Raw genomic sequence first — 131707 nt, 5'->3', positions numbered from 1 at the left:
TGCGTTTCGGGGTGGCCTCGGCCTGTCCCCGCCCCGCGGCTGCTCCTCAAGTAGCGGCGGGGCCGCGCTGGCCGCCCGGCTCCCTCAGCGGGCAGGCAGCCCACCATGGCGAGGGAGGCGCTGCTCCTCCTGGCCTGGCTGGCCCCGCTGCTGGCCCCGCTGCTGGCCTTCCCCACCGCGGCACCAGGTAACCGGCGACCGTCGCTGCGGGGTGGGGGCGCTGAGGTGGCATTACCTCAGGGGCAGCCCGCCATTGGGGTGCACGCAGGCTGGTGTGTGTGCGGGCAGCGAGGCCAGGGCGCACAGTCCATCCAGCGTGATGGGGTTTGTTTGGGTAGAGCAGCTTTCTCCAGATAACTGTATTGGGGGGGGGGTGTGTCTCGCAGCCTTACACAGTGTTTGTGCTAGGGGCTCTTCCCTGGCATCCCCATCTTCACGGGTTTGCTTGCGGGTTGTTGCCTGCTGTGCTCCATCTCACTCTCAGCTGAGATCAATCACAGAATCATCTAGGTTGGAAGGGACCTTGAAGATCATCTAGTCCGACTGTTAACCTAGCACTGACAGATCCCAACTACACCATAGCCCTCAGTGCTATGTCAACCCACCTCTTGAACACCTCCAGGGATGGGGACTCCACCACCTCCCTGGGCAGCCCATTCCAACACCTGACTACCTGTTCTGTAAAGAAATACTTCCTCATATCCAGTCTAAACCTTCCCTGGCGCAACTTGAGGCCATTCCCTCTTGTCCTATCGCTTATTACTTGATTAAAGAGACTCATCCCCAGCTCTCTGCACCCTCCTTTCAGGCAGTTGTAGAGGGCGATGAGGTCTCCCCTCAGCCTCCTCTTCTCCAGACTAAACAACCCCAGTTCCCTCAGCCGCTCCTCATACGACATGTGCTCCAGACCCTGCACCAGCTTTGTTGCAATAGTTCAATCCTGTTTTCTTTCTAAGGTGAAATCTGCACAGGAGCTTTTTCTAGGGCATGTACCAGGGTGCTGAAAGCAGCTCTGGGCAACATCAGGTTGGACGGGGCTCTGAGCAACCTGATCTAGTTGAAGATGTCCTTGATCATCACTGGGAGCTTGGACTAGGCCTTTAAAGGTCCCTTCCAACCCAAACTGTTCTATGATAAGACAACTGCAGTGCGTAGACCCAAGATGCGGTTGGGAAGCAATGATGGAAAATTCAGCTGGTCTCATTACTGTGTATGCCTGAGACCTTTAGAGATCAGAACGGCCCTTTATGGACCCACAGTTGAAGGTCTTTCAAGACAGTGGAGAGTGCTGGGTTACTCAGATATATGCTATGTGCTGTGGAGATTAAAATTTCCAGAAAGTATTTCATGTTCTCTGAGTATACAGGAGATATTGAATTATTTCTCATTGTCCTCAGATACCACAGCTTCTTACCTGGAGGACACAACCACAGAAGCTACTGGTGAGTTTCTTTTCCCCTTAACCAACTATGGAAGGAATGGACAAGGAGCTATGCAGAGGGGTGGTTTACGTATGGCATTGAATGCTGGCTCACGTGATGTTCTAAGCAGTGTAAACTTCCTCCTATGAAAATCAACCCTAAAAATGGGGAAAATTGATAACTAGAATGCGTTTTAGAGTATGTCAGCCCCTAGGGCATAGATTTCAGTGAGTTTGAATGGATGTTATTGACAGAAACTTCAGAACTGATTCTTAACAAAAGAAAAATATTCTTCAAAAAATGGGGTGCAGCTCCCTCTCTGAGCCCTCCTCACTTTTAATCCAGGCTACTCACATGCCCTCCATCACTGTCATATAATTTTTTACATATTTTTCTATACTCATTTTGCAGATGGGTGCTGATATATATATATATATATATACAGCTCACGAAGGCTGTATATCCTGTATATCCTGCCAAAAATGAGACAGGAATTCAGTAACAAAACAGTCACTGGAACTTAGTTCTCCCAAATTCTACACCAGGGCTCTAACCAATGGCCATCTTTGTAAAGCCCATAGGAGTTGAAAGAGATAAATATTAATTATTGAAGTCAGCAGATAGAACTCTGACTGCAGAGAAGGAACTGGCTTGCTGAGGGTAATGAAAATACTGGTATGTAGTCACACATAAAATATAGTTTTACTTTGTTAATGTATAGAATTTTTCCTGTGGAAATCTTCCAAGTACATTACAGCCTATACATGAGGGTGGCAAGTGAAAAGTGGTCTGCTGTTTTAATTATCTCAGTCAGAGCCCCAGAAAGAGTACTTGAAGGCAACAACCATTTTTCTGTTAAATGTTGGCTTTAAGTACTATATAAGTATTCATGAACAGCTGGGCAGGATGGGCACCGACACACAGAAATCCCAGTTCTGTAGCAACCCCTGTTCTTTATGTCTAGACCCATCCAAAGAGTTTCTTGATTTCTCTTCCTTTGTAGATCTTGCTTGGGCTTCACTAACTTTTATTTGACAACTGATTTTGGCTACAGGTCTCAGCTGCATCTCAAGAGTTTTAGTCAGCTGTCTGCATTTCTTTTTATGTAGTGGAAGTGTCATCCTAGACATGTGCTGAGTCTTGTTTTACTTTGTTTGAGGTTTTAAGTTAGGTCAGATTAATACCCAGTGTAGTTAAAAGTCTTTAAAAATGCCCAAGAGAAGCAACATGATATTCTAGAAGTTGGATGTGTAAGAGATTTGATTACATATCATTTGCTCCTGCTGTGGTCTTTGCAGGATTGAGTCAATGTATGCTGTCACCTAGTATAGATCCAGAGACTCGAGTAATGGAAATCACACCACTTCCCAGAGGAATGCTGTCACTAGAAACGAACTCTTTAGAAATATGTTCATAGGCAAAATTTCCCTTTATTCATTTTATCTCATTTAGTGCTTGCCACACATGACGAATACGAAATGCCTATAGAGGTAATTAAGATATATTTAGTAAGTGGTTTTCTAAAATGTTTCCAACTGGTTTTGAGTCTTTCTCTTTCTTTGTTTCACCAGGTTTCACCCAATCTTTTACTGAGAAAGGAATAACAAAGATATTTGGTGAGTTTCTAGCTAAATTACAACATTATTTAATTTCCTAGAAACAGATCCCACCGAAGCATGCTAATGCCTCAGAAATATCCCAGTGTTAGTGATACTAAAGGAAAAGCACAGCTATGAAGTGATGGATCTTCTCCTTTCCCTGCTTGGAAAAAGAGCATTAAAATCCTGCACTTAGGAATAATGAATTTCCACTATTATAAAAATTAGTTTTTGAACAAAAGCCTTTTTTTCCAGTTTTCCAACATGTAGGTTTTTAATGACAGCTACTTCTGTTTATCCTGCATTTCAGTTCTTCTGTAGAAAAGTACAGAAAAAAAGGAGTGAGTCTATATCTGAGCTGTCCTCATTCTTCTCTAAAAAATGCAGTAGTTTGATTCCTAACCTGTAACGTGTTCATTAATAGCAATATGCATTTCCCTGGAAATGCTGCTTCTACTTCTTTTTTTCTAAGAAACTTTTCCATTACTCTCTGGTGGTTTGCTATAGGTAATTATGTTACTTTTTCCTCTGGTTTAATCTAACTGTACTCTGCATCTTCCGTACTGTCAGGAAATTTGTTCTTTTAGAGATGACATCGTTATGATTCAGCTGTCCGCCTGGATATTGCTCGTTTTTTTGGAAATGAGCAATTTTTATCACAGACTTTCTATAAATCTACACAGGAAAAGAAAAAGGAGCTTCCTGTAGCTGTGTCCCTATCGAATATATTCATTGTCAATGACTACATTAGAGAAATTGTCAGGAAAAAATAAAATATAAAGAAATATACAAAAATATTTGCAAGTATTTAAAAAATCTTTAGAACAGTAGGAAAAGTCTTTTTTTTTATGAAGTCTGGGTCTCTTTCTTCCATACTTTGCTTTTCAACTAACACTGGCAATTGCACAAGACTAGAAAGAACGTAACTAATTTGTCTGCTTTAATTAGCTTTCCTAAATATCACCTTTCACAATGAAGACTCAGCTGGAAAGGCAACAGGTGAATTTGTGTCATTCTTTTCTTCAAAACCCTTCTTAACCTTGATGTGTTATCTCTACCTGACAAATTGCTAAAAGTCAAACAAACTGAATTTTTTTCAAAAAGTGTAAGCCTATGCTGTTTGCTAATGGTCTAAGCAGTAAGTTAAAATGACTTTAAAGCATATTAGTTCAGTTGTAGAGTGTGGTATTAAAAGAGTGAGGAATGTATGCGTTATTGAGTCCAGTGATCCTAAGACAAGAAATAATTTCTATTTTAATTTTGTTTCCACACAGCTCTGCCAGGGCTTTGCACTCCTGCCCTCAAGCCCCCCTGATAGCCTGACCCAGGGCTTTATTTATACATTTTAGTAAGTCCCAGGGCAGTTTTAAGTTTTTTTTTCTTAATACTTTGCATTTCTGTGCTGACACACTTTAGTTCTACCCTGCAGCAGTGGTTTCCTTCTGGCTTTTGGTGTGATTGCAGGTTAGTCTGAGATGGCGTGTTACACTGACGTGCCTCCTTAGCAGACGGTTTTAAAGCATTTTTAAGAAAAAGGTATCCTACGTAAAAGAAAAGCAGTAATCAACCGTTATTCCTGACAAAATGTATTTGTAATGTTTTCTTTTTGTCTAGCTGAACTCACCTTTGACCCTGTCCTAGTTTCGGGACAGACCCAAATGGAGATAAGCTGAGTGAATATCCTGCAACTTAAATATTTCTTTTGTGATATATTTTGTCTTTTGCTGTGCTGCACAAGACCCTTCAGTTTTCAGAAAGGGGCTACCTGTTAGCCATGGTCTGTGACTGATTCTTTAAAGCTCTTGATTGATTATTGGAGCATCAGCTACAACCCCAGCTTTGCTTTTTGCATTTTTCCCCTGTTTGAATCAGTTTTCTGGCCTGGGCTCACAGCATAGTGTCTCAGATAATTCAGTCATCACAACTGAAAGCTGAGTATTTTCTGGTACAGAACAAGAAGAAGCCAAAGCTTATTGCAGAGGTAACAGCATGCACAAACCGGCATTGCTGCTGCAGTACCAGTGATGCAGCGGAGCATCTCTTAGGTGTCATGCTTTCCCACTAGCCCAGATGTTTTGGCACATAGCCCCAGCAGCTGGCCACATGTACCTAAGGGTTTGCAGGTATTGGAGAGCATCTAGCAGAGCATGGCTGGCCTAAATATACTCTCTTGTGTTCATGGATGCAGGTGAAATGACCACCAGTGGAAGCAGAGGCAGGAGGAGTGAATACAGTAAGTTAGTCTTGGTACTTAAAGTTCCTAACTCGTGTTACTGTGATATATATCCTTGTGATTCCTGCGTGAAAGGCTGTAGCTCCCGTTGGAGCTTGCAGAGGCCACAGACAAAGTCCCAGACTGTTAAAGGTGTGGAGATTTTGCTTTGGGACCCCAAGCTGTGTTTCCATACCAGAGAACTGTGGGAAAGATAACTTCAACCTGAGTCATTAATGCTCTTCAGAGCTTAACTTTGAAGGCCTTATTAGTATTAAATCTTCTTCATTTAATAATGCTGCCAGTGTCCCTCCAGTCTTGACCTGCACTCCCTCTGTGTCCTCCCTCCACACCTCCCTCAGTGCCTGCGATGCCCTTACTGCAGCGTCCTCGGCCACTGGTTATCTTATTTCTTTTCAATATCTGATTAAAAATGCACCCTAAGAAGACCAGTATTCCACGTGAAATAGGTCAGATGTATTATTAAAGTTGACAAATTGCCACTGCAACACAAATAGCTCTGAATTCAGCTTTTCCATCACCTTGGTGCTTCAGTGGTTGCTCTTCTGCATCATAGAAGTCATGTTTATCTGTGTTTTAATGCATTCTGCCCAAATCTTTCTCATCTGGCCCTTGATTATGGCTCTGCTGCCCTTGCTCTTGCATTATCCAAAACTTCTTCTATGTCCTGGATCCCAAATCCAGGGAAAATCCAAAACGCTCACAGATGGTCAGTGTGCTCACAGCTGCTTTTGTGTGCTGTGGGAAGCGAGTGCCTTCTGGTGGGATGTGTGCCTGCAGGAGACCGGCTGGAGCACAGCTTCCCTGTCCCATCACCCAACACTTGTGCATTGGGCCAAACGTGCTGAGAAATCTGGGGGTTTTAGCTCCCACCAGCAATATTACTTTTCAGTCTGCTCGGTAGCAAGTGAAATATTTAATACTCTTTCCTTGGTAGTATGGATTTCAAGAGAGGTTGGGGTGATGGGATGAAGAGGTGGGTGGATCAGGATGCCGTTGTCTTCCTCTTTCTCTTCTACATCTGGCTTAAGTGCTTATTCCACAGAATGAAACTTGAACTTCGCTGTGTTTCTTATGGGCTGAGGTTTCTTCTAAAGCCTTTAGAAAATTTTGCCTTCTAAAATATACCAATTTCTTTTTAATAATTATATTTATTTTTTTTTAAATAGTTGAATATGACTCTATCACAGAGGAAGACTACATGACTGGTATGTCCAAGGAGCTTTGTTTCTTTTACCCTTCTGCCTGCAAATGTCTTCAGCCAACAGCCTCACAGTTACCCTCTTTCACACACACCTCAGATTCCTACAGTGGGTGATGGCCTGCAGAGAGAAGAAGGAAAATTTTGTGGTCGTTGCCTGGATATTGGCTTCTTAGCCTGTTCCTTTGTGAAGTATAATGTCTGTCAGAGGAACTGAGGGTTTTTATAGTTTCTGGCCTTTTTCATCATCCTAAGTATATTAAAAATTTCATTTCTGGTCTCTTAGTTCAGTCAGAAAATTTCTTGGAGTTCTCAGAAAGGAGATAGTTATTTTCAGTATGCTATATTACGCTGGAAATAGGGGAAATAGCTAAGTTTTTATCCATTTCCTTTCTCCAGCTGTAAATATACTATGGAAATGAAATAAATGTAAGCAGAACCCCAAACCACTGTTTAACAGTGTCCAAATATCCTTCTCATTTGGCACATTTTTCATTTTTTGTCTGTTGTATTGTGAATATTTTACTAATTTTTATTCTTGTCATAGATTCTTCAAGCCTGCAGCAGATATGTATATAAAACATAAGCAAAGGGAAAAAGTATCTGTGGGCACTTATTTTCAGAAGGTAAAAATAGCAGAGTCTGGTTTATGTATGAGATAAACGGCCAGCTTTGCATGAAAAACTTTACCAGTTACCAGTTACTGATAGTGCTGGGAGGGGGTGCAGGACATTCAGCTAGCTTGCTACTTCTGCTTCCTCTGCTTAGCGCAGCCAGCCCTACACTACCCCACCGTGGCAATTTGCAAAGAGTTTTGCTGAAAAGGATGCGAAACGTGCATTTCCACAGAGTATTGATTTTTCTTTTTCTGTAGGTGAGCCCAGCATCATCTCCACTAAGCAATATGCGCAGAAGAGAACACGTAAGAAGTTTCCTCTTTATTTAGCTTATAAATGATGTTCTGTCTTTATTGCACTGTGTGATAAATTTACTTTTTCCGACACATTCTGAAGAACTATAATCATGAAAATGCTGGAGAGGGGGCTTGTGATTATGGGGACTCTTAAATCCACAGAAATTTCTCTACACTGTGGAAGCATCAGGCAGTAGGTTTTGCCTCATTAACTTGTTAAAGGTATATATGAGGACTGTAATTTATCTGAGGAAAGCATGGCAGGGATAGATATTTTTGCTGTGATATTAAACAATAGTGCTTAATAAAATAATCCCATGGTTCATAATGAGTGTACCCAGATACTCTGGTAGTATAAATAATAAGCAATGGTCTTAATGTCACGTATGGAGGCCTCATGACTGCACTAGGATTCTGATCTAAATTCAGGACAAGGGAAACCATCCATAAAGCATCAACAATTAAGATGTAGATTATCTCCAGAGAAGAAATGTATGTTGTGAGGGATGCAGCCAGTGCACAGCAATCCCAGCATTCGTGGTTTTACCATTCTAGGACTTCATAGCTGCATCTTCCTTTTTCCCAGCAAACAGAGCAGAGTTGGAGAGGCATCACGTCCCGTGTGCCAGTGCCAGGCAGTCCGTGCAGTGTGCCAGTTACCAGTGCTGCCTGGCTTCTGGATCACTTTCTTTTGGGTACCTCATACTCAATTTGGAAGCAGAAAGACCAGCTGAACTGTAGAGTGATATATATGTTATAAAGAACTGGCTTTACTGGTTCTGGTTTTTCCTTGTCTTTTGTCTTTTAACATCTTTTCCTTATGCCAGCAGCTGAGCACAGCATCAGTTTGAATGAAGGATCTGTGATTGGGGGTCCACGTGAGTTTTCATTTCTGTTCTTATTTTTCTTTTTTGCTCCTCTACAGTGAAAAACCTGCTCTTATTTTTATACAGGTGTTACCTTATCTGTGTTCTTCAGGGTCTCGATCATTTTGGAGATCCCAGATCTTCATGATCTAGACACAATGGTCTGTTACCTAATTTAAAAAAAAAGCAACTTTCTCCCACTGCTAGAAGTTTATGAAGTTGAGTGTGTGTGAGGAAGGGCAGAAGTTGTTACCTGAAGTTCATATCTGTGTCCTGGCTCACTCATGACTGGGCTCAGTCTGCCACATCTGATCAGACATGTCTAGATCTGAAACTGGATCTAAATCTTCATTTTAAAATGTAGGGTTATGTCCACTTCTGAAGATGATTTGTTTGGATGGAGAGAAAAGCATAAGGTGTCTTTGGGTAGATTAAAATTGCCTAGGATTGCTTGCTGCATGGCTGCTTTTTTAGGTAATAAACCCCTTTAGTGGAAAAGGCAGCCTGGGCTCTTCCAGACCATCCTATTTTTATGCTCCCCCTTCAGTGTTCTCTTGTGACTACCCTGATCTGTGTAACAGTGTTGTTACCTTCCCTGGGTATGTGCTGGGGGTAACATCCAGCAGTGTGACCTTTCTGATGTCTTGTTACAGAGGGATCCATCCATGGTGAGGAAAATGCCGGAGGAAAAGATCAGTTTTGTAAGTGAACACTTTTTGTAGGCATCCAAACTCAGACATCTGCACTTTTGTTATGAGATAGTAAGGCAAAGGGGATTAGCAGATACTCGTAGTGTCTCCCGGCAGATGGATCAGTCTCTTAGTGTTACAACATGCTGGGACAGTTGAGAGCTACCTCAGGACCTCGTGATTGGATACCTAACTCTTTTCTTCTCTTCCCTTATAGAAAGAGATGTGCTGAGTGAAGAAACCTGCTCATCAGCTGCTGATTGCATCTCCATCACAGGAACATTTAATTCCTAAAGTTACTAAATTTGTTTTGTAGCGTAGGAATCCTTTTGTAAAATTTGCTTTGAATCCACTTTGTGGTTTAATATTGTTAGAATCTGGATTGCAATAAATCAGCATCAGTGTTTGCCCTGGCCTGCTGTAGTGCCTTAATTTCATTCTTTAGTAGAGGACCAAGCGATAGAGAACCCTGGCTGCTCGGCTGGGCTTAGAGGTCAAGTTCTCTGCAAGCAGGAAAAGATGCTCTGTCCACATCCTTGCTAAGTGTGATAACAGTGTGTTGTAGGCTGGAAATATTTCTGCTGATCCAGAAGCCTTCAGAAAACTGCTCCATTTTTTACTCTATCTCATCATTCTTTTCCTGGCTGCCTTGGCAAGTCAAAGATGAACGGGGGTGGAAAGCTACAGCTCTGGTTGATGCAGCACAGTTGGCTTCTTGTACACCACCAAACCAGTGATGGCTTCAGCTCCCCAGACACAGATTAAATGTGTTGGGGATTTTGTTATAAACATTTAAAAACATCCAAAAATACTGTGCAAATCAGATCACCCTTGCCTATATACAGCACGCTGAGGAGCCATGATTGCCCTTGTTAAAAGCCATGTTTGTTCTTACGTAGTATTAAAATCTCATCAGCTAATACTTCAGTTTGAGACAGGTCTTCTGTTGCATCCCTCATGAAGAAAAGTTCTGACGTACGAACCTCCTTAACCTTCTCCACAATACAGGCCAAGAGTTTCTTTGATTTTTTTTGGCCACACTTTTTTGGAATGTTTTCTTTAAAAAAGCATAATCAATTGGCCCTAAAGACTCTCAGGTAGGATTCCTGACTCAAGCTTGAAGAAAAATCATCAGGTAATTTCTATGCCATGGGGAAGGTTTTCCGAATTTTTCTCCCTCCAGATTTTAATTCTGGTTTTGTAACCTATTTGCCAAAGTATACATTTTTTTACTTCGTGGACAGGTTTTAAACTTTTTGTAGGATTGCTTATTACTATAATTATTATTGCTTTGCTGATTTCTACTTTACAGAGGTGCTTGGCCTTCCATAGTTTAGAGAGGAAAAAAATTAAGAGTCTTTTTGAAATATTTTCCTTGAGCCTTGCCCTGATTGCTTTTTAACAATGTCCATGCTGCTTTTGAAGTATTTAATGACTTTAGTTGATGGTATTAATTTCATTGTACCTCCTCTATGCCATTCTTCCTCAAAGGTAACACCAAGGTAGTGGATTTTGGAGGGACGCTGAATTTGAGTATGGTCATTATGCCAGAGTGGCTCTTCAGTGGTGATAGTTTGTTTGAACCATGTCCTGAGCATTTCTCAAAATTGCAGAAGTTTTTTCTATCTTCTGGTTTCCATGGTGCATTGAAAGAAGCAGTCATTAGGGTGTCTGAAATGCCAGTCTCAGCTTTGTGTTCCACATCTGACGTGGGAGTTTTACCCACTTGACATTGGAATACTCGAAGAGTTGCACTTTACTGCAGCTATGTCAAAGGCTGCTCAGAATGTGTATGTTTTTTTCACTGATGTAACCTTGGATCTGTTCTCCTAAGGCTGATGGCATTATTGACATTTGTTATTGTAATTGCAAATCTCACTTTCTGTTGGGTGCCAAAAATTATTTGGAACTCGGGTTCCTGTCTTTATTAGTATTTTTGATATGTTGATCTTTACTTGAAATCTATTGCTATCATCATTGCTAATAAATTAGAAACAAAGAGATTTTGGAAATACTCATTCACTGTACTAATCTATTCCTTAGTGTCCTGAGGCTGAACTGCAAATTCTAAAGATTTTGCAGCCAATTTTCAAGTAACTATTGCTGTGTTAAGACATGGCTGCTGCTGCCCTCCGCTGGCTGAAACCTCTGTGTCTTGGCTCCTTTCTGTAGTTGCAGAGAAACCGAAGGCACCAGTTGAAGGTGTTTTTCGGAGACTGCCCTTAACTCTTGTCCAGCTGAATGTTCGAAACCATATCCTGAAAAAGAGTGCTTTTAGGTACGGCAAACCCTTTTCCTCATTGCTGATGTGAGCTGAGAAGTATAGTTAATGTAAAAGAGGTGCATTAGAAGCTTGTTAGTACAGGGCAGTAATGATTTTTTTAAAAAAGAAATTTAGAAAGTTTTCAGCTCTTGGTTTTCAGTTCCTGTCTGGTGTTCCTGGGGCTGTGAAGCAGTAAGCCTCACTTCACTCTTGATTAAATAAATATCTAAATTACAGAAGAAAACCACTATATGCTGTATCCTTGCCTATCAAAAAAACAGAGCAATGAAAAAATGGGTCAAATTCAGCCCTTGGGAGAACTGGCTGAGTAGCAAAGTATAATAATTTGGGGCAAAAGAGGGTTTCTAGGGACTATAAAGCTGGCTCCTTGTTGCCACCATTGTGTGAATTCATTGACAACATCGCGTAAACACACAACTTGGAAAATGTTTTTTAAATTCAGAGCTTTTTAATAGTTAGGGGGTTTTTTTTCTATCTACAGCTTTATTATAAATGAACATTTTATTAAACCCCGTGAAACTTAAGAGGACAAACTGACCTCCAGATCATTCTCATACGGTTTCTTCTGGACTGTGCAACTACGCATTGAAAGCAAGGTTTCACACACTGTGCAGTGGGCATTTGCACAGCACTTGGGGTCTGCTTCTCAGTCTCCATCCTCTCCATAGGACACGGTTGAATATTTGAGAGAGGAAGGAGGAGGACTGTGGAAGAAGCAGGGATGGAAAGGTGGGTGCTGGACCTCTTCAGTGTCGAAGACAGGCTCCTGAGGTGAGAAGACTTTCAGACGCCACGTGTGGTTTTGTCTCCTGGAGGGATTTGTGTGGTAGAGCTGTGAGGAAGGCCACGTGGGTGTCCTCTGTGCAGCCATAAAGAAGGGCAAAACGCAGGCTTTGCTCTTGCAGCAAGGAGACCTGTTGTTAAAGTGATCACAAGGTGAAGAACATGAAATGCTGGTGATCTGGACTGAACCTCTTTAACCAGTAATTCATGTTTCTGGATGATCATTTCAGAGCTTTCAGAATAACGGTAAATGAAGGGAAACATGCTTGCTGGTTGGTTTTGCATCCATTCTTTTATGCTGTTGCTATCTCAGGAAAGAAAGCACATGTGATGCAGAAAACATGTCTGATTATTTGGAGTTTTAAATAGACTGCTTCTAGCTGGCCTCAACAGTGAAAAGACTGGATGGCTTCTCAGTGGTAAGAGATATGGCTGCATCCACAGAGTCACTTCATTTCTAGGGGAAAAAAAAATGTTAAATTTGATAATATTATGGGGAATCATTCCCAAGGAGATTACTTCTAACGTGACCTTCTAAGACCAACCCTTCTCATTTCAATTCATGGCTCTAATTTGGACCACCAGGTGGAATTGATACTCGGCAGTCTTCTGTCTGAGAAGCACCATTTTACAAGGTGGGTCTGATCCTGCTTAAGCCAGTGGCACTTTTGTGTATGTCAGCACTGCAGCACATGAAGTGAAAAGGATGGTAAGCAGGATGCTTGACAGATCCTGACTCTAGTTTCTACGTTTCTCATGGGTTCTAAGAAGCAGGAGTCAGTGAAGTCAAAAGAAAGAAGCTAAGCAATAACAGATTAGGGAAAAAAATGGAAGTGAAAAAGACTTACCAATTACACTGGATTCTTCAGCTGGCACGGTGGTGTAGTCAGCAATGACCTCTAAACACAACAAACATGAGTCATGAGAAACACTGATGATACAGTTGGGAGTAGGGTTTTACTGAGCCCGTAATTAAATTTATTAGGTTGCTCTCAAGCCCTACAGGAATCAAGTACTAATTTCACTGGATTGTCTCTGAAGTATTCCAGGGCAAAGAATTTATGAACTGAAGCTGAAGGATATATATAAGAGGAAATTTTCCTGAGACTCACAGGACTCATCCAAGTCCAGAGGTTTGGATGGACTAGACTGTAGGGTTTGAGCAGTTGAAAAGGTTTAATCTAGGATGTGGAAGGTTTGGTAGCTAGGAAAGTGGACCGGCAGGATGACAAGTAATAGAAGTCATTCCTTTCCTTCTGGGTGCATCACTTACCACATCCCAGACTCCCACCTTATTCATTTCACCTCTTACTGTCACCTGCCTGTTTCAGAAGGGTCTAACTGCTTTTGCTTGTTACTTCTTGCGTCATCCAAAATCCTAGCATAGAAGTGCCACTAAACCAGCAAGTTAGAAGTATGGCTCACCACAGAGAGATTGTAGCCACCAGAGAGTGTATGAAATGGGATTTAGTGAAAAGCAAAGACAGGAAGTGGGGGATGTAGAAGATTCATCTTGGCTGGGATGTTCAGGGACCACTGACGAAGATGGTCTATCACACAGAAGATGACCAGGGAGTGAGCTAGTCAATTATTTCCAGTCCATGCCTGGAGGCTGTAGTTGCAGGAAGAGAGTATTTCTGGTGACCACGTAAAACAAGCTATGTAACAGTGATAGCAGGTACTAGCAGTAACAGTGATAGAAAGAAATCAGAGTCAAAAGGATTTAGCAGTGGAAGTGATTCTGTAGCAGTTTCTTTGGTGGTAGAAAGGATGTTGTCATCCAAAGAAACCAAACATAACTAACAAGCAAAATGATCTTTCAGGGAATATGATTCCATTGAACCAACCCTGATCAGTTCTGACACTCAGGAACATCAGGCCGGGCAATTTACAGTGTATAAACTGTGGTAGGAAGCCCACCACCATTGGTGGCCTTTTTTAATGAGAGTGAATCAGGCCCAGGAGAGAGGGAGCAACTCCACCCTGACAGATCTGGCAGAGGGAAGACACTCTGAGTATGATTTTACTGAATGTGAGATAATTTTGCCAAATCACTTTCAGGCTCTGTGTGATTTTTTTTTTCTTTCTTCTTAGCCCAGTTGCTGTTCCTCACACTAAGGTGTGGCCAGGGCAGACTTTCAGTACCCAAACCTGAATTTACTGCTGTGACCTGTTGTTGCTGAGCTCCGGTTTAAGACCGTATTGGTTGTGCTACAGAAGTCCACCTCTTCCAGATAATAACAGTATCATTCACATTGTAATTTTAAGAACATTTGAGCATGTCCTAATAATCTAAGGAGCTGGCGGATAACACCACTGTGCTGTCATGACAGGGTACAATGCATGTCACTGGATCTTGTTAAAAAGGAAGATTATTATGCTCCTTTCACACTTTAAAGCACTGTTGCATTACAGGCAGGAGAACAGTGGGTTCGGAGATAAAGCTTGAGTATGGGTGGATATTTTGCCTGGTGGTTCATAGGCGTGTGTCAGAAGCTGAGTACTGGGATGAGTCAGCACAGAAGTGTCATCAGATAAAAATAGCTCGAGGACATAGCTGGGTGTGGTAGGTACCAAACAGATCATCGCATGGCACTCACATGGAGGAAAGTTCTTCTGCCATTCCTACTCTCTTCTTCCCCTCCCCTGTTTCCAGACATTTCATTTGCCCTCTAGCTCCTACCTGCCCGGGCCACTGAGAGCTTACCTGGGTCTGGGTCATGGCTGCAGCAAAGGGTCAGACAGCCCAGAGCAGCTAGTGGCGTTCCTATAGATACCTCAAGTACAGAGCAATTAACACCCAGGCTCACAGCCCAGCTCGCACTCTTCTAGGTGGCCATCTGAACGTGACTGCCCTGTGGTGGCCAGAGAGACAGAGCAACGGTCAGGTGGCTGGCTATAGTGTACTGCGTGGTTGAAGCCAGACAGAGGCTAGAAGCAGCAATAGAGCCTGGCACAAAGCCTTCTGGGGCCTGAATTACTGTCAGATGGTTCATTTCTGAAATAAGCTAACTGAATCTTGAAGACCATCTCCTGACGGAATGGAAAAGCCATTCAGTACAGAGGGTTTACTGGTGGGATGTCTAAACATGAACATCTGGAGCCATCGTATATCACCTGGATCTTCCTTCTAGCCTCCAGGTGCCCCCAGAAGGGAGAAGGTCTCCTGTAGATCCTGCGTAATGTCTGCCAAGCCTTGTGTCAGAAATAGTAAGTTATCCCAGATGAAAGTACATGCCTCTGTCCAAGCAACTGAATCCATCCATGTTGCTTTTTTCAGAGATCAACAATATGGTTCCTCATGTGTGTGATCCCTGTGTCTTCTTTTCAAAGAGAACATTTAGAAACCACTTTTTCTAGATAACACTTTTTCTAAGTGAAAACCTAAATTTTGATGAAAATACCATGACATAATAAATTCATAGGGAGAATTGCACCCTCAGGGGAGCAACAACTTTCTCAGATGTCCTTGGGATTTGTGCTTTCTGTAGGAGATCCAAGGAGCATCTGGCTAAAGCTGGTCATCAAAGGTTCCCAACATTCTATTTCAGCAGCTCTCACCCTGCCTGCTGGAGCTCGCTGGGGGAAATCTTGTGCTGGAAAGGCTGGATGCTGGGGAGATGGTCCCGTACCCCTGTGTAGACATTTCCCTTACCCATAGGAATGTAATGCCTTGCTGCTCACCAGCCACTCTGAAATCATCCTTTACAGCAGACAAGCACTAAAGTAAAAATTAGGAAATGAAGCATTTACTACATTCAGACACTAACAACACATTTACTGTGTGCACAGGAGCATCAATAGCCAAGGCCCCTGCCCCTGCGGCAGCATGGGAAGACCAGGCTTGCTGCTACTGTACTTGAGGGAGCACTTGGGAGCTGCCTCCCAGAGGATTGTGCAGTGGAAGCAGATACCATCCTCCTCAGGGAACAGCAGGATGAGGAAGTACAGCCCTGCCAGGCTCTCTCCCCCACCTTTCCATTCTCTGCTCCCTGCCCTGCCCATTCCACTTCCCAAGTCAGGAACAGTCTGGCTCTTGCACCTTATTGTGGGACCACAATAACAACTTTACCTGCAGAGCTCTAAAGACTGGAATGGGTCTGTGTGTACAGAAACTGAAGAAGTATGGTTACTCGGCTTACCTATAAAAGTAGATGGAAACCAGAAGGTTTTGATATCCATTTCCTGCAGCTGTCCAGCCACTTATACAACCTTAAGGCTAGGATCTATCATTCAATCAAAATCCTTGTCCCAGCACTGTCAAGTCATCCCCAGGCAGATCCAATTCAAATGCAAACCTTGTAACCCAACCCCGGAAAGGTTTCCCATGATTCATGCCTTAATCTGGTACTCACTTTTAACACTCAGACGACTGCTAATCCCCAAAGTTAACTTCAGAAAGCACCTGGCAAGGTAAAGCCACCTCCCCACCCGACAGAGAACAGAACCTGGTAACAGCCGTCATGGCATTAAACAGTAGACAAGTCGCTACTGGCGTTAAATACCTGGCTGGGTATCTCAGTGCATTACTGCTTTACACACTGCAACTTATGTTTTATATAAGCACGATACAAAGTGATAGTCATACTTTATACATATCACATGTGCAGTCGATATAGTTCTTTACACGGTCTGTAACAGGGGCTACGTAACTCTGTGTTAATAACAGTGTGCCAGTGAATGCCTTCGGCTCTGGCTTAAAGAGATGCCATGACAAAGACTTTCCTTGCCATTCAATGAGCCTTTTGGTTGTCCTAGTTACAAGGTTTTATTAGATTTCTCAGCTCTACAAGAAACTCTGAGCGACTTTATCAAACTTTGAAGTTAGCCCTGCTCCAAGCAGGGAGCGGGACTAGATGACCTTCTTTCCACATAAATTCTTCCGTGATTCTAAAATGGTGACGGTTGTGAAAAGGCGAGGAAAAAGGAACAATAGTACATTTCAAGGATAAATTCAAACAATCTGGGACTTACCAAAGGGTCTTGTTGAAGTGTCTTCAGAGAACACATATCCCTCTAGGATATCAGGCAGATGCCATTAAATTAAGTTCAGCCTCGCACAATGTGTGTGAGGTTGGTTTAATTTAAACCCTCCTAGGGCCGTGACATGAGGGATCTCTCACTCTCAGCAGGGACAGGCCCAGAATATAAAAATCCAGGAGTCTTTGTGGTTGCTGGTGACTCAGCTAAGGATGCTATTTCCTCTAGAAGTTACGTATAGCTTGTGATTAAGTGGCTTTCCCCTGAGAAAACTTTTGAGTGGAATTAATGCTTCTACTTTCATTGAAAAAGTTTCTTTGAAAAGTTTTACCTGCTGGAAATGTTTTAGATTTTGAAGAACTTTTTTTGGAGAACAATTTTTCACTTGTCAGAAGCCACTTTCTGTGAAAAATGTCAACCTGCTTCCAATGTGAACTGGACATTTTATTATTTATATTTAGACTTTTTAATGTATTTTAATTGCACTGATTATATCAATTCTATATTTTATATATTAGATAGAGATAATTGTGTTTATGTTCATTGCAGTTTATAGAATTATGGAGCAGAGTGAAACCCATGGGATACTACAGGCGATAATCAGAGGGCATTTATGGGGGGGAAGAGGAGAACAAGCTAGTTTTGGGATGGAGCTTAACACATTTCCTAAGGATATAACATGATGACGATGCATGCAAAGCCAAGGTCCCAGGACCCTCTGCAGCCTTGTGCTCCCGTGTTTCATCCCTCTCACCCTGACAGATGAGAGCCATGTCCCTTAATGCCCAGGTGGGAAGCGCTCAGTTGTTGCAGGGTGGCATCACAGACCACAATGCCAAGCGTTTCATTCAGCTTGCACAATGCAGGACTACACAGCATTCTGCTGTACAAGGTTTTGCTTTGTGTTAAAGTGCACACTCTGGGCTTTGACCACTACACTCGCTCAAGGTCCCAGGATGGTTTTTCTTTGCCATATTCAATTTGCTAATCCAAACGCTGACCAGACATTACTGTGGACAAATGGGCTCTCCCTAACTTCAGCTGGCTCTCTGTGTGTCAGCTGACTGTAGTCTTCCCTTTCTCCATGAGCTGTTGTGCAGCTGTTGGATCATACCCACCAGTTACTGGGCCTTTGGTCAGGAGGAGCTGGCTTTCAGCAGCTTATATGTGATCCTACCTATGAATCGGGCATTGTGCTTGCAACCGTTCTTTAGGGAATCTTATTTGTTGGGTTAAATGGTGAAAACATAAATTTACTGTAGAGATACATTGGTGTTTCCTGCGTGTCCAAAGAACCTAAGGAGAAAGGCATGAGGCATAAGAAAAAAATGGCTCTCCAAGAAATCATGCCTGCAAACAGAGTATGGCACCAGGTTAGTGAAGTCTCTGCATTGAAATGAGAACCCACCTGCTGCTTCTCAATTACAGGTTTAATCTTCCTTATTCCCCATCTTTCACTGCCATCTACTGGTTCTGAATGACTGGACTCATGGTTGGACCTTGAATAAATCTCTCTGGTTTACTCTATTAAGAGCTACAAGTTTTGATAAAACCATTATTTCTGCTGACCTTGGAAGGTTTGTCTTCCTTTCCGTTTTAAATGTCTTTGATTCCATTAGCTTTTCAGCACAGATGTATCATATTGAGTTACCAGTGGCAAAAAAAAAAAAAAGGTTTTTTGGCTCAAAAGGGAAGAGGAGGTGCAGGCAGCATAGCAGCCTTTCTGGATGTGATGATGCTCCTCGCGGGATTCCTGTGTGAGTTTGAAAATTCCTGGGAAGAAGTAAGGAAAAGGGATAGCTGTGTAGAGCAAGGGAATGGGATTTGCTTTAATAGGAACTGGCTCGCTTTTTATTACCTCAGACAGTGCTGAATACATCATGTTTTCAGAGGAAGGTAAATCCCATCACTGCCTCACATCCTCTTGCAGCAGTGGAGAGGGGTGGAGGGGAATGTCCCTCATGTCCATGAGGACGGTTGGCACTCACCCCCAAAATTTTATAATCACAAACCATCAGAGGTTAGGGCAAGAGATCTGAGCTGCTTCTATCAGGCTGCCCAGGGAGGGGATGGAGTCACCATCCCCGGATGTGTTTAAGGGTCGTTTGGATGAGATGTTGGGGGATGTGGTGTAGGGGAGAACTTTGCAGAGTAGGGCTGATGGTTGGACTCGATGATCCCAAGGGTCTTTTCCAACCTGAATGATTCTGTGATTCTGTGATCAGCAGGGTCCCTCCCTCATGAGACACTTCATATGGCGTGGAACAGCAGCGTGCTGACAAGGGACCCGCAGAGAGGGCTTTTGGGATGGATGAACTGAGAAACGAGGTGCCTGTGTACTGGCGAGCTCAGGCCGTATTTGGGGAGAAGTCATGGATAAAGAAAGGAGAAGACAATCCAGAAAAGCCAAGTATTGCATTTCAGCATTTTAAAAACAAAAGAATTTTGATGTTTTTACTTTGAAGCAAGGCTTTTGTTCGAAAACAAACCTCACAACGCTCCCAAACTTTAAGTTAAAAATAGGCTTTATAAAAGCGGCCAAAATGCATCTTTAGAGTCAATCTCAGAGCATTACGATTTGGTGGCCTAGCCTGCAGCCAGGACTCGCAAAATGGCTCCAAGAAGCACCTCAAAGCTCTCTCAGGTGAAGGAAAGCAACTGCCTCCTTGAACAACAGCACCCTGTGGTGTGCCTCTATATGTGCTGTCAGGCAACAACATCATTCGGGTACCAGCTGGTTCCATCACTTCAGGAAACTGGATGCAGGTAATGCTCTAACTGTTTAATTAGTGTCTCGTAAATGATCAGATAGGCATTAAGTCAGGCAGAAATCATTCAGAGAAGGTCAAGGCTTTCATTTTTGCTGCTGTTAAAGGGAGGTAAGATTGGATGGCTTTTTATTATGGTTGGCCCTTGATGGATTTCTTCTTCTCCTCTCTTACATGCGACCATGAGGTAAACCCACCTGACCGCACCGGTGCTCCTGGTGTCAGCACAGAACAGGAAAGCAGGCTCCAAATCCAGCCTCTTCCATGTTGGGACAACACAACCTCTCAGAAAAGCAGCCTTGCTATCTTGGGCTGTCAGTCCGCTGGGAGCTGCTGTGAGTCCAACAATATTTAGCTCATGTTGCAACATAGACAGGAGGTATTCCTGGGGCATATGCATTTCACAGCGTCCTATAAATGCCTAGTGAAAAGGCACTGTGTTAGATCACACCTTAGACACTTCTCTTCTTACTTGGCAGAGCAGGATTCCTCTCTACAATCTATTCTTTGGAGCTCTGGTTTGCTTTGATGCAACTTAGCTTTAAATTAAATGGGATTTTTGCCACCCCCACGGAGTCTGACACTTGCTTTTATGAACAAAGTATTGAACCACTTAGCTATCAGCATGTCTCCTTCTGCCAGGCACAGAGTTGGCACCTGCCTGCAGATACCTGCCCCACAGGCCAGGATATTTTTTTTCTTTATTCCAGTGATTTCTCTCCTAATTATAAACCTTTTGCACTGGCTCAGACAATTCCCCTCTTCACTTGCCACTTTTAACTTTTAAAAAACCTTTAATGACTCGCCGTAAAACCTTGAGTTGACCATGTTCAATGTATCTCCCAACCCATTTTCCCTGTAGGCATGTGCCGTCCTCTGCTACATTACAGCTGGTGGGAGCAGGCTCAGAGAAAAAGGAGAAAATTTGTTTCAGAAGAACAGGCCCCAGACTTAAGAATTGAATCACAGTGTCCAAGTCTGCTTTGACACATACTTCCTTCACGAAATTCCCCGAGGACAAGAAAGAAAAAAAGCTGATGGCACACTCAGGAGCAGAGAAGGAATTTATTAACTCTGCGGTCTTCATTCACCATGAGAGGCAAAAGGAGAATCCAGTGCCGTAGGCGGATGTCACAGCATTCTTCATCTTGGTATAGCACTTACATATAACGCTCTTTCCACAAAGTGCATGGGTAGAGGATACTCCCTTGAGTGTGTTATTTTCTTATTATTATTCTTAATCTTGGCATAGTACTTACAAATAATTCACTTTCTCCAAAGTGCATGGGGAGAGGATACTCCTCAGCAACACGCTCCTCTGAGTATTGACTCTGTGTCAGAGGGTAGTTTACATTCCTTGGACACTCTTCCACTCATACCCCCCTCATCCTTGCTGCCATTGTACTTTCCATAGCGATACAAAGACTGTCACTTGAGAAAAAATTTCAAAGGCAGTCCAAGCTCATGACTTCAGAAATAACCATGAAATGCAAGGGAAAGACCATTTCCAAGAGAGATGGTGGAGGACACAAGAAGACTGTTTTTGTGTCCCCTAGGGAGCACAGCGGGTTCTGCACCTCTCCGTTACCTTCTCACCTCAACACTTCTCACTTGATGTACTGAACTGAGCTGCTTACACCAAGGCTCTGCCTGCGGTTTGATCTGCAGCTCCCCACCTCAGTACAAACAAGGCTCCCCATAGATCTCTGGTGGCTGCTCTCAGGTCACCCTTGTCTTCCTTGACAAAGCAGGGGGGGTGGGGAGGGGTTCTGCCAATCTGAGCTTTTGTTCTGTAGTGCAGGCAAATGCACTGTGACCTAAGAAAGGATGTGCTGGGTGTAGTTCTCTCTGTGTGTGGTCTCTGTTTACATGCACAGTCAAACTCATGAATCTGTGGTTTGTGGTGTGTGTATGTGGCTGAGGAATGTTTTTTCTGAATTGAAATTTAGGTACCATGTTCTACACTTGTTTGCGTCTATAACACAAATTACAACTTGCAAAGTCCTTTGCCAGTGCAGACATCTTGTTCCTTGGCCTTCTCACAGAGCCAACAGCTGGCTGTCATCCAGTCTTTTTCAAATGGTAAATAAACACAGATCCGGAAGCAAGCCGGTGTGACTGTCACTACACAATTCAGTGCTCTAGTGAGCTAATTCCTTATCTTGATAAGGTCCTTCCAGCTATACTTTATACTCCCTTAGAATAACACCACCTATTGTGTGTTTGTCTTCTGTCACCTTAACCCCTAAGACACCCACTGCAAGAAGCCTTGGCTGGAGCAACCATACAAAGGGCTGACCCTGCTGCTGTGGGATAACGTGCAGCTGGATGCTGAGCCAGGGCAGAGAGTTGGCGAGGGCTCCCCAGCCACTGAGCGAGCCCAAGGACGGCTCTAGCAAGCGCATCCTAAACTCTTTCTTCAGTTTCTTCATTAAAAGTCATATTTGCATGGCAGTACAGTAATATATTTAAGCCTAGTCAGCTACCCAGTTTTTGACACATTTGGGATCTGATCAAAATTTTGTAGATGTCAATCCATCAATGGAAATTTTTCCTTTGCTGACCGCTCGTCAGGTCTCTCATCTCTTATCAAATAATTTTTCATTTTTCAGCAGCAGCAGCTTTTTTCTCAAGTTCAGGTCTTTCTACTCTGGCCTGGAATCAGGTTCTTCATATCTCACAGATAGCCGGATAATCAAAATTGTTTTACCCATGAGTTTTTCTGTATTTTAGAACACAGAAATCCTGATAGAAATCATCAACAGTCCTTTTAAGTCCTTCCATCTGGAATGATCCAAAATTGCTTATTAGCAATAATTCTAGGGTACTTCAGCCAAGCTCGAAACACATCCTCTGTGTGGTAGCACACAGCAATCCTAAGAGTGAATTTAATCCAACACTTCCCAGGTTAGTGCCAAGCTATGGGTTATTTTGGGATTGATTGTTCTTCATTTGACGTGCTGAAGCAGGTGTACTGTATGCAGACTACCTATATACTCATTTAACATATTCAAATGGATTCCTTGACAATTTGGAAGTATTTTGTTAATTTTATTTTGCCTAAAATTATTAATGAATGTGATCTCAATTCACACCACTCTCTCATAAACTGTCCACTGGAAAATTTTTTCCCCACATTCAACATCACGTTTCTCAGAGTAGGCTGGGAGATGCTTGCCGGACAACATGGAGATGAAAGGATGGTGACTTCTGGAGCCTTTGTCACTTTCCTACCACAGTAACTTTGTTCTATTTTCCAAGATAACCTTCCACAGCTTTAATGGGAAAGATATTCTTTACTTCCCTCTTACGTCATTACTCTGAAATATTCTGGACACAGGTTGGTGGAGAAGCATGCTGCATTTGACTGCAGATATTTAATCTATAAACCACTTTGATTCCTTCTAGATTAAAGGATTTAGAAGACCATCAATACTTTCCATTAAAGTCAGTGTAAATTGTTTTTTCTTAATAAAAGCCTTCCAAAAAAAACTCCAAACAACTTTCTGGATTTTGTAAAACTGCCTTCAAGCCAGAATGAAAGGTGTTACTTGAGAAGTAGCTGTTGATGATATAAAATGTAATTTTAAAGTAATTAAGATCAATCAGTCCTCTACATTTTAGATCCAACCATTCGCTTAGGGCTTAATCCCAAACTCATTTTTCCACTGACTCGGTTTATGATTTTCTGACTTTTTAAACTTCCTTTTGTAAATAAATGCTATAACTTTTAATTTTGCAATAAGGAAGGTAAGTAGATAGTTTAAATGACCTGCCTGTCGTAGGCAGATCATTGTATTATCAGTTTTATGACAATATCAACACAGGCACAGGCTGCAGTGAAGATAAGGTCCCAGTTATGCCAGGATGTGTAGAAGAGCACACTAAAAGACTATTTATAATTTGAAGAATTTATAGTTTAAATTCAGGGTTAAGGCCCAACAGGTCTCTTACTTGTCAAGCTAGACCTGGAAAGACCAGGGTTTTCCATTTTAAAGGAAATTCTGCAGCTTTAAATGTCTCTCCTTTCCAAGATTGGAAGAAAAGGGAGTATTTATAGAGGTATTTTATAAAATATATCCCCAGAAATATACTGTTTACTGTAAAAAAAAAAAATTCAACATTATTTTTATATTACATAGAACAATTTCAGTACACTAAATCATCTGGAAATGCTATATCGAAATGTTAGTTTCTGCAATTATTGAAACAGAACCTTTCCACTTTATTGAAAGGTGTTATATAATTTTTTTTTCCAAGAAATACAGTTACAGAAATTGATTTGTATCTGCAAAATGTTTCCACTTCGGTGAGCCCCACATTTTCTAATTACAAAACCTGTTAGCTCAATCTGCTCTTTGAATTAGCCTATTGGATCAGTGTGTCCTGTTACAGACAGGTGAATGCAGCTACCTTGCATGTCAACTTCAGAAATCCTGTTTTCCCCTCAGATTTCTCAGTAGAGCCTGAGGCCCCTAAAGAGCTACTTTATAAGTAGAAAATGCTATTCATACCCATAAATCATCAAATGCACTCTATCTAGCTAATCTAGAATTTTTATGGTATACTCTCGCCAATTCCCAGCACTCAAAATGCACCGGGGTTGATTTAAAATCATGAAATTTTTAGAACAATGATGAATTTTAGCTCTTCTGATCTGTCTTTCAGTATCTAAGCCTTAAACAGTACATTTACCTTTTCTGCAGCCAGCATGGAGTAAGCAGGTTCTGCACAAAGAAACAAAAGCACAGATTTTCAGGTTATCACAGGACTCCAGAGGCTAGGATTGTAAAAGGAAGCCCGTGAATAAATGTAATACTTGTTATAAAAATCACAAAGTATTTCATTTTTCAGAGCTGCACGACCTCATGCAGGTACCTGGCGATTCAGAAGACGGAGCTGGGTGCCTGGGATGCCCCCACAGAGCATTAGTCACCGAAGGAGAGAAATTCATGGGACGTGATGAACGACGACCTACGCTCACTGGTGGGAAACAGCGAGATAAGAGGTGGGGTTCAAACCCCATCCCTCCAAGGGGGCCCAGGCTGCTGACCCGGTGCTGCAGCGAGACATCTCCTCCCACTTGGGATCTGCAGGAGCAACCTCCCCTGAAGCCAGGGGCATAAAATAGCCCCATAAAACAGCTCCCATGCTCCTATGCCACATGTCCCGCCTCACGCAGGTGTCTCATGTCCCACCCAACTCATAAAACAGCAAGTTCCCTGGAAAAGAAACGTGTGTATGTTCAAGGCAGCTACCCAGAATCAGCAGATACTTGAAAACAGTAGCATTAATCTCTTTTTGCCTCTGTTCCCCATCCCCAAAATGGAGATGATAATCCCAGCTGTTTGCACACGACGCTGGATAAAATACATTCATTAATGCTTGGGAACCATGGGTACATAACGGTAAAAGCCCCACAGGATCCCAAAGAAAGAGGGGAATGAATAATTCTGCATCGAGTCTGAGGGTTATATAATATGCATTAAATAATAGCTTGAGCTGCACATCGAGCGTAGAAGATGAAAGGGACTACTGAAGAACAGCTCATTTGCTGAAAAAAGGCAGGATCCTGTGGGAAGAGGAATATGTGAGCATCTAATTAAGAAATGCATAATTATTCCTACACTTAAAGGGGATGAACTTCAAACTTTCAAGTAACCTCATTCCTAGGATTTCTCAACCTTTCCTTGCTTAACTTTGCAGCTTTACTGACTTTTGTTGAATGGGTTTCTGTTCCCCTCCAAAAGTAAAAAAGCAATAAACCTCAGGCTAAGGAACGGCATTTTTGTCCCACCGAGCCACCCTGACTAACCGGAGCGAGAAGCAGGTCTGGCTCTCCAGGGCTTCAGCTCAGACACCTTCCACCTGGGGAGCCGGAGCCGCAGCAGGCAAAACACATGGAGCATGACCTTGTGAGGTCTGAACCACCCACCCCCAGGCCTTTCTGCTCTCTCAGCTACTGCTTTCTCTTGGCTTTTGCGCCCAGTATTTCATCCCCTTCTGACAAGCGTCTTCACCCTGGATGTTTCAGTCCCTGGGCTGGCATTTGGTGGAGCCCATGCTCCCCAGCTGTCCTCTGCTTCCTGCCTTTGTTACAACTTGGGCAGCAGGAAGCACATGGGACAGTCTTCTCTCTCCAAACACCGGTGACTGGTGCCACAGTGACCCAGAGGAACTGCAATTGCAAGGGTGACCTGCTCAGTTGTCCTCAGCTGGAGTGTCCCCTGGTGCTCATGTAGGAGTGACAGACACGGGATTCAAGCAGCAAGTAAGAGCTGGAGCATGCTTGGTACGCCTCCAGACAGCACCTTCAGATCGTTTCTCTAACGACCATGTGTTAAAGATATTTTTTCAGAAGTTCATTACTTGGTGAAATTTGATTGCTAGTAGTTTTGAGGGGTGCTTTTAGTTCTCCCCCCAAACAGGAACTGTAAAACACGTACCTCTATCACAGCTAAATTTCAACTTTCTATTCAAAATCATGGAGTCACTGTAACTTACAAAGCCAAGTCCTAAAACAAATTGAAATGAGGGAAAACAAAGTATTTTTCCCTCATCTCACTGTCAGGACTATCTTTTGCTGAACTTGTTGATTAAGAAGTGCAAATTTCAGTCCAAGCTATCACAGTTTGGCCAAGTTATGAGCAATTTAAGCAGGGCGTTAGATTGATATTGCCACCACTTGCAATGTCAGAAGGATGTTGTGGATGTGCTATGGATCTACTATTTAGGAAAGAGAGTCATGAAAATAATTTTTAGAAATTTTAAGACACTTTTTTAAAAAAAAGCCTTTTCTTCAAACAGTGTTCCTTCTGGGGGTGATACTCAGGTCATGGGGGCCCAGGTAGGGTTCTCCTCAACTCTGCTGGGGAAGGGACAGGATATGAGGAGGAAGAGGAGATGACTGTGTGTCAACCGGTTGAGGAGATGGTGTCAGCGACAGGGTTTTGGTTTCTATGGCCATGGGACCTTGTTTGAGGATCAGCATCTGCTTGGGACAAATGGGATCCACCTCACTAAGCAGGACAAAGGCATCCTTGCCAGCAGAATGGCTGACCTGGTAAGAAGAGCTTTCAACTAGGAACGATGTGGGAGGGACAGTCACCAGCAGCCCTGTGAGGGAGTGATGGACAGGGCTGATGAGCAAAGGGGCTGGGGAAATGTGAACAAAAGGAAACAAAAAAATCAACAGATCAAGGCTTGAGCCAAACTCAAGCATTTGCATGTAAGCAAGGAAGTGCTGACAAGGCAACATTATGGAATAAAACCCCAGACCCTTTTTGGTGAAATGAGCATGCCGAGGTGTCTCTCTGAAGTGCCTGTGCACCAGTGAACGCAGCACGGGGAATAAACATGATGAGTTAGAGATGCGTGTGCAGTTGCAGGGCTACAGTCTCACAGGGATCATGGAGACGTGGTGGGATGGCTCCCATGACTGGAGTGTTGCAATGGAGGGCTACAGGCTCTTTAGGAAGGACAGGCCAAGACCTGGAGTTGCCCATTATGTGAGAGAGCAGCTGGAGTGCCTGGAGCTCTGCCCAGGGGTGGATGATGAGCCAACACAAGGATGCGAGCAACGCGAGGATTGAAGAGCAGACCAGTAGGGGTGACATTATAATGGGTGTCTGCTACAGGCTGCCTGACCAGGAAGAAGCAGCAGAGGAGGCCCTGCACAGACAGATAGGAGCAGCCTCACATTCCCAGGCCCTGTCCTCATGGAGGACTTTAGTCCTGGAGAGCACCAATGACAACTTCCTGACCCAAGTGATAGAGGAGACAATGAGGACAGATGCTCTGCTGGACTGCATATTCCCAGACAAGGGTGGGCTCACTGGGAATGTGAAGGTCAAAGGCAACCTTTGTGGCAGCAACCATGAGATGGTGGAGATCCTGAGAGGAGAGAGCTGGCCAAAAAAGCAAGCTCATAACCCTGGAGAGGAACCAGACTGTGGCCTCTTCAAAGATCTGCTCAGAAAAGTCCCATGGGATAAGGCCCTGGAGGGAAGAGGGGCCCAAGAAAGCTGGTTGATATTCAGCAATCACCTCCTCCAAGCTCAAGAGTTGTCCATCCTAATGAGCAGGAAGTTGGGCAAAAATGCCAGGAGGCATGAGTGGATGAACTAGAGGCTCCTGGCCCACAAAAAGGAAAGCCCACTGAAACTTAAAAAGGAAGCCTACAGAAGGTGGAAGCAAGGATGCCTAACTTGGGAGGAATACAAAGACACTGTCTGAGCATGCAGGGATGAGGTTAGGAAAGCCAGAGAGCAAAAGGAATTGAATCTGGTGACGGGTGTCAAAGGCAACAAGGGGGGCTTCTACAAGTACATAGCTGACAAGAGGAAGCCTAGGGAAAACATGGGCCCACTGCTGAATGAGACCAGGGACCTGCTGACACAGGACCAGGTAAAGGCTGAGGTACTGGATGCCTTCTTCGCCTTGGTCTTTACTATCAAGATCTGCCTTCAGGAATCCCAAGTTCCAGAGACAGGGAAAAGTCTGGAGCAAGAAAAATGTACCTATGGTGGAAGAGGATCAGGTCAGGGAATACTTAAGCAAGCTGGACATGGATAAGTCCATGGGCCCTGATGGGATGGACCCACAAGTGCAGAGGGAGCTGGCAGATGTCATTGCAAGGTAATTCTCGATACTCTTTGATTGATCATGGCAACTGGGAGAAGTGCTCAAGGACTGGAAGAAAGCAAATGTCACTCCTATCTTCAATAAGGGCAGGAAGGAGGACCCAGGGAATTACAGGCCGATCAGTCTCACCTTGATCCGTTGGAAAGTGATGGAGCAACTAATCCTGGAAACCATTTCCAGACACATGAAGGAGAAGATGATTGGGAGTAGCCAGCATGGATTTACTGAGGGGAAATCACGCTTGACCAGCCTCATAAATTTCGATGATGAAATGACTAGCTTGGTAGGCAAGGGCAAAACAGTGGCTGTTGTCTACCTGGCTTTCAAGACTGTCTCCCATAAGATTCTCACAGAGAAGCTGTTGACGTACAGGCTGGATGAGCAGACAGTGAGGTGGATTGAAAACTGGCTGGACCCAGAGGGTGGTGATCAGCGGCACAAAGTCTAGTTGGAGGGCAGTAACTAGTGCTCTACCTCAGAGGTCAATACTGGGTCCAATCCTGTCCAACATCTTCATGAATGATCTGGATGATGGGGCAGAGTGTGCCCTCAGCAAGTTTGCTGATGACATCAAACTGGGAGGAGTGGCTGATACACCAAAGGGTTGTGCTACCATCCAGAGGGACCTCAACAAGCTGGAGAAATGGGATGACTGGAACCTCATGAAGTTCAGTAAGAAGAAGTGAAAAGTCCTGCACCTGGGGAAGAACAACCTCAGACACTACTATGGGGGCCACCCAGGTGGAAAGCAGCTTTGCAGTGAAGGACCTGAGGGTCCTGGTGGACACCAAGTTGACCATGAGCCAACAGTGTGCCCTTTGCTGCAAAGAAGACTAACGGTATCTTGGGCTGCGTTAGGAGGAATGTTGCCAGCAGGTAACTCCTCCCCACTGGTGAGGCCATACCTGGAGTGCTGTGTCCAGTGCTGGGCTCCCCAGTACAAGAGAGACATGGACATCCTGGAGAGTGTGCAATGAACGGTCACGAAGATGATGAAGGGACTGGAACACCTCTCCTGGGAAGAAAGGCTGAGAGGGCTGGGACTGTTGAGAAGAGAAGGCTCAGGCAGATTTTATAAACGTATAAATATCTGAAGGGAGGGTGCAAAGAGGACGGAGCCAGGCTCTTTCCAGTGGTGCCCTGTGACAGGACAAGAGGCAACGGGCACAAACTGAAACAGGAGGCTCACCCTGAACATCAGGAAACACTTTTTTTATGGTGAGACAGAGTCAAGAGAGAGAGGTTGTGGAGTCTCCATCCTTGGAGATATTCAAAACCCATCTGGACATGGTCCTGAGCAACCGGCTCTAGGTGGCCCTGCTTGAGCAGGGGGGTTGGACCAGATGATTTCCAGAGGTGCCTTCCAACTTCAGCCCTTCTGTAATTCTGTACTTTCTAAATTTCATAAAATAGTTATCTACAACTAGTTGATAGGAATTACTCAGAAAATGCAGAGATGTAGAAATTAGTCTCCATGTGCAACAGTTATAATTTTTTATTACCCAGGCTGGTGGATTTAATTTCTTCCAACGTAATTTTTGAAAGGAGATTGAATACCGAAGCAGAGGAAATATATTACCAATTGTCAGCAAGAAAAGGAAAAATAAGACTACTCTATAATTCTTACATTTTCTCATTATTAAAATAATTGAAAATAATTAAAGGAAAACATTGCCAATTTTCTACAAAGGAACGGAATAAAGCACATTTCCACAGCTTGTATACTGTAGTTTTTTGTTGAATGGGCTTTTCAATAAAACTCTAAAATTAGCTTAAGAAAAATTAATTAACAATTTAATTGAAAATAAATTTGATGTCTCAAGTGCATGTCAGTGTCTGAATTTTGATGACACATTTTAGTTAATATAATAAGCCTTCCTCTCAAAACTGATTCAAATGAGCATCCTCATAGAAATTTCCACGTACTCTGCAAATGAAAAAGGGCACAAAATGACATAATCTTAAAATAATAAAATTAATGTAGAGTGGAGGATTAAAAATTCTGGGACAAGAAGTACTTTTCTGTTTCTTATGTGTATTTAATGGGATGCAATAAGAACTGTAACAATAATTTCCATCCAGGATTTAGAAAATGGTGTAAGTAATTGAACGGGGAGCTGTGATGCCTGTGTGGGTGGAAATACCTCCGAATGCTCTGAAAGTACTTGGAATTTCAAAACAGCTCACTTGTTCACTCTTGGTCTCTAGAGTAGCTAAGCCTCAGCCTGTGTGCAGCTGTGGGAGGGTCTGTGTCACAGCGTTGTGGCATCTTTTTTCTTTTGGCTCTGACATCCACCAAATCCAGGTTCAAGTTTCCTGAGGAGTTTCAGCAGGTGAGACCTGGTGCAGTTCAGACCATACCCTGAGGTGTGCCCTCCCGGAGCACGCTTCATCTGAGGCTGCTTTGGAGCTGATGTTCAGCAAGGGATGCTGTTGTGAGAACTATCAAGGAATTGTGGAAAAGTGGAGATCAGGACGGGGCACAAAGCAAAAACCGAACAGGACCGTGCTCTTTGAGCGTTCAGGTGTACGGAGAAGCAAAGCAAAAGTTTAAGAAAGTGGAGAAGGCCAGGCGTTTGAAGCTTCGGTTCAGGTGTCCGTCTCGTAGGGAAGGATGGACACAAGGGAGAGGCAATTCAGAAAAGTGATGTGGTGGGAGTGTGGAATGAGGATGGGGTGCAAACTGCGAAAGAGAGTGGAAACGTCACCCAAGGGACGCTCAGGGAGGCTGTACAAAACTTGGCAGAAGGACGGGGAAAAAAGAAGAGGTAGGAAGGCAGGCGAGGGGGAGATGTCAGGGCAGTGGCAAAGAAATGCAGCTGTGGGGCGGCGGGGGCGAAAACGAGACATCACGGAGGCGCAAACTGAGGGGCACCACGGGAGAAAACCGTGCCGAAGTGGAAAAGGTGACGAGGCAAGAAACAGGAGTGACAACGCCGCTGCACACCCACACCCACTCACCGCCACGCCTGGGCCTCCCCCAACGCGCACACGCACCCGCGCCCCGAACACCCACCCGCCCGCAGGCCCCTGGGCACGGAAACACACACAAACACACACACCCCCGCCACGCCAGGCACCCGTGGGCACACCGTGGGCACACACACCCGTGGGCACACACACACCCGTGGGTCCGGGCCCACTGCTTGGTCTCTCCGCGCTCCCACGTGCCAGCTGTGTATGTGATCCATACGTCCCCGCAGCGGCGCGCCCGTGCGCAGGGGTACGGTGGCGTGTGCCCACGGACACGGACACGCGCGGCGCTCAGCTCCACGCCGCCCCCGCGGACACGCGCGCGCGGCTTACGCACGTACACAACATATATATATATATAGAGAGAGAGACGTATATATCCGCACAGACGCGCACGCACAAACGGCCAGAGGCGCATTCACCCACGTCACCCATGTCGTGTCGTGTCGTGTCATGTCACGTCGTGTCGTGTTATGTCATGTCGTGTCGTGTCGTCCCACGCGCCCCGGCGCGGGGAGGGGAGGGGAGGGGAGGGGAGGGGAGGGGAGGGGAGGGGAGGGGAGGGGAGGGGAGGGGAGGGGTGGGGGGAGCCGCTCCCTGCTCCGCCCGCCCACGTCGGCGCGTCCCCTTTAAATGCTAATGAGGCGGCGCGAGGGCCGGCGCCGTCCCCCGCTGACTGTGTTAAAACTTCGGCGGGGCCATTTTGGGGGCAGTAAGACCCAGCGCGGGCCCGAGGGACACCCACACCCCCACCCAGCGCCCTCCCGCCAGGCACCATGAGCGAGGCGGCGGAGACCAGCACCGCCAGCCCGGCGCCCACCACGGCCACCCCCACGACCACCACCACGACCGCCGCCACCACCACCGCCGCCACCACCGTCGCCCCCCCGGCCGCCGCCGCCGCCCCGGACGCCAAACCCAAGAGCCCCGTCAGCGCCGCCGCGCCGGGCGCGGCTGTGGGTGAGGCGGCTGCCGGTGCTGCTGCCGCCCCCGCCACGACCGCCGAGACGGAGAAGAAAGTGTTGGGTGAGTACCCGGCCCCGCTCCCAACTTCCCGGGGCACCTGCGGCGGGAAGGGAGCCGGGAAGGTGGTGGCGGGGGGGGGGGCAGCACATGGCCGCCGCCCGGGGCCCAGCCCAGCTTCCCCCCCCACCCCGCGCCGCCTCCCGCGGCTGTGAGTCAGGCTGCGCTCCGGGCAGGCGGCCGTGCCTCCTCCTCCTCTTCCTCCTCCTTCTCTCACTACCCCGCCCGGCCCCGGAGAAGCGGCCGCGGGCGCTTCTCCGGGGCCGGGCGGGGTAGTGAGAGAAGTGCAGCCATATTGATGGGCATCCCCGCTTGGCAAAGGGTTGCTGGTAAAACCCTGTGTGCCCCCCTTTCATCATAAGGTCTCTTTGCACAGCTTCTCTGTCTATACTGCTCTCATAATGCCTCTAGGTTTAGTGTCTTGGCTTCTTTTTTTTTTTAGTTTCTACTTCATCAATAAAGAGACAAGCAAAATGCCAGGTTGCCCCCTCTGTGCTCAAGCCCAGTGCGTAGTTAGTGTGTTGGTTGTTTTTTTTTTTTTTCATCGTGATTAAACGGGATCAACCTGTTGAAAAGACTTCAGTGTGCAGTGGAAATAGGGATCTGCTGTTTATGTGATTTTCAGAGGTTAGTAAAAGCCAAGTTGAGGCTGACTACTAAGTGCGGAGTCCTGAGCTTCACTAAGTGCCTAGTCTTCTGAAGGGAAAGACTGAGGGCTTGCTGCAGCAGGTAGAGGAGCCAGGTAAAGGATTTCTCTGGAGCTGAGGTAGGAAGGATTCTAGCAGAACAGAAACTGGAGGTACAGTTTGCGTGATTTTTTTTTTTTTTTTTCCCTTGTTCTGTTATCCGATTTGTCAGTGATCGGTCAAGGCACATCCAGAGCTGGTGTGTCTGGCTGCTTCTTGCCTTAACATGGCTTGTTTCATTATTGGTAACGTTTTTATGTTGTTCACCTATTGCTTGAAGAGGGGAGAAGAGACCGAAGGCACAAGTGCCTTTCCTGTCTAAGTAGGAAAAGAAAACCACCGTGGTGATAGTTTTGCACACTGGCCTTATGGCTAGGCCAGCAGGAGTTGAAAGGAAAATGATCATTGGTAAAACTAATTGAAAAGGGACTTATGTTCCTGTCCACCTCAAATGTCCCTGTTAATGGTTTTGTGATTATGTTCTCTTAAGTCTCTTGCAAAGATCGCATTAGAGGCAAGGTGTGATGCTTGCCCAGGGCATCCAAATGTCTGAGTTCTAGGAATAAGGATTAAAGTTAGTCAACCTTCTCTTCTCTCTTAGTCACAGGAAGTTTTGGCTTTCCCTGTTAAAACTAATGAAAAGGCTATTTTGTCACGGGTAGGAGTGTCTGATGATTGCTTCCTCTGATAGCCTCAGAGTACAGCATCTTGTAGGAATATGTGGGCTTTCACTTGCTGGTGGGATAGTTGTCATCACATCAATTACCTTCTCTGACTTGTCAATAAAACTGTTTATGGTTTCTTCTGGGCTTGCCCTCCTCCTTGACTGATCTCCCTGCTATGACAGCTCAGGCTTAACAATGCCTGCACCATGGCCACATGGATAGTCAGCATCACGCTGTTGTGTCTGAGGTTCTTTTTTTCCCCTCCCCTGTGGTAATGCTTAGGGGAGACTGTAGGACTAGTGTGGGTAGGGAATGGTATTTCCCAGTACACTGTCTTAGGGAATATACTGGAGACTCGCCTGTGGTCTCTGGCAGCTTGTGTGAAAGGAGCAATGTTGCTCTGAAGCTGTGTGTGGATGTCCACTTAGCAGCAGCAGGCTGGCCACACAGAGTGGGTTTTGACCACCTCTCCTTCCACCAGCTTTCTGACTTCTCTGAGGGTTGTTGTCAGGCTTCCTGGGCTTCTCACCCTCTCCCTAATCTGATTGAAATAGGCCAGCAGATTCGGTAGCTGTTTTGTGGGGGAGGGAAGGGATGATGGTGAGGGAATCGGTGGTATTAGCCTTGTTTCTTAAAGCAGGCTAAAACCTGCATGTGCCATTGGCACCTGTTTCTGTGCCCCCCCCCCCCCCCCGCCCCCCTTCCCCTGTTGACTTGTCTTAGTGCAGCGAGCTCTTGTGTGTAGCCAGTGTCTTTGTGGCAGCAGTGTCTGTACCTAGTGATGCCCCTGTGAAACTACACTTAAAAACACAACTATAAATGATGCTGACAACTGTTACTGAATCAGTGCTAAGCAGTGAAACTTGGGGTTTTTAGCTCTGTAAATGAGAAGTCTTGGGAATGGATGCTGCACTAGATAGAGCCCTTTTCTCTAGTAACTGTCTCAGTCTTCGAAGTAAGAACATTTTCTGCTAAGAAGGTGTATTAAAGGAGACCAAATCCTTCACTTCTAAAAGTGCAATGAGAAATGGCCTGTTACTGCTTCCAATAACAGCATCAGTACCACAATGGACTGCTATCAGCAAGCACTCCTACTTTAGGTCTGTATTCAGGCAAGGAGAAGGGTATATAATAATGGCAAGACTGCATGAGACCAAAGGTCTGTCTAGGACTGTCATCTCCTCGTGGATGTTTAGGGAATAATGCAGGTGTGGAGCAGATGAAGGCAATGATTTGCAGTGTGTTGTGCTTGCCTCTAGCAGACTGGCTTGGACTTCTGAACTGGAGATTATCTCCAGACTATTTTCCTTTTAATTGCCTCTTGGGTTCCTCCCACCCCCCAAACATATGTAAGGCTTTTAACAAGCAGTCATCTGTAGGTGACAAGACCATTTTCAAATAAGTACTGGGTAGATTGCTTAGATAGTTGTGGTCATGCTATGTAATAAGTAAAATCTATTAAAGTCTAGAGCCCAAAATTCTCCCTTTCCTACAGTTTGAAAAGTACAAGTTTGTGGTCTCCACCCAATTGCTGAGAGGGAAGGAGAGGTTGAACTACCTTCATTGCTGTTGAGTTCCTCCCACACGTTCCTATATGTTGGAGGAACAGGTTTCGCCAGATCCTATAAGACACTGCAGTATGGCTTCTAAGTATGATGCTGTTTTGGTGTTGGGTGAGACAAGAGCTTGTCTTGATCCTAGAAGCCTTGGAACATCAAGTTGGTCAGTTTGTAGCTGGTAAATCATAGAAGATCTCTAGAAGTAGGAATATAGAAAAAATAACATCTTGTGGTGTGTTTTTTGGTTACAGTGGTATTGGCAGTGCAAGAAAGAGTTTGCCCAAAGTAAGGGTGTGCTGCCTCTCCACTTGAGCAAGTCGCATGGTGTGTGATACTGCTTCCTTGGCCAGTTCTGGTTTCCAAGGAAGGAAGGATAAGTCTGAGTGAAAGAGGGGACTTTTAAATGGCTTCCTTCAGCTGTGCTTCATGTCTAGCTGCTAAGCTAAAGAAAGCTGGTGAATGGCAGTGGGATTTCTCAACTTCACTGCCCATTTCTGGGATAAGAAATAGAAGGGATGAATGGCCAATTCTGAAAATAGAGCTGGACTTAATTCTAGATGCTGTGTAGCAAACTCTTGGCTGAAGAACAGCAAGTTAAGGCCCTGCTTCCTGCTACTGTGTTAGTATAAACTGAAGAGATGAAGGTACACCTTGAGTGTTAAGGGAACAGGTCTGGTTGTGGCTTCATGTGTAGGTATAAAAGTATTTTTGTAACATTCTTGTACTTCCTTATGTTTTAGAGTAACTTTAACTTTTTATTTCCAGCCACCAAAGTTCTTGGCACAGTCAAGTGGTTCAATGTCAGAAATGGATATGGCTTTATCAACAGGTATGTTTAAATTATGATAGTCCTGTTTATACTGTACTAAGACTCATGGTACAGATAATAGGCCATGCGTTAGTAATTGCAGCAGAGACCCGAGGACCTGACTGCAAGTTCATGCTGTTGATGGCCGGATTTGGCCAGGCATTCAACAGACTTGGATATCATCTTGGGGGACTCTACCCCCCTCTCCCCCCTCCTCCATCGAAGGCTGTGCATATGGGGAGAAAATGGAAAGGGTCCAAATCATTACAAATTTGGTCTGTTACTTGTTTCTCATGTTAGTCATACTGTACCTTCAGTGAGCTCTATGGGCTTTCATTGACTGCCTGTCTTTTTTTAAAGGTGTTAGAGGATGAGGGGAAATACTTCAGGATAAAAAATTCAAGTGTTAACTGTTTGTATTTAGAGTAGGTATTTTGACCACATTGAGGTTCTCTGATATCATCTAACTGAAGATACTCCAGGCCTGGGTTCACAGAAATTCTCTATCTTTTGTTCATGTTTAGAGGAGAAGAAAAAAACCCTGAATGGCATCGAGAAGCCAAATAGCTTTAGGTGACATTGATTGCACTCCAACCTTAGGTGCATAAGACATATGCTTCCAAGTTACTGGAGGAAACTCTGGCTTTAAGGACTGGAATATCTGTGGGGTTGAGGAACGTAAATGTCTTATGTGCTTTATGAAAAATGAGGCTCTTGCATGGTGAATGCTTGTCTTGCAGACGACATTCCCAGCAAGTTATTTTGTCCTGCAAGTCCTTGAACTGTTACACAGCAGGTAGATTTGGGTAAGTTGGATAGTGTAGAAAGGGGCAGAAGAGCCCCGTTTCATGGATCTGAAGCCAGTTCTGCTACAGTATGAATCTCAGTCTCTGGAGACTACTATCCAGTCTTATGTAAGCTTAGAAGAAAAGCTTGACTTAGGAAGCACTCTTGAAGTCCTTCATAGCAGTTGATACGAGAGCCTTCAGCTGTAATAACTTGTTAGCTTTCTTGCTAAACTGAAGTCTACTATTATTTCAGTCCAGTGCAACAAGTTTTGGATTATGTATTATCTTCCCAAACTCTTTGACCCACCTGTTCCTTCTGCAGAGAAGGAATTGAGTGAACAGGCAGCAGGGTCTAGGCTCCTTCTGGTGTATGGGAACACAGAATCAAGATCTCAGAGCTGTGTTCATGTTTTGCGTGCAGAAGCTTGAACTGGCTGGCCTAATCCAGTCAACTTCGTGTCTGGGTCCCCCTCTAATGGACTCGCCTAACACCTCCAGTGCATGGTTGCTTTGAGTTTCACTGAAAGGAGAGCTCTGTTAACAGCTGTGGCCAGTCCTGTTGATAGTCTGGCTTGACCTCTGGGGTAACAGCTCAGGTTGCAGCCCCTGTGGAAGTTTTTTTTTTTTTGGGGGGGGGGGGGGAAATAGTGAAAGGCAAGCAGTCCAGTCATTAACTCTGGCCAATGTCAAAACAAAATATTGAATGTTTGCCAAAAGATTACAGAGAACCTCCCCCTGTCCCCTCACCCTTCTGAAGGGTGGGGAGGCCTTTCTGCTGTCAAGCATATGACCCTGGAAATTCAGAGCAGGGTCTTGGTAGCATAGACTTACACAGAATGTATGGAATCCAGGGGATGTACTACAGGCTGGGGGAAGAAGGGTTTCACTTATGAAGTCAGAGATTTCTATTTAAGTCTCTTAGTCTAAACTCTTATGACTTCTCACTTTCTTTTCACAGAAATGATACCAAAGAAGATGTGTTTGTTCATCAGGTAAGAGAGCAGTAATTGTACTTGAGAGATGTGCACTATGATAGGCTTCTAATGTAGCTTCCTGAAACATTCACCCAACTTTGTCCTGGCTTCTCCTTAGAATATTTACCACAAATACCTTGAATGGATGTGTATGTTGGAATTTTCAGGGAGGAATATTAGGGTGTGTTTTCCTTCTCTCTGGAGATATAACTACTGAAGGAGTAGGTATTATAAACCTTCTTTTGGCTGTTCTTGATTTGAGCACCAAAGTGGTTTTTTTTATTTTTTTGGTGTGTGTCTTGTTTTGTTCAGTTGTCCCTCCCTCGGGGAGATGACTCCTCTGTTTTGTTAAATACCTTCCTACTTGTCTGTCCTTCCCCACCATTTCCTCATGCTCCTTGTGCCTTCTGCTTCTTCTTACCCTCTTCGTTTGCAGGTCTGTTCTGTCTGCCCTCTCTGGTATTGGAGAGAAAGTGATCTAGTCTGGCTCTTGACCAGCCTGGTTGCCATCAGCTGTTGCTGCATGAGGCAGCTGCTCTTAGGAAGGAGGAAGGCTCTGTGCCAAGTGTGCCCAAGCGGAGAGAGGTTGCCCAGCGGCTTGTCATTGGTTAGCTTCCCTTGAACTGTCACTAGGCTGTTCTAAGTTTATACTGTGACTCTCTGGTCGCAGGCAACTAATGGGAAGATGGAGGATGCTGTCTCCATGCGATGTAAACTGATTAGTTGGCTTAGATCTGGTTTTGCATCATCTGAGACTTTTACTTCACCAGAAAATGAAATACTGCCCCTGGAGCTTATCCCATATGAAATGTCTGCAGGCCCTTGTGATCCTTAAAAGCATGAGCTTTCTCTGTGGCATAAGTAGCAGTATTTCCATCAAATGTAACCAGGAAACTTGCACTCAGAGCTGGTCACAGAGGATGAGGATACATGGTTATGTAGTTGTGTTAAGTATGCTGGTCAACATTGAGAGTTAGTTTAGTTTCTGTGGCTTCATGACTAAATAGCCTGTGATAATGGTTTCTCTGGGTCAAGAGGTGTAGATCCATTATCCAAAAATGGATGAAGCTGTGAGGGAATAAATCTGGTGCCTGTAATGAGTGAAGATGACAGGGAGTGTGTGCAGTACACATTCTGGGTTCAGTTGGTAGACTTTGGAGCAAGAGCTCTCGCTGCATGTACCAGTTTCTAATGGTGACTCTCCTTCCTTAATGACAGTGTGCTGTGTGTGTGCTGATGCAGAAGCTGCCTCTGTTAGCCTGATGGGAGTGTGTCCAGAGGAGGGTGGGAAGAGTTCTAGTAAGAAACATGTTCTGGATAGGCAGCACTGTAAAACTACCTTGAAGACAAACGAGGTCTTGAGACCTGTGAGAAAAGATATCCTGGAAAATGGTGGTTGTGCTGATAACAGATAACATGGATCAGTGTTATTCTGCTTGGGAAAGCTGCCTGTAGAGACCCAGCCAGTGAAGGTCAACAGCAAGCTAGTTGGTGCTATTTGTGCTGTTTTGTCTCCTTCACCTGTGGAGAAGATTATTCACCTAAATGTAAACTGGCGTGTGTGAATTTATTTGCCATCTCCTGTGGCTGAAATCCTCTTGGAGCGAGCACTGAGCAAAACTGGCCTGATGTTTCAGAAATACCACATCACGTGCAAGCCTGCATCTGATTAACCCTCTTGGTAGGCTGTGCATGGCAGAGTAGATGCTTCCAGCTCTGGTCTGCGTTGGCTGCAATCAGATGTTCCTCAGTTCTTCCATCTCAAGCTGTTCCTGTACGTGAACGCGCTCGCTACCAGAGCCTGGGGCTTTCTGGCCAGAGCTCCTGATGGGGCCGCCCGGCAAGGGAGGCAAATCCATGGCGTAAGCAAACATCCTGCTGCGAGCTCCCTCTCCACAGTTAGTGCCAGTTCTGCCCCTCCTCCTCGCACCCGTCCTGGCAGGGGCTGGATTACATACCTAATCCCTTCAGAATAAGGCTGACCTAGTTGAATAGATACAGCCTTCTCCCTGCCTCCCCTGCGTGCATCCGCAGCGGGGAGGGGACAGGCCGATCTCATGATTGGAATGGGGGTTAACGCTGGGTGTCTGACTATTGGATGCTATTTATAAACCTAGTACAGATTAAAATGCTTTTCTCTTTAGGCCATGCATGGCTTGCTTTGAATTAACCCTTTGTCTTGCAGGGGACCCAAGCGGTGTTTTGGGGAAGGGCAGTTCTTCACCTGCTTCATCTTGTTTTCATCCTTGTTTGGTTGGGCCATGCGAGGTCCTGTCTAGGGCACCTGTGTCAGTTAGAGGTGGTGTGAGCAGTAGGGCTTGATCCACCTTGTGGGGTGGAGTGTGCCTGGGGGGGAGGAGGGTCTTGCAATTTAACACCATTAAAAGTGTCAGTAGGCAGAGAAGTCCAATTGAATTAGGCATAGTTTGAATCAACAAGCAGTGAGGAGGAGTTAATGTCTTCTGCTTCACAGGTCTTTCTTTTTCTTCACTGGATTGTCTTCATTGTGCACAGTTTGGTGTATGTGCACCAGTAAGCAGTGTAACAAATCATGGCTATTGCTGTGACAGTGCTGGATGTGCATGTGATGTGGTGATACGAGGGTATGGAAAGAACTCTTCCAAACAAAATACTCAATAGCTCTGAAGACTCCTAAAGCTGTCTGTTCATCACTGTCCCCTTGGGAAAGGAAAGGCTTTGTCTTAATTGTTGAGTGCTGTCTGTGTTAACACAAAACATCTGTCTCTTGAATCAAAGAAGCTGGAGCCTGCAGGATGCTGGTGAACAGTAACAGGGAAAATTGTGCTCTCTCCCCTCTGGATATACAGAGTAAAAGTCTTTTCATCAGGCTTAGAGCTTAGGCTTGTTAGAAGCTTATTTCAGCAATGTTTACCTGCAGCTGAAGTAGTAAGTAGTTAAGCTGTAGAGTTCATGCTTTGAATTCTAGGACTTGCTCAAAATTGTTCCTGGTTGCCTTTATAAAACAAGCCCCAGCCTACTGTGTGGCAGCCTCTATCTCCTGTTGGCAGGTTATTCAATTGCAAAAATATGAATTTTTGACGTTTCTGTCCATAAAGCTGGAATGGAACATGTGGAATCCTGTTGAATTTCTTCCATACCCTCCTTGGAGGATGTTTGAGGAGCTTCATTATTTTTAAGTATACCTTCTGCTGAAAAGAAATCCCGTAGTCCTTTCTTCCTCTGCACTTACAAGGAAGGGGAAGGAGTTTGAAATGCAGCTTGTTGACATCTCTGTCATGCAGAGCACAAGTCTTACAAGTTTGAGTCAGTTGTCTCAGTACAAGTGGTAGTGAAAGAATTAAACCCTTAATCTGCAGTGAAGATAATGATTTTAGTATTGATATATAGCATTTATGGAGAACCTAGGACTTCCAGCTGACTTTAGAAATGGGGCAGTTACACTAACAGGTCAGCAGAAAGTGAACAAAGCTGTCTCAGCTGATGGTGGGAGTCTCTGTTGGCTGAAGTAATTCCCAAAAGAATTCACTTGAGCAGCTCATTCTCTTCCTGTATCAAAAAAACCTCTCTTGGGTTGTTTTTGCTTTGGTAGCAGTAATGTGTAGACTCTTGCATTCTTCCTTAAGCCATTCAGGGACGCTGCAGGGTACAGGGAAAGGTGTGGCGAAATGTAGGGCTAAAAGGACATGCTGGCCTACTGCCTGAAACAAAGGGGACTATTCAGCAGCAATGAGAATATTTTTCCTAAACTGGTCAAGATCAACTTTAAACTGATTAGAACTTTTCCTTTAGTGGGAAATACTTTTGGGCTATTGTTGACTGAATGAATATAATTGCCATGCACAGGCAACAACTCAACAGATCTTCATTCTGCCTGTTTTTCTTGAACTGCAGATGGATGTGACAACGGTTTCTTTAGTTTCTGCCCTGCATCTCATTTCTTAAGCCAGATTTGTGCCCTGTATTTCTGTCTGTGCTGTGCTTCTATCTGCATCTGCCTCCTTCATGCTGACAAAACGTGCCCATATCAAGAAATTTAAAGTGAATTGGTCTTTAATAGTCTATGAGAACTTCAGTAAAAATCTGGCTACTAGATTGCCTTGTACAATGTGTGTTTTGGTTTTGAGTTTTTCTTCCTGGCCTCTTCCAGTTTGTGAACCCTTAACCTGTTGAACAGACAGTTGCTTCTCTTGCTAACTGCCTGTTGTGGAATCCTAGAAATACTCCACAGTGAAAGGCATTGGTAGTTGACAGGCTGAAAATTGCTCCCAGTTTCAGTGTTCCTGTGAGTCTGAGGAGGTTGTCAGCTGGTTTTGATCTGAAGCCATGTTGTTAATAGTATTTTGGGGTTTCCATCTAGGAGATGACTAAGTCTGTGGTTGTCTATTCTTGGTACCATTCCTGTGTTCTTCAGGGACTCACCTAATTTTGGGGGGGTCTCCTTTACAGTGCTTAGGTAAAATGCTTATTTATGTTACACCAGAGTTACAGTAATTCTTCTCTAGTTACTCTTGAGCTGCTATGATACCCTGTAGTAATGCCATCTTCTACAGAAATGCTCCTGGTCTTAAATTCTCTGTAGATGGTCTAAAGGTCTCCTAATCACTATGGAAGCATGGGTGTCACTTGCTGCTGGAGCTGCCTTGGTACAGCTTGCAGGAGACCAAATGCTCGCTGTGAACTCTGTACAGAAATATGTAATGATCTGGATATTTAGTAGGTTTGACAGAGGGGATCCTGGGACAACAGCTGACTTATAAACTCCTAAGTACTGAGAAAGGAGTAAACCTTGACTGAGTATTGGAGGACCTGTGGAATAAGAGACATCTGTGTACTTGAAATATCGTGGTGTGGCAACTGATCTGGTGTGTAGGGTTAGGATTGTAGCAGGAAAATACGGTCCTTCCCTTATCTACAGGGCTATGAATGTGTAAGATAATAAGTATGGTAAAATAATATATTTCTGTATCTTCTTTCTTTAAAGACGGCGATAAAGAAAAACAACCCACGGAAATATCTGCGCAGTGTCGGTGATGGAGAGACTGTAGAATTTGATGTGGTCGAGGGAGAGAAGGTGAGAGATTATGGAGATTTAGGGGTGTTGTCCAACAGTTAACATCACTCTAGTGGGGAGTAACACAGAACTTTAGCTGTGTGTCTGGTGTTTTTGTCTAATGTGTTAATCCCTGGAAGATCTGTTTGTTTTTCTTTTTTAAAGGCTCCATGAAGAAGTATTTCTAGGTATGTTTCAAAACCCTACTTTACATCCTAGTGCTTCTGGAATCTGTAATTTTTGCTTGATAGTGTTTGAAGCTTACAGCTTGCCCAGTGATCATTAACTGAGGCATACATTGCCCTGAAGAATTTGTCTTGGAGTCTGGTAGCTTATTAACTGTAAGAACGTTCAAGTTCTTTGCACTTCCACTTTCTCAATTTTTTGAGTTTTCTGATTTTTTTTTTGTTGTTTTTAATCAGTTCCTTCTTTCTTTTTCCTCTGAACTAATCCTGGCTGATAGGGTCTTAACTCATGATTGTAACTGTTGGTTATGGGGTTGAGAATAAAACTGGTTTTGCACTATGTGGGAGAAAGGAATCTCTGTAGCTTGGAACTGATGCAAAAAAGCCTCTTTTCTGTTTCACCTTCTCCCTGTAGCTGGTTGTTCTCTTCTCACACCACCCTGGTTTACTTTCTTTTGGCCTTTTAGGGTGCAGAAGCAGCTAATGTCACTGGTCCAGATGGAGTCCCTGTAGAAGGCAGCCGCTATGCTGCAGACCGGCGCCGCTATCGACGTGGCTATTTTGGCCGACGCCGTGGGCCACCTCGAAGTGTAAGTTTAGTTTCTTTAATTGTGGTCATCCTACCTCCTCAGCAGTATTCTGATCCTCTCAGAAGGGAACTGCAAGTTCAGCACTGGTATATAGTAAGCTGTCAATGCTTAACTAAGTTGTGAGTGTTCCTCAGTAATATTCTGGGTTCTTCCAGCACGTCATTGTTGATACTGATACTTTCTATTATTGGGTGTCCTGTCGGCTTTTCCTTGGCATATCTCTGTAGAATATGTTAAAAGCATCTCTTTGGCTGTTAAGGCATCTGTTTGTTTGAAGAATAAACACAAAGGAGCGAGACACTTAAGTGGTTCACCATGCCCTTTACTTGAAGCAAGGGGAAGTATTTATATTACTCTAAGTAGCATAACCATAGCTCAGAAGGGTTACTTGGAAGACTGGATTTGTTTAGAAGTTTGTCACTTAACGCATGGCATGGTAGTAGTCTGACCAACTAGTTGAAACCTCCATGTGTCATCCCTTCATAGGCCTCTGCCTACAGCAGTTCAGTGTAGAGTTAATGCATTTTTTTCTTTAAAATAGCTATGCACTGCTGTTCATAACATCTGCAAGCCTTCCTAAGCAGCTTCCCTGCAAGCTTTTGCAGAGGGAGAAGTAAGTATGAGGTACATGGCTGTAGTTCTAGCAGTACTCCTATCCACACTGTGCTTGTGCTAAATTGGTGCCTGGAACGAGCTGACAACCTGGAACATACTCCAGTCTTATCTTTTCTTTAATAGTTGAGTCTGTGATTATCACTTGCAGAAATGTGTGAGTGATCCAGTATGAAGGCCCTGGTGGAAGTCTCTGCCCAAGCAATATAACTCTCTTCTCATCTTGTTCTACAGAGTTGACAGCATGGGGGTGAACAGAACAAGTGTTGTCAAATCCTTCCTTAAAGCCTAGCTGTTTATACTAGCTATCATGAGGTCTTGTCTTTAATCCTGCTAGACACCACTCAGCCTTAAATACATGAAAGGTGTTCTGACTCCCTTGAAGACAGCTAGAAGTTGGTGCTGGTAACTGATGGCTTATTACTGGGTATGTCTTTGTTTTTGTGGTGATACAGTTTGTAGCTTCAGCTTTCATGCCAAGTGGCAAAGAACTAGGATACTTGGTTTTGTTCAGCTTTTTGATGTTTCACGTCTTATCTGTTAGCTCATCAACCAGCTACGTTCCAGTATTGATTCCGTTTCCCTTTGCTCTCCTGAGATGAAAATCTCCGTCAACTGTCTTTATTGGGAGTGAATGCTTTAGCTTGTAGTATTGGTGTTGCCTTGGAGCTGCTTCAGATTTTAAATGATCAGACATATCAAGACAACCCTGTGTACTGCTGGGTATGGAAAGCAGCTGTTTCTTTCTGCCTGAAGGGTGATAATGTGAGACCCAGCTTGTGCATGGGGAACATTCAGTCTCAGGGTACTCATGCTGGGACATGTTCTCTTGGATGTCTAATGTAAACTCATGCAGCTAAAAATCTGGCTTGCGTGTGACACTAATGCACTTGGATCCTCGTACTTAAAGATGTACACAAGAGGAACAAATTGCGATATCACTGTTTTCCTTTGGCTTGCTTGTATCTGAGTCCCCAGACTGATTTGGTGTGGGTACCAGACCTTAGCTGTTGTGCGACTGGTGCCTGATGTCCTATGAAGTCATCTCTCATTTAGTAACCTAAAACATACTGCTCTTTCTCGGGGACCATTCACCCTGGAAGAATTACAGTCTTCAAAACTTGCAGATGATAACTTACAAAAGGACATTAACCTGGGTGTTCACTGTTTCCCATTGTTCATGAGATTTGTTGGTCCTTCTCTTTAGCTTGTTGAGTATCCTCTGAATGTCAATGCATTGACTGCTCCTCTGGATTTGGTATCATCTGTTAAAATTAAGAGTAAATTCTATTTCATTCAAGACGTTATAGCACCATTCCCTTAGCATGCCGCCCTAACAAGTAACAAAGCAAACTCCATGATTGCTGTGACCTTTCAAGGATGTTACTGGCCAGGCAGTGACATTGGCCAGCCCCTTCAGCACTCTCAAATGTATCCTGTGTAGTCTCATAGACTTGTATGTGTAGGACTTCAGTGATACTTCCTTTTCATGTTTGAGCTCAGTCAGGAGTTCCTTGTCCAGCCAAAGTTGATGTTCTACTGTGCCTGCTCAACTTTCTGCATGTTGCAGTGGACCCTTCTTGTGTTCTGAGCTAGTTTGAGGTGTACAGCCAGTTCTGTTGGGCCTTATTACCCACCCACTTATTCGTTGCCTGAACAGGTCAAAGCTCTACTTTAAGGAGGTCTTTGCAGGGACTGTCCCTGAAGTTGTCCTAGTGTAGGTCAGTGAAAGCACTCAAACTTGTCCAGATATTGTCATCCCCTGTGTGCTTGCTTTAATGGATCAGTTGAGAGTAGAGTGAATCCTCATCTGAAGTGGTCAGTATTTCCTTCTGGAGAGTTCTCACTTGCATCAGTTAACACATTCTTCACACTGAAACTGCTTGTCTGCTGCATCTAGGAAGATGCTTCTTTCTAATATCATTTTCCTTTAACAAGGGCTCCTCTTTCCCTTCTATTCACACATGTGTAAAGGGGGAGGAAAGGTAGCAGTGTATGTGAGCTGTAGCAATACACATACACTATTGTGTATGGTCCTGTTAACAGGTGCATGAAAGGTGGTGCCTCTCTACTTGAAGTATTTTTGGCTAACTGTCCTGCAGCAGGATATTTCTGGGACAAGTTTGATTTGCTGATGGTATGGCACTTTGGGGCTGTGTCTGCTGAAAGGATATTTACTCAGCTGCAGGCAACTCCTGCTGCACACCTGAAGGAAAAGGTCTCAGGCCTGCTATGCTTAGAGATCTACTAGGCTGCAGAGGTGAAAGGTTTTCCCAGAGCTCAGCTGAGCATGTCATCAATCCTTTATTTACTGAAAAAAAAATTGTTTTATTTGTTGGGGTGACTTTTGACATAGTGGCCTTATAGGTTTTCAAGAACTCTTAATGATGTCTATTAGCAACTCCAGTCCAGCCTTACAGTGCAGCAAGAGTTGATTTATCCTTGCTTACTGCCATGGTTTTAGGCCAACTAAAGAGGCTACCCTTTTTTTGCCATGCTAGCTCCAATGTGCCTGTACTCTGTGTGTAACTTACTGGGTCTGTTTTTGAGCACATTGTGTGAATTTCTCAAGAGTGAAGAGAACCTTGAGGAATCTGAGGTGTTTAACTAGCTCCAGTGGAATTGTGTCTGGATTTCATGGAGAGTTCTGTGGAAAGTGGAAGTACTTGTTCATATCAGAAATTTCTTAACTGTATCTACTACAGAAAAGAGGCTGCACTCTTCACTAAACTGTGACAACATAGACGTGGCATGGAGCTGTAGTCAGAATGTTAGAACAGGCAATGAATCATAGAGTAACCTTGAGAACGGATGATGCCCTCACATACGTATTGTGTGTACTACTAATAGAAGAAGCCTCTATATAAGTGAGTTGGGAAATAAGCTAAATAGTTTGAGAGCTGTTTTAGAAGTGTATGCTATTTCTTACAGAGAAGAAACCTGAAAAGATAAATAGTATTACACAAAAGCTAGTGACTGATCTGAAGAGATACAGGAACCAATGAAGAAATCAGGGGAAGCAGATGGGTAAAAAGCTCATTGCAGTTACAGTTAATGCTTATAAAACCTTTCTTTGGGGGACAGCAATAAAATTTTGTACCTTTTCAGGGTTAGAGAAATCTGTGAGATCTTCATGGGGAATCACAGCCTGCCTGCCTATTTTTGCCTTCTGAGGAAAATGTAGAAAGCAGCAGGCCAGCTTCATTCACTTGTCCTTTAGGGTGACCTAATGTTTTGTTGGAAGGTATTAAGCAGAGTTGGAAGGTTCCTGTGGGGGAGATTGAGTGAACAGGATCATGTGTGTGCTAGACATGGTGTGGTGCTTTTAAGAGAGTGCAGATGAAGCTTTCCTAATAAATGAATACACTTATCAGTAAGGTACCAAGACCTCAAAGCTCAGGTTCTGTTTTCAAATTGCATCGGTTTCAGTAATTTCTGACAGCATGACTGTTTTATTCTGGAACTATACTTCATATCTGGCCAACAGACCTAGGTCAATTGACAGTGATACTAATGTAATGTGTTGAATTTTTGTGATACTATAGAAGATGCAGGAAATTGTTAGGACTTCTGGGCTAAGCAATTAACTTGCTTTGCTACTCTGTTTTCAACTGATTGTTTAAACCAAACCTATTTAAAATACTGACATAGCAACATTCAGTTCAAGATGAATAGGAAAATGTTTGCGTTGTTTTCGAGTAATGCTTCATCAGGCTTAGTCATTCTTTCCATCACTACAGAAGTTGGAGTCTTTTATCTGAGATTCCAATGCAGCCCTCTGTAGGGAGGAGTGGACTTGGGCTGTGCCATTAAAAACATTCAGTGCTGCCTTTTAAAGAGTTGTGAATGATGCTGACTGTCAAGTGCTATAGGAGAGCTGATGAAAAGTAGTGTTGTGTGCCCCTCCCTACAATTAGGTTGGTTGATGTAGTGTTAGCTTCTGGCACATTTGCCCCTCAGACAAGACCCAGTAGGCCTTCATGGTTCTGTATTTCTGGATTGCAGTGGTAGAACTGAGTACTGATTCCAATCCTGGGAAAGAGAGGTGGTGATTATGCTGGAATATGTTCAGGATTGTTTCAGTTCTGCATCCTCTCATCCCTTCACATGCTCTCTTCTGTTTCTGTGCCTTACCAGCTCTCACATGAGGAAGAGTGAGAGCAGGAGCAGCATTAGGTCCTTGCTTCACAAAAGGCAGATCCTAAGAGCTCTGAATCACTATTGCTGCACACAATAGTGGCAGTGCTGTTTCTTACCTTACTGTCAGAGATGCTTCTGACCACACATCACAGGTCTGTTAAACTGTAAAGTTATGTAGTACAAAGCATCTCTGTACAAACAGGACAGATTGGTACTGCAAAGTAGATATAAGTAGTATAATGCTGTTGTAAACTTGAAAGTGTAATTTTCCTTTTGGGTTCTGAGTCTCTCAGGTACTTCTCAACTGCTATCAGATGCTACCTATTATTACTATCCACTTAGTCGGTGGGAGTTCCTCTTGATATTTAGTTATCCCGATCAGTTTTATACATGAGAGAACATAACAGATAATGGTACTTATGATAGTGTTTTTTAATTGAATTCTGATTTCTCTCTGCTCAGCAGCTGAGCCTGTCATTGTTAAGAATAGTTGATACAGCTATTTGTAAGTGCAGTGTGTGAAATACTCCAGTTGCCTTTAGGCTGTGTCTCTGGTTTTTTTTGGAAACTTCAAAAGCTACGAAGAGTGCTTGAAACTATTAATGCATTTGGAGGGTATTTTACTGTGACGAGAGGAGAAGATTGTCCAGGTTGGTCACTGAGGTTCACTTAATTCCCCAAGATTTCTTGTTAGAACCTACAGCAGTCCAGCCTTTCTAAATGCTAATCATCATGTTATCTTAGCTAAGGAAAAGTTCATTGCCCATGTAGTTACCCAAGATTGCCAGTTAAAATATGATGGTGGTAGTTAAAATAGCTGTGTGAAATTGGAAGGAGACCTGTCAAACTTAGTGTAGACTACTGAAATGCTGTCAGGAAGCAATAGCTTTTGTTTCCTGCTGGATCAGATCTAGAAGATCTGGAAACAGAAGTCCATGCCTTGTTAAATTCCTTCTTTTAAAGGAAAGAATAGTGTAATGGGAATGGTTAATAATTTTTAATAAAACAAACATTACTGATGGCTGGCATTTAAAAAACAAAACAAATAAACAACAAACTAAGAAAAAAAACCTGAAATACAGCTTTATCAGTTAACAACTAAAAGGGAAAGATAACTGCTGCATCCCTGAAAGGTTGAAAATGTTGTATTTGACATGATGTGGTACAGTTTTATTCTGTCTTTAAATTTCTTCATGTTTTTGTGGGAGTTCTCAGTGGAATGGGGCTTGTGTAGAAAGAAGCCAGAAGTGGTCTCTGGCAAGTTTGTGTGATGTCTTTCAGTTCGTGTCCAAACTCAGAAGTGTCCTGATCAACAGCTGCCTCTCTATGACCCTGCCTTGTAAGGGGTAGATGTGTTATGTCTTGAAATGCACTTTCATATACATCAGAGAAGTCAGGTTCTCTGCCTTTCTTGGCAGACAGGGAGGAGGCATCATCAGGCAGCTTCTTAGTCTGTTACTCTGAGGAACAAGGGCAGCATGATTGGCTTTTGTTCTGTCCTACTCTTATCTTTGCCCAAATTAAACTCTTGAGTATCTGCTGCTGCTTTTTACCCTATGTGCTGGTGTTTCTGTACTGATACAGTGTCTTTGAACTTCTGTTCAGGTCACTGGGCTTTATAGTTAATACACTGCCTGTGAAATAAGATAACACTTCACCTTTAACTCTGTCTTCTGTTTTCTTTTGGTTGTAGGGTGGTGAGGGAGAAATCAAGGATGGGGTCACAGAAGGAGGACAACTTCATCAACAAGTCCATAGGAATCCCACGTATCGTCCCCGCTATCGCAGGTTTGTACAGTTTTCCTTTGCTCATCATTAAATTTGGATGCTTTTGTGGTCTGTACAGGCATCATTAAGAGCAGGAAGCTGTATCCCCTGGCATTAATGTGTATGCAAATGGTAGGGGCAGTGAGAAGCATTATAATTACTAAGAGAAAGGTGAGCCACAGGAATAAGGAAATAACTGTAGAATTTGTTTAATGTGCTAAGAGCCAGGAATAGGTCAAGAAAGAGTGAAGAATTCTTTGTATCCTGTTACTTCTCACAACTGAGCAACATATTGAACTGAGGGAGTTGCAGGATCTGTGTCTTCCCAGCTGAACTCTTTCTGGACAAGTAAAGAATCCAAATCCCAATTGGTCTGGGACAGCTAGGCCCACTATCTGCAGGGGCAGGGTGTGCTTTACAACTTTGTGGACTCTAGTTCAGCTCTGGACTAGTAGCTTGTGCACATCCAGCTCAGTCCCACATGTCACTCAGGCTTGGTTTTATGCACTGGCGCTACTTGTAGGTACTGAACTTTCCTCTGCGTCCTGTCACTTCTAGGCCATTAGATTGTGTGGTAGCATTATAGTTGTCTTGTAGTATCCTGTGCTAGTGGAGGGTATAGCTATCAGTCAAGACTTAAACTTTAGGTTCTTCAAGGGCTCCTAAAGGAGAAGGTAACAGACTAGGATTATTAGTGACTTTTGCTAGAACTTCTGGGGAAAGGGAGTGCTGAAGAGACTGGAGAGCTTCCAGAAAATAATCTGAAGAGGAGAAGTGACTAATGATGCTGAGGCTGGGAGAAGAAACAAGTGAATACAGATTATAGAGGTCCTCAGAATAATGAGTAGCATGGAAAGGATGGATGAAATTGTTTTTGCTTTTTCTTCTGATAAAAGAATACACTACGAGGAGCCTTCAAATGAAGGAAATGGGAGACATAGTGAAAAACAAAGGGAGGTTCATAGGACAGTCCAGGTTGGAAGGGACCTCAAAAAAAATCATCTGGCTGAATCTTTCATAGGAAAAGGAGCCTAGATGAGGTTATCTAGCACCCTGTCCAATCACACCTTGAAAGCCTTCAGTGATGGGGACTCCACCACATTCCTGGGGAGGGTGTTCTGATTGTTCTCACGGTAAATCTTTCTTATATCAAGCCAAAAACATCTCCTAGTGAAACTTGTACCTGTTGCTCATATTTTCAGTGTGGCTCCTTGTGAAAAGAAAGCCTCTCTCCTCTTTGTAGCTGCTCTTTAAGTACTGAAATATTGTGAGTTCCCCCTATCCCTTCTCTCCTCCAGGGAGAAAAGACCTAACTTCCTCAGTCTTTCCTCGTAGGGCAGTTTCTCCAGCCCTCTGATCATCTTGGCCCTCCTTTGGTCTGTATCTAGTCTGTCTGTTCCTTCTTGACTTGTGGGGACCAGAACTGGACACGGGACTCCAGGTGTGGCCTCATCAGTGCCAAGCAGAGTGGGGTGATCAGAGCTCTGCTACTAATGCTTCTGTGGATGCAGCCCAGGATCCATTTTGCCTTTGTTGCTGCAGTGGTGCCCTGCTGACTCATGCTCAGGTTGCTGACTCGGGTCGTTATACATACAGCAGATTACTGGAGCTTTTTGCCACAGGATGTTGGTGATGTTAAAAGCTTGCATGAGCTTGGGGGGGACTGGTCTAATAACTAGAAGAGAACACCACTGTGATATCTCTAAATAGGCAAACTATCTGGCTCAGGAAATCCCCAGTGTGGAAACCAGTTGGAGGCTGGGAGGCTATTTGAGAAGTAGGTTTCCTTCCCCTTATTTTTCCCTAGGGATCTGTGAAACTGGGAAAAATGGACACTTAAAGACCCAGTAGGCCACTCATAGGTTCTCAGTAAAGATCCCTTGGAGTTCACATGAACATTGATGCTTTCCAGGGAGAAATGTGAAGTAAGTTGCCGAGTCATCTGTGTTAGGCATACCTTAAACTGGTCAGTGTAGGATTGTTTTCTTCATTTTCCAGCCTTAGTTCTGACATGGCTGCTCCAGCTTCCAGCCTCTACACTGAGGGAACAATTCCATAGCTGAGGAATTTGATGCAGTTAAAAATATCGGTGTGAAATAGTAGTCCTCTGACTGTCATACCTTTGGAGTTGTTGCCTCAGTTTTTTTTTTACTTGAATTCCTTCAAGTGGAAAAGCTCACTCAGATTCTTGGCTTCTTGTGACTTGTTTTATCTTGGAGAATGAGTGACAAATTAAATAAAACACTGAATTACTTTCACTGGTGTTCTTCATAAAGTGTTGTGATATGGTCCTCCCAACATCCTTCTTTCTAAGTTGGAGAGATGGATTTGATGGGTGGACTGTTTAGTGGATGAGGAATTGGTTGGATGGTCACATCCAGAGGGTAGTGGTCAACGGCTCAATGTCCAAATGAATATGAGTGGTGTCCCTCAGGGGTTCATACTGGGACCAGTACTGTTTAATATCTTCATCAGTGACACAGACAGTGGGATCGTGTGCACCCTCAGCAAGTTTGCAGATGACATCACGCTGAGTGGTGTGGTTGACATGCCTGAGGGATGGGATGCCATCCAGAGGGACCTGAACAAGCTCAAGAAGTGGGCCTATGTGAACCTCATGAGGTTCAAGAAAGCCAACTGCATGGTCCTGGACCTGGCTTGGGGCAACCCCTGGTATCAATACAGGCTGGGGGATGAAGAGATTGAGAGTAGCCCTGTGGAGAAGGACTGGGGGTACTGGTGGAAGAAAAGCTGGACATGAGCTGGCAATGTATGCTCACAGCCCAGAAAGCCAACCATATCATGGGCTGCACCAAAAGCAGTGTGGCCAGCAGGCCAAGGGAGGTGATTCTCCTCCTCTACTCTGCTCTGGTGAAACCCCACCTGAAGTACTGCATTGAGCTCTAGGGTCCTCAGCACAGGAAAGATGTAGGCCCAGAGGAGGGCCACAGAAATGATCAGAGGGTTGGAGCACCTCTCCTGTGTGGGAAGGCTGAGAGAGTTGGGGTGGTTCAGCCTGGAGAAGAGAAGGCTCTGGGGAGATGTTATTGCGGCCTTTCAGTAATTAAAGGGGACTCCAGGAAAGATGGGGAAGGAACCCTTTATCATGGAGTGTAGTGATAGGACAAGGAGTAATGGTTTTAAACTGAAAGAGGGTAGATTTAGATTAGATGTAAGGAATAAATTTTTTATGATGAGGATAGTGAAACACGGGCACAGGTTGCCCAGAGGTGGTAGATGCACCATCCCAGGAAACATTCAAGGTCAGGTTGAACGGGGCTCTGAGGGACCTGATCTAGTTGAAGATGTCCCTGCTTGTTGCAGGGGAGTTGGACTAAATGAAGTTTAAAGGTCCCTTCCAATCCAAGCCAGTCTATGATCCTGCTCTCAAGGAGCTGATTTGTATTAGTCTGCCACTCACTTGCTCCTCTTCATCTTGTCCTTGTCTTTCTATCAACTAGCTTAAGAGGTCAAGTTCCAACATTGAATTTAGAGAGATAACTATGAAATGGATGCAATTCCCACTTTTTCATATGCATGTTTGTTCAAAAGCAAATAGCAAGATGTAAATAAGAGTGCAAGAGCAACAAGAAGCTGAAGTTCATAGGAATAACAATCTTGTCCTTAATTGTAATGACTACCTGTTCCATGCAAAATGGATCTATCCTTCTGGATGCTGGGTCTAGAACCACAAGCCTTCCACCTCTACCTGAGCTTTTCTATCTGTGAATGTTTGTGTTAAAGTTGGCTCTCATCTAGGATTGTGGGAAATGGAGTAATACCTAGCAGCATCAGTATGAGCTGAATAAATTTTATTCCTGAAAGTCTTCATTAGCATTGGTCTGTCAGGAATAGCACCACACCAAGTACAATGAGGCACAGTGAATCACAAGCTGGATAATTTGCCCATGGCTAACAGGAATTTATGCATTTCTGATGCATTCTTCCTAGAAGAGGTATGATATATTATCCTGTATGAGTGTGGAATGCTTCTGTCTGAGTTAACAGGTAGGTATTGCTTGCATTTACATGCACTAAATCCAGTGACACTAGTGCTTTTATGTTAGATTGCTTTGGAAAAGCTAAATTGGCTTTTGGGACTAGATAGCTGTGGATTAACTAAACCAGCTAATAGGAACTAGATAGTAGGCAGTGACTTTGTCATCACTTTCAGCAGCGTTTTGACAGTTGGTAAACATACTTTGTTTATACTGGAGATGGGATGAAATGCTCTTGCGTACTTCAGGAACATGGACTTGATAGTGTTAATGAGGTCTAACTGGCCTGCCTGAGACAAGTGCTATGCTTACATGGCCAGGAGGGGCAACATAAGGGAAAGAGCCAAGATCCGGGAATGGTTTACAGGTGAAACAGCTTCCCAGGGATTGCACCATTAATTGTGAATAGGACTGGGCTCATGTGTGGCTGTGCCAAGGCTAACTTAGCAGAATCGGCCTGTGAGGCCACGACTGGCTTGTTTCTTCTCCTAGCCAGTAATTCCCATGGGCTAACAACATCTTTATTGTCAGATAGACAGTAGAATATGCTGATGTAGGTTTGACAGTGAAGAGACACCCAGGTTGCTTGTCTTTCCCTTCCAGCTGTGTGCTAGCCAAACTCCAAAGGGATGGTTTGCTAGCATTCAAAATTGTTAAAGGTGGTACTTGGTTAGAGGTCTTTGGGCTAAAATTGTGGTAGCTTAACCTTCTCAGGCTTCTTTCATACTTAACACCTATTTCTCCCCCTGTTCAGAGGGCCACCACGTCCACGCCCTGCCCCAGTGGCTGGAGAGGCTGAAAACAAAGAGAACCACCATGAGGCCAATGCTATGAGCCAGCAGCCACTTCGCCGTGGGTATAGGCGCCCATACAACTACAGGCGTCGACCTCGTCCACCCAACGCTCCAGCTCAGGATGGGAAAGAGGTAAGTAAGCACGATCCTGGCAGAACGTGGCAGAGACCAAGTTCTGATGGGGTGAGTGCTCGAGACCTTCTGTCCTGTGGGAGTTTTAACAAGTGTGGTGTTGGTGTGCTGGAGGAGTCTGATGGCCAAGTCCAAAGTGCTGATGGCTGGAGGTAGCTGGTTTCATTCCTTTTCCTTCTGACCTTTGAGAACGAGCAGCCTGTCTTAAATGGGACCATCAGTGGGATGGGGGTTGCTTCTGGATAGCTCTTGTTTGGGGCCAGACTGTAACGGGTATCTCTGAAGTGGAGAGGAACAGTTGTGTGTTCCAGTTTCCGCAGACCTTCAGTCTGTATGTAGTAGAAGAGTTGGATTTGAAAGCTCCAGATCCATTTCCTGACCTGCTTGCTTGAACCAGATGATTTCAGGGAACTGTTTGTAAACAGATTATTTCTTTTTACCTTAATGAGGAAAGACCTTCTCATTCTATATGTACTTGAGGTAGTTCCCTGACATTATCTGCTGTGTGATACTTAAACTTTAGTGTATTTCCCATAGTTAATATTTTTTTCTGAGGATTTGTCTTGATTAGTTTAAAACCTGGGTTATGCTGGCCCTACCACAGAAGTGAGGAAGGGGCTGGCGGTCAGTCTTTCCCTATAACAAAGCTTTATTGTGTCTCAGACAAAGGTGACTGAAACACCTGCTGAAAATCCTGCTCCAGTGACCGAGCAGAGTGGTGCTGAGTAACATCCGGCTCCCCAGGCACCTTTACCATCCCTCAGGTAAGGAATATAGACAGCTCCTGTTCTCCAGCTGAAGCAGCATTGTGTATGCTTCTAGGACTTGGACTCCGGGAACATCCTCATATGTATGGCTGCGTATTTATCATAACTTCTGAGAGTGCCCTGCAGGCAAACCAAGAACAGTCTGCTGCTTTTCTCTTTCTCTCCTCCGCCTCTGTGTTTGTATTTGTCACAAAGTAGACTTTGCTTTACCGTTCTGATTTTTCAGGGAGATCTATCTGGTCTGTATAGCAATAGCATCTGCTGATGAGTTAGTAATGTTTTGCTTTAGGAAGATACTGTACTCTCAGCTTATGAGAGGATAAGCCAGTCATGCTTATCCTGTCTGTTATCATAACAGCTCCCTCTCCACCTGACATCTCACCTCTTCAACAGGAAAATGAAAACTTAAACTGCCTTTTTTTAAATTTGGCTTTTCAACAGGTGTCCTAAAATACAACTTAAAAGTAACACCAAAGAAACACAAGCAATAAATTGTCAACAGTGATGACTAAAGTGAAGATTTGAAACATCAGAACTTAAAAGAAAAAAATTTACCAGCAGCTGAGATCCAGGGAACGCCTGCAAGATAGATGCATGAAGAGAGAAAGAGAGCGAGATTCAGAAAGAGCAACCTCCCCAGTTTCAACAGCAACTGTGGGGTTTTTTTTTTTTTAGAATTTCACTGTTTCGCTAGTATTGAATTTTTCAATTTTTCTTTTGGTATCAAACTGAAAAGGGAAAAAAACCCAACCAAAGAACTGAAATTGAAATCAAATGCTTTTTTTATTGGATGCTGGTGCTAAACCTCCCAGGTGTGAGTTTTTTTTTTTTCTGTGCCAGTCCTGTTCACTGCAGGACACGGGGAGGAGAAACTTCCGCTTTCCTTGGTAAGATCTATTTGAAACTGTGCAGCATGGGTGACGTTCCTCACAAATAAAAGTGATTTCAACTACCAAAAAGAAAAACGTTTCAGTATGTTTGTTCATGTTTACTTTTAAAATAATTCATTATTTTAATCTTGATGCGTCAGCGTTTGTATGTGAAAATGAGAGCTGCCTCTTTAGTATGTGATATATCTTGTCTAAAACCATGCTGGATGATATATGTGCAAGGATATGGCTAGGTTAGGTTACTTCAATCCAAAACTTCCACAAAGAAGTTGTGCAGTAGAGCTATAACCTACTCTGTCCCCTCTGCTCTTCTGGCTGAAATGCCGTTAATGGTTGTGTTTTTCTGTTAACATCTTGTGGCAGGAGTTTGGGGTATTTGGAGAGGGTTACTGGGGTATTTTCCCCATCTGTTTTGCTAGGCTGTTGTGTCCTGTAAGCAGTAGAATCCAAGTTTTGAGGGTCCTCTGCTCAAAGTGGGCTTAGTAACTCCCACTTTATTCAAGCTTCCGTTCCAAATAACAGCAGTATGTTTTATTAGCCTCTCCACTTTTCCTTATTTGAAACCAGTAAAATATCTGTACCTGTGCATCTTGTGTTAATGAGCAGAGTACTTGGCTGTCTTAGTAATGTGTGTGTTTCTAACAGTCCTCCCTAAAACTTGGATGTCTTACAAGTGTTATCAGTCTACTTCCAGCTGTTGAATATGGGTGTGTTTCTTCAGCTATCTTGTCCTTCATTCTCTAGTCCAACATTTCTCACGTTCCTGTCTAGCTCTTGCTGTTATCCAAACCTTAGATAGTATACTTGCTTCCTTAAAACACCTCTTTCTGTTCTTAACTATGCAGTCTTTACCCAGCCTTTGCTGAATAACACTTCATGTAAAATCCATTGGTCTGGAGTAACACTGTAACTGTACACATGTAGAACTAAATGAGAGCAGATTCTTGGCAGGTACTTTCTGTCTTTGACTCTTCTAGTTTCCATGTTCTTGCACACTATTAATAATTAAAACAGTTATACAAGGTTCTCTGGAGACACACATCCTCATGTTACTCTTCCGGAAATGAGAAGTAGGGGGAGTGTAGGGGATAATTGCACTCCAGAGCACTTTGCTTCCAGCTTCTGGGAAGGTGAGGAATGGCCCTGGCACCCTGTTGTCTTTGCCTTGGCAGGGCTAGAGGAAGGTTTAGTGATGCACGAGTTGCACTGCCCACAGCTGACTATATTGGGGATTTCCTGCTTGCTTTTGTAGTGAATTAGGAACTTTTAATGAGGTGTGAAGCGAAAGCTACAGGCTTGGTTCAGGAAGGAGGATGTCTCAGAGTCCCTTGAGTACACCCAGCAGCTCTGAGAGTACTTTGGTAGAAGGATTGCTGTGAGGCTGTTATCGCACCAGTAAGCTGTAGGCTGGGAAAAATGTTGAGGTGGATGCAGTGGTATTCCAGGGTCTTTCCTTGGAAGATGAAGAAGATGACTCTTGATACAGAATAAAATTTAGTAAGAAGGAAAACATAATTAATGCACCTCTTAAAAATTCTTAAGCAGGATAATCCTTAGTAGGCTTCAGTTGTGTTCAGAACTAAATCAGGCAGATTGGGGTGGGGTTGGCAGTTTTGTCATCATATAAACAGGTGTAAGATATAAATACTGGAGCATTACTGCAGAATTTGTCATAAAAAGTACTTCAACTGTCTTCAGTTGTTCAAAAGTGTTTCTCTTAAAGTGTGATTTGATGGGCCAAATAGAATTTACTTAATCTCTGCAAAATGTAGGTCAGATTGAGTCAGTTTAACAAGAGTACCTAACTAGCCACCTTTATTTTATGAAAGGAGAAATCAAGGGAGAGATGCAATTGGTGTCTTAGTGTCTGGTTCTATTTCTGTTATTTCAGTCCTACCTTTGTGATAAGAAGAATCTTTGCAAAAAAACCAGAAGCTCGTGACTGACATAACCTTCATCCCTGAATTCCTGCTTACGGAAACACAAGCTCAACTCTATCAAGTCTATCAAGCACTCACTTGGAATTACGTTTCAGATGTCTTAGGCTGGGCATATATTGTTCCCTTATTAGGCCACGTATTCTCTGGTTAACTGAACTTTGGCTGAGGAAATATAAAACTGTTGCTCAAGAATGAGGGTCAGTTCTCTTGGGAACTGTGGTGCTTGTGTACCTGTAAATAAGACTGTGGGTTATTTGCCTCAAGCAGAACTCCAGGTGAGTTTGTGCTTTGGTGGGGTTTTTTTATAAAGACTTAGCTACAAGGATTTTGAATTTGCAGAGTAGTTAGACCTGCTTGGAGCCACTGTTTATGTGCTATGTTGATCCTCTCATTCCAGCATTCTTCCCTTTCATGGGTACTTATAACGGCCTACACTTGGAGTGGCTTACACTTTTATAGTGTAGTAATTTTACAGTGTTTTCATAATACTCTGTCTGCCTGATTCTAACCAGGCTTTTTGCTTGTGAAGGCTGCTGTCTGCTGTTACTTGGCTGCAAAAAATTCCCTGTGGCTTGTGATCTTTTGAGGAGGATAAAGAAGGAAGAAACTTCTGTTGGCTTTTGTGTACTGTTTCATTTAAACATAATAGTCTTGCAATGACAAGAAGTTCACCAATTCAGAGAAATACATACCAACATCTGCATTGAACAATATTATGTCTATGTGCAGCCACTTCTGTGGGAGGACTGTATACAGGTGCAACAGGTTCCTTGGAAGTGAAACGGACTTTCTGCTGCAGTTGGAAAAACTTTGGAAATAAAGCCTGTGCTACACAGAACTTGATTTCACAGCCCTTATGGCAAGCTATATGTGTACTTATTTCACGCTGGGGCGCATGCTTGAGCCTCCCTCATGGAATACGGGAATGGACTTGCATGTGATTTGGATAGCAAGCGTTGTAATGACCCTAATAACTCTAGAACTGGTTTTCAAACTCATCAATTTGTAGATGTGTGGAAATATCTGGTGAAGATGGAAAACTATGCAAGTCTGACACTTGGTTATTTGTTGTGGCTTTGTAGAAAGTCTGTAGATCCCAAGTTCAAAGCTATGGCCGTGGACATTATTATGCTTTCTGCTAGTTTGTTTTTTTGGAGAACCACCTAGCCCTCAGCACTGCTGGGGTTCTGTAGAAAGAAAGTGCATTCTCTGCAGACATACTTGGGGGGCAGAGGGGGGAACAGCTACACGAGCCAAGTGGCAGTGGGACCCTTGGTCAGGGATAAACAAGGTGAGAAAGTCTTGGAGGCCATGTCAAACAAGTGGCAGCTTGAACTCTTCATTTTGTGCTGTTGACAATAGTGGAGCGATGTGGCTGTGACTTGATTTTGAGTCTTACGGCTAGGCTTTGATGCACTGAGCAGAAGATTGATCCTGATGACTTAATACCACCAGCTGATGAGATGAATAATTACTTGTAGTATCTCAAAAGTTTTAAAATGTGATAGGAAAGATCTACAGAAAGTTGTTACTGAGTTCAGAGTTTCATCATATTTTCTAACTTGTCAAAATGCATCATTCTTCAGTGCTTGGCTATTAGTCTGGAGTTTTGACTTGTAAATCGTGACTTTTGTAGGACCGCATAAGGCCTTAGAATTAGTCAGGAATTCTAAGGATGATTTGCCATAAAGTGTATGTCTGTAGAATAGAAAGAGAGCTGTTCTCAAAAAATTCAGTGTGGGTTAAATGTGTGAAGATCCACACACTCTTAGCTCAGATAAGCAGCTTGTATTAGTGTCAGCCTAATGTGTCTTGCCTTGCATCCTCTTCAGTTTGACTTTTCTGAAGAGACACAGAGAATTTTCTAGTTACCAGCAGAACTCAATCCAAGTGTAAAATTACATGTCACCTCCAAAACCTTGTAATCTTACTGCCTGTGTGTGTATTCCAATGATCCAAACCCAGACCACCTACAGAAAACCAGGCAAGTAGACAACAGTTTATCAGATACAGAAAAAAAGAAGGAATACACTAACAGGTTTTTGTTGAAAAAATGTAAATGCATTTTACAGTGGTGCAGAAGCAGGGAGGAGGCAGTGCTATAAAAAAAAAAAAAAAAATCAGTATTAATAGAATGTACACAGAAAAGGCACTGCCACTTTCATGCTGATAGTGCCTAGGTGATACAGTCCTTGCCCCGAAGGAAATGACTGACTCGGAAGGAATGTTGTTCACCCCCTTTGTTCTCAATAAGCTCTTTGCTTCTCTGTGAAGAATGCCAGCAAAAAACATTATTTTAATGCTAGTATGTGTAAATAGGGCTGTTACAGAGTCAATCTCTCCACACACATTTCGGGAAGAATTGCTGCAAGGATCTGGAAATTTTGAAACCGTTTGTGCCAACAAGTAAAACAGCTAGCATGAGTTTTCTTCTTGAGCCTTTCTGGGAGAACCTGAATTGGGGCAGTAATCAAGAACTGGAAAGCACTAGTACTAAATTAAATAAATATTCTAAACAGAGCTCTAGGCCATGTTCTGACAAGGATCAATATGCTTAAGTGGACATGTGAAATGCCTACAGCCCCTTCTCAGTTGTTCTACACTGAGAGAAGGGCACAGTTTCAACCATCAGAATTTCCAGGAGGCTGCATATTGGCCTTCCAGTGAAGTCACAGCTGCTTCCTGGTGAGAAACTGTTAATGCAAACTCTAAACAGTGCTGAGAATCTAGGCAGCTCTGAGTGCAGTAGTACCCGAGCTGCTAGACAAAAAGGGGCTGCAGGACACCTTGCACACCTCTGTTTTATAGGAAAGAGAGTGCTTTACATTCAGAAGAGGAATGCGCTTCAAGTTGTGCCGTTGCAGGCTCTTCAGACCACACAAGGTATGGCTCACTGATGATAGTTCACTCCTAGACAGTCAACTCTTGCTGGTTAAGTTCATAACTAAGATTAGTAAATTTCGTTGTGACAAGGATGGTGTTAAACACCAGAGCATCTACTACCCTTAATAGTTTGGGGGTTTTTTTAAGGGTGAAGTCCATAAGCTCTTTGCTAAGCTTCATCTGCTTCTTGATTAAAGCTGATACCCAACATTGGAAACAAGACTTGGCCTGTCTACTCATGCAAAATGAACCAGGGTAAATAGAGTCCAGTATCTGTCCAGGTGTCTGCATAACAAGAAATTAAAGATTTCAACTGATTTGTGACTGTTTATAAAGTGTTACTTAGTAGAGGCTGAGGAATGAATAACTAAGGAAATGGAATTCCTCACTGCTCTGTTTGGCACACAGAGTGGCAGTGCACCGGTGCCCATTTCTCTTGCTCCCATAGCTGTTTTGCAGAAGCATGCTTTGCCTTAAACACACGTACAGGAACCACCTGCAAATAACTGCTGTACAGCCTCAGATCACAGAAGTGGAGTTCACTGAGAACAAACGTAAAGTTGTGCTGCTGCTGCCACTTCTCATTACAGAAATCTTGGGTGATGAGGAATTAAGAGATGTGAACCCAGCAATTTGGATTAGTTACAGTTTTAAATGACGGGATCGCTAGATGGGGCTGTTGCTCCACATACTTTTTATTGAAATTTTATATGACGCACCCCGGTGATTGAAACACCTTGATTTCCTATGTGGGCTATCTGGTTTCTGCTGCAAATCTAAAGCCTGGAGCTGGGCTGAAATGTGGTAGAGGGTGAGATGCATGAAACAGAACTCACAGTCCCCACAAGCAGATCCTCAAGTTAAAAAATAAGAAAACCAACCTAAAATGAACACAGATTATTTTACTGCTAAAGTATAATCATCTTGCTGTATAGTTTTTCAAGGAATGTGCACTGTTCCTAAGCTGGCACATATCCCTAACTCCTCCAGTTATCATCACACAGCTGGGAACAAGATCTTGGGGAGCAAGAGGCAGACCCAGTCCCATTCCCCAGGCAGAGCCCACGCTGTGCTCCCAGTTCTCTCTTCCCACCTTCTGTCCCTACACCCTTAGGTGTTGGTGGTCATATGCGTGAGAACTTTCAGGAGCAAAAGGGTGGCAGAGATGACAAATGTTCACAGGTATCCCCAGCACCCCTCCTGTGAACTCCTGTTCCTTCACAGCAGGGTGGCCCGGTGCCAGTGTAAGCACCTGTCCTTGAGGCTAAATTGGTGCCTGATGGTTAATTGCCCATCATTTGTCTGCTGTTTGGTGAGGAGGAAATCAAGGTGCTCTTAATGCTGTCTGTTGATGGTGCTGTAATGCCTTCTGCCTCAGCAGTTATACAGAAGAAAAAAAAAAAATCCATTTTCCAAAATCCAGAAAGGAAAAGTTGTGAAGTGTTGAGACTTGAGGACTGAAAAAAATATTACCAGATACCTCCTCATAGCTATGCTGTCTGATTGTGGACCTTCGCTCTGAAGAAACAGTGTTCTGACAGACTCACTTATTGTAGCCTTCTAATCACAGGAAATAGGATGCAACTTTATATAACAGATGCAACTTCCTTGAATGTCACAATTAATTAAAAGACATATTTTTTAAAAGTGTTGGTTTTGAGCAGTATTCTCTATTCTCAGTGGGACTCCTGGATTCAAGAAAAATCCTTTTTTTTTTTTTTTTTTTTTTTAACACTGGCCACTTGGTTTAAATGTCTAAATGAAAACTGAACTTTCTGGAAAATCTACAGTCAATCTATACTTAGCACTTTATGTCCCAAAGATCACCCAAAATCACAAAATTCAGTACACTCCTACACAAGCTGTTAAAGACAGTGCCTCTTCAAAGAATTTCGGTTTTAATACAAAATTAAAGAGTGAAGACAATGTAGTCAACATGCCATTAAAAATCCTCCAGAGATTAATCAAAGTTTCCTCGTGCTGCCCTGACATTTCGCCTTACCTTGGCTGGAAGGAAGACCTACCCGCTGGAAAGTCAAGAGTGCAAAGTTTATGTTCTTTACTATTTGTACCTTTATAGTGGGGGGGGGGGGGAAGAAAAAGTGAAATTACTCACATATTTTTCACTTCTGTGGGATAAACATTCTGTCTGTGAATCAAGATCAACCAGTCTCAAGAGGATACATAGTCTACAAATTAGGAAACTTTTGACAGATTATTGAGATGTGATTTAAATCATTAAATGCCTCTTCAAAGGAGCTGGAGAAAGGAGCTGGAGATGCTCTCACTTCCTACATGGGGCATACTTTCTAGTTAAAAGAGGCTGATTTTAATGAAAGGGAAGATCCTTCTCAAAACTTGCACTGACTTCCATCTCAGATAAAATACTTATTTATGCATTAACTGCAGGCCACAAGGTGGTGCTCCTAATCAACATCTTGACTACAAAAGAAAAGTAATTTTTTTTCTTCCTTTTTTAATATTGCACAGTAGGAACATACGGAGAAAAGCATGTTTTCTAGCATGGTTAATTTGGCTTCTGCAGCAATCCCACAGAGAACGCCACACACAGTGCAGTCTATAATGGTAAACAATTTTTTCTTAAATGAGACATGGTACCTTCAGAGGGTTTGAGAAGAACAATCTTTCTGGGAAGACCAGTCCAAAGAAATGGTTAAAAATCCAAGGAAACAAAATGAACCAACTACAGATGAGCTATCTGAATAATAAAATTCTATAACTGAACACCTAGTTGGCAATCCCACATCAAACTAAATCAATCTATCCGCAAATCTAGAATTTCACCTGTTTTTGATTTGGAAAAAGATGTAATTTTTCAGTTTTCCTTGAAAGGCATGTGCTGGTGCAATACCACTGCAATGGTCCACTGCACCTCCCCTGCTCCCCGCCCCCCCATTTGCTCAGGTGTCAAAGAATTCCACGTATATTGATGACGAAGTGAGTATGATCTGGCAGGAAGAAAGACACAGAGGGCAAGTAACTTCAGTATGCACACACACTACAAGGATTACTGATGATCATAGACACATTGTTACCTTTTATCTTCAACAATATAAATATATATATATGTGTAATCTCATTAAAATACTTCCATAGATGCACACACATAAGTAGTTCCTAGCAAGATGAAAGCCAATCCATTTTCCACAGGGTTTGTGAAACCTCCACGGCTGGAAAACAAAGACTGGAGTGGTTTTCCAAGGGATGTAGTTCTGCAAGTACAACTGAATTAAATTTATTCTTTTTCTTGCTCTTCACCTTTAGATTCTGTTAGCACCTCTTGCCATTTCTTCTCCACCTCTTCTTTGCAACTCAGGAAGGCATCTTCCAAACGCCTCATGGAGTTGGCCAGGTCTGGGTTGGTACGTGTGACTACCATGTCATACGCCATCCAGGTTGCCTGCACTACAAACCCAACAGATACTACTAAACCAGGAATTTTGGCTAAATAACAGCAATGGCTGACTCAATAAATGAATAAAGGACATGAATTACTATCAGTTCAGATCTTATGTCAGAGAGGGCTTGCTGTAAAATAAAGTGGAAACTGCCCACAGTAATACTCAAGATTAAATAAAAGACTGTTGAGTATTACTTCTTTATAAATGTCTCAAAATACTTTAGAATGGAAGTATACGGATGTAAATTACAAAAGGGAGATAGACACTTTACCTAAAAATTACAACAGGTAATAAAAAAAAAGGTTCAACAGACTGTTCTAACATAAATAAACCAAAGAATCCTCTCTCTATACTAGTTACAGTCAGAAGGCTTGTGTTAGGGGAGGAAGAGTAAGATCAAGGAGGCTGCAGCATAGAGATGAAAGATTTTAAGAACAACCTAAATAATTAAACTGATTTTGAAATAATGAGTATCTGATAAAGCAGAGCAACTAGTTTTAGCTCTTATTTCATACTTTTCTTTTTTGTTTTACCATAACTTGACCGTAGTTTTCTCAGTGGGACTCATAAATTGTGTTTAATCACAAATAGTATAATTAACAGTTTTCCATCTATTCTGGTTAGTTGCACACAGTTTCTGATAGAATTGTTGCAGAACATGGCGAGGAATATGCAGTCCTCTCCATACATACAGGACTAAGATTAAATTTGCAGAGGGGTCTTTATTCTCACTGAGGAATTAAATGTGTCATGCGCTGACCTGAGAGGTACTATGTATCCCACCATTTTCAGAATTAAATCTCATTTTACATACTATGTTTTAACAATTGCACATTAAATACCTTAGTATTATTTCTGTTTTCAACCACCACTCTGAACTAAGCATCCCTATTAATTTTCAATTCTAAGCCATCTGAAACTTCTAGATTATTTGCACACTTCCTCCCGATTAAGATTAGGGCATTAGTTGATGGTGATTGTTTCCACTTACATTTCTATCACACAGAAGTTCACAGCATTAAATATAAATTTTCAGTCTCTTCACTCTAGTAGACAAATAGGTATCATTCTTAAAGACCTGTACCTGTTTGCTTTTCCATTTCCTCCAGAAGTTTTTCTAAGTCCCTGTTCAGGTCCTCCACCATCTTTATCATGTTATCATAGTTTCCTTCCTGAGATTCTGATTTGGCCATCTACAAGGAAACCAGGAATTTCATACTTTATTTTACTTTGAAGTGAGTTGATTTTCACAGCTGAGAGAAAGTAACATTGCAATAAATTAAAAAAAAAAATGGTATGTATATAAATATTCAATTTACATGTGAATTCATTAAGAATCTGACCTTGAAGTTACTGGTCATCACCTGTATGCTGCATACTATTTTCAATTCACTTTGTTAAGTAGAAAGAATTACACTCAAATATGCTGTGTTTGTGCCAAATGATGATTTTGGCATCAGTAATAACAACGATCACCATGTCAAACACTTCATTGGAAAATTTTATCCGTTATCCTGTTACAGTTGTCTTCAAGCTCCTCTCCCAAATACTCTGATGTAGGGCAATTCCTAATTTTCAAAGTTAGTTGTAAAATTTCCATTTACATCCAGTGTTTCACACTTAGATGCTACTGCTGGGTAACTGCATGCACCACGTTCTGTCACCATATAAGCAGGTAAGTGCTTATGATTTACTAACCTCTGGTTAAGTTGTAGGTAGTAAAATAGAGGCCAAACTTAGGCAATTAAGTTTCAGAACCTTGATATTGACTGCAAATGTGACACACAGCCTTGCCTTTAACTTCCTTTTCTGAAAACCACCAATGGATGGGATGAAACTATGAAGAAGGAGATGAAGAGCTTCACTGTAGTGACTATCCACATCACACAGCAGGCATAGATTTGTCATCTTTTTTTATATATGATTCTCAAATTCAATTAGTGAGTATCCATTTTCCATTTTTTATTGATGATAAATGTGGAAGGAATGCAACGCTTTATAACGGCTTTACAGCATTTTAAAGCAATGCCAAGTCTTATCAAGAAGCTGGGTGTTCAAGAGTCTCTTCCCACAACCATGAGGTAACCGCGTGCCGGCAAACCCTTTACCCCAGAGCCCCCAAACAAGCCCCAACCCTTTGCCGTACCACATGACGGGACGCTTTAACTGCCCACCAGGCCCGCGCTGCGCCCGGGGGACGGCCGGGCCCAGCCCGGAGGCCTCAGAGGGTGGTCGCTGCCCAGCGGTACCCAGCCCTCACCCCGCTCCCTCCCTCGGGGAAGGTCCTTCCCCCGTCCCCGAGGCGGGCTGTCTGCCGGCCCCTCCAGCGCCTCACCCTCCCCTTTCCCGCCGACACCAACCGCTCCGCCCGCCGCCCCCCCCCCCCCCCCCGCCTCAACCCCCGAGCTCCAGGGGCCCACACGCTCTTCCCGCCTCCCGCCGCCGGGGACAGGAGCGGGCGGGCACGGGACACCAAAAAACCGCCGTTCTGTCCCCTCCGTCCTCTCCTGCCCGCTCTGCCCCCGAGCTCACGCACTCGATTAATTCTGCGTTTCACGAAAACGAGCGCTTGGGTGCGGAGTTAGGCGGCCGAGGGACAGGAAGGGGAAGGGCACGGGTTCGCCCCCCGGCGCCGCGGCAGGGAGGCGCTCCGCGGCTTTGGGCCCGGACTGCGGCACGGCTCCGTGTCCCGCCACCCCCCCTCCTTCCAGCGCACCCGCAGCAGCGGCACGGCGGGACCCTCAGCCAGCCTGGCCACCCGCCCCGGCCTCTGGGGCAGGCCGGGCCTGCTGGGCAGCGCCGCGTCCCCTGCCTGCCGCGGTGCCGTAGTTGCCCTTCCCCGGAGGCTGGACAAGAGGAGGTAACCCCCTCCCCCTGCTTACGGCCCCCCTGGCTGTCCCCGCGGCCCCCCGCGATGTGTAACCCCCTTAGGTTAGCCCGGTGCGGGGCCTCCCCTCGTCCACCTTCGCTGCCCGCCCCTGACGCCGTGGCAAGACTGGTCGCACCAGATAGCCTGTCATTTCGGGAATTGCCCTGAAAGTAACCCAAAAGTTGCGTCTTGAGCCCAAAGTTTGAAAGTTGGGTGGTGCCTCAGCTGTTTCTTTGTGGGGTTCCATCTCCCTGCCTGCGTGGTGGAGAGAGACTTAAGACCAGGGCCTGTAGTGACAGGACGAGGGGCAACAGTTTTAAACTAGAAGAGACTGGGTGTAGGTTGTCCAGAGAAGCTGTTGGTGCCCCGTCACTGGAAGTGTTCAAGGTCAGGCTGGACGGGGCTTTGAGCAACCTGGTCTAGTGAAAGATGTCCCTGCCCATGGCAGGGGGGTGGACTGGATGATCTGTGAAGGTCCCTTCAAGCCCAAACTGTGCTGTGATTCTATGGTCTTTGTCATATCAAGAGAGGGTGTTTGCAGCAGTAGGCAAAGAAGGGTTAGAAATCTTCTGATGACTGAGCAACACGACTCAAAGTTTTGTCAAGAGTTTGCTGATACTAGGAATTATCTGGTATATAGCAGAGTGAGAAGCAAGTACCTTCTCTGAATTGTGTCCCATTCCATATCTCTTGTTCTCCTTTTCATCCACAGTCTTGTTTTTAAATGATTGAGTATATTAGTATTCTCATCATGCGTGAAACTTACTCATCTCTTGCTATCACCACTCATTTCACTGCCAACTGAGTAGCTGGTTTGAAGATGGCAATCTGTCTTCAAAACAAAACAAAATGAAGTATTTATTCACCCAAGTTATATGAATGCTGCAGAATTTATCGCAGCATTGTGTTGCTAAAGTTCTGCAGGAGTTCAAAAGCAGTTGAACAAAATCCTTCAAGGCGTATGAAAGACAAAGTAATATCCGGCTAAATCTTGAACCACAGGCTGGTGGAGGCTGGAGAAAGTGTTAAGGGAAGTATCATTTTATGGTGTTACCATCTTTCATTTCCCTAGGCACTCTCACTGCCAGCTCTCTGAGGACAGGACTAAGCTGATGGACCCTTTGTTTGAGGTGACAGAGGTGGCACAGTCATTTCTTAGGTGACCCCTTTAAGCTGTCTCCCAGATGCTGCTTTCCCTCTGTACATGTGTGTTAGGAAGCTGATTTTTGGTCTAGTGGCGGTGTTTTTTAGTACTGCTTCATTACTCTGAAAACCTGGGCAGCAAATATTGTATGTTTGTGCGTGTAATTCCAGTAGCTTAGCAGCCACCTTGCCACTGCATAATAATAAATGTGCTAGAATCTATTTCCAGTGACACTGGCAGACAGGAGCATGTTTTGTTTCAACATGACTTGGTTTATTTGTGATTCTTCTCTACTGTAATTAGGACACAGCAATGTGTTAGAGGGTGAGTTACAGGTGTAAAAATTATTCAGTGGAATAGTTCTTGAATGCATTTTTATGTAACAGTGATACAGCTCTTGGTGATACATACTTTCTAGTTTTGTTGAGGTCTCTGTGGGCATCCTTTCCAGGGGATAGCTGGCTTCTCTGCTTCTTTTTTGTATGACACCCTGCAATTTATTCCATCCTGAGACTGGGTGTTTAGGTCACTATAGCTCTGTTCACGAGCTTCTAGGTTTTGCCAAGAGGAGCTGTTGAATTCTTACTGGAAAATGGAAACAGTGTAAAAATGCAGTGGCAAAGAGCAGGAACTTAAAAGGAAAATTTATATATTAACAAAAAGAACATAAGAAACTGAAAGAGAAAAGGTAAAATACCAGAGGAATATGCATACATACGATGCTCAGGATGTTGGTTGCTCAGAACAAAAGCACTTAGGAACTAGACAGAGCAGAACTGAATGCATGGGATACGTGCTGCACCTAACTTAGAGTGTAACAGTTCATCTGTCAGCCCTGGAGTTCAGGGAGAGGCTGTGGCCAAGCTACCGAGTTACGCTGAGGGTAAGTACTGATTGTGGGAGCCCAAAGAGCTCCTGCTCGGGGCAGTTACTGCTTTGAAGAAGAGGAAGACAACAGAATTTATCCCAAATGTATGGTATCTAACTTCTGACATTTGACCAAGACATGTAAATCAGGAGCTAGGTTACGATTTGGACCTGTGATGTCAGTGTAGGGCGAGAGGATTTTAGTACTTGGAGTTGCTTTACAGAAATTCTTGTGACCTTGTATTAACTATGCAGAGAACCTAGGGCAGCTATGACCTTAACTTAGTTTTTCAGCTGTGTTGAATGAATCCCAGCTTCAGGGCCTGGAAAATCTGCCAGAGAAACTGAAGGGGAAAACTGAACTGTAGCCTACTTAAGTCTGTACTGTAGCCTACTTAAGCATCTAACCAACCTCCAGGATCTTTCTTTTGAGAAGAGAGGGCTGACCAGACCAGTGACTGCGTGAAGCTGTGCAAATGAAATATCCATTTAGATTTAGGAGAAGAGTTGGAAATGATAAGGCCTGATTTGGTAGGAAAGTGAGGTAAAAAGACTATTATTAGATGTGCCTAACCCTGAATAGAGGAAGTGGTGGCAAATTACTGGACTTTCAACTGGGTGAAGAAGATTGATGCATAATCCTTAAATCATTTCATTTTTATAAGGAGAAGCTCTTTTTTTTCTTTATTTCTTTTCATATAATGCCACCCCCTCCTAGCCTTTGTGCCTTTGGAAATTTTAAATAACAAAAACTGCAGGGATGAACTGAAAATCACACTAGAACTACCATTTTCAAGAAAAATCTAAATATTAAATAGGCAGATTAATTGTTCTCAAGTCAGAAGACCTGCTATCTTGAGAGGCAAAGCTGATGAGGCAGAACAGGCTTGGGATAATGATGGGAATTTTTCTTTCACTTCTAGATCATTTGTTCTGATTCTTACCCCATTCGGGGATGAATGCCTGGCTTGCAGAAATAAAACAGGTACTGAGCCTTTCAAGCTCTGTGGGCTTAGGCTGACCGAAAGAGCAGTCACAGTCTATCAGCTATAAACCACAGTTTTAAACCTTACATTAGGATGTGAAAGTAGTCAGAGACCTTACCGCCTCTAAATTAATGCAGAAAAAGTGAATACCACAACGACATTTAAGAAGGGAATCCTTTCATCTGAAGCTTGCTTTTTCTGGTCCAGAAGCAGTTCCTTGGGGTATGCTTAGCTTATGGAAGCTGAACTGCAAAATTAGCAGCCGTGTTAAGGGCTCAGTGAATAGGACAAAGACTGAATGGTTTGTGGTTGAATTGCTGCTTAGGCCCAGAAACACATCTTGAGGCTACTGAGCAGCTGCCGTGTGGTTTGGATGGTTGCTAGGTGTGCTATCGCTGTGTTGGAGATAAAGAGGATGTTTTTGTTAACAAGACTGCCAGTCTACTGCCTTTCAGTGTGGCTAATCATACTCGCTTAAGTTAAAAACAGAGAAGGGCAGAGGCATTTAAACATGCAGTGTTTTCTTTGTGGTTGTGCACACAATACAGGACATAGAGCAGGAGAAGTTTATTTTTCACAGGACAAAACACGACAATAAATGTCTGCTATTCCTTAACTAAACAGGGGGAGGGGCTTGTGGATCAGTGAGGAAGTTTATATAGTCTGTGGCCTGAACTCTGAAAGGTTAAAATATCTCCTCCAACCAGTCAGACTGGGAGCACAGCAGAGAGATTGGGGAAACTAAAAGCAGCAGGTTGCTCTTTTTGCATATGCATGCCTTGAATATTAACCCTTTGCCTTTCCCACTCTTTCTTCTACAGTTGGGGGCTGTAGAAACTGTGAAACAAAGAGCAAAAGGAGGAAGATTTTCAATGATCATATTTTTAAACAGGAATCTGAATAGTTTCCCCCAGGTGCCCTTGGGGAAGGTGCCTGTGGAAAGTAACACATTTCAGTAAAGAACTCGTTTAAATGAGGAACCGTCCTTTGCATTTTAGCCACTTTTTAATGGGGAATGATGTAAAGGACAGATCCCCTGCTCCTTCATGGAGAAAATACTGCAGAGAGTCAATGCAAGTTAGTACCAGAATAAGAGGAAAGCTGAAACCAATCTGAGCCTAGACTCTGCAGCTGTAGTGATCTAACTCAAGATAATTTTCAGTCTAGAAGATACCCCTCCTGGTTTCTCAGGGGATTAAAGTCCTCAGAGTTATTTCACTAATACTATTTTGCCCACTTCTGCCAGTCTCTGTAGAGAGATCAAGCAGTGAAGAAAACCACTCCTGGTTTTCACCATTTTGTGCACGTGGACAGTAAATGCCAGCTGGAAGAATAATCCCAGAGAGAAGTTTAGGGTGTAATGGTGTAAAAATATATTGCTATGCAGTCTCTCTTCTGGATTAATTAACTATTGTGTTTCAGTATCTAAAGCTATTGCCTCTACCGCAGCTAAAACTTTCCCACAACAAAATAATACGTGCAGCACCAAAGTGTTAACAGGAGTAGGTAAGTTTTGCTCAAACACTTGGCAGAGATCATATCATCTTCTACATCTTCCCAAAGCTACCTGTGTCGTGTTGTTGATTGTGAAATGAACTTTGCCTCTCAACGATAGGTCTCACGTTGTTTCCTCTTGTAATGCAACTGCCTCTCACTTGCATGAAGTAGGTAAGCAAATAATCTTGTATGAACTCGTATAACCAGGAATCAGGAATCCAAAACTCTTAACACAAGATTTTTCAGTGATAGGGAAGGGCATGCCAACAGCTGGGACCTGCATATAGGGGTTGGGTGGGAAGAAGGTCCCCAGAACTAAAACGGTGAGGAACTGAGGTGCAATGAAGGTTACGCCACACAGCTGCTGGGGATTGAGGGCACCAGCAGAGCACAGCAGTGACCCCAAGGGCATCATAGCAGTTAAAGGTCACAGGGAAAGTTCAGGAATATTATCTCACCTGGTTGGGGAGCTCAGGATGGATTTTGAAGGGGTTTTGTAAGTGAGGGTCATTGCCAGGGCAGTGTGGGAGCTCTGGGCTGGAGTGGTGGGAGGTAAAGGTCAGGGGAGAGCTGATGGCAGGGCAGGAAAATGGACAATCCCGAGCAGGAGGGATACGAATGAGCAAGGCAGAATGTGAAAAAAGCCTGCATTGCTGCTCTCTGTTGTAGCATGTTTTGGTATTATTAATCTTTTCTCTCTTTCTTCATTTGCAGATTGTGTTCCTGGTAGGAAGCTTTTTCAGCATCTGGAGTCTGAGGGGTTTTTTCTGTTCCAAGAACCCGTTTTTTCTAAATGTGAACCTGCAATCTGAAGTGTATTGTTTCTGTTTATCACATTAGCCTATCCCTCTTGATCTGTGTTTGCCTGTCTTTCAAATTATGATCCAGGTCCCTGCCCGAGGACTCTTTGCTTTGTCTGTCTCTGTCATCAGTGGGTGAGCAGCCGGTTGGTGGAAGCCAGGCAGACCCGTTTCACAAGTGTGTGCCTACCTGTCAGCTCACGTGTTGGACATACACGCAAGGGACCTCCCTGGAGAGACAGCTGAGAAGACCTTGAGGTCTGAGAAGAATTGAAGCTGGGCAGGACTGGGGCTAGGAAAATCAGTGAGAAGGAACTTAGTCATAAGAATTACAACCACACAAGGTAACTATCAGCGTTATCAGGAGTGGCCTCAGACAAACTGGGAACTGGCAGCAGGTGAGCTTCAGGAAAAGACTACCGCAGGGCAAGAGAAGTGCTGTAATTCAGGTAAGTAAGAGAAAACACTGCTGGAAGATTAGCTAATGAATATTTAGGTTTTTTGAAAAGATTTTTATTAGCATAAATGTGACCCGAGCTGTATAGCTGTACCATAAAGTCTATACCTCTGTGTATGTATGTGTATACATCTGTGCATGTACTTACTGCTTGTATTGAAGTTACTTATAGTAATAAATTTCTGTGATCATAATGGTATTGGGGTTTGAGAAAAAAAAAATACAAAGAGATATGTCCTCTACACACAAGTTGATTTAAACGAAATAACTTCTAGGCACATTTTAAAGAGGAAGAAAATAACAAAGGAAATAAGTTTCGTATAAAATTAGTCTCAGTTCACTGAAACGATGCAGGGCGATGCTATGCATGTATGTGTAAGTATGTCCAGTGTTTGGTTAAGCAGCACATGCCTAGGGCTGGATTCAGAACTAATTAGCATTTGAATTCCATCGGTGTTGCTTGATTGTAAGGAAGCTAACTCTAATTCAAAGTGGTGCAGATATCTAGATTTTTCTACGTGTTTCCCTGTTTGCATGTATCTCTGTGTGTGTGCATGAGCTACTGATTAAATTATAAACAAAATCTATGTTAAATGCACCACGAAACATCCAAAAGTTGGGAAATTATGTAGCTAAAGTTGTGCACACAGCTTCAGCTCAGTTTCCTCGTGGCTGTGCATTTATGAAAGCAGATTCATGTTCCATTTCTGAAGCCATTATGCAGCAATGTGATATCATGCAGTATTTTTATCACACAGTGTTTTTTACAAGAGCTACACGTATGCATGGTCCTTTGAAAAACTCCTTCATTCTTCTTATGTCCTGTCACAGCTTTTGCTGTCAGTTTTTCAGAATATCTGTATCCAGTTTGTGCTAGGTTTTGATACAGGCTTAGTACTGGCAGTTACCAGCAAAATCAGAAGTCAGTCAGTGAGAAAGAGACTGAATGGCTGGCGTTTTCAAAAGTAGAGTGTGATTTTGACTACACAAAAGTCATAGGTTGGAGTGTGCTGTTGATAGTTTGGTCTCTAGACTTTTCATATTCCAAACAGCCTGCTCACTAATGTCTTCAGGTTAATGTATTCCTCGCTTTCTAAAAATTATTTTAACTTTTATTTTGCAGATTAGCTGTGAGTAATTACTTTTCGTGGCCTTAATTCAGGGGGAGTGTGATCAAATATATGTTAATTTTCAGAAACTATAGTAGGCCGTGTCTGCATTAGAAAAAAAAATTTTGTCTTAATCACCATTCGGTTTCTGTACTGTTTCACACTTCTGTACTCAGACTTCCTCATGCTGCACAAATAAATTAATTTTTTTGAGTTGAAGCAAAACTTAGCACCATGAGAACTTGCGTATCTCCACTGATAAGGTGCCAGTTTGGACTAACCTTGTTAGCATGAAAGCACAGCAGTGCAGAGTCCTCCTGACTCACATTTCTCAATGCAGTACCGACTGCTGACTTTGCCTATTTATTCTGCTCCCTTGAAAAGAAGCCAGGTTTGCCCTAAGTAATTCACCTGCTCAGATAGCAGCATGGACCTCATTATTTGCTGTTTTCTCCATGGTCTAGCTTTTCAGAAGTGGTCAGCCTAATTTTCTTTCACTCCTCTAATATGCTTCAGTAGCAGCTAGCCTAGGTTTGATGTTCAGGTACTGCTTCTAATTTTGGTCCAAGTCTTGAGTCACTGTATGTGATTTTTTGAAACACTTTATTTTCTTACAGGGTGTTACAGCTACCAGCTGTTGCAAAAGTGAGTTAGAGTACCAAATCTTTACAGCTGAGACATTATTACAGCCAGGACAGCAAGCCACAGGATATTATCAGTAATTCCTGTTCAGGACAGAAGTGAGGTGTCTCTGGTATGTTATAACCTGGGCTGACTGGTGAGAATTTCCCATTCTGCACAGTTGGAGATGTGCTTGGTAACCCGCAGGTGCCTTACAGTGAGAGGTGAGATGACTCGATGGGCCAGGGAAACCTTGCAAAGGTGTCATGATCTTCCAGGCCATTGGAAGTAGTCACTAAGGTCTTCTGAAGGCAAAAGAGACAGGATATGTAGTCTAACAAATACATAGCTTTTTGCAGTGGCATCAAGTTCTTAGGCTTGAAACCTATGGGACTTGTTTTTTATTTGTTTTGGATGCTGCTTTTAGTAAAATGGTGGACATTACAGGGGAAGAAATATCTGTTTTGCTTTTTGCTTTTCCGTGGTGGTTTTCTTCTCCCTCTTCACTCACATTCAGTGTCCACAACTGCTCAGCTGACCTGAGCCCACACATTGTGGTTTCACTGCCGTTTTGGTTCCTGGTAGCTCCCCTCCCTTTCAGCTGCCCAGCCAGGGCTTGTGCATAACTGTTGCCTAAGCCTTTACTGGTGTCCATGTTCAAAGGTCCCTTTAAAGAGGAGGAAAATAATAAAAGCAGTACAGAAATGGTGACTGGAAAAGCTTGGGAGTGTGGTTCTGCCACTGTAAGAAATGAAATAGAAGGCATTATGGTTAAATGATTTATTTTGCCTTTTATCAGTCAGGCAGTATGCTGGACTGAAGTGAGTAATTACTCAGCTATTCTTTACATGCCTGTAGTCAAATTACAGTTGATCCTCGCAATTAGTGCGTGAAAAACACCTGTAAGAATATTTTTATAATAAAGTGGTGTGCAGGCCAGGAAGTCTGGAGAAATAACTACATTAATTCCATGTCAGCTTATAGCACAGCTTAAAAAGTCTAATGAAGATCCAGATGAGTCTTAGCCTTTCTTTTTGTCTTATATAGTTAATTTAATCAGCTGTTTCTTCAGACAGAATAGATAATCAGTACTCAAGGATTTACACATTTGCATTGATGATGGGAACTGATGTTAGTTCCCAAGTCAGACATATTCACTGACAAAACTGTGTATTTACCACGCATATGTACAACATCTTATTTTCATGAACATGGCAGGAGCAAGCAGAAGGCAGTTTCTCTGCATGCAGTTCTCAAGCTGTCCCCATATATTCCAAGGACACATAAGACTTTATATTTCTCTTGCTTTTCAGTTTTCACCACAATGTTTGTCACTCAGGCTTCTTTACTCTTATGTCCTGCCACTTTAAATAGCATAATTTGAGCCTGATGAGAAATTTAAGTCCATAAAATGTGAGAGAGGATTAATTATTTTAGGGCAGATCACCTTCCTGGTCCAGTCCATTCACTGCCATGTGAATGCTTGTGCTAGCACTAAGGGGACAGTATACATGTGGGAATGAATGACAGGGCACTGGAAAAATCTTAGTAGGGCTTATGCTGGCACACAGCGCTTGTGGATCTGTGCTGACACAGGGAAGGTTTCACAATACAGCTTTAGGCGAATTAGCCACCCTGGGTGTCAGGAGCTCCATTTTCCCTGTTCCTACTTCTGGATGTGTGCTCCTGCCACTTCCTCAGGCCTGCCCTGACATTTTTTGAATTGCTTGGTGAAGTAACATCACACACTAAAATGGCAGGAAATTACCATGGCAAAAGAACAGTGAAATTTTCCTGCCAGGTTGGTGGTTTGAGTCACTTTACCATGTGATCGATTGCACAGCTGGAAGCAAAACAAGGAGTGGGAAGAGAGCAGAGAGGAGAGATACTCCTTTCTTTTAGCACTGGTGAGCACCTAGTTCAGCTCAGCTGCATTCACAAAACCATATTCACATTCAGTATTAGGGCCTCCTGGACTGGTTTAAGCAGCGCCTGCAACTGCCATCTTTTAGCTACTTATTCCCGTCCCAGTTGCCCTCTGTGCTTTGTCTAAATTGCCAGGGCAGTAGAACAGTTTGGCCAACAAACATGGCTGAAAACAAAACACCACCTTTTCTCCCAGTGTTCATCCTGTTGGCAAACATGCACAGAGAAGCAGTAAGTGTCAGTGCAGGGTGGCTATGGGGGCTAATTAGCCTGACACTGTCGCCAAGCTGTCAAACTGCTGCGCCACATGCCATCCACCACGTAGTCTGCTAGTACCAGTTTGCAAATGTTGTTGACTGTAGGTTGGCTTCTGCTAAGGTTTTGCCTTGTATCTCTCATTTTCTATGGGCAGCCACTCCTGCTGTTTCTAGATACCATGGCCTTTGCTGTATATTTAGCTTGGACATGGAGCCTTGGATTCAGGTATTAGTCAAAGAAAGGCTTGGCTGCCATCGTTATTGCAGTCTGCTTGGAATTGTGTAGTATCTGAACATTGTTAATTGAGCATTGTAAATTGAACATTGTAAATTGAGCAGTGTCCACGGTATCTGCATTGAATCACATTTATTCATTTCCCTCTGCCACAGCAAAAGCTCCCACATCTCTCCAGATCTGTTTAGTGGAAACCCTGTTCCCTCCTTCTGAGCTCTAGTCAGGGTAGCAAGTACCTTTTCAAAACTCATTTACAAAGACCTTCACAGCCCCTTGTTGCTCCCATTCAGTCCCTTGTGTTGAGAAGCTTTGTTCTAGAAAAGCTCATTTGCTTTCTGGTCACTGTTGTCAAAGGGAAGGTGTCTTTCAGGAAAACCTTGGAGTCTGAAACTGAGTGGGAACACACCACCCTTACCTTGAGCCTTGGCATTCTGAAGGAAGAGTGGCCTAGTACTGTGCTTGTTACCTATCATGTTTGACTTTTGTATTGCACTGCCAACAAGTTTTCTTAAGTAAGGTGTTAAGTCACATTGATATGCTGCACAATAGAGAACCTGATGAAAAAAGATGCATGTCCAAGAGAAAAAGGAAAGTTCCAGGTTTTGTGTAAACAGCAAAAATAAATGAGTTTCAACTGAAGGAGGAGGAAATCAGAATAATCTGAAAGATTAGATAGGGCCAGGCAAGGAGAGCAAACTGTTGAAGCAAATATGGTTTTGAAAGTAAACAAAAAATAAAAATTAATTCCAGTGAGTGGATTTCAGTTTATGTAAAAGAGTAATAGAAAAACAGTGGAATAACTAAGCTGATGTTTACTTGCAATTGCACAGATTCTAAATTGAAGTAAGACAGGATATGTTCTTCTGTGCTCATGATCTAGACAGCACTGGTCTTGGTACAGCATAACACACAGACAAGGAAAATCAGAATGCCAGTGAGGTATAGGTTTTGAACCTCTTAAGGTATTTTTGTCCCCCTTATGCTGGCTTGGTCCTGGAAAACTGTCTTCATATAATAAAATAAGTAGTTGAGCACTGCCAATATGCTTTCTGCTATGTGGTGAGTATCACTTGTACATCGAAGATGTTAGTTCCATGTAACCTCCATGTGTCCCCTACAGGTAACTGCAAAGTATATTTATTAAATGTATAATAAGAGATCTGTGGATTTTTGAGTTACCACTCTTGTGAGGATGGAAATGTAGGAACTGCAATAATGTTACTGTTAGACAAGTAAGCTGCAGAAAGAGCTAAGTGTGAGAATTCATTTGGTCTCGGTCTGGAAAGCAGCACTGAAAGGCACTTATCTTGTTAAGTGCAACTTCTTTTCCTGCTTCCTGAGTTTTGCAAGAGGATGGACACGTGGAGTGTAAATGGACTTGTCTAATCCAACTTTTCCAGTGGTAACGCCTGGGCAGCTCCATAAGCACCAGCAACAAATGGGAGTGCCAGTGCAAATAAAGCACCAATGGCTGCCAGTGTTTTTAGTTCTGGATCCCATAGTTCTGCCCTGAGTATCGTTAGAAAACATGGGTGCCACCCTCTGGCATCACTGATGGGAGGTGCATAAGGCAGTAGGTAGGAGTCTTACAAACAAGGGACCAGTGTAGACCTGCTTGCTGCGTCAGTGCTTTTTATCGTGGATCTTGGTGACTATATGAGCATGTTTCTGTGTAAGTACAAGTTGGTATGTGTGTGCTTATATATGCTTGTGCATGCACATCGTTTAAATAAATGTAAGTGTGCATTTCTAGTGAGCACCTGTACAAAACAAAGTCTTTAACTAGTGTTAAGATGGAGCTTGGACTGTTTATGACTCAGATTATACAACATGATTGCTGGCTAATGGTCCTAAAGTCTATTTTCCTGTGATACCATCATGTCTATTCATATGTGTCTTTCGTATCTGTGTGTATCTGAAAGTGAAAGAAGCTAGGGCTGTTCCTTTTATGGTGATACCTGTGTATTTGTGTATAAGTGTGTGTATGTGTTAGCTGAGGTTGACTTAGTGTGCTTGCTTTCAGAGCGTACCTGAAAAGCTTGGTGTTATTCCTGTATTATTGCTCCCTTGACTGCATTCATGTTATATCCACACCCTGCAACCAGGTGAATTTGCTAGCATATTAAAAATCAAAGGAAATAAAAAAAGAAACGGATGTTCTGTGATACCTTAAAGTGCAGATATAGTCCGGTTTTGTCTTTCTGCTGCCTCTGTTGTGATAAAGCATAATTTCACCTGTTAATTTTTAAGCATGAGAATGAACTGTTCAATGTTTCATCCATCACCAACTTCTATAAAACCATATTAATATCAATAAGAATCCCATTAACATTTGCCATTGAGGTTAATTGCCTTGAACTCATAGCTGAAAATAAAGTAAGTACTTGCAGGATAAAAGTCCCAATGCCTATAAAACATTTTAGATGATACTGTTTGTGAAGCTGTTAAATCTTACTTTTTTGGCAATGTTTATAGGAAACAGTGGCTAAATATACATGCCTTGCCTTTCTGTCAGTCATCACTACTGATTTTTGTAATTTAGAAATAATAGTCCAGCTCCTGTGCTGATGTAAATCAATGCAGCACCACAGAGTCTGTTCCTGGCTTATGACTTCAGTCCTCTGTAAAGATACTATACTTAGTGTAGCAGTGGGGCATCTTCTAAAATGCTTTTGTGTCCTCCAGAGCATAAACAAAACCACATACACCGATTTTACAGAATCACAGAATAGTCTAGGTTGAAAAAGACTTTGAAGATCATCCAGTCCAACCATCAACCCAACAATAACAGATCCCAACTACACCATATTCCTCAGCGCTATGTCGACCCTACTCTTAAACCCTTCCAGGGATGGGGACTCCACCACCTCCCTGGGCAGCCCATTCCAATGCCTAACAACCCCTTCTGGAAAGAAATACTTCCTAATATCCAGTCTAAACCTTCCCTGGCGCAACTTGAGGCCATTCCCTCTTGTCCTATCACTTGTTACTTGGTTAAAGAGACTCATTCCCAGCTCTCTGCACCCTCCTTTCAGGCAGTTGTAGAGGGCGATGAGGTCTCCCCTCAGCCTCCTCTTCTCCAGACTAAACAACCCCAGTTCCCTCAGCCGCTCCTCGTACGACATGTGCTCCAGACCCTGCACCAGCTTCGTTGCCCTTCTCTGGACACGCTCGAGTCATTCAATGTCCTTTTTGTAGTGAGGGGCCCAAAACTGAACACAGGAATCGAGGTGCGGCCTCACCAGGCCGAGCACAGGGGTAAGATCCCTTCCCTGTCCCTGCTGGCCACGCTATTTCTGATGCAAGCCAGGATACAAATTTCCTGGGTGATCTCCCCCTGTAATGCAGAACAACTGAAATTCAACATCAGGGATGTGTTTTGGGAGGCCTGCAGCTGATCTGCAGTCCTGGTGCAATCCAAAGACACTGGCATGCACTGGTGAATCTAGCCCTGTCTGAGCGGGGTTGTACACATGACCAGCGCACTTACACAATCAGAAGGTTTGTAGGTGTATGATTGCACCCTCTAAGGGATTAGTACTAGCTGAAATTACAGCTGGAAAAGTGCATGCTTGCGCAGGCTCTGGATTTTTAACTACAAATGCAGAAAAGTTCCAGATGTTGTGCTTCAGATTAGTTATAAACCCGGCAGTGTTAAGGAGTCGGTACCAGAGAGCTGTAATTATATGTCTTTTCCTCTCCTTGTCTTTGTGGAGCAACAGTATGAGTTGTGGCAGGGTCTGTAGTCAAGGACAGACATTTTGTACGCATGCTGCTGATCTGTTCATTTGTTATGGCCCAGAAGATAAAAAGCTGAGCCATTGTGGCATCTAAGAAGTGTGTTAGCTAGAAGTGTATTAACTGTATTAGCTATTCTTTAAATATAATTAAGTTCATGACTATGAGTTCTTGTGCATAGGCAAGCCTTTAGGCCTAGGGGTAGCCAACTGCTTGTGAAGCACCGTAAAACAAGCTTAATCTTAAATTCTCTCTGGTCATGAGTCTACCATTTGTAGGATTTGATAGTGGATGTCCTGTATCAGTCCCAGTGCTCCTTCTTCACACAGTCACTGATCATAAGAGGTAGAAAGCTCCATACTCGGCTCACTTGTTGCTTCATAAATCATCCTTTCTCCTAATAAATTTCATTAATATTCTTTGTGTCTATGCAGAAGACAGAGATTGGAGACCCACTTGCTTGTAACTGAACATGGCAGGGCATGTAAAAAGGTTCACACGTATGCTACTGGAATGTAACAGCAATGACAAGCTATGTGGTAAGATTCACAGATTCCTTTAAGTAATAAGCTTTCACATGCTGAGCAGGAAGTCCAGCTTTACTAAAAAGTGGGCCAAGCCCTTTCCCCTCCTCCACCTGCATCCCAGCCCACACAGAAGGATTTGACCGAGCTTTCCCTGCATTGTGTCTCGGGAGACACTTTTAAGGGGATGCAGCCTTTGTGGTGGGATTTATCTCACAGAATTTTAGCCATTTTAGAGTATTTCTACTTTGAATGAGATATAATATAGTAATTAAAGATCCCCTACAGCTTCCCTAAGGACCAGTCTTGTGAGATTTTGATTTCATGACTTTCTGTCATCTTTGAGAACTGAAATGTGATCTTGGTCCATGTAGAAATAGCACCACCTCTCAAATCTGGGGACATAAGAGATTTAGTTACCTGCAACATCCTTGTTAATTGCAATGTCTTCTGATCAAACTCCAAACCAGGTGACTACGCCCTGTTTTCTTTAAAATGCTCCCTATAATTTTAATGGAAGGAGCTGAAGCTGTGATTGCGTGTGCATTTGTGATGGCACAGCAATATCCAGCCCTTCCCATCTCCCTGCTGTCCCTCTGCCAGGGCCAGTTCTCTTTCACTGGTGGATGATACTTACACATGGCTACAATTCCTAGCCTCTGTATTAAGGCATCTAAATAAGTGACCTTAGGTGTGGGAGTCCCACTGGTTTGATGCAGTTTAAATACTGAGCACCTCTGAAAAACAGGGTGGCAGCACTAACAGTGTTCAGTTGCTGTTCCAAGGAGCAGAGGATAGATACACATGCTTTGGGGGTTGAAAATTACTGAAATGAGTTATTACTACTTTGTTATACAGAATGAATGTGCACCAGGCAGTGCTGCTTATTCCTTGGTTTCCCATTTTCTTTTTCTGATGATAGTTGTGCGTGAATATCAGACTGAAGTGATTGTTGTCCCCGTTCTCCTTGTGGGTTTTTTTGTCATCGTGCTAACTGTGATCCTTTGGCTCCACTGTCGTGGCTTGCGAGCAAAGCAGGAGCAGTCATCATCATCTGGACACCAAGGTAAAAAAATGTCTTTCAAACAGTGTTGGTTTCAGTGGCTGGAAGTCAATCCCATTTCCTCATTGCTAGAGCTGTTAAGCAATAGCATTTATGAAGAGCCTGAGGGGTATTCAACAATCCAGTGAACTTTAGAGAAACTGGGAACCCTGATTTACCCCACTTGCAGTAGTAGTAGTGGAATCTGTAGCATAGATGGATCTGAGAAAACCTAAAGCTCCATACCATATGGGCTGTTTAACATACTGTGGTAACATCACTTGAGAGCTGGAAAGTGTGTTTATGTAAGAGCCTTCTAGAGGCTACTGCACTGGGGTAATTATGAATGACAGTTGTTTCGATGTAGATCACATCTAGTTAATCCATTTTCTATACTGTCATTAAGAAATTTAATTTCAAGCTGCTGTGTCCCACTTCCTATGGAGACAACAGAAAATAGAACAGGGACTGGTGAGGGGTTAGGGAAAGGTGTGTTGGTACTGGAAACACATGTTGCTGTGTGGAAATGAAAATCCAGTTCCGAACTGAATTTGGTTGTGTAGAGGAAAAAGCCTCTTCAGCCTATATTAAGGGAAATAATTGAGAACAAAGATAAGGCCTTTGTGGGAACACCCTGTGCATGTCGCTTTCGTAACAACTGGTAGCTGGTAATAAAAGAAAATGGTCATTGCTTCTGCACATGGGAATCAAGTACATATGGGTCTTATCATCTAGAAAGTTTACATAGTTAAATATAGTAGAGATCTCCAGACTCACTCTGCCTTTTCATCAAATACAGTGGGAGATAAATCCCTTCTCCTCTTCAAGAGCCAGGATAAGTCACATACCATAACAGTTCCTTACTTTGTCCTGATTTCCAAAACAGTATGGAGCAAAACTTAAAGAGGATAGAAGGATGGGCATTGCCACCGACTACAAGAGTTCATCTGTCTGTTTTTATGCATCATGTGTATTTGCTTTTGTCAGTGAATGACAAGAATCAGCAGGAATCCAGCTCGACAGAGAACTGCTATATCCAGCTGAGTGAGACATCTGTGGAGAGCCTGCTAAACTCTGCATCCTTGACTCTGAAAGAACTGGAGATACCGCGAGAGAAACTCTCAGCAGGCACCTTGCAGCTGCTAAAACATGGCCGCTATGGGAGCACTTACAGAGCACAGCTGGAAACTGGGAACCCTGGGAAGACTAAGCCTGTGGTATTGAAAGCCTTACAAGGTAAGGCACGTGGCCAGGACCTGCTTCAGTACAGATCTCTGTATCAGAGACATGATGCTGGGCAGAACTTTGCAGTCATTACGGGGCAAGAACAAGCTGTGTTCAGTATCATGTTAACTAGTCAGAGTGGTGTTTTGGTAGGAGTGTCTTGGTAGGACTAAAGAAGGTTGCTGTTCATATTGATTTTAAGCTACTCACCCTCCATTTTGGTTCTTTGCTGCCTCCATTTGGTTTGGTTTTTTTTTTTTGAAGGGAGGTTGTTTGTTTTAATGTGGGTTTTGTTTTGGTTTAGTTTGGTTTGATTTTGGGTTTTTTTGTTCTTTCAGACCTGGCTAGTCCCCAGGAAGTAAAGGATTTCCTGGGAAGGATTAAATTCCATCAAAAGCTTGGCCATCATAAGAATCTGGTTGAATTGGTTGGATGCTGTGTAGACCAGCTCCCACTTTATATGATCATGGAAGATGTGTCTCTTGGTGACCTGTTGACATTTCTGTGGACATGTCGGAAGGTGAGACAAAAGAAGTGATGATAGAATACCTTCTTAAATTCCTTAGGTACATACCTATCCATAAGTCATAGTGCATAAGTCATAGATGATTCTTTTCATCCTTCCATGCATCCCTCTATATCAGTCTAAACTATTTCCATCCCCCAAAGAAGTTCTACACAAGTCTAAACTGGAATAGAATTAGTGGATATCTCAAGTGATATGATATAATTTGGAGAAGTTGACATACTTTTGTAAAGCTAAGTCCTACTTTGCAGACCATTGGAGTTCCTTGAAGGGTATAGCAGACACTGGGGTAAGAGTGATAGTTGATACAGCTACATGAATTTCTAAAAAGTTTTAAATAATGTCTCATTGCAAATCCTTTTAAGAAAGTAGAGCAGTTACACCAGGGAGAAGGTCATTGAATGATAACTAATTGATTAAGAGACAGGAAACAGAGCATAAGAGTGAAAGGCTGGTAGTTGCCCTGGAGGGAGGTCACCAACCTAAGACCTGGTGCTGTTTGTTTCATGTATCAATAACCTAGAAAATGGGATGACAGTGAGGTGATGATGGTTGCCAATGATTCCAGCCAGTAAAGGCAAGGGCTGACCCTGAGGAATCACAGAAGGGTCTTCCAATATTGAGAGACTGGCCAATAAAAAGAACAGATGAAATTCAGCATTGTTAAAGATGAAATGACACACATGTAGAAAAGCAATCTTGGCATATGTAATGATGGCCTCGTATCTGCCCATTGCTGGTGGGGGGTGAAATGATGTATCTGATAGTATGAAAATATGAAGTCTGGTGAAAATGTTAAGCCAAAAAAGAAACCGAGTATCAGGCATTATTAAGACAGGCGTAGAAACAAAACTCTGGCATGTCACTATATATAAATCCATCATTCTCCTACATCTGGAACACTAAATACAGAGAGATTGCTTGCTGTCTTCTTCAACAGAAGGTTGAGGTGGTAGCAAAGAAAGCCAGTAAGTGTCATGTTCAAAACAAACAAATGGAGGTGATTCTTCACAAAGTGGGGAGTTGACTAGTGGAGTTCCTTGGCACCCACTGCTGTGGATATCAAAACTTTACATGGGCTCAAGACAAGACTTACTGGTTACTGAACATGTTGAAATCAGAAACATCTCAGAACGTCCTTAAATTGAAAATAGTTGGGGAGTGGAAAATGACTCAAGAAAAGCACTGTGTGCTTACCCTATTCTCTTTCTCTCATCTGGGCATCCAGCTAAGGTCACTGTTACAGGCAGGGTAGTAAGAGAGGTGGACTGAGTCTCATACCAGATAACCATTTGTATGTTATAAGTGTGCTTTTCTACTCATCATTCTAATTTATAATATATCTTTCATTCATCTGTATGGACTGTCATTCTCCACTGTCATTCTGCCCATTTCTATCCTATTAATCTCTTCTCCACCCTTCAGTTTACCCACCAGTTGTCTCTAGTGTGCTTGTCTTACCCAGCACACCATCCATCCATCACCATCACCCACCCATGTACCCTTATATTTCAGTCAATTTATGACCAATTGTGAAAATAGCTGGGGGAGCATAAAGTACTCATTTTATTAGATTAGAAGGAAACATTCCCCAGTACCCTACAGCTATGGCATTTGTTTGAACCAAGGTCTGCTCTTTTGTCTCTAGGATATTATGACAATGGATGGTATTCCCTATGACCTCACTGAGAGGCAAGTATATGAAGTTGGACAGCAGGTTGCAGCAGCTCTGGTAAGTCTGCTCTCATTTGCTCTATTTTTTCTTTCTTGCTTGATTGCAACACAAGTCTAGATGGTGCCCTGAGTCTTCCTGGCCTAAGCACTAAGGATATGCTTTGTTAAAACTGAGCCAAAGATGCTTGCATTATTTTGGTGAGCGTACGCCTCTATTCCGCAGCGTGAAAGACAGGCATAAACTAAGTGAAAATTTATATCAATTAAAATTCCTTTTAAAATTATCACGGCCTCTTTCTTCTCCAACTTTCCAGGCTTACCTTGAAGAGAAGAAGTTGTTCCATGGTGACATTGCTGCCAGGAATGTCCTCCTTCATCACAACTTCACTGCTAAACTCTGTGGTCTGGATCTGGCCTATGAAACTCACACATACGGTGCCAACTCAGTCACACAGATTGTGCCAGTCAAGTGGCAGGCACCAGAGCGGCTCCTGAAGAAACCCCCCAGCATCAAGGCAGACATGTATGATTTGATTTTTGGACTAGAAGTTTATCTGTCAGGCCTATCTCTTTCACTCCTTTATGTATCATTTAATGTCTGGAAGTTCACAGTAAGGCCTATCTAGTCTCAGCATAATGCTTCACTTTACAGCTCATACCTTCTCATTTCTGCACGTCATGCCTAGTTGTTTTCATGTATTTAAGCTAGCTAGCTAGAATGGAAAGTTAACATCACTTTGTTTTCTTTTCTTGCAGATGGTCTTTTGGAATTCTACTGTATGAAATGATTACATTAGGTAAGAAGATTTAATGACAATGAAAAAATATGTAAGGAAGCAGCAAATTAACAAGACACAAAAATCTCAAATACTAGAATGTAAAGTTGGGCCATTTAAAGAAACAACCTGTTTTTTCCAACTTGCAAAGTCTGAAAATTCCTTTTAGACTTTCTGTCAGTGTGAATTGTGGTAGGAAAAAAAGGATTTTGGTAGGGACTTACACAGAAGCTGCTATCTGCAACCATTACCTTATAGTTTTTCTATTGTTATTCCTTTTGCCCTTCCAGGTGCTCCACCATATCCTGAGGTGCCACCTTCTGACATTTTATCATACCTGCAGAGACAGAACATTATGAAGCAGCCCTCAAGCTGCCAGCAAGCCATGTAAGCCACTTGCTTTATGGACAATTGAGATCTGCAGAGTGAAATGGAAGTGAGACATACAAAACTAGATCTTACAGAAGATCTCTTAAGTCTAGACTATACAAAACAGTAACCTGTTATCTGAGGAGACTTGTTCTCACATATCTGCCACATCTCCTTACTGGATTCTGCTACATGAAACCTTGATTGCCAAAACCTTTTTTCCTGCTTTTGAAAATGGCTCTTGTTTCTGTTTCCTTGTCTGCTCTTGCATTTTGTTGCTCCACTGCTTTCCTGCAAGATGCAGGACTATTTTGGAGTAATCTTTCTCCTCTAAGTTGTGGGATTCTCCCTGAAGTGAACAAAGCATCCACAGGGAATATCTAAGGCATTTTATTTCCTTTTGTGAAGACATAATTTCTTTTAATATTCAGAGGCTTTTTCTTCCATAATGCTGTTTCAAAAGGGAATACCAGTCTTTTTCCCTTTTCCCATATGGTTGACATCCTGGTGAACAACTGCAAGCCTTTGTCCCCACATATTATTATGTGGTTGCAAATTTCAGAGGGTCATTGAAAGAATTTTATACGAAGAAGAAAAAGAGGAGGTCTCTAGTCATTTTAAATATGAGATGACTTGACTGTAGTAAAACTTTGTGTTGGTGCTTCTCATTCCCAGTGTTTCCCTACTTCTCCACCTTACAGGTATGGCATCATGAAGTCCTGCTGGCAGTGGAACGCAGCTCACCGGCCTTCTCCAGCAGACCTGATCCGGTCCCTACAAACAGCTGTAAAGACCAGCAATGACCATGCAGTTCTGCAGGTGCCTGAGCTAGTGGTGCCTGAACTCTACGCTAATGTTGCTGGTGTCGATGTGCACAGCCTAGTGAGGGAATACACTATACTCTGAAGGACCCTTACATGTGTTGGTGAAGAAGTCTCTGAGTTTGCCCATTCTAGACACTTTGCAAGCTCAGAATGAGGTGTGTATGCTGGGAGGGATCCCTCTGTTTTTCAAACACATTATACATATCAGATCTCTCCTCCATGCCAGAAACAACTAACTGCTATCATTATTATTAAATCAACCTGTTGATATCATCCTGCCAGTGGTCTTTTGGAAGCAGAGTGGGTTTAGGAAGCTGTAGAAAATGTAATGAGAAACTTGAGTTAAAGAAGTGTATTGGGTTTGCATGGCAAGATTTTGGTAGCTGGGAGGCTACAGAAGTGGCTTCTGTGAGAAGATGCCAGAAACTTCCCCCGTCTTTGATAGAGCCAGTTCCAGCAGGCTCCAAGATGGACCCACCACCGGCCAAGGCTGAGCCCATCAGCGATGTTGGTAACACCTCTGTGATAACATTTAAGAAAGGGTTAAAAGTACTGCAAAGCAGCAGCTGGGAGAAAGGAGTGAGAATATGTGAGAGAAACAACTCTGCAGACACCAAGGTCAGTGAAGGAGGGGGAGGACGTGCTCCAGGCGCCAGAGCAGAGATTCTCCTGCAGCCTGTGGTGAGAAGGCAGGCTGTGCCCTGCACCCATGGAGGTTAACAGGAGAGCAGATGCCCACCTGCAGCCTGGGGGGGACCCCATGCTGGAGCAGGTGGGTGCCCGAAGGAGGCTGTGACCCTGTGGGAAGCCCGCACTGAGCAGACTCCTGGCAGGACCTGTGGCCCCGTGGAGAGAGGAGCCCACGCTGGAGCAGGTTTGCTGGCAGCACTTGTGACCCCGCGGGGGACCCACGCTGGAGCAGTTCGTGAAGAGCTACAGTCTGTGGGAAGGTCTCATGTTGGAGAAGTTCATGGAGGACTGTCTCCTGTGGAAGGGACCCCACGCTGGAGCAGGGGAGGAGTATGAGGAGTCCTGCCCCTGAGGAGGAAGGAGCAGCAGAGACAATGGGTCATGAACTGACCACAACCCCCATCCCCTGTTCCCCTGCGCTGCATGGAGGGAGGGAAAATCAGGAGTGAAGTTGAGCCTGGGAAGAAGGAAGGGGTGGGGGAAAGTGTTTTAAGATTTGTTTTTATTTCTCATTATCCTACTCTGATTTTGATTGGCAATAAATTAATTTCCCCAGGTCAAGTCTGTTTTGCTGGTGACGGTAATTGCTGGGTGATCTCCCTGTCCTTATCTCGACCCTTTCATTATATTTTCTCTCTCCTGTCCAGCTGAGGAGAGGAGTGATAGAGCAGCTTTTGTGGGTACCTGGTGTACAGCCAGGGTCAATCCACCACAAGGAGGTTTCTGGAAAGCTCTCCCCACCCTTTCTGTCCCAGGAAACTGCATCAGTTGGGTACTCAGAAGAGGAGATGTCCTGGCGAATATGTCCTGAGGCACAAGAAAAAGTACACAGAGCAGGCAGTACAAATGGATAGTTTCCTGTCCATTCACTAAGGACCTATTCAAGACAGGTGTGTTCTTGCCTTTTAAGTGTTCGATAAGTGTCTGGGATTTCTCCAGTCGTTTATACTCTAGCTTCCCATGGGAGAATGGGTACTGTATTAAAAAAAACCCCACACTAAAACCATGCATATTTGTGGATACAGAGGTTGTTACATTAATGCAATACATTTTCACGTAGAGCATACCTCCCCTGTAGTAGCTGTGGGGTCAAGGGAGTACTCCAAGGCAAAAGGCATATTATCCCATGCTTGTCTGAGGAAAAACCCCTTACAGAGCTGAATTTCTCAGGGACAGTTCTCAACCAACCATTCCTTTGAGCAGAGCAGGACATTTTTTGAGTTGCTAATTGCTGGGTTAATTATTTTGTTTTTTGGGGGGACATCTGTCCATAGTTACAACAGCTACTGTGAAAACAGTGTGGAAATGTTAAGAGTACATCAAATACGAAAGGTTGATCTACAGTAAAAACAACACATGATGAGAATAAGCGTGCACAGTGACATGGGTGTGTGATTATAGTGAGAATGTACCGTAGACTGTATTTATCTCTGTGGTGACACCTTTGCTGTCTGACTTCTGCAGTGAGGGTCTGGATATTGGACATTGCCTTCTTAGCTACCCTGTGACAAGGGTGACAGTGTGTAGCGTTTTGTGAATACTGTGAGGATAACAGAGCTACTTCAAGGTCTCACATACAAACAACACAGATCACTTTGGTAATCATATGGAGGAAACGAACTTGTGCCCAGTGAGCTGCTGAATATGAACTCAAAATTCAACTTAAAATAACAGCATGAGAAATTTTAGGTATGTAGTTTTCTTGTAAGCCATTTATATGCCACGCATCGATCAGCAGTTACATTTTAACATGCGTTCCAGACTTGTTTCCACTAAAGATTTCAGTAACTAGGGTTGCTGCACTGGTGATTGATGTCAGTGCGTGTGATTTGACTCACTGGATTATGAGCAGGCTCTGGCTGTGCCAGTGCTATTGCAGAAAAGTCAGTAGTGCCTGAGCTAAGACTTGCCCTAGGACATCTGAGGGGTTGGAGTCCCAGTGGAAATACACCTGTATGTCTTCAGAGTCTGCCTGGAAGAGGGGCATATCTCTTTAATGGAAAAAAAAAAAAAAAAGTGGCGTTTTTGCTTGTTCAATATTTATATTTTATAATATAAACTGCACAAAGCTTATCTGAAAAGATTTGGTTGATTTAATGAACATGCAAACTTTGTAAAAAAACCTGAACATTTTTCCTTCATTTCAAAAGAAGCAGAATCAGTCTGTGAAACAAATTTTCTCATTTGACTTCTACTGTTAAAGGTTTCTAAGTTGACAGTGCCCTCATTTTTTTTTTTTTCTAATTATTTTGGCACTGTGAGCAATAAAGGTTCTTGTAAAAAAACCCCAAGAATAAATGCATATTAAAGGAATAGTTTTACTGTTCTGTGCAAAGAGTGGATTCAATGTTCACTCAGTATCCCTCCAATGAATGACCCTTGTATGTGTTTGAAGTTGAAGGGCACGGCGACCCACAAAAGGCTAATTGTGGTCAGTTAGATTCGTTAGGTTTCAGTCTTTCATGTAGCTGAATCCCTGATAATTTCAGGACAAGTTGCAGATCTGCAGCATCCTATGAGGTCCAAAGTAGGTGTTAGCCATGCAGGATGCAAGGCTGAAAATCAGTGTTGCGAAAAAAGCCTAACGATGGCTCTTTTAAAGGGGAATATTTAGCCTGAAGGAAGACTTCCACCATCACTTTAGATATTAAACATATATAGCTGTAAAAAGCAGCTTAGATTCTGGTTTCCATCAACATTTTATGAGAGAATGTTAAGTTTTCCCTTTTAAATGCAACATAACATGAATGGAATGGTTGTTTTTCCTATATCACTTAGGCTTTGTAAGAAACTATGTTTCCATCCAGAAATAAAAGTAAAGTTAATTCATACACACATATATCAGCACTATATACCAGAACATTGCAAACTCCATGAAAGAATGCTCCGTTACCTTTCTAACTTTTCTTATAGTATTGGCTAATTGCCACCTTAACGTCCATAACCACTGTTGGTGTAAATCTGGCTTGAAGAATTGAAACATCTTATTTTCAAAATGCTGAAATAACAACATCCTCCTCTCTCTCCCTCACTTGAAAACAGGTTCAAAGCTACCCGGTAGATTTATGTCAAATTCGCAGTTACCACTCAGCTGATATTTTTTTTTCGGTGAATAAACTATTCATTAAAAAAAGACCCCAACACTTGCTTGGTTCAAACCTCCCACCCAAGAACGGGATATTCTCGAAGGCCTTGCCGGTGCGAGGTGGGTGTGTTTCAGACGTAACACAATCGCAGAACTGTGAACAGCATCCACAGCGCTGCTGCAGACCTGATGAATAATGCACAGTGGTTCACAGGGAGCTTTGTTAAACGGAGAGATAAATGTGACAAATGCATCACTGTTCTCAAAGCTCCCTATCTTGTTACATCACACAAAGCAATGTTCTGGTTTACACCAATCCTCATATTTTGTTTCTGTTATCAAAGCCCTGATCAAGGGAATCCGTGGGAATTCAGGATGCTGAGCACCTCACAGTCTCTAGCCAAAGATCTGCTTTAGTTTCCCCTGAGAGCAAATCTGTGCCAAGACCCTCCTTATGAATTTGCCCAGAGAAAGAGATTTTCCTGCTATATGATAAGGTCTAAATTTAATTTCCTTTTAATAAAGTGGCTTGATTCTCAACGTGAGCATTCTTATTCTGGTTTGACTGCCTTTTTCCCAGGTTAGCTTATGTAGGTCTGGAAGTGACTAAATCTAAATCAGATTAAGTTTTACAGAGGCATAAAAGGAATTATATGTGTGGGGTTACCCTAGTTTAACTAAACTTCATGCTAATTAAAGCAGTCTATATAGAAATCTTTTCCACGCAGCAGTCTCTGTTCATCCACAGGTCTATATTTTTAGGATCAGTGTAGACCCATGCATGAATTCCTCCTTAGTGAATCCACTAAGGGCTTGGTGAAAATTTTTCAGTTGTTTTGTGGAGAAGCATGGATTTTCAATGGCAGACTTTATTTTATTTGTTTAATTGGAATATCTTGTGAAAAGTGTTGACTTTTGATTATTATGTTGAATTTTTCTCCGAGATGGCAGGGCCATCTGTATCATTCCGTCAGTCCCTGTGGGCTGAGTGTGAAGCAGAGGAGCCACAGCTCCTGCAGAACTGCCAGAATGGACTTTGCACCCGGACTTTACCTCTCTGATTTGCAATACTTCTGACAATTTGCCATCACTGAAAGCATGAGTTTACTGTTTCTTTGAAACAAGCTTTTTACTTTGCGCATGGTGATGTCCTAGGCTTGGGGTGTAAGTCTGGAAGCTTTTTTAGAACATGAGAAAAGAATTTCTCCATCTGGAACAAAGCAGAGAACCAACACAGCGGTTGCATGGCTGTCTTTTGTATATTTGAAGCTGTGACAGTGAGACCCTGTGCCTGAGCAGATTAGGTGTGCTGAGAGGTAGCGTTAGGGTCAACAACGTCTGTCTCGCCTCACTCTACTGCACTGAGAGTGAGTTTGCCTGGCCTCGCTTCTGACGGCACAAGGAAGGAGCAGTTTAGCACCACAGCGTGTAAATTATATGCATCTGAGTCTTTATTTGACCAGCATTCAATGTATCTGCTTGTCCAGGGTTGGAGACTGGAAAACAGTGGATTGTTTCACTGCCCTTCTCAAATGTAGATGAAGCACGCCTTTCATTACAGATAAAGTTCATCCCTGCTACCTGTCCTTTTCAGCCATTTGATCATCTTTTCGGTGAGGCACTGAATGAGCACCAACAGCTCTCCCAAGGATGAGAAAGTTCTGTCTGGTGCAGGCAAAGACAAAAAAAGGGTTATGGTCCAAAAAGTGGCAACAGACAGGATGCACAGACACTAAATATTCATGGTGTGGTTTGCCTTCACCATGCTTGGAATTTCCTGAAACCACAGATGTGCCATTAGCTTTCTAAGAGACTTTTTGAACGTTCTAGGCCTCCATAAATCTTTTTCCTGACACAGTAGGCATGTAGCAAAGATTCTCATTTAAACACACAGAAGAGAGACACGGCAGTTTCTCTCCTGTGGTCACAGAATTGCTTTTTGGTGAGGGCTGTGGTTTAGTCATGAGGATGTGAGTGCTTTTGTTTACGCTACCTCCTACAGCTTGTGGTTTTATTTATAGCAGATACTGCACCACCAAGAAACAGCAATAATTCACAAACATACCTCACCCCGCCAAGCTCTCCAAGACGCATAAAGGTGCTACATTTTTCACGTTAGTTAGTCTCATATTTATAGAATGCTTCAACGGGTCTTTCTATCTACAACAAAAGGAGGAGGTGGCCTGGGGTTTTCCTCTTGTCCTGATTTTAAAGAGCTCCCACCATCATCCACTTCTGTAAGAGGCATTTTACTTCTGTAGCTTTGTGTTTTACATTAGAGGTGTCGCTCTTCTGTTCCCATGTCAGCATAGCTTCACACAATGCATGTTATAGCTGTGGCTCAGAAGACACAAGCTCATTCACTTTGCAAGCTGATTTCCAATTTTTCTCCAGTACTTTAGATCTAGTTTACTTTCTCCTGCTGCTGTCACCCTGCATATTTTGCTTTTTATTTGTCTTTGCTGGAGCAGCCCTTGCTGTCAGAGCTGCTCTGAGGTGGGGTGGCATCCTAATAACAAGGATTAGTCATGCTTCACTGCAGCAGCTGCTCTCGCTAAGGCAGGGGAAGGTTCTCAGATGTCGGACCAAATGGATGTCAAAAAAATCCTTGTTACAGGGTTACGGGTGCCTTTACTTCACACAGGTTCATAAAGGATGCCAGCATGGTTTCTGAGATAAGAAACAGGCAGCAATGTGACAAAACTCAGCCCTGTCCCACAGGCTGCAGTGTTTGCCCTCGTTTCCCTACAGTTGCTGCAGTCGGTTGAATGCCAGGACTGACTGGTCTTACCACATCTGCCCTCTAGTAGTCTACCTTAAAATTAAGAATTAATGCTGTGATGCAAGAGGAGGACTTGACTGTACATCTGATTTTATTTAGATGCGACTGTGAATCTGAATACAATTAAAACAATTCCATATGTAGTTGATTTATACATTTCAACTAACAGTTGTAGCTGTACTGGCTTCTCATAGGTTTTGAGCTTTCACATGAAAGCTTATTTGAATTACAGAATCACAGAATCATTCAGGTTGGAAAAGACCCTTGGGATCATCAAGTCCAACCCTCAGCCCTACTCTACAAAGTTCTCCCCTACACCAGATCCCCCAACATCTCATCTAAATGACCCTTAAACACATCCAGGGGTGGTGACTCCACCACCTCCCTGGGCAGCCTATTCCACTCTCTGACCACTCTTTCTGTGAAAAGTTTTTTCCTAATGTCCAGTGTGAACCTCCCCTGTTGCAGTTTCAAGCCATTCCCTCTTGTTCTGTCACTAATCACCTGTGAGAAGAGACCAGCACCAACCTCTCTACAATGTCCTTTCAGGTAGTTGTAGAGAGTGATGAGGTCTCCCCTCAGCCTTCTCCTCCTCACACTAAACAGTCCCAGCTCCTTCAATCGCTCCTCACAGGATTTATTCTCCTTTTTGCTGTAAGAATTGAGATATTCCTGTTTCTGGGTTATCCCACATGCATACTGACTCGGTGGAGCCTTTTCTAACCAACCCTTTGGGCCATTGGTAGGTTTCTACTCAGCGTATAAAATTGATAATTCATATGCCAAACTTTAAATTGCTAGTTTGGTGATGTTCATGAAAATGTTTGAATCTTCTGTGGCTTAGAGCTTGCTATCCAGTAATTTTTTTCCAAATGTTAATGAATGCTGTCTTGGTTTTCTTATTGTAAATTTTTTAAGTTTATAATAATTATATCTCAAATTCCACCTCCTGTCGAAATTATTTCTGTGCAGGATGCTGTACTTCCCTTTGCAGGTTTGTTCCACCTCCCCAATTTTGCCCTTGGAAACTTATTTTCTTTCCTCTTTTTCTTGCAGTTCTCTCCTGCAGAACTCATTCCCAAGAATTTCATATGCGTATGTAGCAAGGTAGCCTGAGCTGCCATCACTGGCTTTTAGCAACAGTGCCTTGAATACTATATCAAAACCATTCTTGATTTAATATCACACACAAAAATACAGTAACTCTTTCTTACTTTGCATGGCATGAGCAAGCCTGTGGAGTGCAATGGAGTTATTTAATAACCACTAAAACAATTGGATTTCATATAGCTTGTCAGTAATCCAAGGACTTTTGAATATGGCTTGTACAAAACACCAGGAAAGCAAAGATGACCAGGAGATACGCTTAGTATAGTCCATGACTGGACTGATGCATGTTAAAATAATGACATGTTTTTGGAATTTGTTCCAAAAAAGAAGTGAAGGAAGAAGGCTTGAAGGCCTTATCCTCTGGAGAGGTGGTTAAAATAGACTAAACACATATAGGCAGAGTTGTGCAGAAAAGTTTTAAAAGGCTTATAAGGTAGTTTTAACTAATATTTTTTAAATACTTTGTGGGGTCAAAATGTGTTCTTGCAAGGCTTGTTCTGTGTGGCAGTAGCTTTTCTGTTCAAAGGTTATAAAAGCTGCTAGATACAGCTAATGGCTATAGAGAAAGAGCTGACTTCAGCCAATGTAGGTGCCTGTAGCCAGGTGAAACCAGGAGAGGAGGGCACAGTCTTTTATTTAAAATGTGCTTTTCTTTAAGACATGTGCACACAATATGGAAGATGTGGGTGGCTATGGGTGACTTTTCAGATCTGTAAATGCAGCAGCGCAGTTTTGAGTCTGACTCAGGACAGACAGATATCAGGCAAAAAAAAGAATGCTTGGAAAACACTGCCAAGATGACATCAAATCATTTGGGACCGACAACAAACACTTATTTTTTTCAGGCCAAGTGATATACTGGAGTCAGAGAATGCTGTTTGGTCTTACCCACCATGGTTTTGCTGCTCCTGTTAGGAGTGTTGATAATTTGGTATCATTCCCCTATTGCAAGTTACTGTCCATTCTTGATGGTTCAGTGTTAGAATGGTGTCTGACCTAGGCTTTGTAGCTGTGAGCGATGGGATACATCTCAGTTGTGAATAATTGTTCAGAAAATCATTACTGAAATCTTGCTGTGCCATGTAGCTGGTTTTATAATCTCTTTAAAATTGAGTTTGGTGGTTGTTGGTTTGTGAGTTGTGAGTTCCCTGCCCTGTAGATGAGCAGCCAGTAAGCAGCAGTTGAACAAATGCAGTGTGGGAAGCACAACCGCAGTGTTTTCTTCTGCCTGCTTCTGCATGTTTAGAGTGAATCTGACGTGGAAGGTAAAAAGATGCAATTGTCATATGAAATACCATATAATGTTAGATAAGATGACAAGGTCTTGAAATGTTGGCTCGTAGTAAGGCTGACACGTATCTGTAGATCCTGCAGCCCGTACTGTCTCCTTTAAAGCTGAAGCAAAAATTTCCGGACTCCAGCTGTCCCAGGAATCTCCAACTCACTTATCTTCCTTCTTACTTCTTTCTTGAATTTGGGAAGTGTTTCTTACCCAGCACTGCTTTTTTTCCTATTCCTGTTGGAGGCACAGATTCATCCTGGACTTGTTTCTGAGCTCTTAAGACTGTGTGAGCTTGCAGATCATGAAGTGTGAGTGGGGAGGCTTAGCCTTCACTGGCAAGTGAGTGGCCAGGTAAGTGTTATTTAACCCGAAAACTCTTCTCCCCTGCTGCTGTTTTATGTAGCAGTGCTGGATGTTTTTCTGAGGTGTCCTGGGTTAGAGATTCTTTCTGTGTATTGAAAATGCCTCTACCATGGTATTTACAACTGCTGTCTCATCAGGCACTAAAGCATGCATGGGGACATTTCTTCACCCTTTGCTTCACTTACAGGAACTACTTCTGACTTTGGGAAATTTATAACAGACCTGCGGTGTGAGAAAGCAGTGTTTAATAGTGCTAAGCTTGAGCCGCAACACTACCAACAAGACATGTGATGAAATATTTATAATCCTCTTTAGATTAGAATTTAAATGGGTGCACATGAGCCAAGGAACGATTTCTGTCCAAACTCTAAATTTGAAGTTTTTCTTCTTTGAGCAGTTTTTGGTAGAAGTAAAGATGTCAGCATCCAGGGTTTAAGAGCAAAAAAGCTGTTAAAGAGGAATTGAAGAGCACAGGTAGGATTATAGAAGTTGAGATGTCCGTGGCAGAGGAGGAAGCTACTGAGTCTTCTTGCTGCCATAGGATGGCCCTTGCCTACATCCAGCACCTCCATAAGGTGCTGGATCTGCTTATCAGGAAGCTTGTTGTTCACATGCTGGGTGGTATTAAGATGATAGCAGAAGACCAAGCCCTGTCATGAGACCCATGCTGCGTGTTTCTTCCTGCTTTCTGCCAGTCACTGAAGACTTATTCCGTATTTCTTCATTAATAACACAATGCATGTTTGCTTTGTGAGATACATTCCTACCTGGAATGACACCTGGAGCCCTTCAGTGCAGCGCTCAGGGAGAATTTGATAAGTCAGAATAGGAGCCCGCCAGTGTAGTGGAGTAATGTTGGGATAGTCAAGCTAAGACTGTGTTGAATTTGTTCAAAAATCAGTGATTTTGAGCACGGTTGCCTGGTTTGAGATTGTAGAGCAACGCCAGCATTGGAATTGTTATTCATGCTAATCTTAAACCAGGACATTATATTGAAAATGCTCTCTCAGTTCTTAGTTGTTAATAGCTGGCTTCTTCATCTGTTTTTGCTAGCACATGTTAGGATATTTTATCTTCAGGGCAACATTTGCTATGATATGTCTGACTCCTCCAGGAGTATTCAGAGTAGGAAGAGGTGTTAGTGTGATTCATATTAGTTAAACCAACTTTTGTTTGCAGGGGCTGCTGAATGCAAACATGGTAACTACCTCTTCAGTGAGAGGAGCTGTATGTTTTTTCTGACTCAGGGCACATCCAGAGTTATCTGGCTACAGTACATCCCTGTGATTACTCAGTGAGCTGCTTTACATCAGAAAGGTAAGGGCAAAAGCGTTTGAAACAGGTCTGTTCTGTGGAAGTCTAAGTCAAAAGAAATTAAATTAGAAAAATAGTCCCCTAGCTGATAGTTTATTTTTTGCTAGGCACCACACTGTAATTCCAATGCAGGCTACCTTGTTGCCTGTAACAGAGCCTGCTTTTCGCTTCAGGGGTACAGCTGCCAAGTTGCCTTACGTTGGCCAAAGCACCTGCCTTCACTGGGATCCTGTCCCGTAACTGGGGTTCCTGGTGACGGTGCCAGGGAGAATTGCTGGAGGACAGACACACTGGAAGCAGGTCTGGCTTATGGTTATGGATGATGTAACCAGCACCAAATGTATCTTTTCAGCCATGGTTGGCATCACTTTGGCAGAAGATGGGACCTGCAATGAAGCACCATTTGTGAAAACAGGGGGGTCGTGATGCCTGGTGATTGCTTCCTGTCCAGGCTTGTCGTCCCGGCTGGCACAGTGTGAGCATGCTGAGATACTCCAGATGGTCTGTTTGTGTCCTGTAGGCATCTGTTGGTTTGGTTTTGTTTGAAGTGGCATTGCTCAGTGTTTCTCTTGTACCTGACAGCAGCAAGACACGAGGCCAATAGTCCTGCCATTATATCCTACCTGCCACACAACTGCGGTGCGTGTCCCCTAGTACGCTGGCCAGGGCTGTAGTCTTCTTGCAGCAGCAGTTGCCCATCTCTGACCTTCAATTATATCTTCTTTTGTCTTCTCCAGAGAACAGGTCTAGGAAAACGTAAGGGATGAAATAGTGAGAGGGTTGTTTTGTTTCACTTAAGACTTGGAGTTTTGTGCCGTGCTGCCAAAGGTATGTTTTACAACCAGGCAAGAATATATGTAATATTCTCATTCGTGCCTTTCTGTGGACATACGTACTCAAAACCCTAATGCTCATGTTAGTAGTAGGCAGAGAGTGACTGTGGTTACTGCAGTTCATCACCAAAATCAAAATAACAGAAAGGAAAATCCTAAAATGAGAAATAGAAAATCATGGGAAGACAGACACAGAACTTCACATCAAGGTAAATTTTTATATGGCTTCTGCTAGCAGCTGTGTTGTGAGCACATTTTGGAAATCCATGACTACCACCTGTTTTTCCTTCACATACATGTGCATGTAGCCTTGAAAACTCTTGGAAATGACTTGCAGGTCATGATGACTTATGCAACATGCAAAATGCAGATGTTAAAAACTTGAGTAGTTACAGTTATACAGACGCTTCTCTGAGATTTTGGAATTGGTAACAATATCCCAAAATAAGCTGAGGCTTGAAGGCAGTAGGCATCACAGCTCTGAGAACAATCGTGGTCAGGACAATGTTTATTCACTGCGTTACACCTCAGTGTTTATTTAAGTTGCTGAGTGAGGAGTGATGCTAAGCTTACCACCTCTGATGTTTTCTGCCCAGCCTGAAGGGCTGCATGCAAGACAAGAAGTGCAAATCAAGCGCTCACCAGGTTTTTTTTACTTTTATATATATAAAAGCATTAATATGTTTTTATACAGTGAGGGCAGCCACATCTGGGTTCTGGTCTTTAATCTAAGCCTGATGTTTCAGGAACAATAAAGAAAACCTAGGTGTTGGATGTCCTAGCATAGGAGCCAGGCTACCAGAGGACAACTCTGGAAATTGGTGTTTCTCCCCCTTCTGCTGTCCCAGCTCAGCTCTGAACCCAGGAAAATTTGGGTTTCAAGTTCTATTATAACAGAGACAATACTGCAAAAATTTCTTAGGAAAGTTTCACAATCAGCTTCAAGGTGTAGAGCTGGCCAATTCAAATTACACTGCAAGTTTCAGACTTCTCTCAGAAATGCAAGTTTCTTCCTTGATGTGAACAGCCACGAAGGCAACCTGTTTATAAGGGGAAAAATACTAAGCAGAGGAAGATGTCTGCTGCAATACCAACAGAGACAGTGCCTGCCAGCCTGGGAGAGAGGCCTGGGAACCAGAAGCATCCTTGAGCAGCACAGCTGGTATCTTTGAACAGAGACAGTATCTGGGATACCATCGACAAGTGCAACAACAAATGACTGTAACAGCAATTTATCATCTGGAAAGGTGAAAGATAGTCTGGCAAAAGGGGAAAACACCCTGAGAAAGTAAGAACTGGTAACTGCCATTGGCTGCTCCAGCTGCAAGAACAGGAAAACAGTCTGGAAAAACAAGAATTGGTCTGAGAGAATGGAAAACGTCATCATCTATTGGCTGACCCAAGTGAAAAACAGAAATCAGCTGCCTCTACTGGCTGCTCCAGGTGGTGGTGTCCTACGCCCATTGACATCTCTGTGATATAAAAATGAGTTATTTTTGACACAAAACGAAGCCTCTGTCTCTGTGAATTTCCCATGCTGCACGTACTTTTCCTCTTTCTAAGCAGGTTGAACTGCTTGCTCGAACTTTTCTGTGAGATGTCTCCTGGACAAGTTATTAGGCCATCGCCAGAGATGCCTGGTTGACCCCCATCTCCGTGATGTGGATCATCTCTGAAGTGTGTCTATGTCTGGTATTTTATTGGTCCCATTCTGAGCCCAGTTCTGGGGCTGATTTGATTTGATCCCACTTCTGGGATCAGTGTGATGCACTCGGTACTGGTAATATTATGAACATACCTTTATATGCATATAAGTAACCTACCATAAGGATATTTGCTGTTATATTATTGATGTTTGCTTTATTAGTGATGAGTTTGTAGTAACCTGAAATATTATGTATATACTTGATTGATGATATGATGCTATTGATTGCTGATAATAATGTGTAATAACTTGATATACATGTATTCACTTTATTAATCATAGGTATACTTGCTTGTAGTGATTCATGGTGATCTGTAGTAAAGCAGAGAAAGCTAGAGGATGCACTGTGTATTACAGAATCCTGCAAACCCATGTTTGTGACTCTCTACATACCCACAGGCTGGGTAACCCTTTAGGTTGTGACATTAATTGGTGTCAGAAGTGGGTTTCTGTGAAATACACAGGTCATGGATGCTTGGGAGGAGGCAGTAGAAAGATGGTGAGATGGCAAGAAGATAAGGGATGGAAAACACGTAGGTGGGATAAGAATTAAGTAGCTAAAAATTGTTTTAATTGGGAAACACTAAGAGCAGAATTTCAGAGGTGACAGGAGAGTCATAAATGTAAAGCAAAGGCAGGCAAGGGTCCTTCATAGGGCTCCTTGCAGAGGTGTTAGTGGCAGCAAGCTCAAATCTGTGAGGCAGCAAACTCAAAATACTTTATAGTGAGCTAGAGCAGCTGCCCTTGAATCTCATAGTCATGGCAAGAACCAATGACTCTGACAATTAGAAACTAACCTCAGACCTCTGGCTTTACAACAGCCAGAGCAAGAGCATACACGTCCAGTCTCAGGGCATGGGACTGCTGAAAGAACAAATACCTTGAAAACTGATAATGAAAAGGATGATTTTGATTCTGAGAGAGGGTCTTCCACCTCCACTTCACTACCTGAGCATCATACGGGTAAGACAAACTCCTTGTACCCTTTCATTAAAACCTCCATGGTACAATTCCTGGCTCCTGCCAGAGACAGAGGCTCTCCCCCACCTCAGGTCATGGTGACCACTACAAATTTTAATTCAGAACAGCTAAGCCAGATGTCCTTAGAATATGGCAAAAAGCTGAATGAGGACTGGATAGGAATATTCCTGAGAGGAGGAATAAGAAAATCTTTCACCTGCTTTCCCGATCGTACTATTTGGAAACAAAGAGAGAAAATCCCAATTTCCAGCCCATGGAGTTCTGCTAATCTGTCCTAAGTGGCCGAAATTTTTTGAATTAATACTAGTGAAAGCCCTTGTATACCATTAATAGTAATTGATTTATTTTGTGTCTCTTTTTTTAAGGATACGGGAGCATCAATATCAATGGTTAAAGCTGAGGATGTCCCTGGATTAATTTGGAAAACCCGAGAAAGTGTTTCTATAACAGGGACTGCCAAAAATGGCAGGATCTCCTCGTGGCCAGGATAAAATTGATTTTTCCCCATGGAAGAATACTGAGATCTCTAGTGGCGGTAGGACCTTAATATATGGTAAGTTTGGATATATTAACATCTCAGACTATTAAGACTCCTTTAAGCACTTGGATGCCAAACCATCAAACTCAGATTTCTGTAATTTCTATAGATGAAATACCAGCTGGAGGTTCTAATACTTTTCTATTACAGACCACACCTAAATTACCTAAAACTACCTCAACCTGTGTATAACAACATCATATTTGCCCTGAAGCCTCACAAGGTGTAACTGCTCTCATTCAGGATTTAGAAAGACAGGGTATTTTTTAGAAAACTCATTCCCCATGTAACTCCCCTATGTGGCCTGTCTGTAAGCCTAATGACAGCTGGTGTTTGATGGTGAATCATTGTAAATTGAATGAAAATATTGAATGAATTGTATGAAAAGCAGCCCTTACATGCTGCTGTCCCTTCTATTACGAATCTTACTTTTGCTATAGAACAAGTGACTCATCCTTCAATAACTTCAACTTCAGGCATAAATGATTATCATCAGTTATCTCTTGGACAAACTAACCAGGTGAATCATCCACCAACTCCACCTTGACTACCTGACAGGATGACTATGATGCCTTTTTAGTGACACTCCGGTGGTAGTTCATGATGGTATTTCTTAAAATACTGATGATTATGTTGTTAGGTTCAGTGCCCCTAAGGAGTCACAAAATAAGTTATTAGCATTATCTGAGAGGAGGGTGTTTGTTACAACAGCTGTTCTTTACCGATAAAATTGCATATCACCCAGGATGCTTGAGATGACAAAACAGTAGCTGTTGCCATGTTTACCTGAAGAACATTTCTGAAAATCTCATCTCTAGCACCCCTTTGATGTTCAAAAAACATAAGGTTCATTTAAATTTATGCAAGAGTAGTAAATGTCTTTTCCTGTATTCTTCACAAGTATTTTAAAGAATGTTAAGTTTTTATCATACTTTAGCTTGTATTGATACTAATTTTTTTTAAACCACTCCAGTCGTGATGAGCTGGCTCACCATAGGCTGTCCACTCCTAACATCTCTATATCCCACAAACCCTACTGCCTTTTTCCCAGGTGGCATGTCCAAACACTACCCATGCCAAAGGCAATCCCCTTTTCTGTGCATCTTTACCATCACAGCTTTAATTTACTACTCTCTGCCCTGCATCGTTTTCTTGCTCATCTTTGAATGTCATGCTTGTACACCAGCTTGCAAGGTTATGGATTGTCAGTTGCCCACACCAGTGTGCTGGTCTTGAAGTCTTCTGCTGATCTTCTCTGGAAACTTACTTGCTCTCCTTTCGATGACTATGGGATTGTGCTGTGTTGGCAGAGAGGAAGATATTGATGGGCCTTATGGAGGATTAACTATTGAAACTGAGGTTGTATTGATGCTGCTAATTTAGTCGTCCTGTTGAGACATGAACTGTCAGTACTGCTGGTGGTAGTTCTGGAGCTTCTAGACTGAAATGTTGTCATATAGTCACCCAAGACAGGAATGAAAACCAAAAAAAATCCTCACATGCTCAAGTCCATTCCCTTGGTTTCAGTGCAGTGCTGTAGCTATTGTGCTCTATGCATTTCCCAGTGCTGTACGTGGTCATGGTTTTAAATTCCCTGTCTCTGGCCCTTGAGGTATTTCAGATACTGGACTCAGGATTTATGAAGACCGTATGCCCGTTAGCAGTAGGAATTGTTTCTATGCAGCACTTCTGTAATGTTTTGACCAGATGTTCTCTGAAATGTGCTATCAGGAGACTTTAAGGACGTTATTGTAAGGCCACGTCCATTCTAGAAGAATTGAATGTGTCAGGACATGTTCTCTGCCATCAAAACTGGCTGGGGCTCCCTAACCATGTGCTAAAAAACTTACTGTCTCTTAAAACAGGGTTTTGCCTAAATTGGAAGCTGGGTGGTTTGAGACCAGGTATGCGGGAGCAGTAAGGGCCAGCTGCTCTGTAGTGGGTGGGTGGCTTCCTGGGAGCTGAGAGCAGTAACAGGGCTGGCAGAGGCGATGGTCCGTGTCGACGTTCCTGCCATCTCTCCTCTCTTGTTCGTAATTGTAGGATAAGTTTTGGACTTATGGAGGGGAGCTCCAGCTTTTCCCAGCAGGCCTGGTGGATGCTGTGAATTAGGTGATACCTTGTCAGCTGCAGAAATAGGCCTTTGCTTCCTAGTCAGAAAGCCAGATTAGTGTGGAGAATAAAAATACCAGCACTGTGGCACACAACATAGACATAAGGTAAGGATATAAATCCAATTTGTCCTAGAACTGTTCGATTGACTAACATGGATGTAGCCTAAGAGATCCAGTCTCATTTTCACACAGGGTTACCATCCGCTTGGACTGCTCTTCTGTGTTTCACAGATAGAGTTGCCAGCTCCCTTCAGCAGTCAAGCATTTGTAGTCAACACACAAAGTTAACATCCACACAGGTTTAACCTGGGACTCCACCTTAATCTACACAGGTTTATTCTGAGATTATACCTTTGATGTGGTGAGCAGTCTGGATCTCAGTAGCTCTTCTAGTATTTGTAGTGGTGATTTTCACTTAAAGCATCATTGAGCAAATGAATCTTCCTCTTTGCTTGCACAGAGCATCTTTCATCTTTCATCAAGGCATTTTTCCTGGAGGTTGATATACATGACAAAATCACATATGGTGCAGAAAGATTTATTCCAATACTCCAGCTTCTTCCTGGAAGTATATAGAATATGGCTGTGGCTAAATACTCTGTGGCTGAAAGAATTCCTCCTGCTGTTCTCGTTATTCAGATAGACCACTGTTGGAGGGAACTTCCCTGACAGCTTTCAAATTCAATAATTCAATGAAAAGACTTTATAGAAGCACAACATTGATTGCTTTGTTTATTACTCAGTACAAATGGCAGTGATGGGGCACTTACAGTTTTGATATTGTGTCAGTCCATCCAATGTATCTGATTTATACTTCTAAAAGCATATGTTGTGATAGCATTTCCTTTTGGAGAAATCACTGGTCATTTTTACTGTTCAGGACAGCATGTGGAGGTTCAGCATTACACAAGGAGTGGAGATGGTGAATACATACACAGAAGAGCAAAGCATGGAGATTCCCAAATTTTGCAGAAAATTATTTACCTACGGTTGGCTTTATCTTGCCATAGCTCTGAAACAAGTTTATAGCTGTGAAGTAAAAGAAATGGGAGCTGGTGGGGTACACTTATGTGAGGAAGGACCGGGCATTGATTCTAGTAATTATTCTGTCTCTTTAGCTTACTTTTGATATATATACATGTGTGTTAATAATTTCTATGAAAGGAATAAATAACACATTAATATTAAATGGGAAAACCTGATATTGCTAAAGACCAGGAAAAGATGCAAAGAATCCTACAGAACGTGAACGTGCAAAAATAATTGAGATGGGAATCATAGCAGAGTCTTGTTATGCCTTTCAGTGAAAATAATTAAAAAAACTAAAGGCACTGAATGTATACCAAAATATCTGGAAATCAACATTCTACCATTAAACAGAGCTGTAAATAAAACAAGTGCCAATAGAGACTTATTCGAGCAAAATTAACCTCTCAAAGCAATATACTATGTCTAGAACATCATATTTGGGTTGGTATTTCCTAATATCAGTTCCAAATTACATTTTACACTGCTTAGGTAGAAAAATGGAATATCCTTGATTAGTCAATAGGAAGAAAGCAGTAACAAATATAATTCAACAAAATTTGCAAATTTCTGTTATTTACACATTTTTCTACCACTCATTACCTGATCCTCCTACCACTTAAGCTGATGTGAAATTTCAGGTCACATATTAAAAGCCAATGACTGGAAAATGGCTGGAAACCAAAAACTTATGTTTTCAGATTCCTCAGTGCATCAAGAAAAGAAATGATATTTCTGAACCTCAGCAAATCACAAGGTATGTCTTCCTAAGAAATTCTGTTTTAATTTCCAGAATCGCAGAATCATTTAGGTTGAGAGGTACCCTTGAGATCATCTAGTCCCACCACCCCTTGCTGAAGCAGGATCAGCTACAGCAGGTTGCCTGGGACTGTGTCCTGTCTGATTTTGAATATCCCCACAGATGGAGACTGCACCACCTCTCTGGGCAACCTGTTCCAGTGTTTGACTGCCCTCACAGTATTTTTTCTTTTCTTCTGTTCAGATTGTAATTCAAGTTTTTTAATTTGTGCCCATTGCTTCTTGTCCTGTCAGTCATCACTAATGGGAAGAGTCTGGCTCCCTCTTCTTCATTCCCTCCCGTCAGGTATTTATATATGTTGATGACATCCCCCTGAGCCTTCTCTTCTGCAGGCTGAACAATCTCAGCAGTCTCAGCCTTCCCTCATAGGAGAGATGCTCCAGTCCCTTCATCATCTTTGTGGCCCTTAGCTGGACTCGCTCCAGTAAGTCCATATCCTTGTTGTACAGGGGAGCCCAGAACTGGGCACAGTACTCAGTACATGGCCTGACCAGTGCTGAGCAGGGGGCAGAGGATCACCTTCCTTGACCTGCTGGTGATACCATACACTTCTTAATGCAGCTAAGTACTCAGTATTGACCCCTGGGGTACACCACTAATCACTGGCCTCCAGCTGGACTTTGTGCCACTGATCACCACCCTCTGGGCCTGTCTGTTCAGCCAGTTTTCAATCCATCTCACTGTTCACTTATCTAACCCCACACATCATCAGCTTTTCTGTGCATGGGAGACAGTGTCAAAGGTCTTAGTAAAGTCAAGACAAATAAAATCCCCAGCTCTCCCTTCATCCATCAAACAAGTCACCTCATTGTAGAAGGCTATCAGGTTGCTTAAACATGATTTCCCCTTCATAAATCTGTGCTGACTACTCTTGATCCTCTTCACATCTTTCCATGAGTCTGGAAATTGCTCCATCAACTTCCCAGGGGATGATGTGAGGCTGACTGGCCTGTAGTTGTCTTCATCCTCCTTCTTGCCCTTCTTGAAGACAGGAGTGACATTTGCTTTCTTCCAGTCCTCAGGAAAATATCCCAGTTGCCATTACCTTTCAGAAATAACAAAGAGTGCCCTCGCAATGACATCAGTAGAAATGGTTATAATATGAGCACTTTAACCCAATATGGAGTCCAGAGCAGCTAGATGTGTTTTGGACAAACTGTAAGAAGATACGAGCCCCAGTACTAATATATGGGAGTGAAAAACCCAGTGATCTAACAGAGGTTTATGAGCTGTCTCCCATAACAAGAGATTTTGACCAATTATTTCAAGGATGAAAAAATTACATTATTTATATGTAATGACTAATTAGCATTTGCTGTAGCGTAAATGCTTAGTGCAGAAATAGTGTGTAGAGTATACATTAAATTCAGCCTCAGTAAATACTTATCACCAGGGAGATCTTGGGTGTTGAATAGAACAGCATGAAACCTTGCATGACAAGACAAATCAAATACGAGCTTGCAGTAGGATTTTTGACAACATATACCCAAGTATCCTCTTATAAGGTGGAGAAATACACCTCTTTTTCCAGCTCTTCAGACACAAACTTGTGAAACAGTCTATGCCAATTAACAATAAGATATTTTTAAAATTTGCTAGGACAGAGGTCTATCTTCTGAACACTGATGACTGGATGAATACACAGTCACCCTGGAATAAGTCAATATTCTATTATACTCTTTCATCTATGTTCATAGTATAGAACATATCAGGAAAAAAAAAAAACAAAACCAAAGCAACAGTTTCCTTAGAATCATCTACTGAATTAGCAATAATGGATGTTTTGATCAAAAATCTTTTAGTGACTAATAAACAACCACCAGTTATTCATTCTGCTGTAATTTGGTTTTATTAGGAACAAACCCAGGATTAAAAATCAGAGCAGGCTCTCAACCATTGTTCTGTGAAGCTTTTAAAGAAAGCTTCATAGCTTTGAAAGTATTTATGAATGATACCAAAGCATTTAGTGCTTTGCCTGCAGGAACTTGTGTAATCAACCTTCTGCTATGTCCACTGGCTGCATAGTGGAATGGCGAGTGCAAGTTTGGGGAAGATTATTCCATAAGCACAAAACCACCAGCGTAGCTCCAGCATGGCAGCAGACCAAGGAAAATACTGTGAAAATTTACAATATATAACCCATATGTATGAGTTTTTTCTCTACTAATTTGAAAGTATGAAGGGCGTCCTCTGCTACTCAAAATTAACACAGCAGCATCAGATGTCCCCATGTAAAGAGGACATAGTCCCTATATTTACGTTACAGTGGTAATGAAATAATAACTTTGTTAACTGCATTCAGAAATTAATGAGTTAAAAGAGACAGTTTTGTAAAACTGCAGTTTTGTCTCAGGTTACTTATTTTGCTGCAATGACAATTTGAAAGGTAGTTTTTCACTCCAGTGAGACTAATGCAGGTAGACACCACCTAGCAGCCCAAACTGTGGGAGTTTTCTGTCAATTTGACAAAATCCTGCTTGAGGTTTGCAAGAAAACAGACGGGGCTGATTTGAGTCTTGCAGGTGAGTCCCTCAAAGGCTGTGCAAAGGAAAGGTCAGTGCTGGGTAGTTGTCTTCTCCCTGGACACTCTGGCTGCAGAGATGCTCTCCAGGAAGGAAAGGTTGTCCCCAGCCTGAGAGGGATGGGACAGTTCCCAGCCCCAAACCCTTCCCTCTGGAGCTGAGCCACCATTGCAGCTGAAGTGCCTTCTTGTAACCAAAACCTCAGGCTTTCTCTCTGTTCGACTCTATTTTAACACTACTTCATCCACCAATAATCTTAATTCAGGGTTACCATAGGACTGCATCATTTATTCTAAGATATTTTTCTGCAGTCAGCTCTCATCCACAGTCTAATAGGAAAGCAAATAATCTTTCAAGAAATTCTGGCAAAATCCATTTAGGTATATATTCAACTCATTTTCTCCTGGATTCAGACACTTCTAGGCACCTTCAAAGATCATAAGGCACAATGGTACAGTGCAGCATTGGTATCATTGCCATATAAATGATTTCATAAGTATAATTCATATTTCTTTTTCCACACCTCCAGGCTGTGGTAGGACCTTTATAAGACTTTTATAAAATTGGTTTTATAAGGATGTGGTTTTTTATAAGGGAGTTTTTCCACTGATTTCATTGAGGCTGTATTTCCCCCAGAATTTATTCCCTGAAAATTTTACTGCCTAGGAAGCCTCGGGCTGCAGGTGGTGGTGCTGGTAAAAGCAGCAGTAGACCTGGTTTCAGGTTTTGAAGTACTCTGTGTGGTTCTGCCAGGGAGCTGGGTCCAGGTCAGTGTTTAGTGATGCATAAGGAGAATGAGTCCTTCCCTTTGTTCAAAGTTCTTCCTCTGCTACAACAGCAGAATATTGCAGGGATGACACCTTTATAGGACTTACTGGTTTGCTTGAGATGAGATATTCCTGAAAAGTTCTAAGGCTGATTTTATATAATGGGGGTTGCTATTAGTTGAGAATCATTAGTTAAATCAGAGGATTTGGTCTTTGGTCTGGACTCACTATTCATGGTCCATTCCCTGAGACCTAGTCACCAAAAATGAGCTCTGAGATGCAGTTTGTTTCCCCACAGGACTTCAGAAAGATGCTAGCATTTCCTTTTCTTTGTAAAGAAGTCAGCATCTCCAAGAATTAGAAAAGTTTCAGGGACAGCAATGCATTCTTGTTCAGACTACAGTCTCTGAGGTGTGAGCAGTGAGAAATGGTGAAACCTCTGCAGAGAGTGCCATAGGGGAAATGTGGGGATCACCGTATCATAGATTATGATATGTGGGGCACTTTATCAAGTAGCTATCCCGCCATCCAAAGCAGCAACCCGAGGAGGTGAGAAGGGCACGCAACACCACCGATCCTGGTGTTCACTGACTTTACATAGAAGGTGAAGGCACACAGGCTATCGGAAGGTGCAACACATCATGTAGGGCTGGAAGCTTAGGCTTTGCTAGAGAGTTAAGTGAACACATAACTAGATTTCTGTATGTCAAACGGTTATTTGTTTGAAGAACAAGTCCTTGTTTCAGAATGCCTGGAGCACTCCTTAGACAGACTTTTTATTACCTTTAAGTGGCAGGGAGTCTAGAAATCTCTCCAATGTCTTTCTCAGTCCCAGACCTTCATACGCCAATTCTGCATGATGTGTGGTCTCCGCTGGTGGCCTGCTGAAGGGCCATAGATTACAAGAGAGGAAGGTAAGACATAAAGCCAGATGGCAGAGATGAGAGGACAAGAAAGACTGCTCAGTCACCCCATCCCTGCTGCAGCATGCTCAGTCAAGGAGACCCCTTCCCTGCAGCTGGCGCTTTTTCTGCAGCTGGCTGGACATGCTCAGCCTCCAGAAGGTGGGATGGGCAGGCAGGAGGTCACACAGCAAGGGAGAGCCCTGAAACCAGAGCAGAGCAAGATCACCTGCTCTGGGTGCACACCTCTAGCAGAGTCTTATGCCTTCTAGGGGGTAAGGGTGTTTATTGCTTATTTAATACAGGGAATCACTAAAAAAACTGCAGAACTGGACAGGGTAGAGCACTTAGAGGAGATTTTAGCCCACCCAGCAAGTGAAATCTGAGTTTCTTTTGTTTGCAAGTTTATCTTATCCTTGGTTTTTATTCTGTGCTTTTACAAAGCCTGCTTTGGGAGGTGGAGGCCTTTGGGCATGTTCTCTTCCAGAAGGAGGGAGGAGTGTTCTGCCTCGAGGCTTCAGCAGACAAAGGCTTTTATAACAGCATTTTGAGGAGTTAGAACAGTGTTACTCATATGGCCCTTGTCCTTATCTCTGTCCCTTGTATCCCCTCCGCCTTCCCAAGCTCCCAGTACAGCAGCCATGAGTTCTTCCTTGTGCTAATCCTTACCCTCTTTGTTTATTAGCCCCTGTTTCCAGGGCTGTGAAGCAATACTGGGATGTATTCATGTCTGACAGTGTAAACTACAGCAGCAACTACAGCTCTTGAGCTCTCTCATAGAAGAATATTAAGTGTATCTGCCTTGCTTTTTGCTTGCTGTATACAGACTTCTGTGATGGAGCAGAGCCTGGTATGGCTCACCCATCTACCCCTTCCATGCTGAATCCCTACAAACTCCAAGACAACTATGGGTACCCAGAAGGCCTATTTCTTTACGTGCCTTTTATAGTTAAGATTAGAAAAGTTAACAATAAAAGATGTTTTCCAATTTCAGATTTCAAATAAAACAGGGTGGTGTAGGACATCAGGCTGCTTTTGGAATGGAAGACCTTTATTCCTTTGGCTATACATAAGAACTAGCTCATATTTGTGAATAAAGGGCTTTCTAAGGCAAGCCCCTCATCAGTGAGGTACAGAAGATCATGCTACTAAGAATAATACTGAGGGATATGACATACCTGAGGACAAATCCTACAGTAGTTGTAGCCTCTCTGATTTGCAAAATACTCAGCTTGATTGCCTTGGGAGGATTTAAAAATTTTCAGTAGCCATCGCAGCAATCTTTCAGGATTTTTTGTGCCTTACAGTAAAGAATAAACAGCAGCTTCAGCCCTACACTGCACCCTGCAAGTCACGCTCCAATCAGAGAACTCCTCTGTGACTGTGTATGCATACAAAAGGAGTTTATTTTAAAAGCTTAATCAATTCAGAAGCAATTAATAAACACTTTGCAAATGTTACTCCTTTGTGTTCATTAGTTTTCTTTAATAAGTATTCACTCTAAGTTACAAAAACTAACACAGCATGTGAGAAAAACAGCAGAGGTGCTACAAATACCTTTTGATAAATACTGTTGTTTTCTGTATTTCTTCCTAGCAGAATGTAAAGTGAACCAGGCAGGATTCTGGGCACGTAAATTCTCATCTGGGTGTTGTTTCAGCCTCTGAGGAGCACTCTCCTGTTTAATATGTACTATAGCACCTCATGAATATATGAGTCTTTTCTCAGCACGTGAAAATCGTGCCCTGTTCTCCCTGTAGAAACTGAGGAATGAAGGGAATCGGTTTGGGTTACTTTTGCAGCTGTATCACTTCTGACTTTTCCATAATCAACTATTAGATCCATGAACTATACTGACAACACTGGAGGGGTGGGAAATTATCTGGGCTCTGGAATGAAACCCAGTGTTTACACATTCTAAGACAAAAATAAGTATTTTAGCACAACCTTCTCTTAAAGGCACTGTGCATTGCTGAGCTGCTCTACTGGTTGTCAGAGGGATGGAAACAGGGAAAAAGTATGGCTGTGCTGAGAAGCAGTATATGACCCCCAGTCCCCAGTGCTTCAGGGAGCATAGAGATCAAAATGCATTTTAAGAAGGTAGTGGTGTGGGAAAGATGGTGTTATACTGAGAAAAGGTGCTCCTGACTCAGGGGAGGGTGGGCCACAAAAGCGGATTGACAGAAGTTTAGTTCATCTGTTTTATAAATTAGTTACATGGGTGCTATTGTTACGAGAATCATGCTACCACAGACATCTAGGAGATGGAAAATTGGTCTATCACCCACTTGCTTGCTATTTGTAATTTTGCAGGAGTGACATCTAAACCCTGATATTTTTTGACAATACCCATTCAAGCATTATGCCATCTGACAAATTGTCCTAATGAGTGACTTGGTGGAAACCTTGTTAGCTTTCTGTTCTAGGCTACCTGCAGTGTGTTAAATGCCTCAAAGGGGCTGAGTTTTTCTCGTGGTATTTGATATAATTTGATGCAGTCCTGCTGTGTACATAGTGTCAGGAAAAAAAACCTGGAGAGGAAAAAAAAAAAATGTTTGAATAATCCAGTTCTTTTTTAAGAATTATTTGTATCTGTAGGCTATTTTGTTTGATAATATTAATCACAAAGGCAGAAAAGAATTTTCCACTGTGATCTGACTTCTTTGGACCACCTGTGATAATTAATGCTGTGATAATTAATGTGCAGACATGTCTGCTGAAGGGATAGTTGCTTGGAAATGTAGGGCAGAATGCTCTCAGGATGAGTTTTTGAGGGCTGTGAACTCCCTGACATGGTGACATATGTCAGACCCAGCTAAGTGTCTCATATCTGCTGCTTTCCTGGCCAATAAGACCTGTCATGAAATATCAGTTCAATCAAAACATGTTTTTTCCATCTAGTTCCCAGCTTCCTTTCTAAGTCTTGCATCTTTTCCCAGCTGGGTCCACCAGCAGCGCAGAAGTGAGGAAGCAACAACCTTGTTTTATTTCCTTTCAAGCTGGCTGTCCCCAGTGGGATCTACCCAGTCTAAAATCCAGTATTAATCACCTCTCAACAGCATTTTCCAGCCTGACACACATGATGATGACTGAAATGGGAAGTGAAGGAGGATGACACCATCCATAGGCTGAAGCATTCGTAATGGAGACTGCAGACAACCACCCCAAAGCTTTCCTGGGTTCATTTTGATTCCCACCAAGAAAGAAAGAAATTTTTTCACTGAATTTCAGAGAGGAACAGGTTTTCTCCTTGGAAACAAAGCATTTTGGGTATTGGATGGGCAAAATATCCACTTATTCCACTACTCATGGTTCTGGTTTGGGGTGGAACTTTCAACCTGATTTTCAGCTGAGAACTTCTGAGAGTAGGTGTTATTTTATTCAGCTATTTTGGAAAGAAGAGGAAAATATCATGTGCGTAAAATAACCCTGGCTTATCAACCTCCTACAGGAGCAGATGTGAACGAGCACCAGCCTGCCAGACCTGGCAGTTCTAAGCACTTTGAACCCTTAAATATGTTTGGCAACAGTAATTAACTAACAGTAAGAAGTTTATTTGAAATAAACTTCCAATTAAACATAATATTTCTGCAGACTTGTATTTTGGTATTTTTAATTAATTTATTTTTGTTTTTCTTCATCTGGTTCAGCAGAAGGCTAAAATCATTCCCTTTTTATTTTTTTTTATTACTTCTTGACAGGAGTCTTGTCACTTGTCTTCAAGTATGTACACAGGTGAGTCAGACCTGCAATTAATTCTGTTCTGGTTTTCTTTGCCAATTATAATGAAATGAGATCATTATGAAATCTATTGATATCTCCTTGTACAAAAAGTAAACTGAGTAGTATTTACTAATTATGCACAAGTTTGGCAGAAGAGATTCACAAGTATTTTGACACTAATGTATTTGATTATGTTAAAAAAGTGTTAAAGTCTCCAGGAAAAAAAATAAAGAGTTGCTTACAATGGTCTTTAACATAAAGGAAACCTGATTTTTATCGAATTGCTTGTTCTTATGCCAGAAAAAGAGAGAGATTTTAAGCTGGTGCTTACAGACAAGGCAGGATGTCACTGTCAGTTGTCTCTGTGCAGCTCTACCAATCTCAGTGCCACGAATGTAGCCTAAAGCAGAATCTTGTCTCCGCTTTCGGATGCAGAGTCTGCTCTCATAGAAACCAAACCGAAGCTCTTCAGTAGTGCCAGTGAAAGCAGGATCAAGCATCTAAGGTTTTTCTTCCAGTGTAAATCCTTTACGTCTCCCTTGACACTCCTTCCTATCCTTTAGAGACTCATTGCTACTTCTTGCTCCAGAAGAGTTTATTAATTACTGTCCTTGTTACATAGGTGGAAGGATAAGGCTGTTCTCCTTTACACTGGGAGAGTCTCCTTACACCAGGAGAGTCAAGTTTTGGTTACAGCCTCCAAATTTCATAGCAGTGAATCCTACTTCATGTTGTGGTCTTGGGTCCTGCACTAACATCGCTGAATCTGTCCCATCGGATGACTTTATAATCTCTGTTCTACACTTGGGAGATTCACAACTCCTACACCCCATCAGGCAGACAAATAAATATCTTACATAAACAGTGGATATTTGAGTTCTTTGGCTGAAACATGAGTTTTTAATAGAAAATGTTTATGATAACAATTGTCTGAAAGTGGAAAACAAGAACAGCTGGGAGGTTTCTGTCTCACTTAACTGGGTTAGACTACTTCACCCTGTTTCTTTTTCTCGACTTTTTAAGAGGCAGTACAAAACTTCTCAGAAAACACACTATCCCCAAACTGTAGCTAGCATATATAATTTTTCTCTGTTATTTCATTATATAATTTAGCCTTCCATTTTTCTGCTTTTAAAACTCCCACACTATGTGTGGCTTACATCTTTCATATTTCCAATCAAAAAACATGCTAGTTGGAGAGTCAGAAAATAATTTTCAATCTAAGCTTATGAATAATAGTAAATTATCTTCAGTATTTCTGGAAGTGGATGAATCTATGAAAGTGTTGACCCAGTTTTAGCCAAAAGAATCCCCCACCTCCTGCTTCAGAGGCCTAATGTCGTTCTGCTTTTTTTACCCTGTAGCTAGCTGATCTATGATTGTATTCTGCAGCAGAAAGAACAGCTGCCTTTCCATAAGTAGGATGACCATTTTAGTATCAATCTCTGTAGATTGGTTTGAGATCCTTTGGAAATGGAGGCTAGCTTGTCATGTGGTAAAACTTGCCCAAAACTATCACTCAGACAAAATGAGACCTGAACTGCTTTGACAGCTTTAACATGTCAGATGATTCTAGTATGCAATGGGAAAAACAAGGAAAGCACAAATAGCTGTAATGGGAAAGCTCACCCAAAGCTCTGAACCACATCTGCCCTGTTCCAAATGATTCAGGTATGCAACAGAAAGAAACAAGAAGCCCAGAGGAACTCTTAGTGACCTTACATCCTTGTAACATATTAGTGACTCCAGAAAAGACCATTAATTGGCTTAATATATGGAGAAAGCTAAAGCAGCCCAGGCTGACCTGACAATGAGGTAATTGGAGACGTAGTGGCCATCTCAGCTAGGCAGCAATAAATAGTGAAAACAATCGTCGCTGAGGGAAGGAACCACATTCCCAGATGTACAGCATTACACAGAAGGCTAAGCTTGAGCTGAAACTGCTACATGGGCCACCAGGCAGGTCTTGGACACTCCTGCCAGCTGGAGTAAGCATACTTGCCATGGCCCAAGCAGTCTTGACTTGGGGAATTTAATTTTATTTTATTTATTCCCAACTAGCACAACTTTTGATTACTGATTCAGATATTAAGAAAAAAAGAGAAAGTAAACAATTGAACAAACATTTAGGGAAACACCTTTCCTCCTCTTTCCTCCAGCTCAGCTTCAGTCAGACATGACTCTCACCCCTTCCTGGTCCCAACTTCCCTTGCTTTTGACATGCATTACACTCAGTTTCTCCCGATCCCTTCAGGGATGTGATGGGCAGTGCAGGAGGCTGAGGTTGGAATGCAACGGTTTCTTGCTGCCAGTCCATGTGTTTTATTCATTTTTCTCTGATCTGACGTGGGTCACCCACGGGCTGCTGTCCCTTTGGGGTTGTCCCTGCTCTGGTATGGGAGCTTCATCTTCCAAGGGTGCATCTCCAGCCATGTCCCCAGCAATGTCTTCTTCCATGTGTCTCCTCATGTATCTCCTCTCCTTTGTGGATGCCGCTCTTTCTTAAACCTGTTTACTTTCCTTTTAAAATTGTTTCTTTTTTGTCTTGTTCAAGAATATGCTGCTAGACCAGGTCACATGTTCAGATCCTCTCTGGGAGGCAGGCTCTGACCAGGAATCTTTTTCAGGGAGGTACCATCATGGAGATTTTTGTAGTCTGGATAACCCGACACCAGTTGCAGAAGGAGGAGAAAATGTCCATGTTGTGGGAGCAACAGACCTGCAATGCCTGAGTCCAGAGAAGTGTCAGTGTGTTAAATGAAATTGCAGCTCATGCTACCTGGGATGTACTACCTCAATGTGTTTTCTGCTTTCTGGAAAAATATGAGAATATTACAGTAAAAGAATATGCTAAAATAGACTGTAAGAATATGCTAAAATAGACTATAAAAATATGATAAAATATGAATATGCTTTAGCATTTTTGTGATTTTTTCAGAGCTCAGAAGTTGGTCCAAATATGCCCTTGATTCTGCCTTCTGGAATAGTTAAAGTTTTAATAAAAGGTATTTTCCCCTGTGATTGAGTTGGGGAAATGCCGTTTTCTTACAGGACACCCTCGAGGCAGAATAAGATGAAGCCTTTTATAAGAAGCACAAATATCTCAGTCACTGCAGTGATGTTAATTTAATGTCGCTTCTCCATTTTGTTAGGTAGCTGTAGGGCCTTCAGTGTCTACCACTGGATTCTTTCTCATCTTCTGAGGCCAAGACAGTGGATGACATTTTTCTCTAACAGTGAAACACTCTAACATTCATCTCCATGACATCCACAGCAAATGTATATATTTTAAAATGCTCTTTTTTTTTTCAGTGTCTCATGTTTGATTTTTATGTAGATAACCACAGATGCATATAGCTATATAGTTTCAAAACCAACAAGATTTCTTTCTGCTTTGTCATGTGACTATGTCTTTAAAAATGCTACAAAACAAAATATTACTGAATGTTTGTGGCTACAGTGTTGCATTTCTTTCAGCATTTTCAAGAGTGAGTGGGACTTCAGCCCTGAAGATCTGGAGCTAAATGTCTAAATTCTTTCAAAATGACATTTAGGCTTCTAAATCAGTTGAATCCTTTTTCAAATTTTATGAAAAATGTTCATAATAAAATAGAAGAGCAGATACTAAATACTTGTAAGCTGCCAGAAAATCCAACAAAATGCAAATAACAAGAAAACGCACATTTTTTTCCAGGCTTGCACTGTGATTTGTTTTTTGTTCCAGAGAAAGAAGGCACTGATAAATGTATCAATGAGCTCTGAAGAGAGCTATTGCTCAAAGGCAATTCAGCAGTGTTTTCTTGGCAGTATGTCAAGAGTAGAAGCTACCTTCTTGGCACTGGTTCTGGCAAAGAAATCAGAGCTTTTCCAGTCCACAAATGGCAGAACATCAAAACGTTACAATGCTGTGTTCCCAAAGATGATGAGGGGTTTCTTTCATTAATGACAGATAATATGAATATACAGAATTCACGTTTCAAATTTTACTGTGTAATGAGTATAATCCTGTTATTAGAGGTGCTAGAGATCAGAGGGACAGGCTTTTTTTCTAACTCTGCTTCTCATTCGTTGTATGGCCTTGAGGCAAGCCAGTCCACATCTCTGCACCTCAATTTCCCCAGCAGCAGGCTGGAGACAATAAGAATTACCACACTGGGATGCTGTGAGGCTGAATAGATCAGTATTTTTGAAAGGACTGAGACTGTCATATAGAAGTTGTTATATAAATGTGAAGTAATAAAATGCAAACTAATGAAATATGATCAGACCTGTCACCGCTCATTTTCTGTTGCATGCTCCTTGGAACAAATGAACTGTGAGTGAGACCTGAAATATTCCAATGTTACATCTGAACAGTCACAGTAAAATGGAAAAATACTTATTTCAGATTCTAATCTGTATTAGCATCTTCTCCATCATTTTTACATACAGTCTTACATAGTGCATCGCAGCTTGACTCCTCTCTTTCTTGGCTCTCATTCTGAAAGACCTGTTGTGCCCATTGTCTTCTAGCTGTTCTCTCCTCAATATTTGACTCTATTGCCCTTTGTATCTGCACGGTGATACCACTCCTTTAATTATATGTTTATTTTGTTCTTGGGCTCAGAATACCTCTTAAGAAAAGAAAGACCATCCCTGTGATAACTGTTTACTCCCTTGCCCTGCCACAAATTTCCTGTGTGACATCAGGCAAAGGCATTCAGGATGTCCTGTACCACTGTCCACCCAGGGTCAAAGAGGTTAATCGATAGCACTGAGGTAGCACAACAGTCACAGGGAGCTCGGATGGCTACTGTAATGACTGTGCACAAAAGTACTAGATAAAGGTAGGTAAATAACCATGGCTTCACCAGATACTCAGCTTTGCGGATGAGCCCTACATACAGCTGCAGTTCTACTGGTAGTGACAGCAGTCTGAGTGCACAGGTACCTGTTGGAGCCACCACCCACCTAATCTAGGAGGAGATTTTTCTGCAATATCTTTGGAATTAGTTTAAGATGTCTGTATCTTTTCACTCCTGCCTTGGAGCCACTCTCTTATTCCAGTGCTGGGCTTCCCACACAATCCTGCCAGGTTCACTCATATCCTGCTGTCCGTTCACTAGTCTGTTCTTACTCTCCTCCCACACCTTGCTCCACCAGGCTACTACCTCCATCTGCACTCCACAAACTACCGATACTCCAGTTTTGCCTCCCTCCTGTTCTCCCAACCCAAACCAGTCCCAGTCAGCAGGGTCCTGCTTTTCCAGACTCTGATTTTTACCTTCAATTGCAAAGCATAGAGGAAAAGGGACTGCTATTTCTTCACCTCTGAAATATGGCTGTAGGTAGTGGACTTCTTTCCTCCAAGGTTTCCTATGACCTGATGCTTTCTTGGCATGCTTTGCACTCCATAGATAAGAGGCAGCTTAGCGGCTGTAGATGGCAGTACCTTTTCTGAGCACTCCAGGTTACTTTTTCACTCCTACTTTTACCCTTGCAAACCTTTCTGTAACCACCTGAAGCCCATGACTGCATGTTACCCTGTGCATATTTTTCCATCCTGTGTTTCCCTATTGATTTCCACTTCTCAGTGGCCATTTTTGGCACATGGCTGTTGGCTCCAGTTGCACTGAATATGTGTTAGCACAGAATGTATGTTTGTCCATCGGCCTAAGGGCTGGGTGAAAGCCACTATGCCCAGGCCTGTATTTCTTTTTTGATTGCCTGTATACACTATACTTGCCAGAGTGGCTGTACTTCAGGCCTGTAAAGTGTCACGCTTGGTGTGCACACACATCTTCCTTTTTCTTTCCTTTCTGTGCTGTTTTCCAAACTTGCTATCTGTGTGGGGAGTTGAACTATACATGTCCAGTGTGTATCACTCTCTCCATTACAATCCTTGTGGTTCCATGTGCTTCAGGTGAACACTGTCAGACTGGTATGTTTTGTGTATTTGCTGCGATACAAGGCTCAGCATAGGAGGCACATGGTTTTTGACAGCATATCATGGGAATGCATACAAATTCACTGTTGCATGGGGTACAACTAAAGACACGGCATGGGTTTTGACATGTAATATTCATGATGTGGCCAGTGCAGCATATGAAGATGTATGTGCATTTAATGTGGTGTGAGGTGTGGCAGAAAAGGTGCATGTGTGTGTACAAGTGTGTCAGGGGTGAGCATGATGTAGTATTTCCACCATAAGGCGCAGGAAATAGCCTACACTTCTGTGTGTGTTCAAGGTAGTGTGTTCACAGGGGTGTATTTGTTGTGGGAACGATATGCAATGACTTTGCCTATTTGATGTGAGGCATTTTCAGCCCTGCTCACGTTATGTTTGGCAGCAAAGTGTCTTTGAACCCCAGGTAATGGAGGTAGGTGATGCTGCTGCATGAGAGCACGTCTCAGCCCTCTGTCATCTCCTGTGAGAGAGAAGGTGGATGGGCAGGCAATGACATCAAAGGGTAAGGAAAGCTTTCTGTTCCTGCTAATCTTGGTGCACTCTGAGGGTAAAAAAAAGGCAGGTGCTACTGGGGGAATAATAGGATACTGGAAGAGAGAAGAGGCAGAGCCAGTCTCAGCTACAAGCTAAAGGTAAAGGGTTTACTTCAGGAAGGACTCTATGTTTGGAGAAGGATATATACCATCAACTCCCTGATGTTAGGAGACACTCTCAAGTTCCTCAGGCAGTTGCCACCCTCTTGTAGACCCCCCGTGCTTCTAGAGAGCTCCATCAGTCCTTTGGGAGCTGCATCCATAATGCTGAGCACTGGCAGAAGAGATCATATCTGGGGGAGCAAAGCCAGATTTCCTGCAGAAAGGAAACAGGCTGCAGATTTAGTGGCAGGTGTGAGACTTGCCATGTACACATTGCATGTGCTGGGAACACTGAATGGGGATGCTTTTGCCCCAATACACAGCAAAAAGTTATATCCTCTGCAAACACTAGGGATTTACATTCACTGACCTAAAGGCATGCTGCTACATGGAAGACTATTTCAAATGGGTCAAGTAGCAAGTAGCAAAGACAAGGAGGAAAGCTGTCTGAAAAGGTTACATGAATTGGCTCAAGGGGTGGTAAAGTACACCAAAGGCTAGCAGAATGTCCTGCTAAAGGTAGTAGGGACTGCTACCTCCTGAAAGCTCTCTAGGTTCCTGAGTGGTGGTGGACACCGCAGGAGACTGCTCAGATGATCAGAGAGGATTGTAGCAAAAAGCCAAAACAGGGTCCTGAGCCCTGGCAAAGACTCCTCTAAGCTGTGGGGGAAAAAAAAAGTGGACAAGATATGAATCATATCCAGTACATTTAAGCTGAATGCAGTTCTAGCAATGTCCTCACCTGAAAATGAGGATCTTTATGTGCTCCTGCTGCTTTCACGTATCACTCTTTATAGCATTTATTTATTAACAATCTTTTAATTCCCAGAGAACAATACAACATTCAGATGATATTGTCCAGAGTGCAAAATCAGGGAGAATTAGACCCTTACTTTACAGAAAGGTGCTGCAAGATCCAGCTTTTTCAGGAGAATATTAACTAATTCCTGTAACACATGTATATTCAGGCATGAGCTGTGCTTTGGGATGACTGCAAGCTTCGAGGAACACAAATACCACGGGACTTGCAACATCCTCCTATAGAGATTGGCAGCGCAAGCTGGGGCAGCTGCTGTTTGTGGTCAGCTGTGCTCTGCCTGGGTCAGTCCTGCAACTGCCGTGCCAGCAATGAGCTCGCTAGTCACACTCTGTGCCTCACCCCGGGGGAGCATTTATCCGAGATTGAGTGACAGGAATGAGCTGGAGTTTCTCCCTCTGGTAGTCTTATTTCTGTTTTAATCAGTGTTTCTTTCATCTCAAACATGACTGTTTTATGGAAGTGAAAACATGAGTCTTTAGCATAATTTGGGACCTTTTATGTTAGTCCAGATATCCTTCACGGTGATGTTGTCAGGCCTTAATGTCCCAGGCCATTGCTCTCCTTAGGTAGTCTCTGCTCCCGGAGAATATTTTCTTCCAAAGCAAGCATCAGGATGACTGGAGAGAGGATCCCAGGTGCAGCGATAGTGACCAAGGCAGAGTATTAATTACTTAACCTCTCTTAACCAGCTGAGCCCTCAGTTTCCCCCAGGCCTTGCTCCAATCCCATTTCCATAACCCACAGAATAAAGGTGACAGCCTTTGAGCGCAGGCTAACATTTCACATATGGACCAGGCAAATCGCAGTCAGCAAATGCACCCGCCTGCTGTTTCTCCCAGCGATGGCACTGACACAAACATGCAAAGCAGCATGACAGGTATAAAAACTGATGCACCATTTTCCTAGGACGGGTGAAAGGGGGAGTGGGAGAGGCTTGTTTAAGCATACTCCATAGTGGCTTTCTACTTGAGCCAGCACACAATAATACCACAACCTAGACAGCAAAACCTGCACTACGTTTGGAGCTGAAATTCAAAATATTTCAGCTTATAGTGTAAGCTTTTAGCTGATCTCTGCCCATCTGGCTGGTGTCACAGCACCCTTCTGTCATTCAGTGGAAGCTCGTTTTAGTCCCGATGGTGGGTATGAGCACAGAAGCTGCTGCTGTGGGCAGGCTGAGTTTACACGGTGCAGGATGAATTACTGCCTCTCCCTCAGCACTAGCAACTAAAGCTCACACTGTGGCTCCACCCTGTATGCAGTGGGGAAGAGAAGATCCTATTAGGGCTAGGAACTTTTATTCCTATGAGTTTCACTGTTGTAATTCTTGACTTCAGTGCTCCAAGCAACTCCCTTGCTCAGTGTGTGGCAGGGCGAGAGCTGACGGTCGCTCCTCGGCAGCACCAGCATGGCTGGTTTCTGCCGCTCCAGCCAGTGGCACCCACACCAACCACAGGTGACGAGGAGGAGGGGGAAGGTGGAAGAAGCAGCACGTCTCTCGTCACTTCCCCAGGTGACTGCACATCCCTTTCCTCCTGATGTGCTGCCAGCGCCTGACACGGAGTTATGGCGCTGAGCAAATGGCGGCCACTGGTCTCACCAGTTCCCAAGACTCCCTCCCTCTCAGCGCACAAATACCTGCAAGGAAAAGCAGCCCAGATCTGCTGTTACTGCAGGCTTACTTTTTAGAGTCCCAGATTTCCTTATCTCTGCTCTTCCTATCTTTAGAGGGCCCCAAGGCATGGAAGGGCCTCCCCAGGGCCTCCCCCACACCCTCTGCCAATGGCTGGGAGTCCCACCTCAGCCTGAGCTGTGATGAGGTAGTGAGGGCTCCCTGAGGGACATGGCTGTCAGGGCACCATGGGACCCATCCTGCTGCACCCAACAGGGCAGTGGGGCAGGCCCAGGTGTGGTAGCCAGGCTCAGGCACAAAGCCCCAACCCTAAGGCTCATGGTGGCATGAGGCAGGTCAAGGCAGGAATCCCATCTGCAGGCCAGGGCCAGGATCAGGCCCAGTGACATGGGCATGGGGGTGGGCTGAGGCTGGGCCCTGCAGGGCTCATGGCTGGGCAGGGCACGGCTGTGGTGGTGCTGGGACAGGGGCCAACAGCCCTGCGTGGGCTGAGATGGGATCCTGGGCCATGGGCAGTGTGACAGGTAGCCCTGGGGGCCGGCAGGGACAGTCAGGGCTGGTGGTGACCTGGGGGCCCCGTCATGTGGCTAGGACTATTCAGGGCCTTAAAATGGCAGAGAATGCCTCAGTAAATCCACTACACTTCTTAATGCTTTCTCATGTCATCCAGGTCTAATTAAAGTTCATGTTGGTGGCACGGCAAGACACAGCCAGGTGTGTGTGACAACATAATCAAAAAAAGGAGAAATGACTTGTTCTGGTAGACAGGATAGAGTAAATCTGGGATTCTGGAAAAATGTAGCAGCAAGAAGTTCTGGCAAAGCAATCCCTTTATTTACAAGCCCACATCAGGAAGAAATGCCAGTCACCCATTTTGGACCAAGCCTGTGATTTTCAAATGCATCTTTATTGATTGGTTGATTTAGCTCAAGTAGTATGAACTTTATTTTACAAGAACCTGCAGCTAACCAACACAAAAAAAATTACCGTCGTTACCTCGTACAATACCGGACTAGCGCAAAAACAGAAGTAAATGCCACAATCCAGTTAAAAGAACCATAAAATAACTAAATTAAACTGTAAACTCTACATGTAACAAACGGCTGAGATTAGTCCCACACATGTCACTTATCAACCCAGCAGCGGGAGGGGAGGGGAGGTCTGAACACAAAACCAAGCACCCCAGATGCCAGCTTTCTCCCCTGAGCATGCCTAAGCACGGGCTCATTTGAGACAACACACAACCACGTGCTTGGCAGCACGGTGTGAGCAAGTGGGACAGCAGCAGAGAGATGCACACCATCTGCCTGCATCTTGTCTTTTACCCTAGAAAGCCTCCTGGGTCTGTTCTCTGCTTCAGAACATTCAGAGCTTCCTAAAACAAGAGAGCGATGCAGATTTGCACCCAAAGGATATGAAAAATGGCTTGTAACTGGAAGAGAGTGGGCCAAAAAGAGAGGACTGAGCACTGCAGGCAGAAACTGAAGTTATCTAAGTTGGCAGTAGGTACAACTCATCCAAACACATTTATTCCAGATGAACACACGATGGAAGAGCAAACCTGAAGTTCAGGATGAAAAACTGGGGATACTAACCCACTCATTCCATCCACTGTTCCCCCATTTTCTGTTTGCCCGTTACGACTACTGTCTACATCCTTTGCGGTCCCTCCCTTCTCTCGCATTCTTCTGCTACTTCCCATATCACACGGGCAGTGACTCTCCTGCCCCACTCACTGCCTTCCCTGACCTTCACACAGTTCTTCCAGTGACTCCCACTTCACACTCCCAGCCTGCTCTTCTGCCTCGTGTACCTCTGCGGAACAACAGTCAGAGAAGGCTGAAACCTGATTTCCTGTCTTCCACAATCAGAGGAGCACTCATTCCTGAGGAACGCAGAGAACTGAGATCTAACTTAACGTAAACAGAGCAAACGCCTTCAACTTCTTTTGGAATCTGCCTGTCTTCATCCTTCTTGTCTTTTCCTCCCTCTTGGTCCATCTCTTAAATGTAGGAATGTTTACAGTAGTTCAGGTCCAGTTCTCCAATTTTTAGATAAAACCTCAGAACTTTCCCGAAAGCCAGCTCACTCCCCAAACCCCATCCCTTCATTAGAGTTATGGCAGTTATGGGAAAATCTGCTGTTTGTGCCACTGGGAAGAAACTGCTTTGGCATGACAGCATAAGGCTTACACAGGACAGCATCTATCTGGCACCCTTCTAAGAACAACATTGGCTTAAAGTAAAATAATTAAAAAAAAAAACCTACAGAGAACTATTCCCCTTCCCCTTCAAGTCTAAAAGCACCTCTCCTGTGGTGAAGAGTGGCACTGTTGTCCATTCACAAAAAGCCAGCAGAACACACGTGGGAGCAACTGATTTCTTCCGCTTGTGCATGTGGTGCAAGGGCTGTACAGGGATGAGACATGGAAGGAAAGACTAAACCCACAGGACTTCTGCCATCTTCAAATCTGCAGAAGACTGATACAAGGACAACACTGATATATAATTTTCTGTGTTCACCAATAACAATACTTAGTTGCCTTAATGCACAGCAAGGGAGACTAAAGTTAGGTAGCAAGAAAAGCTCTCTCACTTGTAGGCTAGCTAGGAACTGAACAGACAATCTCAGCAGCCTCCAGGATCTGCCTCAGTGAAGTCCACTAAGAACAAGTTTAATGAGCAGCCACGGTGGACATTTTTGGTATACTCAGTCCTGTCTCAGAGCTGGAGTGGGCTAGTCATTCTTTTGAGGTCCTTTCTAGACCTGTGCTTACAAGTTTATCGGTTGACTTCACTGAAAAGAACAAAAGGGTCGTCTCTAATTTTTCTGTCCAGCACTTGCAACTAAAGTAACAAAGGAAAAAAAAATAAAATCCTTCCTTCTTTTCCCCAACCTTCACATCTCACAGCTGAGGAGTTCCCAGCCCTCAGAGTTAGCCCTTCTGATACTGATGGAAGTGATGGGAAACACAATACTCTTGGAACGCTTCACAGGTAGCAGTTGGGAGTGAGGACTGTCAGCACAGGACAGCCTTGTGTGACAGCCAGAGTGACGTATTTCACAGCTCACTGAATGCTCACAGGAGTGCAGCCCATGCCACGGGCTAGGCGTGACAGGGTCAGTGTACAATACATGGCATGCCTTCTTCATCCAGTGAAAGGGTTACACAAAAATGGCCATCCTGCCCAGTCACTCTCCTGGAGCTCCACCACATTGGCTTGTCTAGCAGCCTCCAGTACTGGCTAACTACTTCCAGCTGTGGCAAGAGAAGAACTATGAACAGTGGAGTGTTCCCATCCCTCAGCACAGAACCTCTCGTTCGCCTTTCAGTTCACCCTTTCATACACTGTCCCCCTACCCTCCCTCCCCTCAATTTAAAAAATAATGGTTATAATTAATGCATGGAAGGTGATGGCATTGTGCATGTGGTTCACTTCCAGTTCTCTTCCCCTCTTCTCAGGCATCCTCCTTCCTCCTCTCCAACATGCCCCCCCCCCCCCCCCCAGTCCATTCCATCAGTCCATCTCGCCTGCATGCTTGAGGGGCTGGTGCTCACTTGCCATAGACACTCTCATCGCTGTAGGCCACATAGAGAAAATAGTCCTCCTCGTGGTTATCCTGCAAGGGGAGAAAGGGAGAGAGTAACAAACCAAAGCCCTGTAACTCACTACATGTGAAAAAGCCCAACCAAGAGATCACTGTAACAAGTGGGCGTAACCTCTCTTTTGCTCCTTCTCCTCCTTTACATTCATACCAAAGAGAGTGTATAGCAACTCCCTCTCTCTGGCCACAGCTCTACTTCTAAATTCAGGCATGTCACTTTTCTAGACACAGTGAATTTACCTGAAGAGCCACAGCCAGAGTGTGCTGCAAACATGCAACAGAAACAGCTCTGACTGTTGCAGGCTCTGCAGCAGAATCTCAGCACTGGTATTGGTAACCACTGGTATGGCCTTAAGATCAAGAGGAGGGACTTGGAAGGCTTTAACAAGTCAAAAACCACCTCTAGATACTTCAGTATTAGGTAAATGTGGTTATATTTGTCGTTTTTCAGAACATATTGAGAAGTGGCTGTATTTCTAGTCCTGTTTTACATATGGACAGTAAAGCTGAGATGTTAAAGTGATTACACTGACACAGAAAGTCTGCAAAGTGCCGGGAACAGAGAGTCCTGACTTCAGGTCTGGACAGTTAGATATACCTTCCTCCTACATGTCCAGATTTGGAAAACTCCCTGTGTGCGTTAATCTTATATTACCTTCATCAGTCCACATACAAATTGTCCAGTTATTGTCAAAAAGTGACAGGTCAAACAAGGCTCATGGCACCATACTGGAGCTCTCCTATTAAAACACACTAACACAAGCAGAAGGAGAAATCAAGGAGAAATCAATCCAGGCTGCAAACCAGCCACGATATAATGGCTATATAATTGAGGAACATTCCTCTGATGGGCACAGAACACGCCTTTAAGGTCGATCAAATAACACTGCTCAGTAGAAATGCTGGGCAGCAATGCTCACAGTGTCCTACAAGGTCTTCCAGTATACAGGATGAGTGATGAAAATGTAATTCTGAACAAAGAATAAGTGTTTATTCTTGTTTAACATATGTAGAGACTCAGTGTCATAGTATGTATGTTGCTCAGTGATACTGTGTTCTTTTACTGGCTAAAAGGAAATCTCTTTTGTATAAACATGAAAGCTAGTGCACATGTTCTGCCACACCCCCCTCACTCCAGACACAATCTTTCATCTGAAATACAAATAATAAAGTGGTTTATTTCAATACTTCGTTAAAGTAGTAGGACCAATGTATCACTGCTGGGGTAAGTATTCAACACCTGGTACGACCACCTTTTCAACTAGCAAATAATCAGTTGAAATCATGAGGCTCCCTGGGCTCCTCTTTATAACTGCAGGATGAAACTTCCCCAAACAGATGATGGGATATAGCCCAGGCCGAGAGGGTCCACTTTCAGGTGTCTGTGACCAAGCGGCACCCACTGCCAGTGGAGTAGTGCTCAGCTGCCCTTCAGTGAGGATATGCATTCTTCCAGACACTCCAACAAAGAGAGAAAGAGATGGGCCAGGCTTACCTCATACAGCTGGCCCATGGTAGCACTGGTGGGAGGGATGGTATTATTGACAAAGAAGAACAGGGCATCTTCTGGCCTCAGGTGGATTCGCTTTCGGATTAAGAAGTAGAACTGGCCAACTGGAGAGGAACAGAGGAGAATGCCTTAGATGCAGAAAAAACGCTTTGGTTTGGGTTTGTTTGTTTTGTTTTGTGTTTTTATCCTAACCATGGTTGTTTTCTTTTGGTGGTGGAAGTCACATGCTGTATGTAAAAAGTAGGGAAAAAATGAACAATGCAGGAAAGAAAGCAGTGACTTCATGTTTGTAACCACACTAGCAGCAAACCCACTTGGAGCTGGCAGTTTGTCAGGTACGTGCCTGAAGGCCATGTACCCTCTAAATCCACACTCCACCTACTACAGTATGACATGCTCTACTGTGGGGATTGGTGGGAAGAGCTCTAACTAGCTTAACCTTTAAATCCTATAGATCAAAGACACCTTGGAGAATTTAGCCTTGGTGTAAACGGTCATACCATTCCTGAAAAAAAAGCTCCTGAAAACAAATTCCTTACTATTTGCTGAGCTATGCTGCACAAGAAAGTATTCCGCAATCCATTATATACTGCAAGAAAAAGAAATGCTGTTCCTTTAACTCGTTCATGTTCTCAAATGAAAACAAATGTAATCACACACAAAATGGCCATGACCATTCGGTAAAGGAACTCTGTAGCCATGACTCCAACCACAGGGGTGGAAAACAATGGGACTATTTCAAGAACTTGTCTCTTCCTGCAACAAGGATACAGCTTCTGGCAACTCTGCAGTTAGGTCATCATTTACTGATGATTATGCTACTGCCTATGATACACAATTCAGACATTTTCATCATGGCTAAAAGTCAGCTGTGACACATGCCTGTTAGTGAAGTCAGTGCGATACCTCAGAAGATCTCAGAGAATTCTGCATGTTGCAATCCCGGCTGTAAGGTAAAATACAACAAGAACAGCCAGGTAAACCGGGGCAATGATAAGGTGTTGAGTCTGTCTGGATATTTTCTTGGTCCTGATAACAAAAAGCACTTCTGAGATGTTCTCAGTGAAAAATCAGGAAGAAAGGAGGTAGACACTGTTACCTGTGAGGTCAGAAGGCACAAGATACTTCCTTTTGTCTAGGTCGGGTACTCTGGCTTTTGGTGCTTTTTCCACAATTACCTGGAGAGAGACAGTGAGAGAAAGTAAGAAACAACTCATGAGTACCATAAAATGAAACGGATCAAAAAGCATCAATGGAAAAGGATATTACCCTTGGAGAGAGATGGTGCTACCAGGCCTTTAGAAACGTATTTAGTCTCTAACACATATAAAACATTAAAGAACAGATAGGTGAGAAGAAGACTCGCTGGCAATAGCTGTGCTGGGAGCTCAGGAGTGAGTAAAAAATGGGAGACTGAACAGACATAAAAATAAACCATAACGGTTGAGAAAAAAAAAATCAGGTCACCTTGATGGTCCCAATGCAGGTTAATTTTGTATGAAGGAGGTGCCAGGGGGCTAGTACATGAACCTAAGAAGTATCACAAGTAAGCTGAACTGTTTTCCAGGTTACAGTTCCAAACTGCCTGGCACAAAATCAGCCCTGCTCCCAGTAGTCCCACATCCTAATTTCTGCATTCACCAATACCAAGTGCTCTAGACTGAAGCAAAGATTTAAACTACAGCTCATTGGGGAATGGGGATTTTTTTAACCCCCAGTTCTTTAGTAGTTATGTTCTACTCTAAAATCCATATCCTTTAAGGTTATTTTCCCTACTCCATATAGTTCTAGACATTTCCTTATTCATATAAATATCCAATAACTAAAACACAGGCTACCATGTGGGCAACTGGACCCACAGAGACCTTTGACACAAAATACTAATCCTCATTATATTCTAATGTCATTACAACATAGAAAAATACAAAGCTCAGCAGCTTTAAGGTCAAACAGACCAAAAAATCTTCTGCTACAGGAATTTTTTTGTTACCAGAGCTAGGCAAACTGTTTACCTCAGAAGCAGGAAGTATTCCAAAGTGACCTGATTTCCTTCCACGAAAAAAGCCTTGGAAACCTTTGGAACGACTGGCTTTGTGCAGAAAAAAATTGCAGGCAGTTGTTTGGTATTTGGGTTTTTTTTTGGTGATACGTATTTTTGAACTGGTAAGAGATAGATATTGCATGATTCAACCTATTTGGCTTGCTGTTCTGCAGAAGCCATTTTGACCATCTACACAAGAAGCTGGATTTTGTGAACCTCCTCAACTTTTTCTGTTAGACCCTATAATTGTAAACACTCCATCTGAGACACTGTGGGACTAATTTCTGAGGGCTCTGTGCTCCCATAGCTCTTTGGCAACCTAAATCAGCATCTGTATTTGTTGTGTAACAGAAAAGGCTGAACTGCTGTGGACTAAGCCTTCTTTGGAAGCAAAATGGTGGCATCACATCAGTGAGACACTATGCCAGAGGAAAATGTCATGACTATGAGCTTGGTCTATTTAACCTGGACAAAGTGCCATGCTAA

The 131707-nt window shown here is 43.2% G+C and overlaps 4 protein-coding genes across 11 annotated transcripts in view; 2 read left to right on the top strand and 2 right to left on the bottom strand.

Moving 5' to 3' along the window:
- The first annotated feature begins 31960 nt into the window (after positions 1–31960).
- YBX3 (Y-box binding protein 3) lies at positions 31961–56837 on the top strand. Its single transcript, XM_074872010.1, has 9 exons — positions 31961–32378; positions 36051–36114; positions 37840–37873; positions 42819–42908; positions 43540–43662; positions 50108–50202; positions 54934–55105; positions 55769–55869; positions 56314–56837. The coding sequence occupies exons 1-8, from the start codon at positions 32129–32131 to the stop codon at positions 55832–55834; spliced, it is 894 nt and encodes a 297-aa protein (XP_074728111.1). The 5' UTR covers positions 31961–32128; the 3' UTR covers positions 55835–55869; positions 56314–56837.
- A 7776-nt stretch (positions 56838–64613) lies between these two features.
- On the bottom strand, positions 64614–67630 carry SYCE3 (synaptonemal complex central element protein 3). 2 transcript variants are annotated; one of them, XM_074872007.1, is made up of 4 exons: positions 67544–67592; positions 66706–66844; positions 66092–66200; positions 64614–65011 (listed from the first exon to the last, which is right to left on the bottom strand). In XM_074872007.1, exons 3-4 carry the CDS (start codon positions 66198–66200, stop codon positions 64842–64844), a joined length of 279 nt encoding a protein of 92 aa, XP_074728108.1. In that variant the 5' UTR covers positions 66706–66844; positions 67544–67592; the 3' UTR covers positions 64614–64841. The 2 variants fall into 2 exon arrangements, with proteins under 2 accessions (XP_074728108.1, XP_074728109.1); XM_074872008.1 differs by lacking the exon at positions 66706–66844 and having other exon boundaries at positions 67544–67630.
- A 115-nt stretch (positions 67631–67745) lies between these two features.
- On the top strand, positions 67746–89723 carry STYK1 (serine/threonine/tyrosine kinase 1). Of its 7 annotated transcripts, none has more exons than XM_074872001.1 (11): positions 67746–67867; positions 73085–73619; positions 81948–82052; positions 82960–83103; positions 84067–84315; positions 84642–84823; positions 86478–86561; positions 86818–87026; positions 87260–87300; positions 87570–87666; positions 88350–89723. In XM_074872001.1, the coding sequence occupies exons 3-11, from the start codon at positions 81986–81988 to the stop codon at positions 88552–88554; spliced, it is 1278 nt and encodes a 425-aa protein (XP_074728102.1). In that variant the 5' UTR covers positions 67746–67867; positions 73085–73619; positions 81948–81985; the 3' UTR covers positions 88555–89723. The 7 variants fall into 7 exon arrangements, with proteins under 7 accessions (XP_074728102.1, XP_074728104.1, XP_074728103.1 ...); XM_074872003.1 differs by having other exon boundaries at positions 67788–67867; positions 73259–73619; XM_074872002.1 differs by lacking the exon at positions 67746–67867 and adding an exon at positions 67925–72541.
- A 35229-nt stretch (positions 89724–124952) lies between these two features.
- GABARAPL1 (GABA type A receptor associated protein like 1) overlaps positions 124953–131707 on the bottom strand; it is a 9294-nt gene continuing 2539 nt past the window's right edge. Inside the window, exons 2-4 of the mRNA XM_074872023.1 lie at positions 130280–130358; positions 129166–129284; positions 124953–127685 (exon numbers count right to left, since the gene is read on the bottom strand). Coding sequence (XP_074728124.1) covers positions 127620–127685; positions 129166–129284; positions 130280–130358 — 264 coding nt within the window. The 3' untranslated portion in view covers positions 124953–127619. The remainder of the gene's footprint in view (positions 127686–129165; positions 129285–130279; positions 130359–131707) is intronic.

The sequence above is a fragment of the Strix uralensis genome, chromosome 5, assembly GCF_047716275.1.
Source record: "Strix uralensis isolate ZFMK-TIS-50842 chromosome 5, bStrUra1, whole genome shotgun sequence".
In the NCBI taxonomy this organism is placed as follows: domain Eukaryota; kingdom Metazoa; phylum Chordata; class Aves; order Strigiformes; family Strigidae; genus Strix; species Strix uralensis.
The sequence above is the reverse complement of the archived record's forward strand: the minus strand, read 5'-3'. Positions and strand labels throughout refer to the sequence as shown.

Excerpts from the sequence above, each read along its gene's own strand:
- YBX3 (XM_074872010.1), top strand. The coding sequence starts at position 32,129 with ATGAGCGAGGCGGCGGAGACCAGCACCGCCAGCCCGGCGCCCACCACG. Across the intron at positions 36,115-37,839 it reads GGATATGGCTTTATCAACAG|AAATGATACCAAAGAAGATG; the intron begins GTATGTTTAAAT and ends TTCTTTTCACAG. Across the intron at positions 37,874-42,818 it reads AAGATGTGTTTGTTCATCAG|ACGGCGATAAAGAAAAACAA; the intron begins GTAAGAGAGCAG and ends CTTTCTTTAAAG.
- SYCE3 (XM_074872008.1), bottom strand. The coding sequence starts at position 66,200 with ATGGCCAAATCAGAATCTCAGGAAGGAAACTATGATAACATGATAAAG. Across the intron at positions 65,012-66,091 it reads GGAAATGGAAAAGCAAACAG|TGCAGGCAACCTGGATGGCG; the intron begins GTACAGGTCTTT and ends TTGGGTTTGTAG.
- STYK1 (XM_074872001.1), top strand. The coding sequence starts at position 81,986 with ATGGCAGGGCATGTAAAAAGGTTCACACGTATGCTACTGGAATGTAAC. Across the intron at positions 83,104-84,066 it reads ATCATCATCTGGACACCAAG|TGAATGACAAGAATCAGCAG; the intron begins GTAAAAAAATGT and ends TGCTTTTGTCAG. Across the intron at positions 87,667-88,349 it reads TCAAGCTGCCAGCAAGCCAT|GTATGGCATCATGAAGTCCT; the intron begins GTAAGCCACTTG and ends TCCACCTTACAG.